This window comes from Rhizophagus irregularis, chromosome 32 (assembly GCF_026210795.1).
Source record: "Rhizophagus irregularis chromosome 32, complete sequence".
NCBI lineage: Eukaryota > Fungi > Glomeromycota > Glomeromycetes > Glomerales > Glomeraceae > Rhizophagus > Rhizophagus irregularis.
The window spans coordinates 1,822,501-1,935,653 of NC_089460.1; the positions used below are offsets into that span (position 1 = coordinate 1,822,501).

A 113,153-nucleotide genomic window follows, 5' to 3' on the forward strand; every position below is an offset into this window, starting at 1 on the left:
ATAATATCGCATAGTTAAAATTTTAAAATCAAAAGCAAATAAATAAATATAAATAATAAATAAATAAAAGTTGAACCATTAGTTAAGAATATTTTTCCGAAAATAAGCAACCCTTTCTTTGTTTAAATTTCGGATATAAATTTTTTATTATTATCGACCAAATTACAATATTTCACAAATTTATAAAATCATTTTGACTGGTTAATATATGGACAACAATAATTTAAATTCTTAAAATGTTTATTAAGTCACATGATTTTTCAAAGATAATTCTCGCATTTAAACGCATTTATCATCGAAAAAAAATGCCATATTTTACTATTGCTGAATAATAAAAATGATTATCCCCCTTAAATATTTGGGAAGATCACGTAAATCTTTTTTGCGTAATGGTCTCCACAATATCATTTTGATTTCTTATTATAAAAAGAACGATTGTCCATTATCCGCTATCTACCCGTCGTCTCTTTAATATTATAAATAAATTAGAAAATGTTATTTAAAACAAGTAAGATTGAATATTATTTAATGAAATCCTGAATCCTGTTGATCTGATTCATCTGCAGTCAATCGGGTAACGGTTGATATTTTATTCCATTTAAGTATTTAACCAATTTTCCCGGGGTTATTTTGAATCTTTGACCGCTAACAAGGTTAATAAATTTTAATATTAGATAAATTAATTTATTATTATTTATTTATTTACTTTATTATTTACAGCATTTATTTTAAAACGAAACATTCGATAATAAACAATCATATCATATTTCTTTTGTAAAATGTTTTTTATTATTTAAATTCATTAATGATATTTAAGTTAACGATTTAAGGAATTTTTTGATAATTAACTCCGATTATAAATTACTCCCAATTACCAGGAAAAGAAAAAAAAAATACGTATTTACCTTTTTTTGATAGAGATCTCTCACAACTCCTTTATAAATCATCCTGTTTCATAAGGAATTATTGATTAATTCGTTTAAACATATATATATATTTGAAACATTTATTAGTTTTATTATATTAAACCCATAATGAAACCAAAAAAAGTGAACAAAATATACAAAATATCCTGTAGATTAATAAATTTTATTTTGATTGGTTCAAAATCCTTTTTTTTTTAGGAGTTTCCTTGGCAATTATTATAATTACTCGTCAAAACACTTGTTTATATTGTGTAACTACATGACCCTTTAAACCCACGATCGACCATAATTAATACTTCAAATATGGAAATATTGAATACATATCAAAGAGATATCTATAACACAACACGATATTTATTTATTATTGTCGATTTTAAAAAAAATTCTATAATTAGATCAGAAAAGATAATTATGTATGAAAAGAGAAAACGTGGAAGATAAAAAATTAATTGATAAATGAATGATACGCGTCAATTTAATACAAAAATAAAATATTTTCTTTCACTAAATAAGGATTGATATAAAATGTTGCTTAAATAATTATCAAAAATAATTATATAATAATAAATGTACAACTTCAATTACATATAATCTACAAATTAATATCATTTTCCGGTCCGTTCCTCCGTTACGCTAGAAACAGAAAGCTGAAGATTTGAAACAATATTAGAAATATTTTCGTTACAGGTTTTAATAGTGATTTGACTCAGTGAATTTTAAGCCCAATTACATTACCAATTACATTAATTATATTTTTATTTAATTATACGATTTTAATGAAATTTTTTACTCAGAAACTTCTATCATTCTCCTAATACTCCTAAGATTCTTATAGTCAAATATTTCTAAATTAAGGGTTTATTAAATTGTTTATCTTTAATATCTATCATATGCAAAATTATTTTTAACAGGTTATTATTAATATATAAGGAAAGAATAAAGTATTAAATCAATTTCTTTATTATTAAAATGAATAGGGGTAAAAGATTTTGTAGCATATCTCATTCCTAAGTGGCGTTTTTTTTTTCATTTCTAACCTCATTAATTCTGATACAAATATTTACTAAACATTAACGGATACTCTTTAATTAGCAATTAACTTTTTTAAAACAAGAATTACAAGTATGAGAATATGATTATGACTCAGTATATCCTTGAAACCGCTACCATTGAAATTAATACACTTAATTCCAATCCTTTCAATATTCAATTGTATGAAGTTGGATTTGAATTGGAAGAATAGAAGCAATGAACATCAGCGAGTATAATTATTATGTCAGCTGGCTGAGTATTTATAACAAATATATAAGAGTAAAAAATAAATTATGTAATATATCATTGGACGGTTTTAATTCACTGAATTGATAATTTATAATATATAAGTCATCTAATTTTACATTGAATGCTTATTATATAATTTTTATTTTTATATTGTATGCTTGTTAAAGTATTAATGCTATACGTCATATAATTATTTGGGTTAACCGTATTTTTATATCGTATATGATAATCCAAGTATTAATGCTTTATATGTCATCCAATTATATAGTGTATGAATTCAAGTATTAATGCTTATACGTCATCTAATTATTTGTTTTAACCGTATTTTATATTGTCATCTAATTTTTACATTGAATGCTTATTATATAATTTTATTTTTATATTATATGATTGTTAAAGTATTAATGCTTATACGTCATCTAATTATTTGGGTTAACCGTATTTCTTTACAGAAACTTCAAGATCGTAGCGATGGCTTAATGCGCAGTAACTGCGTTATAAATACATAGTGACCACATTATGTAATCGTAAAGAAATTACATATATGCAGTTACTGCGCATTAAGCCATCGCTACGATCTTGAAGTTTCTGTAGTTTCTGTAAAGTTTTATATCGTATATGATAATCCAAGTATTAATGCTCCAATTATTTGTCGTATTTTTATATTGTAATAATAATCCAAGTATTAATGCTTTATACGTCATCCAATTATTTAGTGTATGAATTCAAGTATTAATGCTTATACGTCATCTAATTATTTGTCGTATTTTTATATTGTATATAATAATCCAAATATTAATGCTTTATACGTCATCCATTATTTAGTTTAATTTATGTATGAATTCAAGTATTAATTCTTATACGTCATCCAATTATTTGTTTTAACCGTATTTTTATATTGTATTTAATAATCCAAATATTTTTATGTATGAATCCAAGTATTAATGCTATACGTCATCTAATTATTTGGCTTTATATTGTATGAATTCAAGTATTAATGCTAACAGGTTGAGAAAAAAAAGCATTAAATATTAGGTCAGTATTAAATTATTATTATTATTATATTTTGTGAGTCGCAATACCCGGGTATCTTAAAAATTTTAGAGTGTACTGAACTTTTTTACTCAAAGAAATAATTTTTAAATTTTGAACATATTATAATACTATACATAAAAAACCTGCTGTAATATACGGTATTATTATTATTATAATAAAAATAAAAATTTTCGAAATATTTATTACTAGCTCCAAAAATATGTAAAAAATCTCTGGGTGAAGTATCCCAAATCTTAATCATAAAATCCTAACCCTAATTAAATTATGACCAATCAAAACTAATTTAATATTAATTATTAACCTTAACGGTTTAACCTTAGTAAACCCTAACTAAATGTTTGATAATCTATGAACTTCACTATGTGTCTATGTGTTAAACCTAAAAAATTTGAGGATTCACTGAATTCATTTCAGTTTCCATATACTAAATATAATTCGTTAGGAAGAAAATCAAAAACGATAAAATCATTGCGTAATTTTCGGATTTACTACGGACTTTTTAAGGTTTGTAGATCCATACCAAATTCCTGGAATTTAACCCAAATTCATCTGTTTCACCTGAAACGGGTTTTGGTATACAAAATGTAATAAGTTTATCAAACATGTTTGGGATACAGTTTAAATTTTGGACTTGGACAATACTAACCCATAACGCTTAGACATTTCGCAATATTCACGTGCAATTTTTTTTTTCCTAAACAAATGATAATCTCTAAAAAATATATTTTTTTCTAAAAAAAAAAAATAATAAATGAAAACGACAATAGAATTTCATGATGACAGAACCGGGAATAGCAGAACCCCACCATCCCCTCTTAGTCTCCCTTTTTCACTTTCTTTTTTTTATATATTGTCGCGCTGATAATAATTAAATATGAATGAAATATTACAAAATCATTAAAAGAGAATGAGACATTATCGGAAATATTCATTTTTCAACTTTCTTTGTTACACTTTCAAACTTTATTGGGTAATTTCTAAATATAGAATTTTTATATTAAAAACAAAAAAAAATTTTTTTTGGTGTTACTTTAGGTTTGTATACCGTTTATAATATGCATCATGCATGTCGAGAAAATATCCTAAATGTTTGCTAGCTACAAATGTGGAATTGTTTAAAAAGAAAAAAAAATCATTATTTGCTGGTAAATAAACAAAAAAAAAAAAAATTAAACAACATAAATTTAAGCTCAACGAATCCAATTTCTTCATCTTCATCTTCATCTCATCTAAAGTTTTTATTATTTACTCACAAATGAATGTTAGCGAATCAATTTAATTTATTCAAAATATAAAAAAATATAAAGTATATTATAATGCATAATTTTATGTCTTAACAAAACTTTATTAAAAAAAAAAATTTTTTTCATAAAAAAATTATTCTGTACAATTAAAATCGTTGGATTTAGGGAAAAATAATTTTAAAAAAAGAGAAGAAATTCTTGAAAAAAAAGAAGAAAATGATGAATGAAATTTGAAGAAATGAAAAAAAAATGTTATAATAGTGTAATTTTTTTTTTTTTGTTTATTATTAATTATTAATTCAAATTATGTAATTGTAAAAAAAAATAATTAAAAGTTAAAAAGTTGTAATTCCTAAAAAAAATTATGATGAAAATGTCCGAAATATGTCCGAAATAAAAAATTCTAATTTTTTAAAACTATTTTTCCCTGAAATAAAGAAAGAAAAAATAATGCAAAGAAAAAAAAAAGAGAAAGAACTTAAAAAAGAATCTGTATAAAAAAACTTAAATAAAAAGAAGCCCATAGAAGAAAAATTAAACCTTAGAGTAAAGAAAAAATTCATAAAAAAAAAAAGAAAAAGAAATTATACTATTAATTATAAAAATATGAAAAAAAAAATTATTTAAAAAAAACCATAAAATGTGAATGAACACATTCACGGAGAAAAAAAATATTATTACAAAATTTTTTCCCCGTTAAATTTACGAAAATCTTCGGAAAAACAAAAGTAAAAGTGTGTTTGTGTTTGTATGTGTGATTAATCTGATTTTTGATATTATTATAAAGAAAATTATATAATTAAAAAAAAAAGAAAAATATTATTTATATGGTGTATTATTAAAATAAAAAAAAAATTACACTAAAACGTAATAATGATCTGTTATACCGCCAAATACCAAATATTAAATAATGATCTGATCCTTTTTGTGCATTTTTCCCGCGAATATCAGGTTTAAAAATCGCCAAAAAAGTGTTCATTCATAAAGATTCAATTGTTTTTTTGAACACTAAAACTTTCTTTGCAAAATTTTGCAATACCAAAACAAATCTGTAAATAAATTTAAAAAACGTGTTAATAACCAGAAAACAATGCATTAATAAAATTAAAATCTTGATTTTGATTTTACATAATAATTATTTAACTTAAAATGTCTACAAAATATGTATTACTATAATAATAATTAAAAATAAATTACCTTAATTACTTCCGTTCGGTTTCGAAAAGGAAACAAAACAAAAAAAAATATAATTATTTGTATTATATAATTAATTGATTGATTAATAACGACTTAATTATCAATCTCTCTTTTTTATATCGTTTTTTTTTACGTAATTTTTTTTTTTTAAAAAAAAAAAAAAAAGATTTCTCTCTTTTTTTTTCTCTCTTTTTATTGGAAATAATTTTTGCCAGAATTTATTATATATTCATTCAACGAAATAATTTAATACGACGGATAGCCGAATACTTTTTTTTGATGATGGTGATGATGATGATGATGTTGCTGCGCATCTAAATCACCCGTAGAATTACCTTGACTATCAATTAACATGGAACCCGAGTTTTCGGATGTTGACATCATTCCATTTGTAACTCCTCCACTATTTCCTAACATTCCTGTCATAGGTGCAAGTCCTGTTGATATATCATTTCCACCAACAAAATTTCCGCCAATTCCAATAGTTGACGGTGCACTGGTATTATTAGAAGCCTGATATGTTTGTGATTGTAAAAATGACATCGATGGAAGTGCGGAATTTTGATAAGGAAAATGCATTTGTGCTGAAGTAAATGTTGTATTTGTATTACTTGTTCCAATTAAAAGTGGTGCTAATGACGATGAATTCGAAGATGTCATTCTTAACGGTGATGTTGTAGTAACCGGACTATTATTTATTACCATCATCGTTTGAGCCTCATTTCCTGTTGGTGAAATTGTGTTCTGTTGTTGAACATTTTGATGTGGCTGAGTTTGATGATGTGACCATGGCTGATAATTATTATAATTCGATTGCCATGTTGAATTATTATCATGTTGTCTAGGTTGATTGGAATGTTGATGAATATAATGAGCAGATGTATAATTAATATCTGACATTAAAGTATTCGTATTATCAATTTTAGCAGGATTTGTAACTGGTGGATCTAATGGTGTAGGTGCTGCAAAAATTGATTGAGTTTGCTGCTGTTGTGATTGTTGATTCATTTGTTGTGATTGTTGTAATCCAGTAGATCCATGATTTAAAGAACCAAAATGTGGTGATCTAGTAGCAGCAGTTTGTGCAAGTAAACTAATTCCTGGTTGTGCTGATTGCTGTATTGGACTAAGTTTTTTAATTCCTAAATTTATAGGTGAATTATCTTGCATTATATTGTTTACATTATTATTATTGTTATTATTAATATTCCTCGACTCCTCATTTGAACTTGTTGATGAAATAGGACTTTCATTTAAAGAAGAATTATTTCCAGAATTTCCTGATATTAAAACTAATGCAGATTTAACTATATCATTAATATAATCTTCAATTTCTGACATATCTTCTAATTGTACCGCAAAAATTGCTATCGAATTCTTAATACTATAATGAGTATGATGTAACGATGGAACATTAAGAATATTTTGAAAAAATTTTATTGTAAATGCGATATTTCTTCTTGAATCCTTGGATCGTAATTGATCTTTTAAATTATAAATGTGAATGAAACCTGCATATAAAGCGCAATGAATAATAAATTTCTTACTATTAATCACATTAACAAATTGTTCATTAACAAGTGATGTAATATTATTTGCTGCTAATGTACAAGCATTCAAGCTAACATTATTGAATGGAATATTTGGATGATGAATCCTAATCATTGCATAATTATAAAGAATACAAAGATAAATACGAAGATGTTCGATTGTCGTTTCATCATAAACTTTATCAAGTCCTTTTGCTTCATCAATAGATAAATAATGAGGTAATTGTTTCTTCCATGTGCTCAATTTATCTTCTAATAAGTTTATATTATTATCATTATCACTTAAATTAAATTCAAGTATTTCATAAATAATATTTGTGATCGTCAAATATGACCTAAAATATACTGTAATTTTATTCTCTGTATCATCAACACAATTATCATCCGGATACCCAATATTGCAATGATTATCCTGAAACGCCAACATTCTATTTAATGTAATACATTGTAACCTGTTTGCTATTGCAATACTCCACCATAACTTTTTTTTTAAAAAAAAAAAAAAAAAGAAAGAAATTAGATAAATTAGAAAAATAATAAACCTTAAAAATAAAGAAGAAAAAGAAAATTCTTTTTATTTACTCTTTTTCTTGCTTCTCTCTCATAGACAGATAAAGTTTCAGGAAATGCATTTTTATCATGAAATCTCATTGTAATGGCTAATGTTGTTGCCATACCGACATACATACGGCTTCTTAGGCTACGTAATGCATCAAATATACCCAAAAGGAAGAGTGCAGTAGCTGTACTGAGGCGAGGAAGATCAAAATAATGTTTTACCATATCTAGATAAAAAAAATTTTTAATTTTCTTTATTTATTTATTCATTTAATATATATAATATATATAAAAAAGGATATTATAACATAGACTAAACCTTTTTAATATATATATTACCCCTATATCTTTTCCCCCCTTTACCTCCCAAAATCTCTTACCTTGAGCACTTTCATAGAAAGCTAGACCAACTGTATATGGATTATTACCATCTTGTCTAGCACTTGGATTATTGGTATAACTTGAACCAATAGCACATACAGCATTTAATAAGAGCGGCGACATTAATTTGTTCTTATCGTTAAATCTTTCCATAAAATAAGCCTTATGTAATACGGGTAAAAAAGGATGAAAATTCTTAAAATACAAATTTACTAAATGTCCCGTGAAATTGACATCATCTAATAATGCGTTATTAGATTGTATACGCGGAGGAGAAGATTCTTCAACTTGAGGGACTTGTACATAACGTTTAAGTTGTTGTCGTACTTGTATCTCGTTCTGTAAAGTTGTTGATATATACAATTTGATCATATATTCATAATCATTTTTATTGCTATCAGGAGTAGGTAAATCCTGTGGAATAAATTTTTTTCTACTACTATTAATAGATAAATTTAAAATTGAAGAAGATGATGTCTTTTTTGCATTTTGTTTTGCATTTTGTTGAGGGATAACATGAGAACTTGCTCTTCTTTGACGATTTGTAGAAGTATTTAAATTCACCACTACATTTTCAGTATTATTCGTCGCAGAGGATGGGGTTTTTGATCTTGAGGGATTTCGACCCGTTTGTCGGGACGTAGAATTAGCTTTAGAAGATGACTGACTATTTGTGCGTGTTGTTTTTTGACCATAAGTACAATCCAAATTAACAGATACGCAATATTTACATGGTGTTTGATTATAACCATCACCGTCGCATTTTACCTAATTATTTATAGATCAAAAAAAAAAAATGATTATTAATTTTTTTTTCATACATAAAGAATTTTTTTGTTTCTCTTAATTATGCTAATATTCGTGTTTTTTTATTTACTTTACGTCTTCTACATCTATCGCACGCGATTGTCTTTAGTCTTTTATCTCGCGTTGGAGTATCTGTCGAACCAGAAACTGGTCTTTTACCCCCAGGGGGAGTCATGGACGTGGACATAACGTGTAGCGAAACAGACACGAGTTGAACGGGTCTAAATTGTTTCGTTTGAATTTTAATTTTTTTTCGTCCTTTTTTTAAACACAGAATTTTTTTTTATAGTGATAAAAAAGAACAAAAAAAAAAAAAGGTGAAGAAAGTTTGTTCTTATTGAACAACCGGTTTAAAAATCTATAAAAGAAACTGAACAAATTCAGGTTAGAAACTTGAAATCTTTTTTTTTTTTTTTTTTTTACAGGAATAAAAACCCGTATATTTTTTTTTTCTAATTTTTACTAATATATTTATATATTATATTGTTTTAATCCAACTTTTTTTTTTATATTATATGTTTCCGTTTTAAACTAAAAAAAATTTTTTTAATAAAAAAAAAATTTTTTTTTTATATGTATATATGTATGTGTTTATTTAAAGGGAAACTGAAAGTTTACAGTAGATATTTATAATTTTTTTTTTTATTACTTATAGTATAATCGGCTCAATTGCTGCGACATTAAAAAAAAAAAAAAAAAATTTATACAAGGAAAATTTATAATATATATATATTTATTATAAGTTTTACTTTGACGTTTGAAAATTATGATATTCTTCATTTACGTAATTGCTTTTGAGAATGCAGGACTTAGTGTGACATATTTGGAATTATTTTGTGACACTTTCTTCATTATATAAAAGTCGATAATAATATATTAATAGACGTATAAATCAAAAAAAAATAATTTTTTTTTTAAAAAAAAATCATTTTCCCTTTTTCCTATATATATGAAAGTGAAATTTTATCTAGAACCTAAATCCATCTTCCGTGCTATTCCTTACTAGGTAATGATTTTATACACTCTACATAATATTAAGATTTACATTTTTTTTTTTATTGTTTTTACTATAAATCATTTTTTTATGAACTCCGGAGATAAAAAAAAATTTGGGACTCAACGAATTAGTTAAATCAAATCTGTTCAAATTTGTCATCGAGTTACCTTAATAAAAGCTCCTTTAATATTGTACGTATTCCTTCTATTGTTATGACTCAATGACTCACGACAGATGATCTTATATATTTAATTGGCACTATGGACAAATGACCATGTGGCTTATTCTTTGTCACGCAAAATTTGGGGGGTCGCCGATCGCTCGAAATAGCTAAAAATATATAATTTCTTTTAGTACTTTTAGTACATGCTTCTGGATCCCTTTGTGATATCATAATATGACCAAAGGAATGTATGTATTTCTTTTTCTAAATGTATACAATTGATTAACATGCATCGTTTTGAAAATTAGTTAAATTATATTGGTTCGTATTTTCTTGTAAATAAATTTGACAATGGTTTGACATTGGCAAGCAAATAATTTGTATTTTAACCAGTAAATAAATTATTATTATTATTTTTTAATTGTTTCACGTAGGATATGATTAAAGCATATAACGTTAAATCCTTTTGATAAAATTAAAATGATTTAAACAGATAAGTCATAGAAAATATGATTTATTCCATTTTTATATCGTATAAAATTTTATGGAATATAGATTACTTTTTTTTGTCTTTTTTTTTTTAAAAAAAAAAATAAATAAATGAATAAATAAATAAATAAAAAAAAGGATAGAGAGAAAACATTCCCCGCAGCAAGTGCAACGAAAATCCCAGCTTTTAAATGATAATTGATAATGCATTCAATTTCGTTTTTTAGATCGTCACAATGGACAAGAAAATCAAAACATTAAAATGCTTTTTTGTAAGTCATATGATTGGTGTTCACGATTACAAGAAATTATCGTATTATTCGGAATTTACGTAAACTTTGATTTTTTGACAATGATTAAGACTCCAATCACATTTCCATTAATGTATTCATTCATTTACTGACTGGTTTTTAGAAAGGCTAACTTTATTATGAGATTACTATACCCCACATTAGTATATTTATGTATATATACATATGTATTATATATACATTATATACATATATAAATACACATATATACGCATATGAATGTGAAACTATGTTAAATATGTCAAAGAAACAAACAAAAGTACAAATCCAAGAAAATTTTTTTTTTTTTTTACCTATTAAAAGTAGAGTTTAATATGCTTCTTTGATCGTTGTTTGGTAAAATTATTGGAACCAGAATTCCACAAGTAGAATTTATGCAAACAAATTAAAATGGTCTAAATGGCAAAATGAGTTAACGGGATAAAAAAAAAAAAATTATTTATTTTTATTTTATTTTTATTTTTATTTTTTTATTTTTATTTTTTGATTATCCGACTTTTCGGCATAATATATTAATTTGTGTTCGTAAATGCGTATAATTTTCTTCTTTTTTAACAATGAAATATATACATTTTCTGTCAAAATAAAAAATAAAAAATTGTACACATACATATATATATTTATTTATATGTGTGTAGGTGTGTGGGGTATACTGTATGTGTAATTATTGTCTATGTATATGCGTGTCCATTTTTTTTCTTTCCCATTTCTCGTCAAGAAATGTTTTACCAAGAAAAATGTACAAATTACGGATAAATTATTAAAAATGGACAAATTCGGAATTCATCCGAGAAATAGAAAAAAAAAAAGAAAGAAAAAATAGAAAAAAAACAATAAAAATAATAATTTTTTTAAAAGGATGTCATATATTCGTTCAAAAGTTAAGTTTGTGTTTTATTAATAGGTATCATTGTAGAAAAGTTGATTTCTATAAGTAGAGATAATTTGCACTGTTTTTCATTTATAGTAAGTAAAACTTGGTTCGCTTAACAATGCAATATTCGTCATATGTATCACATATATACTTTGGTTGGTCGTAATTTTTTTTTTTTAAATTTTGTTACACAAGAACTGCTATTGTTTCATTTACGCGATATAAGTAGGTCACATACATTAAATGCGGTTAATTAATCACAAAATTAATTCTGGGTTTTTAAAGTTTAACAACTTTATTTCTAAAAATAATTGTCGATTTTTTCTTTTTTTTCTTTATTTTAAAAAAATGAAAAAAAAAATGAAAAAAAAAATGAGGAAATTTTATTTGAATTTGATTTGAATTTGTTTTAATTATTGAAAATCACTTAAAAAAAGATGATTATCCCAGTAAATTAATATAATATAAAATCCCACCCCTGATAAAGTAATCACAAAAATAAAAAAGTTGTGTAAAACAATTATGCAGGGATTTAAAATAACCAATAAATTTATTTATCTCTTTTAGAATAAATGAAAAAAAAATAACACAAAAGTGGAACAGGTTAGATAACGAATTATTATTCATAATTTCTTTTTTTTTTTTTCGATAAAAGAAGTATTCGCTATATGCAAAAAGGCGGGAATAAAATTTTTTCGTAATTCGTAATTATACATGGGTGTAAATAAACAAAAATAATTTTAGTGCGCAAGTATTTTATGAAATACATGAATGAATTCTATGAATTTTAATTTAATAATAAAAAAAGTCGACAATGTTTTTTTTTACAATGGGAGAAAAAAAAAAAAAATGTAATGTTTATTTATATCATGTGTGAGTCATTATGCATAAAATTTTTTTAAAAAATCCAAGGTTTCCTTCATTCGCAGCGAAAGAAGTCATTTTCTAGAAAGAAAGGTCGATATTATGATTTCGGATATTGTTATACGCCATTTGTAGTCATCTGGCAACATTTAATCATTAAATTATAATACAATTACTAAAGGATATTGTTATCCGTTTGATAATGTTGTTTTACGACATATTCTAGACCTTTTATGTAAAATTCCCATAGAGTCCAATATAAGAAAGATGGCACCAAACACAAAATATAATAAATTATATATATATATATTTTTTAAGCGTAAAATTTACTTGAATGCATTGTAGTCATTTATACACTTAAACAGATTATGAAACATTAAAAAAATGCGGTGTGATATAAATTATTTAAATGTTTTTCTAAATTTAAAACCTAAATTCATAACAAATATGAATTGTGACGCAAATTATTTTACACTACTTGGACCAAAAAATTATATTTTGTTTTATTTAAGTAACCAAAAAAAAACAGACGGATAAATAACGGATAAACCGATGATTACTCAATGATATTACAAAATTGCGCAGAATGATTTAAGAAAATTTTTTTTTTATTTTTGTAATGTGTATAATGTGTATTATTTTTCTTTTCATTATCATCATCGTATTTTTCTTTTTTAAGTCATTTAATATTTCAATTATTATTATAAATAAGGATAAAAAAAAAATTTACTAATTTATATATTATACAAAAAAATTGCGGAATAACTTTTACAAAAAACGAACAAGTGGCTTCAATGTTTTAAAAAAAAAAAAAATGAAAAACTTCTTGGCAAATCATATAAAAGGATACCAGTTATACCAGTTGTTATTTATCTCCGATTTCGGAGTTCTGAGTAAGAAAAAAAATGACGCGTAATTTGTTATTATTATTTATTCGCTGAACGTTTCATTAACTTAGCCCTTTTTAACCAAATAAATAAATTAAATCAATGAATTTGGTAAAGATTTTTTATAAGCCATTCAAACCATTCATATGATATTTTCTTTAAAAAAGAAATCAAAAGATTTTTTTAAAAAAAGACGCGTGTAACTATTAATTTGCTAACGCGGTTTAACAAAATATCCTCGGAATGTACATTTTTGTACTTAAAATGATGTTATAATATCTGTACGATTTGTTAATGTTTGAACCCGAATATTATGAAATTTTTCGTGTCGGTAAACAAATAATTTGATTTATAATAAAATTATGCTTAACCCCTAAAGATCTTTATTTATTTATACAATTTTTTTTTTTTTTTTGTATTGCAAAAAAAAAAAAAGAATTTTCGCGTTGTATATTCTAAATATTTAAGGATTATTCTCATTTTAAAAATTCTTATTTCATTTTTGTTTGCTTGGTGAAAAACTTTTAACGAATTCACGAAATAATCTTTATATCGGTAATTAATATCCGATATTCCGATTATAAAATTATATATATTTATGTGCTTATTTTATAATATTTAATTAAAGAACCAATGGTTTCGCGTCAAGAGGGCGCTCATGCGTTTATTGTGTTTATTTATCCTAGTACTTATCGTATTAGAACATTAATTATACCAAAATTGGATACAAAATGTATCTAAAACCTAACCGGTTTCTACCGATTAAAAAATTCGGATTTGATTTTAATATTACAAATCAAAATATTATTATTTTTTTTTTTATCAACAAATTACTTTAAATAATACATTTATTCCGCGTCATTTCTATCTTAAAATTGTGTATTGTACTACCAACAATCAAATTCTTTTAATTTCCATGACCTTCCAAAATAATTAATAACTCCTCAACTTTATTCCCACGGCCGGAGAATAACCGGAGAGGATAAATAATAAGAAGATATGCAAAATATATGCAGGTATTGAGATTATTAGAATTTTCATTCTTTTCATACGTTCATGATTGATTAGATATCAAAGTACAAAGGTTAAATTTACGATTAGTTTATTACCAAAAGTGAAAAAGAAGGAAAAATAAGCTTAATCATACAAAGATTACCAAATAAAAAATATTTTATGTCTAAAAAATTTTTTGGATTCCGGAAAAAAAAGATGCTTATCAATATATGGTAATATGAATTTTTTATTAATTGGTGCATGATTAAAATATCATATATCATATAATTATACTATTTCTAAATTCGTAATACAAAACAAAAAAAATATGTTTAAAATTTATCCTGATTTTTAAATATTTACGGATAAAATTATTAATTTAATAGTAATATATTTATTCCGAAATTTTATATTTTTTTTGATTTGTTTGTTTTAAAGTTGGGATTAATATTTTTTTTTTTAAAAAAAAAAATAAAATAAATAAAAAAAAAAAAAAATTTCTCTCAGATTTTTCATCCTTCAATGTTTTCAATGTTTCAATGAAATCATTTTTTATTTTTTTAGACTAAAAAACATTTTTTCGTTTACGTAATTAAATTGATTTGATTGATCATCGTGTATTATTTGACAATTATGTATTTTTTTAGCGTCACCAATTTTTTTTTTAAAAAAAAAATATTTTGGCAAGTTAAAATAAAGTATTTAGAAAATCTAAATTTAAAAATTTTCTTGTCTTACTTATAGGGATGAGAATAATTAATTAGAATGGAATACGGGGATAGTTTTCTATGTATTATGAAGTCATAAGGATTAGGGGAATTTTCAGGAGATTTTTTTTCTTTTTTCTTAGATCTTTAGATAAATGTAATAAAATATATTGATTCATGTGATAAAGGGTCAATAAAAAAAAAATTACTTTGATTTGAAAAAAAAAGGAAATATTCTTTAAACTTAAAATATTTTCATATTTTAAGTGCAAAACTAATAACTAATGAATAGATAACAGCCAAACTTTAGTAATATGGCTGAAACTATTATTTACATTTACATCAATAACCAACTAAATCTATGCGCAGTTATAAACAAATCTTGCAAACGAAACGAAACAAAGAGTTCGGTCCATTCCGTTAACTAAGAATTATTCGGTTAAAGCCGAATAAATTAGTATTCAAAGATTAATCGGATTTGATAATGTAATTGTATCTTAATTAATTGTTTCGGATCCATAATATAAAATGAATTAATTAAAAAAAAAAAAAAATTAAATTTATTATTTCGGCTTTTTGAAAGATTTTGGAATTATTGAAATACCTTTTTTTCCCTCTTTCTTTAAAAAAATTGGCTTTAATTGGATAACATAATTGGAAATTCTTATAGAATGATTGACACCAATAATAAATGTTGTAATAATTTAATATAATGGCGATTGCCTAATAGTTTTGTGCTACGTAACATTTAATGGATTAAAAAAAAGTAATTTTTTTCTTGTTTCTAAATATTTGATTTGTTTAAATTTTTTTTCTTTTATTTTTTTTTTTTTGAAAAAAAAAGGAAAAGTCTTGTTCTTTAGTTTAAAGAAAATATCAATAAAGTTAATAAATGAATGTTTTGAAACATTTATATAAAGTTCCTATGTCGTATAACTCTTTTTATGAATTGCAAAATAGTATGCATTTTAATATATAATAATAATGAAGTACAATTAAGGTTATATTCATGTTAATAAAACTAAATTGAATTAAGTTATGTTAATAATTATTTTATAAAATAATAATAAATAATAATAATAAATAATATAAAAATATATATATATATATATATAAAAGAATATAAAAAGTATTTCATTTATTGATCCAATCGGCCGAGATCACAGAATTGACTTTAAAAAAAGAAATTTTCATTATAAATTATTATAAATTATTATACGAAAGAATAATTTTCAATAAACAAATCCTGAATTTGGCGTTTTAGAAAAATTAATTGTTACTTTAGATGGATAAGTTTCTTATTAAATTTTCTTTGTTTAAAAAAAAAAACATGAATACATATTTAAGATTTGATTACGTAAGCACATAATTTTAATATACATATGAATTTATTAGTAGATATGCAAATAAACGAGCCTGATTAATACATAATAATGTTTCAGGTTGTGACATTTTCACTCTAACTGGTTTGTATCCAATTATATATTAAATGTGTACTTAAATTTAATTGATTCGTGCATTTGCAGTTTATATTAAAGAGATCAAAAAGAGAAAAAAAAAATTTGCCACATTTTCTAAATTTATTATCTATTGATTTCTCAACGAATTTATTTAATCAACGTGATCATCAGATTTTTTTTATGTTATACCGTCTTTCAAATACTTTTAAGTTAAAAACCTTCTATTGATAATAAATAGTTGAAAAAAAAAAAACACGGAATTTTCGGATACACAATAAAATGGAGGAATTTACTTGGCGGATATTAAGATCGTATGATACTTGTTTTTTAATATTTATAATTCTATATGCTATTCGGAGTGAAATAAACAAACTTTTTTTCTAATTACAGTACATGCAAAATTTATTAAAAGCGGATTTACGGATATTCAAAGATCCACGGTCAATCGGCTAGAGATTCGATTCGAGAATTATTTTTTTACCTTCTAAAAAAAAAGGGGGAATAGTTCCGATGTCGATCTTACATACGGGTTTACTATTTTTACCATTGTGTCTAAATTTATACTTAGAAAACAAAGAATTTTAAAGATTTGGTTAGAATTTGTAATAATGAAACAATTTTATTAAATTAAAAAGAACTTTTGTGTATTATATTAAATAATTTATGATACACAATTGATCCAATTTTAGTATTTTCAATATACTATATAAATTTATTTGATCTCCCTAAAAAAATACTGTACTAGAATTATCACGTGAAAAAGACAATGCGAAACCCTGTTATATTATACATTTTTACAAAAAAAGACTTCTTCATATTGTAATTCTCGCTTTTTATGATGAGTAAAGTTCCCAATTTATTGTATTTAATAGGTAGTGATAGTCACTTGGAATGTTGGATGTACAGTACAATCTAATAAAAATTATTAGAAGTTTCTATTGCACAAGGTCAGTGCTACAATATATATAAAGAATATTGGAAGATTTGGATTGAACGGTCCAATTCGAAAGGTTCTAAGAACATTACTGCATTAGAGCTTTATACTTATTATAGGTATTAAAACTTCGGTTCCCCGTTCTGGAATTTATGATGCTATGATATGTCACGTACTCACGTGGTATTTTATTCTAAAAAAGAAATTGTAGAATAATTCCGACCGGCATTATTCCAAAAATGGTAAATTAGACATGGACTTCATTATTTTTTGTTCTATAAAGATGTATGTTACAGTAGATTTTTTTAAATGAATTTTAGTCGGTATTAATCATTTTTCAGGAACTAGAAATAGGGTCTATTACGAAATCCCAAAAAATCTAAAATCCGAAATCATTATCCCGACAGTTCATTATATCCGAAATTCTTATTAATTATTTATAATAATAGGTATTATTTATTATTTAATATTCTTACACTACCGCACAGTGAGGCGCACACTAGAAATAGGGTCTACTACAAAATCCAAAAAAATCTAAAATTCGAAATCATTATCCCGACAGTTCATTATATCCGAAATTCTTATTACTTGTTTATAATAATTATTTATTATTCTTACGCTATCGCGCACTAGAAATAGGGTCTACTACAAAATCCCAAAAAATCTAAAATCCGAATCATTTATATCCCGACAGTTTAATAATATGTATTATTTATTATTTATTATTATTACACTACCGCGCACTAGAAATAGGATTTACTACGAAATCCCAAAAAATCTAAATCCTAAATCATTTCATTATCTCCGAAATTCTTTATTTATAATAATATGTAATTATTAACTGTCAATATTCTTACACTACCGCAATTGCTTGAAATAATAAACTAATATATTGTTAATATTATATAATATTTACAAAGTGACTACGTAGATAATGAGTTTCGGAAATATGGGATTGTGAATTTTGGGATAATGAATTTTCAGGATTATGGATATCAGGATGAGATTTTTGATTTTCGACGCATGCAGAATAAATTTTTTATGCGGCATTATAAGAGTCAAAATTTTAATCATAAATTAAAAAATTAAAAGTTAAAATAAAAAGTTTAATTTGAGTGTAGTAAATACAAATATATGGATGGTCTTCACAATGATCTTGATGAGGAAATTACAAGGGTATACAATTATCACAAATGTTAAATTTTATTATATAAGCGTACAAAATTATTCACCCAAATTTCTATTATCAAGTGATTTTGTTTATTCAAACATTTAAAATATTTAAATCGCTACAATCTTATACTTTGATAATAAATATAACCCGTTGATTTGTTATTTAGTCCTTTATTAGTTACGGCACATAATCAAACGAAATTAGAATTTTCTAGGCAAAAATTTATATACTAGTATTAAATGATGAATGAAAAGTCATTAATTCTCAACCGAAATTAACAATAATTCTGACCATATTCTCTTCTTAGATATGTTAAACACTTAATATGAGAAAATCGTCAGCGAAACGAAAGAAAATATATGTGAATGGCTCGACTCTCAAATTATTCAAATGTTATATTTTAAATATTAAAGAATTATATTAAATATTTTCAGGCTAAAATTATAATCATTCACCTGATTTACCATCAACCCGAGTACAAGAGCTAAAGGAGCTCTATAAAAAAAGAATGTCCGGAAATTGTCATCAAAAATGTCTGGAAAATAAAAAATGTCCAGAAAATTGACACCTACCTAGACATACAGTATCTTCTGGGCATTTTCCGGACACCCAGACATTTTCTAAACATTTTTGACGACAATCTCCGGACATTCTTTTTTATGGGGGAGTTCGTTTAAGACTAAATACGATATTATGTATTATGATTCAATTCAATATAATATATGATTTCAAAAATATCAGATTTACTAAAATTTCAGCGATTATTTGATTTGGATCTGTGAAGGCAGTAATTGTGCAATTCTATTAAAATGTGTTTGCGTTATTGATCGGTGCGCATTCTGAATAACTATTTTAAGTTCTCATAATCTGCGTCTTTGACGCTAAATTTTGTCGTCAATTTCTTCTGATGAGTATAACACGATTGAAATTATTAGAAACAAATTTTTTTTAATATATAATGAACTAAACAATTGGAGGTGAGGACAACATAAATTAATTTGAAAAGCTCATTCGAAAAGTGTAATTATATTAAACCTACAAGTGAATGATTTTTGATTTAATTTTTGATAATATCATAATAAATAAAGAAGTTTCATTTTGACTTTGAACTGATTCGGAAAAAATTTAACTACTGCAAAAAAAAACGCATTTTAATTATACATCTAGTGCTGGGTCAAATGATTCGAGTTTCTAATTTTAGTGAAAAATAATTACCCGTGACTAGAGGTCTGCATCGATCCCTATTTACAACCCGGCCTGGCCTGCACTTGGAAATTAACCTAAAGTGCCCAGCCCAGCCCGGACTTAATATATTAAAACCTGGCCCAGACTAGACCAGGACTATTATTATATCATTTTGTTGTAAAAACAAAAAAATCGGCCAACTTAATTTTGCCCAGTTTAATTTCGGCCAGAAATAAGACGATTATGGCCAGAATTACAAAAATCTGGTTTTAACGAAAAATCATGTGCCGGCCCGGATGAATTTTGAAGATAGAAAGTTTGCCGACCTAAACCCGGATCCAAGTCCGGGCCAGGTTAGGGTTTTCGGATTCTGGGTCCTGTTTGTAGACCTCTACCTGTGACCCACATTAGCCCGCGTAACCTGACTTGTCATTTTTAACTCAGGTCGACGTGGATGTATATGTTATTTTATTTTTTTCTATTCCAAATAGCACTAAGCCGCGATTTGTAATTTAACTTGATAAAAAAAAAGATTGTTTGGTTATTGTTTTTAAAGTTTTATACTTTTGACTCGCATAATATCATCCATCGATATGCAATATTTTTAAAAACACATATGTTTCTTTACATAAATTCGAGTTGATTTATAATTGAGTTCAGATCATGGCAAATAATCGACCTGAATACTTGAATTGGTTACTTGAAAAAACTCTTTTGTGCTGCAAGTTGTTCGCAATAAATATATGGGCCACTTGGCTGTTGTCAGTCATCGGCAATTTAAACATGTAACATTTAGCCAATTACTCATTATGCTTATTACTGGATCTATAATGTAACATAATTGTAATTTCACAATAATAAATTGCTTCATATTATTTTTACCAAGTTAATTCTGACAATGCCGAGTGTACTGTAACCTCTACAGAGCTTTACCGAGTCACTTTCGGTAAGAGACAAAATGCTAAGTAAGTATAATTATCGGTCATACATTCATTGCAAATCAGAGTCAAATGTCGTGAAGTTTAAATCATATTCTCGAATCTTGACTTTCAAACATAAATGAAGCTCTTAGTAAAAACATTTTATGAAAGCTTTTGCTTGATTAATTTTTTTATATATTTATAAAGTAATCATAATAAATTTTTGTTATACTTTGAATAACATTTATTTTGATGGGTATTATTCAATTAAGACAATGAATTTCAAAAGTTTCTACAATCAATTGCTTTTTTAATTATTTTTTGTGTCATTTCAATAATTAAATCTTAGATTCTGATTCTTTTAATTAATTTAGTAAAAATATTATTGTGCAAACATTCTGGGAGTGAAATAGCAGTAATTTAAGTAATTATATGATTTACCTTTTAGTTAATATTTTGCGATTGGACTTTTTTAATACATAATTTTTCATTACTTTGTATTATTTTTTGCATTTTTATTAGATAACTAAATACCGTTTATTTGATAAAAATCTTGCGTAATGTATAGGCCATAATTAATCATTATAATTGAAAAAATACATGTATAGTATTGATATTAAATAAATATACAGTATATTTATAATATTTGAAATTAAACAATAAATTATAAATTGACATTAATTTTTTTACATAAAATTAAAAGTGCATTGCTCTATTAACATTAGAATCTGGTGTTATATAATCCAAATTTTGAATTTTTAGATAATCAATAACTTTATTAAAAAACACATCACTGATACTCAACATTATAATATATGTTTTTATAAAAATTATGGCTTAAATCAAAAAAGTTTCTCTAATTAAATTTGCTTAGCATTTTCAAAAATGATTAAAAAAAGGTTTAATTATTAGTAGTATTTAGTACTATTCTTATTTTTTTATACTGCAAATATTGCAAAATAAAATTTAAAAAACTTAAAAATATATAAATAAAGTATATACTGCAATATTAAGTACTGTAATGTGAAATATAATTATTACATAGTTTAAACAGATTATTAATAAAGAATCTGAACATTTAATATATAAATTATAATGGACTTTTAGTCAAAATCACCTTTTTTGTTAAAACTCAAAAAATTGTTTTTTGATAAACTTTTTTTTAAATTGTTAAGTTCAATGAGATTCATAAATAAAAAAAATTCATCAAAATTAAATTACTGGATTGCATAACTTCAATTTTTAACTTTTTAAACTAATTTGCTAAAAGTATAACTTATAACTTATTTTAGAATATACAGCTGGATTTTATTAATAATATAGAAAAAAATCAGGGTAATAAATAAAAAATGCATAAATTATATAACTATAGTATGAATACTATAAATTTTTTATATTAAAATAATTATATTATTTTACTATAAAAGTAATAAATTTAAGAATTAAGATTTATTTATCATACTAATGATACAAATTTTTATGTAAATAATTTACAAAAAAGAAAAGTGGTAATGCATCATACAGGTGATGAATAAATTTACCCTAAATTTAGAATTTAAAAATTTTGTTAAGTATAAAATTTAACTTAATAAATTTCTTTATATTTTTATTAATAATTTATATTATAAAATAATATAAAATTATAAAATTAGTTTTTATATCTTAATTTAATATTATAATATAATTAATATCATTATAAAATTAAATTAAATAAAATCTCAAAACAAAAATTAGTTTTATAATATATATGTTAATTTATACACTTTATAAGTATTAAATAAAATTTAATTTTTTTATTTAATTTAATAGAGTACTAATAAGTAATATAGGAAACTATTTGGTTGAAATAAATAGTTCTAATAGAATAGACAACAATATATAAAAACTTATACAATTTTTACATTCATATTAAATATTAGAGTATAGAATAACAATAACAATAACAAAGTTAATTTAGAAAATATTAATAGTTTTTTACTTAATGTATACAATATAAGAAATAACAACAATAGATTTAGATGCATTATACTTTATACTTCACATTAAAATCTATAATAATATTAACGAATTGGCAGGAAATAATACAAAATTTTATGGAATACTAAATTAGATACAAGAAAATCAAATACAGTCAACTCTCTCTATAGTTACTCCCATTATAGTCACATTCTACTATATAGTCACATCAGTTAAATGTTCAAAACACTTTATTATTAAAAATCTATCCTATATAGTCACAATCTATCTATAGTCACTATCACACTTATCCTCAAAAATCTTATATTAAAAAGAACTGTTTATAATCACAGTATATAATGAAATATATTAAATAACTTGGTATCTAATAATCGTATAAAGATGTACCATAGCTTGTTAGAATCGTCTTACTGAGATGAATCGAATGGTAGTAGTTTTATCTTTTTATGATCACTGGCTGATAAGTTATTCAACAAAATGTTTAACATCAGCATTATAATATTTATTGATTTACGTTTATTGCGCCATTTAACATTTTGCTAAATTTCTCAGTACCTAGTGATTGTAAAAGGATAATTAATAGCTCGTTGGAATCGCCTTATCAAAATGAATCGAATGGAGGTAAGCTCATCTCTCTGTAATCAATATTGACAGAGTTACTACTTAAAATCCATTTAATATTTTTTAATTTTGGAAATTGATCTAGTGATTGGATTTTGATGTATCTTATACCATTAGATTTGTCTTATCAAGATGAATCGAATGGTAGTAAGATTGTCTCTTTAGGATTAATATTGGTAGAGTTATTACACAAAAATCATTAATATTTTTTTAATTTTAAAAATTAATCCAGTAATTGGATTTCGATGTATTTTATACCATTAGAACTGTCTTATCAAACGAATCGAATGGTGGTAAGATCATCTCTTTACGATTAATATTAGCAGAGTTACAATACAATAAAGTTTTAAGTATAATTCTAGCCAAAATTATGTTAATTTTTGGCCAGAATTATGATATACTAATATAAAAATTTTTTTATATAGTCATATTTCTTTATAATCACCAAATATGGACTGTTCCAAATGTGTGACTATAAAAAGAGTTGACTGTAGACATTATAACCTTAAATAAAACTAATTTAGACTAAAAGAATAGTTTTTTCAAAATATCTAACAGTTTTAAAAATTAATCTTATATTTATTGGTTAAGTAAACGGTATAACAAACATAAAGAATTGGAAGTAATATTAATATGTTCATGAAAATGGAATAAGTATTATTAAGAATACAAAATTCATTTACCATATTTACTTTCAGCATACTTTTTATTTAGAAATGTTTTATTTTATATCTGGATTATTTATGTAGTACCACAAAATAAACAATTCTTTATGACATTCTAGAATAACTTAAAAGACAAATATATGATGAAATTATATGAAAAAAATCAAATAATATAATATATATATTAATGTGAGACTTTAATTTGATTTCAAACAGTCATATTAATCATATTCTATTACAATATATCTTTAGACCCAAATTTCTTAATAATCTTAAAACATTAAAATTTATAGATTTATATAGAAAACTCAATAAAAAATACTAAGGAATACTTATCATAAAGAAGATATTAATATGAGAATAAACTAAATTTAAGTATTAAAAACTTACAGTAATAATTATTGAATTTTTCAATTATTCTCTTAATATTATCATATATAATATCATAATATAATTATATTAACTATGGATAGTACTTTTGTCCTTATACAAAATAATAGAAAAAATACAGTATATGACAAATTACCTACTGGTAATACCTACACTAGAAGTATGATTGTAATAATATTGAAACAGAAATGTGGAATAATTTTTGGCTAAAGCTTTGATGAATGGATCAGTTTGGTCTGAATTATTATAGATAATTCAGATTAAAACTAAAATTTGTAAAAATCGAACTGAAAAACTGGCAGTTCAATTCAGTTTAATTTGATTTTATAAAAATGTAAAAAATATAAAAATGTAAAAAATTGAATAACTAATTATTAAGTGATCATATTATACTTTTTTTTAAAATAACAAAATACTAATTAAATTTATTTTGACAGACGTAATGTATTTTGACAGATGTAATTAATTCATAGTAATTTTATAATAAATAGTGAATTGGTCCATTCGTTGAAATATAATGTAATTAATTAGCAGAGAAGTATAGATCATATAAAATTAAGCTATATATTGTTAAATTTCTTTCATTTTTTTTAAAATTTTTGAGTGTTAAAAATCAAAATGCCAATATATACATTTATTCATTATCTAATAGTTATACAAATATGAATTAAGCTGAACAAATTTAATTATCTGTTTTACATTACATTACTTGTAAAATATAAGGAAAGGGAAGGTCAAATAAAAAAAATTTTTAAAAAAATGTGACTTTATGTATGTCATATAAATTATTAAATTTTTATTAACAATTAATTATTATTAGTTATAACTTATTTTTTATTTTTTTGTAATTTTTCTATTAATCTTATTTTCCAATCATTTATAAAATGTTTTTCCACTTTTATAACAAATACTACATAAAGGATATACTAATTTAAATATTTCTTGCAAAATTGAGATAGGTTATAAAATTTTTATCTGCACCATACTAGGACTCTGAACAATACTAATATAACTTACATTTAAGTTTACTTAGAGTTTATATTAAAATTTTTCAAACATTGCATATTATAAAGGTATTTTCATGGGTCCTGTGATCACCAGACATTGAAGATAGGGCCTTTATGGCTAAGGTGACCCGTTACTAAACAAAGTCTACCTACGGAGTCAAATGATCACTCGACAATGCACACGTAAGGTACTACCGGTATAATGAGTGGTTTGTAGTTTAATTATATTAGAGTAGTTATTAGGGAATTTTACTTTGTATATATTTTCTTTATTTTTTACTTTAATAAAACTGCAAATGCGTTGCAGAAAAAAAAAATAAAATAAAATAAAGGTATTTTCAAAATTTTGTTATCCTATATACTCTGTTTGTAACACAACCAGTAATTTGATTTTAATAAAATTTATATCATTGGATTCATCTTGATGAAAGGATTTTAATAATAGTAAAATTGCATTTTTTGCTTCAATATTGACAGAATTATATTATAAAATATATTTTTATTTTGGTATTTAAAGTTTATTTGTAAGTTGTATTAGTATTATTTGAGATTCTACTACACTAATAACAGACTTCATTTCCAATTTTTAAGGAATAATAAAGTAATTCAATAGGAGAATCACAAGAAATTTGAATTCAGCAAAAATCTTTTGAGCCAAACTATGATTATCTGAAAATATAGGTGATCCACATTAATAAGTATAAGCTTGTATTACAGAATTTAAATCTTGTTTTTGTTGTTCTGTTAACTGAGAATTGCTATAGAGGCATTGTGTTTTCCTACAAGAATTATATCTAATATAATCTTTAATTTTAGCAAAAATAAGAATATTATTTGGTACTAGCTCAGTTTTAGATTTTTCATTAATTAGAGAAGGGCAGAATTGTTCTGTTGTAGGTTTTCCATATAAATTTGCAAATTGTTCATAGTGATCTGAATTATCTATTTATAAAAATTAAAAATAATTCAATATATAGCTTAGATATTAAAAAATACCTTGTAATGGTACTGGATCGGACAGGAATATAAATTTTGAAAGATATCAATAGGCATTCTAACAGGATAACATACTTCACAAGTGGGTTGATTGCACTTTTTAATTTAAATAAATTATAAAAATTAATTTTTGAAAAATATTTATTTACTTAAAGCTATTTTATTACCTGAAAAGTATACACTCTTTCTTGACAATGAGTTTCAATAAATTTTACCAAAGACTTGTGTTTACATAGCTGTTGTTTGGTAGTTGAGTCAATCCGTAATATATTCTTTAAATAACAGATAAATAATAAATTTATTAAATAAAATAAATAAAAATTATTTTAGTTTAAAACAGATAATATTACTTCAAACATTTCATTAATTTCCGAATCTGATGCAGGAATTTCAGTCTCAAATGCTTTATTTTTCCAAATTAAATGTTCTGTACGCTCACGAAGCAATTCTTGAACTTTTTAATACATTGTTCTAATTCTGTTTTTAGGCATGAATTTTCAGTTGCTTTTTCATGTATCTCAAATTCATCTTCAAATTCATTTGGCGTCTTTTCTCTTTCTATAGCAACGCCTTGAAGTCCATAATTAATTACACTCATAATTCTCTCTGCGGGATTACACCAACTATGATTCGGAGCTGTCCTAACTGCAGTTAACATATCAAAATCACCTGTTAAAAACAAGCATATTAAAGCTATTTGAACTGATCCAAAGGTAAATCTGTGATCAGAACCTCCATCGGTATAAAATGACAAAATTGGTGGTAAGAGTTGGCCTCAATATTGACGATTTATGAGATTAAAATATTCTGTTAAATGCCTTAATGCACTACTTACAGCATCTTTGTAGCATACATATACTTTCCCATTATAAAAAGATTCAGAAATATTGTATGGAATATTAATAAATAAAGTAACAGATAGTGTTAATGACAATTTGGTAAAGTCGTGATCAGATGCTATAATTTCTCCTTCAGCTGGAGCTAAAGTCTTTTTATTGCGAACACTTGTGTTTGTCATCTGCTGAGATAAAACATGAATAATCTCGATATTTGGTGTTAAATTCGCGCTCATACTTAAATAGAGCACAACAATAATGTTCATCTTCATTTGATTTTTGTAATAACCGGGATTGCACCTTATATTTTTACATTAAAATGACCTGTATACTGCATGGCTTTGGTAGTATATGCGTTAAATGGTGTTCTGATGGGATTGCAATATAATCTGGTAAAGGTGGTCCTTGATATTTTGTATTCAAACGAGTAATAATTCTATCCCAAAGTTCTCAAATAAATATATATGGAATATATAGAACAGTATCTGCCCGGCGTTCATTAACAACTGTATTATTATGCTATAATAATTAAATATAAATAAATTGTAAATTACGTAATATGCAAATAATGCAATTATGTAATAAGAAATGTAAACCTCATTGAAGTATCCATTAAGTTCATTCCAAAAAATATCAAATCTTGAACTACGAAGTCCGAGGCGGGACACCATGTCACCAAGGCGCAATATTATGATTTATGGACTCGGGAAAATAATAATTTAGCGGTGATCGTCAATGCATTACCAGCTCGATGGGCAAAACTTTTATAAAATGCTTTATTAAAATACAACTGCAATTTTTTTAATTCCCGAGGCGGGACACTATGTCACCAGGGCGCAGTAGAATGTGGCACAGTATTATACGACTCCTTTAAGACTTCGGCAATCACATAATCGGTATCATCTGTAATTAGGAACCTGGAGGGATAGATTTCGCCCGTGCTATCTTTTTTTTGCCTATAGCCCACCCATTCACATTGTTCATGATCGGTGGTAAACTAATATACATAAGAAGTCAAAAAGAAATAACATGTGTTTCCCGAAATCTTTGATTGAGAGAAGAAATTTCCTCCCTAACCTTACTTTTACCAAAACTCTAGATCCGTGGTAAATTCTTTGAATGGGACGAAGTGGCGCGTATAAATATCTTCTTCACATAACAAATGAATCTACTTTAAATATCAGTATTCACAGCAACACCCATTATGTGAAATATTAATTGTCGGATGCAGATGTGCAGCATATGTCTTCGTAAAACAAATGATTATATTACAGATAAAATATACATGACAATTTTTTTAGCATCCAAGATTAATTAATTATAATTATTATAATTCTTCTTTTGAGGAGGTGAGACTTCTACATTTGCAATCATGGTATTATCATTATCAATTTGCAAAGGATTACTTGTAATGTACATCAATATACTATTAATACTTGAAGTAATCAAGTCCTAATATCAAATCTCAATTACATTAGTACCACACTACCACTGTATGTTGTACAAAATAGCTTGTGCAAAACACTTACCCGCAACATCCGTATAATGACCAAGTATGAGCATCACCTTTTCACGTTCTGTCATTATCGCATCGCATAATCTTTTTGCGGTGTTCTGATGAAATAAACATAAATATAAAGAACCAAAAGCAAATCAAAGATAACTAACATCCACTTACTACATTTTTCAATATTCAATGTTTTTGTTAGATATTGACTGATGTTATCCGCTCGCCCATCTTGTTACATGTCTTGATCATCTGAATCTGAAACGGAGTCAAAATCTGAAGATAGCAGAGTTGTATATGGAGACACCAAAAACTTCTCTATATTGCTAATTATATCGTCCCATTGATGTTTAAAGAGCCCTCGTGCTTTTGTCCCGGATGAACTAATCGTATCGATAATATTGTAGCGCAATAAACTGTAAAATAAAGTTAGTGATCAAAAGCATCAGATAAAAACAGCATACGAGAATTAATTACATACTCCTGTTTATGAATCTCTTCAATGTATTTTGATGTTCGACGCCATTTCTCCATTTCTGACCGAATACAGATGTTATCTATAATGAGTTTGAAATCAACAGTTGCACCAGGATTTTCTTGTAGAAGGTTCTCCTCTAACTCTTCTTCGGGAACAAAAGGTTCTAAGGTAACGATAGGTTCCTCATTAACGTGGTTATCTTTCATGTTTTCACGTTGAGAGACCGGGGAAAAAATTCATGTATTTTCTCGTCCATATTCGAGTCTGTTTTCGTCCTTTTTGTTCGAACTTTACGCTCGTCCTAAAGACAAATACAACATGGTTAGTTTTGCTGATTTTCAACTAGATAAAAAGGATGCACATAGGTACTTTTTCCTTTTCGTAATATCATTTTTTAGACACATCTATATTGGAAGTTCCAGCATTGATATAGATAGTTCCACTTCCTGAAACTGTCGAATTCTGAATGTTGATTAAGGGTCCACCACTCATTTTGCCTGATTTACGCTCTGTCTCCCAATCCTTAGCTCGTTTACGGTCACCACCCTAGCGTGAAATATTTACGTTAGTAACTGGCATTTTTACATTCTATCATTCACATTCCCATTTACTATCCCATCAGGTCAGCCAGCAACCTTGAACACCAGGCAACCCAGCAAGTTACCTGTGCCCTAGCTCTGGTTTTGTGGCTCAGCCAACAGCCTTAAATGACGACGACCCAGCAAGTCCCCGTCACGCCACTTTTCCCACTTAAAATTCCCAATAAAAAATTTACTTGCCTTTCTATAATTGTCAAGAAGCACTCGTGCTCTCTCCTTCCGTAGCCCTTTCTCATTGTCAAAGATGTTTTCGAGAGCTTTGGTATAAGAATCTCTCTTTAAATCAAAATTGACTCTCTGTCAGACTCGTTCAGAAAATCTATGATATCCCATTTAGACGATTTACAGTCGAAATATTCGTCTGCCATGACCATGATAAGCAATACAGTAATACAGCCTGAGAGAGAGTGTGTATTATATAAACATATCAAGATGTTATCAAGATCGATAATTTTGCGATGAAAAGTGAATAAAATTAGTCACGAGTGATAACATCTGCTGATCTGCTGATCATATAATATATAGTAACTTCATCCATTTAGGACGTATATTCATTACTAATTTTTACTTCAAATCACCGGGGGTGATCATCACCGTTGGCCGGAATTATCAATTTTTACCGGCACTATATTTTTTTAATGCTGGTCGATCATCGTTATTTCAGTCACCGGTGATCATCACCCCCGGTGATAGTTAGAAAAATTCTTCATTACTGCCTTCATTACTGCCTTAATTATATTAACCTTAGCTGTTAGGGCCAAATTTTTTCAAAAGAAGAATTTTTATTTTTCAGAAAAAACATATACTAACATCATGGAAACAAGTACTCTGCAGAATTATTTAATGGAATTATTTATGTTCAAGCACTTAAAGCAACAATTGTAACAGCAAGAGATGGGTATTATGATAATAAACCACTTTTGTTCAGATTTCTTAACTTTTATTCTTTTTTTTATTTGTGGAATTCTTGCTATTATCTTTGGAGTTTACTGGGTTCTATTTGAAATCTCAATAGGGCTGTTGTCAATCTACAAACTTATAATAGTAGAAATGCCGGATTGAATAATGCGGTTTTACCTTAATATTTGTATATAATTGTAATTTAAATTGAAGCTTAAAAACTAAAAATGTAGTAAATTCCTATAATCTGTATATGATATTCAAAATCATGTGCGCCTTCCGTTCCAATTTGGAACGCAAATCATTTTTTGCCAAGAAAAAAACTTTTTTTTTAAAACGTGATATAACTAAATAAAGTTCCTATGCTCCAATCTAATACATACATATTCTTTTCACTGTCTGTTAACGAAATCGGGATCCTGATTCGACTTGGTACTAGAGGTACCCTTTCCGCAAGATTGCCTGTCGACCTTACCCTTTTGATTTCCTTCTCTTTGTCTGCGCTTCCTCCAATAACCGTGCAATGTGTCCGAGGACCTAATTCTCATCTTTGTACACAACGGTCACAGCTTAAACGACAACTTCCCCTCGTTATACGAACATTCCATAAAATACCACTTTTCCGCAACTGTGACGATCCCAAAAGTCTTCCCCGTAAAAACATTTCTTTCTTCCATCTCACTTGCTTTACACTTACGGATTGATAAAGCTGATCAAGTTGGACGGCATTCTGAGCAATGCCCTTATAAGTCTTCGTCCTTTACTTATGTCACACCAACGGTTTTTGCGGATTGGAGTAAGTCTATTGCGAAATCAACCGGGCCGTAGTGACAACGATTAACTGAAATTGTTCTTTGATACGAATAGCCGCAGTCTTGATCATTCTGAATATCTTTCATTATCTCCACTTATTACCCTCCTTCTCTTTTTTAAAGACTTCGGGAAAAGACAAAGCAACATTCACACCAGCTACTTTGTAAAGAATAAATTTACTTGGATCGATATATCGGTTTGGCCACTACTTTTTGATCATTGATTTGAGGAGGTTGACCATCTTGTCTTCAGGGATCTCTAACATGAAAATATCTTCGAAATCATTGCCAAGATTAATGCAATTGAGACTTATATCTTCATTTGTGACCATTTTTTCGTTTCCTAAATGCAAGAACCCATCAAGAACCCATAGTGGGAAAAAACTCGCTTCCATGTATACATAACTTTGACATACTGTACATACCTTGTTTTTTCGTTATTTTTATGGGAATGATTTTTGCGGGAAAGTTGGCTGAAACTTCCACATACTCCTACACGCTTTATATCTTGCTGGAAAAAATATAAGGAGATAAGAAGAGTGATTAACTTTGTCGTGTGATGCCAAGAAGGCCAAGAAAGCATATGAACATGGATTTTTGATTCTTTTGGCATATCTATTTCCACGTAAGACGTAAAGTTGGTTAACTTGCGTAGATCTCAAAATTACAAAGTTCTCAGCCCTTAATAACACTTGAATATTATCACTAATATCGATAAGAAATAGCATACACTTCCCTTTTACAGCCTACCTAGGTTTCATTTTGCGATCGTCCTCAATGTAAAAAGCATTTGGCATTTCCTTGAATGAGACTATATATGCGAAAATTAATCCAAAAAATAGGCACGTGATCAGATTAGATTATCCAATCAATCTTTTTTTTTATGTATAAAAAATTGATGATAGACAAGATTTGGGTCTCGATATCCTTTTAAGAAATTTTAAAAGTTTTAGAGTTTAATTTTTTCTTGTAATCTTTTTTTTAGAAAATAACGTTGAAGATGGAATATTATTGGGATGTAAGTATTATAAAGAGGGTAACTTTAGTATTTCTTAAGAAATGTTATTAACATTTCTTATTTAAAGAAACAGCTTTGAAGTTGAATACTAATGGACGTAAGTATTATATGGACATGTTTTTAAGAAATGTTTCTTATTTTTACCTTAAAGACGATTACTAAAACATGAGTACTATTACATATTATAGGGGAACTTTAACATCATTGATAATTTCCTTATTTATATTGAAAGAAGTAAATTTTTTTCCTCGGAGAAACGCGTTTTTTTCAGTATGTATCGGTATTAATCATGTGACTTATCACCTGATGATCAGATAATCTTTTAATTTTTCTTTCGTCTTACTAACTTTGGTCTCTTTTTATATATATATTTTTTTTTACAATACAAACCTAGACGGCCATAGATGGCAATTGGTCAAAGAGGTAGATCATAATGTAAAGTTAGCATCCAATATGAACGAATTGGAATTTCAAACGATTACAAAGCGGAATACACTAAAAATTTGAAGGTAGGAAATCAACAGATAATAATTGCGTATTTTGGTAATGAAGATTGTAGATGGTTCTACCAAAGCATGGAAAGTTAGATATATGATAAAGTTATAATAAAAAAGTCGAGAAACGAAGTATTGGATAACAAAGACAAACGCGAAGATGAATAATATAGTGCAGCAAAATAAACTATTCAATTACTAATCCATTTTTCTCTTATTTCTCAACTCTGTAAGGTAACTTTAATGAGCATCGAATAAGAAATCTATTCTGCTAAAATAGATCACACTGAACTCCATAGCCATTTTGATTTACAACCAAACTAACTAGGTAGTGATTTCTGTGATTGTGATGATAGTCTGACCGGTCAAGCCCAGTTCATGTTAGTCAAATTTTAGTGGCTTTAAGAATTGAAGGTTGGCTGTTTTAATATTTTATTTCATTTTATTTTGTTTTCACTTTACTAACCTTTATTTCTTTATATATTTCAGCTGGTAACGCATTAGGTTTTTCTATGTATAACCTTCAAATAATATTGAGAAAGAGAATAACTGAGATAACGAATCAAAGAAATATTTTGCAATGAAGGCGTCAGAGAAGTGAAAGAGTTAGTGTCTTCAATCAAGATCGAATGGAGAAATGGTAAACTGATTTCAAAGAAAGTAAGTTTCGTATTCTTTTCATTTTATTGACTTTTTTTTACTTAGAACTTGGTGAGCTTTTGGGAGTCAATGATGAACGTGATATAAATGCTTAGAACTTGGTTAGCTTTTGGAATCAATGAGGAACGTGATATTAAATGGGTTAGGGTCCGAGACCCCAGAAAAAGAATTTTGAAAAAAAATTTTTATTATCTGTTATTATATTTTATTAATTTGTATTTATTTTATGGCGTATAAGGTATGTTAAGGTCCAATCACCAATACAAGGCGGAAAATATGGATCAGTCTTTTTGAATTTGCGAATAATACCCTCTTTTATTATCAAGATGTTTGTATCGTTTGGAGCATTACATTCAATAAGATTAAAAAAAAGCAGTCTGGATTCTGGAAATACAAAAAGAAATATAGTTATCATTACAGTTCCTATGCATCACTTAAATTCATCTATTTATAATATTTACTTACAGTTTTCATATACACTTTTTTCTAAACTGGTTTTAAGTGAGTCGTTGGAATTGGCGTAGTAATGATCTGATCATAAATATGTAATATAGAAAGTATAGATTCATTTTAAATATATATTCAAAATACCTGTGTACCTCGGATTCTTTATTAGTTGATACTTATTTTGGAGTCGTATCATTATCTCAACTCTTCTCTCTCTCTAAATCAGCAATAAGAGTTTGTTTTTTTGTATATCACTATTATCTCCAATTATCAAGTTCCAAGCTATCACTGAACTATATTCTTCACTATCCTTGCTAGGGTTTAACATTCGAGTCATAAAAATAGTTATAGGTACAATATTATAATATTATATTTAATAAAAAAAAGTTTTTATCATATCAATTCAAAAACTAAATAAAGTTCTTTGTACTTGTTTAAATGTAAAAAAGGAGATACAGAGCTCCCAGTTTCCAAATCCGCCAGAACCAGACATCAAAAAGGGAAAATGAAAATTCATGATTTCGGATTCTTCTTTGAGTTTCAGTTATGTAAATTTCTCAAACTTAAGTCTCTCAGATGTATATTTTAGTTCAGAAAGGGACCAATATGGCTATGAGCGGACTTCTACTGATGCGAAAAATGATTCCAATGTCTGGTATGATTTCGTATATTCAATTAAATAATTTAAATAAGACTTTGATGAAGAATTATCAGATGAAAGACCGTCATGTGAATTAAAAGTACTTCTCGATGTAACATCCTAATTCTTGCCGTGCATAAATTGGAAACTTTAAATTATGATTCAACAACGAAAAACGATTATATCACCTTTGATAAATGGTAAAGATTTTTGAGTGCACTTTGTAAAGGGAGGAATAAAGACTAGGGAGATATTATAAGGAACCTTTATGATAACAATCATAATGTCCTCAATAGCTTGTAATCAAAATATAGAATCTTAATAAAGTTCAAATTTCTGTTATACAAAAGGCAATTCTTTATTGAATAGTTAATTAATTTTAACTGTTTAATATAAATAATTGTTTTTTATAATTTGAATAAGAACGTTTATATAGAGATTCATAAATAGAAAGCGTGGGTAGTATGAGCAATTTTAATTTAATTTTGCTATAGTTTTGTAAAACATATGTATGTACCAATGATATGTAGTTATTTGGGTTACTAACTGAATCTAAATTTTTCACTGTATTATGTTACTCATGGAATCCGTATTTATGTTTGATATTTTTCCGATATTTCCATTATTGAAAAATATTATAAAGTCGTTATATGAATAAAACTAAAATTTAAGTGATGCACAATACACTTACATATCAAAGATTGGTGCTGCATTCGTGTGCCACAGGTAGTTTAGTATTTGTCTGTGTTGTTTAATCTAGAATCTGTTATATTTCAAGAATTCAAGTACTGCAGTTTCACGTGCAACTTAAGACGACAGGAATTGCTCGCAGTATTACGGTGTGCAAATTAATGCTTTTGTTTGTGCGCATTTTTAAATATGCAAAAAATTAATTTTTTTAAAGTGCACGCCGCACGCGTGCGTGATTTGAAATCTTCGATTTTTACGAACTTGAGATTTATTTGTATTATAACAAAAAAAATGGTCCACATGATCATCCTACTAGGTAGCAACGTTACGGAGAAAAAAATGAAAAAAGTACGAATTTTTTTGAAATTTAAATCTATTCATACAGTATATTTAAATCCAAATTTACACACAAAAAAAAAAAATATTTTAACCTTTAAAGCATTTCGGGGAATTTCTTTTCCGTCTCCATCTAAATATAATTTTCAAAATAGTATGTTTGTACTATTTGATACGCGCCGGCAAAATTCAAAAAGGAAATTACAATTAATGCATTATTTTCCTTTTTTGAATTATGACGGCACGTCTTTCATTCTAGAGAATAAAAAAAGAAATATATACAATAAAATGTTCATTCAATAAAAATTTGTTATTTGAATATAAAATAGTTAATAGATTTACAGTACTTAAAAATGCGCATAATATTATTTTTGAAAAAAATGATAATATAATTTAGTAATATGTTTCAGCCACTCATTATTTATAGTTATTGTTACTATTTTGTTAAGTATATAAAGGATATATAGGATCAAGAATTTCAAGCGCAATACTTCTTACAGTACATATACATTAAAAAAAAAGAAAAAAAAAGTCCCAGTTGAACGTCATTCACACCGTTCAGTTCTTATTAATAAAAAATTATTTTTTTTTTTGGAGGAGAATCGGCCCATAGTCCATCGTCTTCAACAACAGCTTTAAATCAAATATCATATCTTGATGTATCTAAACCATTTAATAATGCAAATCCGCCATTTGAAGAAAATTCCATTTGGAAGTTCATATGCACAGCATTTCTTAGTCCTCAAAAAAACATAATTTATTTATTTGGAGGGATTGTGAGGGATGTAAATACTGATATAGGTAGTTTAAAATCAGTTTTATATTCATATAATTTAGAAACTAATGAATGGACCATACCAACAACAAATGGAATCGCACCTGGAAAGAGAAGAGAAATGAATGGTATTATTAACAATAAAACTGGAAAATTTTATGTTTTTGGTGGACTGAGTGATCAATTTACTGGAACTGAGAATATCATAGCATTGAATGATATGAATATATTTGATACTATATCTTTAACCTGGTCAAAAGGTTCCACAATATATGCTCCACTTCCCCGTGCAGACTATACTGCTACTTTGTTATCTAATGGAATTATTGTTTTCATTGGTGGAAGAGAAACTAATTATTTCGTTGATGTTGACATAAATCAGGTAAATAAGTTAAATATTCATACTACATTATATAGGAATTAATTAATTCACAGTAAATTTCAATTAGATTGTCCTTTATGATACGACAATTAACAAATGGTCATCAATGGTGAGCTATTTAATGAAATTTATTTATCTCTTTAGATCTAACAATTCTTCCTTTTTAGACGGCACAAGGTGTTATTTTGGAAAATCGTAATGGACATTCTGCAGTTCTAAGTAAATATTATATTTACTAGTATAAATTTATATATAGGATATCAACTAACTAATAAGCTTCTTTTTTTACTTATTTTTTAATAGCACCAGATGAAAGAATAATTATTCTTGTGGGCGTAAAGATATGAACGAAACAATTTTAAATCAACTTGCTGTACTAAATACAGAAACATACCCATATGAATGGTCAATTCCACAAGTTTCCGCTTTAAATTTTGCACCACCAACAATTATATTCCACTCTGCTATATTAATTGAAAATTATATGTTTATAAATTTGGTAAGTTAATTAGCAGTTAATACAACTTACATTCATCTTTTTAAGACATAAATTGAGTATTTATTTACTATAAATCATTTTCTAGGATTAAACTATCAAATAAAAAATCTCAAACCATTTTTTTATATTCTTGACGTAAGAAATTTTACATGGGTAACTCAATTCGACACCAGTTACTACTAATTCTGTAACACCAATTACTACTGCGACTATAACAAATACTTCGTCAACGAATTTAACTGCGGAAAAATCTGGACAAATTGGCATTGTTCTTGGAGCTGTCGGTCTTAGTGTTGTTAATATTATTTTGCTGGTTTTTTAGGTTATAAATTTTATAAGAAACAAAAAAATAATTGTACTAAACCTACTGCTGAGGACTAAGAGGTTGGTATCGATTAAGACGGTTAAAATCGGTTAATCGATCGAGAGGATGATATATATATAATATTAGTATGGTATGATTTTGTAAGTTAGTATGTTTGCGAAATTTCCACTTTGTATGTATGATTTTTTATGGTACGTATATACTTATCACAATATATAATAATATGTATGTATGATAATATGATTTAATTCAACAGTTACACAGAAGACAATTAAACAATATATTAAAATACGAAAAATATAACTATGTAATTATTCTTTCACTAATTTTTTTTATCAATTCAAGATTTATTTTTTTTATTTCTTTTATAAATATTTTATTACAGAATTATAATAATGATATTAAATAATATGTACAATATTAATAAATTTTAATAATTTGCAGGATGAAAGTGATAATGATAGTGATTTAAATCAGTGATGTGCATTTGTACTTCCAATAACATAAAAATTTGGATGGAAGCAAATGGTTTTATTAGAAAATTATGCTTCCAATCTTTCCAAAGGTGCTTCCAATAGTGCTTCCAATATTTCAAGAGCACATTACTGATTTAAATGAAGAGGAAGTAGATTCTATTGCAGTGTTTTCACAAAAAATAAGTGTTAAAGAAGTCATTTATTCTACAATTCCAATTGAATATCCAATGACATCAGAAGCTGGGGTTGCAACTGTATTCAATGTTACAGGATGGACTAACCAAAGAGATTGTTGGAATAATGTAAAAAGAATTATTTAATTAATTTTATTGATTGTTTTACTTAATAATTTATTTAATAGTTTTAAAAATACTTTTCTTTAGATCCAATATTCATTTGGGCAGTGGAGGTCAAGGATTAATCAAGGACTGCCCATGTTTTGGTAATGTTAGCATTAAAAAAGAAAGAAGAAAATGCATGGGCATAAAACACTGTGAATACATTGATCAAAATATAATCATAATGAAGTTGATTTTGATTCAGACGATTGGATTAAAATTAATCATAAACAAGTTGAAAATAAAACTTATGCGTATGTATAAATAAAGGATATATATTATAACAAAAAATTAATTAATTTAATTATTTTAGTCTTTATTTTGGAAGTTTAGAATCCAAGTGTAGATTTAAGCAAAATGGAGAGTATAACAAATAAAAAAAGTAAAGGAAGGAAGTAAAACAGACAAAAAGCATCAAAAAGTTGATGATAATAATTATTTAAATTTAGATTATCATGAAAATGATAGTATTGAATTTGAAGAACAACAAATAGCTTTGAGAGAAAAGAAGCTTTAAAAGAAGCTTCTGTTAGAAAAGCTGTTGCTGAAGCCTGAAGCTGAAGCTTTAGAATTAGCTAACTTAGTAAAGAAAAAGGAATTAGGATTATAATGTAGGCAAGAAATCCTATATAATTTTTTTATAGGTAATTTAGTATTTTACAGCTTCAATTTATTTTACTTAAGTTCTGTGAAAAAATTTAACAAATTTAAAATTTAATAAAGAATATAAATACATTTTTGTGTTTATAATTTATTTATTTAAAGTTAAATGCACATAAATAATGACATGCTAATATAACAAATAAAAATATTTATTTAAATTTTTTATTTTCATATTTTAAAGAAGGAGCGAGCGCCATTGCATAGGACTTCATCGGATGGTAAAAAAGTATGATTTATATACGTATGTATGATTTTTTTTTTACTACATACGTACAATTTTTTTAAAATCATACGTACTAACAAAAAACGCAATCTACTATTTTACAAAATCATACTAAGATCAGATACACCGATCGATTGATCATCTCCAAAATAGATAATAAATTGACCATAAAAAAAAATTTGTTTTTAAAATTTTTTGATTTTTTTTAAAAAAATAAACATTTGTTTTATATTACATCTTTATAAAGTGGCTATTTAACATGAGTAATAATGAACTGAATGACGATTTCTGAATTGAGTATTGACTATAGAAATATTGAAATATCGTTAAAGCTTACATCTTCCACTACACTTTCTAAATCAACAACTATTAGTTAATTCATAACATCAAATGAAAATTCTTTTCATTAAAAGAAATTCAAAATATATTGATATGTTCACACTTGTTGCTATATTCTAATTACATTATTGAAACGTTCTCTTATAGTAAACTAGTAACAAATTACTATTTATTAAATTTAGAATATTTAAGTATTTGGTGATCAGGTGACAAGTTTTTTAATGTTTAGTACATTTATATTATTTTATTTTATAGTTAAAAATATACTATATGTGCATTATAATTGATAATTTTACTATGCTATCTTAATACTATAAATTTATAATAGATCAGCTGTTGAATATCATATTTGTTGAGTATTTTTAAAATGGTACCCAATTCCTAATTCCATAATTCAGTTGATACGTGATTCTTTTAAATAAAAACGTGAAATTGTTACATAGGTTCTAAATCTCATATAGATAATATCATGTAAATCATAAGTCACCAGTTGTATCCATTATGTGTCTCATATATTTATGACTTCAATTAATTCTTTTCGTTATGTAATATGCTTGTATGCACTAATTTTAGTTTGTTTTTTATTAATGGAATAGAATTTGATTGATTTTCAAACGAATGTTACGAACAACTGAAATATTTCAAACAAGGAATATTATTAAAATTATACTTTGGATATCCATCTCCGTTTACTATCCATAAATCTCAAAGATGATTGTATTAATGTTAAATGACAAGATTTAAGAATAGTGGTAAATTAAATGTAAAAAATTATTTAATTTACATTTTTATGTAATAAGGAATTATGTTAAATTTTGCTCCCAACATAGAAAATAAGTACCATATTTGAAAATTTCCGATACGCTTAAAAAATTACCATCACCATTGGTTAATTAATTGTATGACATACAGTACAATATTTCACACGTTTAGCGGATCTACTACGAAATCCCCAAAACAGAATATAATTACAATTGTTAAGATCTACAGACAGGAGACTCTTTTACGTAATGATAAATTTAACAATAAAAAAATTGTTATTAGTAAGAAACTTTTGTTATTAAATGCGTGTTGTATACAAAAGTTAATTTTAACTTAAACAAACTATCATTTTAACTTTATTACACTGGCTAAAACTAAAATGTTAAATGTTAAAACAATTTTAACATTTGGTTTCAAAGAAAAACACTCCATGTGGTTCACATACCATATTAACCGCTTCCTCTCCTCTTTTACTCACTCTTTACTGTGAAACGTACCCGCGGTTGATGGTTAAAAAAAGGGAGAAATTTAAGTTGCCATTACTAAATGTCGGGATAATGAATTTCAGGAATATTAAAATTTAGGAATTGTTAATTTTTTAGGATTATGAATGTCGTGATTGTATCTGATTGGGATCTATTAATTTTCAGGATTTTGAGCGACCCCATACAGTATTTAGCGATTTAGCATCTATACATATATTAGATTAGTTTATATTACAGTATTGATAGTTATTTATGTTCAAATTGTGTTATGTAAATTTAGAGGTTAGAACCGATCAACGTTTAATTGATTAATTAGCATAGGTATCTCAAAAATCGGAAAATTATCAATCATAATTTTGGTCAGATTATTTGGTGCGGCCCAGCCGCCCAGGTAGGATTTCGTCAAATTCAACCGAATTTTTTATGAATGTTTTAATGATAAGAAATATTACTTCCTTACCACTAAATATATAGTAAAAACAAATTGATATAATTAATTTGTATCCAAAAAAATCTATATCTTTAATATTAGTAATCGATGGTTAATCGGTTAAGGCCCTCAGCTAATCGGTTTTTAATCGATTAAAGTTTTTTGTCAGCTCCAACTTCTAATTTCTTTAAAAATGGAATTTGGAATTTAGTGTTTGATATTTATCTGTCATCTCCATTAGTGTAAATAAATCTTCAATTTATTTTTGCCAATAGTTAACATCACACCTAATATTATAAACTAACGAAATCTTTATTATTTCTGATGTTCATTTCATCAAGAATTGGAAAACTATAAATGTTTATTGTGATTGTGAACAATATTAAAAGTCAAGTGATGTACAATACACATAAATAATCGATTAAATTTGTAGATTAAAATTATTTATTCATATAAGATTGGTGAAAATTTATGTTGCATTCGTGTGATGCGGATAGTTTGGAGCATTTGCCAATGTTACCTGTTATATATTTTAAATTACAAAATTTATAAAATATCTTATAGCACTTTATCAGTTATAGTTTCTAATCAGTTATGATAAGATACCGCAACAAATTTTGCTTTTTGCAAAAATAATTAGCTGGTAGAATTTTCAAGATACGAAACATTCTTTTAATAAATATTTCAAGCAGCTACATGTGTAACTTAAGGTAAAAATAATTTAGTATTCACGATCTGAAGATTCATTTATATTATATAACAAATATATATATATATTTAAGCTTTAATTTAATAAGAGATTTTTGGCAACTTCCTGATCATCTGGCATGCATTAGAGTAATACAGCGGTACAGCGGATGTGTATATACGGAGCACATCATTTTTGAGAGTTGTGACACGCTCACAAATATGGTGGTTCCGCATAGCGCTGCATACAGTACTCCGGGTCTTTATCCAAGTTAGCTTGAATAATTTCCGGAAAGAACTATATGAAGAGTGGGTACTATACAGGGAATAACTTTGACCAAATATCAAATTTTGGCCAAAATTGTCACAAAATACTTTTCAGGAATTGTGGATGATATATTAATACCCGGTACTATATAAGGGCACTATTCTGTAGTGCCATACGACCCATACGTACAGTATGTAATATATCTGAGCACTACTGTGCATGTAACAATAATACTAACACCTCCGCTGTACTCGCAACTCTATTGGTGTAATCTCTAAATAAAGAGTAAAAAATAAATATAAATAAAGATTTCAGTACATTTCTTCGTACAGTACATGTACATTTTTCATGTACTTTTTTTTAAAAAAAAAGAAAAAAAAAATATTGCAAAAAATATTATAGTAAAATGATTATCAATAACCTCAATCAAATACTTTTATTGATAATTTTGTTAATTGAAATTGGTCAATCATTAGCCCCAGTTGAACGTAGTGCACATAGCTCAGTTCTTGTAGATAAAAAATTATTTTTTTTTGGAGGGCATTCGGATCATAGTCTTAAAAAATCAGTCATATTGGATCAAATAATATACCTTGACGTATCCAAACCATTTAATACAGCAAATCCACCATTTGAAGAAATATCAAAAACAATTCCTTTTGGAAGTTCATTTGCAACAGCATTTCTTAGTCCTCAAAAAAATATAATTTATTTGTTTGGAGGAATTGTGAAGGATGTAAATACTGATCTAGATAGTTTTAAATCAGTTTTATATTCATATAATTTAGAAACTAATGAATGGATCATACCAATAACTAATGGAATCGCACCTGGAAGGAGAAGAGAAATAATGGTGTTATTAACAATAAAACTGGAAAATTTTATGTTTTTGGTGGAGCAATTGATCCAGAAACTGGATCACAGAACATTATAATACTGAATGATATGAATATATTTGACACTATTTCTTTAACCTGGTCAAAAGGTTCTTCGATATATGCTCCACTTCCTCGTGTAGACTTTACTACTACTTTGTTATCTAATGGAATTATTGTTTTCATTGGTGGAAGAGAAACTAATAATCTTGTTGATGTTGACATAAATCAGGTAAATAAGATAAATATAACAGCTTGTATTATTTACTAACAGGTAATAGTTAATTAATTCATAGTAAATTTCAAATTAGCTTGTTCTTTATGATACGACAATTGACAAATGGTCATCAATGGTAAGCTCTCAATATTTTATTTAATGAAAATTTATTCATTTATCTCTTCAGATCTAACAACTCTTCTTTTTTAGATGGCACGAGGTGTTATTTTGGAAAATCGTAATGCACATTCTGCAGTTCTAAGTAAATAATATATTCACTGGTATAAATTTATATATATGATATCAACTAACTAATAAGCTTCTTTTTTTACTTATTTTTTAATAGCACCAGATGAAAGAATAATTATTTTTGGTGGGTGTAAGGGTTATAATGAAACAATTTTAAATCAACTTGCTGTACTAAATACAAAAACATACCCATATGAATGGTCAATTCCACAAGTTTCCGCTTTAAATTCTGCACCACCATTAATTTATTTCCACTCTGCTACATTAATTGAAAATTATATGTTTATAAATTTTGGTAAGTTAATTAGCAGTTAATACAATTTATATTCAACTTTTTAAGATGTAAATTGAGTATTTATTTATTTTCTAGGACAAAACTATGAATTAAAAAATCCCGAATTACAGAAACCATTTTTTTATATTCTTGACATAAGAAATTTTACATGGGTAACCCAATTCGAACCTGAACAACCTGAACAATTACCAGTTACTACTAATTCTGTAACACCAATTGCTACTGCGACTATAACAAATACTTCGTTAACGAATTTAACTGCAGAAAAATCTGGACAAATTGGTATTATTCTTGGAGCTGTTGGTCTTAGTGTTGTTATTATTACTGTTGCTGGATTCTTAGGTTATAAATTTTATAAAAAGCAAAAATATAATCGTGCTATACCTACTGCTGGAGAAATTCAATCTTAAAACATACATTACTTCTATTATTTTATATAAATTTTAATTGGTTTATTACTTTATAATTTAAGATTTATTTTTAAGATATTCTATTCATCTTGTGAGAAAACGAGAAATTGTTTATATTAAATTCCATCTGGACGAAATTTAAAATAATATAAAATAATATTTAATATTTCGGGTGCGTGCCATAAGAAGGAACGTTTTTAAAGTTATGGACTTTATATTTTAAAACAAAAAATTAAAAAAAAAAATTTTTATACAGTATCAAATTTAAGAAAATAGCAGAACCTTTGTCTATATATATCTTAAAGACAATATTATTTCTTGTTATATATCTCTTAATTTTTTAGTTATTCTCGTGTTATAAATAAATCATCTTCAAACTGTTTGAATGTTCAGTTAAGGAGAAGATTATATAGTATATGAAAATTGAGGCTCTACGTAGCTCTACATGATTGTGTTCTACGTACCTAAAAGTCTACTTTACTAACTTAAATAATGTAATAACTTTAAATTGCTCGTATAAATTCCTAAAATTTGCGACTAATAAGTTGTTTTAATAACACTAGGTGAAAGATTAATTATTTGGTGGGATTGATGATGGACCAGTTCTAACTTCTAAATCAACTTACTGTATCAGATACAAAAAAAATACCACAACCACATAAATGGTCAATTTCACAAGTTTCTGCTTTAAAATACTGCACCACCGACGATTGATTATTTTACATTCTGCATTAATTGAAAATTATGTTTATAATTTTAGTATAGTAAATTAATTATTATAATATTATCCTACGATTCTTTTCTTGATATTCTCACGGGTGATGTTTGTTTAAAAAGATGGATAAAAAGTCTATCAATATTGGATAAAAATCTAATATTAATAGAATAAAGTCTATTCATTATTAGTTTAAAAAGGTATATTGAAAGTTCTATGTGGAACCGTGATATAAATGTTATTTCACGATGTCACTGTGATCATGATTTTCCCGTTCCCCAAATTGGTATTATTCTCGAAGCTGTCGATTTTAGTGTTGTTATTAGGACTATTTCCGGGTTTATTCATAATATTCTTCTGTCTTTAATAGTAATGCTGACTTAACTATTGATAGATTTTAACAGAATTATAATTAAAGCAACTGAAAAAGGAACGTTGTTGAAACTGTTTTAACTTCTTGTTAAATCAACTAAGATCTACATATAGAATACTGATAAATTTAACAATAGAAAATTTTCATATAAAAATTTCTACATTTTGTCATTATTCTATAATGGCTAGAATGTATTGTTATCATTTATCAAACGCGTATTGAAGCGTACACTCCATTCTGAATTCTTGTCTGTCCGCACGCGGTTAAATACCAATCATATTCTAGTATATCGTGTGTCAATAAATAGGTTATGTAATTTTGTTTAAACGCTTCGGACGCTCCAATAGTCCCTGTTATTAACCGATTAAAGACGCAGAAATCGGAAAATTATCTAAATCATAATTCGGTCTGCCCGGGGTGTATGATTTCGGTCATGTGCTCTCAGAATTAAAACTTTAATAACCGAACTTTGTATGAATGTTTTAATGACAAGATTAATTAATATGACTTCCTTACCACTAAATATATGAGTAAAAACAAATTGATATAATTTGCATCCAAAAAAATTCTATGTTTTTTTAATCGATGATTAATCGGTGAAGGCCCTCGGCTAATCGTTTTTTAATCTGAAAATTTATGTTGTATTCGCGTGGTGCAGATAGTAGTTATGAATGCATTTGCAATGCTATCTATCTGTTTTATTTTTTAAGTACAATTATAGTACTTTATAGTTTCTAATCAATTCAGTTATGATAAGATACCGCAACACTCAAAAAATTTATAAGATACGATTAATCAAGCTGTTACATGTGTAACTTTATATATTTATAAGCTTTAATTTAAATGATTCACGCTTTTTGGCAAATTTTTGATCACCTGGCATGCATTAGTGAGTACTACGGCGGGTGTGTATACGTATACGGAGCACATAAATAGTAGTACCGTATAGCGCTGCATACAATACTCCGGATCTTATCCAAGTTAGCTTGAATAGTACCCGGGAAGAACTATGTGAAGTGGGTACTATCATACAGGGAATAACTTTGACCAAATATCAAATTTTGGCCAAATTGGCACAAAATACTTTTCAGGTCTTTTATATTGTTTCTTCTGCAGGAAACTGTGAATGATACATTATTAATATCTCGGCACTATACACTAAGGGTACTATTCTGTAGCGCCATACGCCCATACGTACTGTATGTAGTATTATATTTGAGTACTACTGTGCATGTAACAATAATACTAGACACCTCCGTTGTACAACTCCACTGGTGTAATCTCTAAATAGAGAATAAAAAAAAATAAATATAAATGAATTTCAGTACATTTCTTCGTACGGTACATGTACATTTTTTTGTACTTTTTTTTTAAGAAAAAGAAAATATTACAAAAAAATATTATAATAAAATGATTATTAATAACCTCATGAAAATACTTCTATTGATAACTTTGTTAATTGAAATTGGTCAATCATTAGTTCCAGTTGAACGTTATGCACACAGCTCAGTTCTTGTAGATAAAAAATTATTTTTTTTTGGAGGGTATTCGGGTCATAGTCTTAAAACATCAGAAAATTTGGATCAAATAATATATCTTGACATATCCAAACCATTTAATATGGCAAATCCACCATTTGAAGAAATATCAAAAACTATTCCATTTGGAAGTTCATATGCAACAGCATTCCTTAGTCCTCAAAAAAACATAATTTATTTATTTGGAGGAATTGTGAAGGATGTAAATACTGATCTAGATATTTTTAAATCAGTTTTATATTCATATAATTTAGAAACTAATGAGTGGACCATACCAATAACAAATGGAATCGCACCTGGAAGGAGAAGAGATATGAATGGTGTTATTAACAATAAAACTGGAAAATTTTATGTTTTTGGTGGAGCAATTGATCCAGAAACTGGATCACAGAGTACTATAGCACTGAATGATATGAATATATTTGACACTATTTCTTTAACCTGGTCAAAAGGTTCTTCAATATATGCTCCGCTTCCTCGTATGGACTTTACTACTACTTTGTTATCTAATGGAATTATTGTTTTCATTGGTGGAAGAGAAACTAATAATCTTGTTGACGTTGACATAAATCAGGTAAATAAATTAAATATTCATACTTCATTATATGGGAATTAATTAATTTACAGTAAATTTCAAATTAGCTTGTCCTTTATGATACGACAAATGACAAATGGTCATCAATGGTAAGCTCAATATTTATTTTAATGAAAATTTTATTCATTTATCTCTAACAACTCTTCTTTTTTAGACGGCACGAGGTGTTATTTTGGAGAATCGTAATGCACATTCTGCAGTTCTAAGTAAATATTATATTCACTAGTACAAATTTATATATAGGATAACAACTACTAACTAGTAATAAGCTTCTTTTTTTTACTTATTGTTTTAATAGCACCAGATGAAAGAATAATTGTTTTTGGTGGGTGTAAAGGTATGAATGAAACAATTTTAAATCAACTTGCTATACTAAATACAAAAACATATCCATATGAATGGTCAATTCCGCAAGTTTCCGCTTTAAATTCTTCACCACCTGAATCAATTCAATTACACTCCGCCACATTAATTGAAAATTATATGTTTATAAATTTTGGTAAGTTAATTACAGTTAATACAATTTATATTCAACTTTTTAAGATGTAAATTGAGTATTTATTTATTTTCTAGGACAAAACTATCAAATTCAAAATTCTGAATTACAGAAACCATTTTTTTATATTCTTAACATAAGAGATTTTACATGGGTAACTCAATTCGAACCTAAGCAATCACCAGTTACTACTAATTCTGTAACACCAATTACTACTGTGCCTATATCGTCAACTAGTATTTCACCAAATTTAACTGCGGAAAAATCTGGACAAATCGGCATTATTCTTGGAGCTGTTGGTCTTAGTGTTGTTATTATTACTGTTGCTGGATTTTTAGGTTATAAATTTTATAAAAAACAAAAATACAATCGTGCTATACCTACATCTGGGCAAATCCAAACTTAAGACATTATTGACTGACTTCTATGATTTTATAATTTATGGTTTTGCTTATTTTTGAAATATTTTATTCATTTTATAAGAAAACAAGCAATTATTTATATTAATGATTTATTATTTAATCAAACTCATCTAGACGAAATTTAAAATAATATATAATATTTCGGGTACTATAATAAGAAGGAACGTTTTCAAAGTACTTTTCTTTATATTTTTTTAAAAAAATCAAAAAAATAATGATCAATTAATTTTTAAACAGTATCAAATTAAAGAATGAAAACGAATTTGGATAGAAATAGCTTAAGAACCTTTGATATTTACATCTCAAAGATAATATCACTTCTTGTTATTGAATATTGTATATCTAATAATTTTAAATTATTCTCGTATTATAAAATGAACCATCTTCAAACTGTTTGAATGCTCAATTAAGGAGAAGATTAATATAGTATAAGAGACTTTTAGGAATTTTAAATTGCTTGTACAAATTCCTTAAATATTTGACTTTGCATCAATGTAGTTTCTTTTAATAATGAGTTCGAAGTAAATATACAAATTACAACTAATAAGTTGTTTTAATAGCACTAGATGAAAGATCAATTATTTTTTGTGGGATTAATAAACCAGTTCTAAATCAACTTACTGTATCAGATACAAACAAAATACCACATAGATGGCCAATTCCACAAGTTTCTGCTTTAAGATGCTGCACTACCGACAATTGATGTACCGTTGGCCACTGCATACAGTACCCCAAAAATAGTACCCCCATGATTAAGACCCGAGTGTTATTCATATTCACCACTCATGGTGATCTGATCGCAGGTAGTACCCGGTACTTTTCAAAGTCGAATTTTGTGAAAATTGATTAATACTGTACTCAGGTACTAAAGATCCGGTTCCTCACAAAGTACTCACGTGTACTATTCAATTATAAAAATCAACTGAAGGTTCCTGATGAATAAGAACCCATGCAGTGGCCTTAATCGAAAATTATATGTTTATAATTAATTATCGTCTACCATTATAAGAAGTAAATTGTAAATAATTTTCTAAAGTGTATTAAGTATTAACACCAAATTCTCAGATGCAGATTCCCTTTTTTCAATATATTTGACATAAAAAAATTACATTGTAACAAACATCTAATACATAACACCAACTAATTCATCAAATTGGTATACGTATTATTCTTGATTTTAGTGTTGTTATTAGAACTATTTCCGAGTTTATTCAAGATATTATCATTTTAACTTTTTTTTGTCTTTAAATTTGGAAAAGAATGAAACTTTCATAGTGCTCTTCTTTTGGTTATAAACTTTAATTACATTAAATTTATTCCGATTTAAATTCTAGAATTCCATGAAAGATACGCCATCACGGCTTACAAATCCACATTCTTTAATTTTGATATAATTTAAAATTAATTGATTAAAATATAAAGTACCGTAAACTCGAAGTCCATAATCTTAGATAAAAGTTAATTCTCTTTAAATTATAAATACTGTCATTATACGGTTACGGCACGATTTCCCGACGGGTGATTTCCACTTGCACGACAAGTTTGGCCAGAGTTATGCAGAGTTATGCCCGAACACGTGATCAAACGACCAGCGTTAGGCTGTCAGGACGGTCCGTAAGCGCATTAAATAAAAATCAATTTTTTTTTTATTTATATCACGTTGACCTGGATTGATTCGGCAGGATCTACCGATCATCTCAGAATACCTATAAAATCAAAGACGTCTCAACCGTCTCATGCAAACAACCCATTTTATAAAAGCAAATCCTATAATCGGACTTTAAAATATTACACACGTTTAAATTTTACTTACAATCTCAACTATAGAACTATGGATAACAATAAATTTTTTACCTATCGGAACGACTTTATTGTTCTTCCCGCTCCTTCTCTTCCTTCTCACTCATAATTTCCAACAAATGACCAAATAAACTACTTTTTTATTTCCGCTCGTAGTTTTCTATCTCCTTTTTTCTTTTAAAAAGTTTTATATTTTATGTTTTTAACTTTTTTTATATATTATTTTTTGTTTCGTTGGGTTAATATCCTTCTGTTTCTCTCGCATACACACCCTCTCCCTTCCCTTGGGCTGGCTAGAAATTTTTTTGGTGTTGTATAGTGCTATGTGAGAGTTGCGTTTACTTTTAGTATCATATCTGATATAATTTACATGGTTTGATAAAGGTGGAGGTAAGAGACCTGTTCCTTACTAATAAGTGACAACACACCATCATTTCAGGACACCGAATCATTATAATTTAATGGCATTAAATTATAATGAAGGTTGGCCGTTAAATCCCCTCATACGCGTACTTATGGAGGAGGTATCATGTTGTATCCTATTAGCGGACCCTAAAGGGGTAACGTTAAATTCCTTAATTCCTATTTGTTTTCTTGACAAATAAACTATTAATTGATCAATAATTACGGTGACCCGTGTTACGGCGATTTGAATTTGTTGCTGTATATAAAAAATAAAATAAATAAATAAATATTTATTTATTATTGGATGGTTAAATACGTAAGTTAATAGCTGATAGTATTATTATTTAACGGGCCGTTCATGTAATTTTCATAGTCACTTTTGACGAAAAATATCGACAACTTTGCTGCTTAAAACAGTTTAGTTGATATATCATGTCTATAATAAGTATTATTTCGTTCTTTAAGATGGTGCCGGTGTACTCCATGGCTAATCCAGCAGACGAGTTCTGAGAAGGTTTTAACGAGTTTAAAACCGATGGGTAGTGGCGAGACCACGTGGTCACGGAAACACTGAGCTGAAACGCGTTTTCGGACGAGGAAGTTCCTTAATCTAAACTTGAGGGCCGAGTACAGTTGAGGGAGGGACGAGTTCCCGTGGATTATTGTGGACTTCCTTCCACCAATGGTACATTTTCATGTTCTAATAAATAAACGGCTTTTCTTTACTTCTTCCCTTGACTATACAAACATGATTTTTATCTAATAAGTAATAACTGACAAATCGGAATCCTTAAATAACTACAACAAATATTTATTTTTTACAAGAGGTAAATGAATTGGATTTTTGTTTGAATCGGAAGTACGTTAAATGAAAAATTTTAATTTGTACCTCACGATTGATTTTTTTTTAAAGCAAGCTCCGAAAATTTTTGACCATCAAAATTTAAAAAAAGTTATGGACACAGATATAGGTATTTATATTATATTTCTCATCTCTTATAGGTTTTCTCTCTATTTATTATAATCAAGTCATTTGAATCCAATGAAAAATATAACAAAATCAATGTTTATCTAAGATAAAACGGTCTTTAACTCTTCAGAAATATTGTGCAAAGTCGATATAAGGGAGAGTGGCCAATGTTGCGGATTTTGCACGGCAGGCAAACAAATTTGGTTTGCTTCCACCAAATTATGAATGCGGAATTTTATGTTGAAATCATGGGCCGATTTCAACAACCTAAACATGCTAGCCAGTTATTAGCCGCATTGCCGAAGAATTTCTTAACGTAATTTTGGATTTGGTGAGTTCAATGAACTAATGAAGCAACGCTGTGAACTCATTATTGAAAATAACGGAGAGCGAATATCCTATTATTATGTGATTCTATTTGTGATTATTTTTCAATATTATAATAAGTTTAAATTTAATGTTCCATGAGAATTAAATATTATTGACTGATCTCCCGAAATTCATTATCCTGTAAAATGGTCCTTATATATCTGAGTTGTTATGAAGGAGTAGATCGCGTAGTAATGAATACTCTAGTAAATACTAATAATCAAAAATATTTCCACTTGAATATAAACTTAACTTTTTTTTTGTTATGGTATCTAAAATCTTGAATTTTGAATTTTTAATTCATAAATGATTTACTGTAATTCGATTACACGTAGAATAATTTGGAAATACTGTAATAATTAAATTGACAAAGAATGTTTTTTTTGAATTGAGTTATTCACCATTATTGATTAGACTTGAGGTATAAAAAATGTCTTTGAGAAATATTTATGTGATTTACTTTATTAAAAAAATTGGCTGACATAATACTATCGTAAATACTGCGTCATACGAATGCTAATCTATATTCAGACTATGCGTAAAATTTAAACAATTTGTATAATAATCATCCTATTTATATATTGATAATAAATCTTCAACTTGACAATTTTTTGAAGTAAAAATCATCAAAATAATATATCTTGTACAATATCATCTAAAGTTATATCCTTCGTGAACTGAATAAAAAATTTATTATACTATGTAGCTAAATATGATATCACTATTGACGAAAAAAATCTAATAAATCGAATTCTTCTTGAATCCCAAATTAGTTGTTACTTGACTAGAAAACGGTAACCGTTAAAGAGTTTGAAACGTAAAATTCAAAATTAAGCTAGTAAATATATATATATATAGTATATATATTTATACATGAATGACAAGTATATATATTATTATAATTAAATAATGTTATGATAAAATCAAGGAGAAAATTAGTCAATGAATATATATTTTATTTACAAAGTATTAATCGAAGAGTTGATAAAACGTTAAATCAAGGACGCGTACAAATTTACTATTAAAATCGTTTGATTGGTAATGAGACGCGTGCAGACAAGCACTTGCATAATATTGCATATCTTTAGCTACGCTTCGAACAATTATCGGAATAAACTATTAATACTTTTGTAGCTTTACGATAAATGTTAATTTATTTCCTCTTCCAATTGAATTGAATAAATTATATTTTTTTGAGAAATGGAATTGAATATACTCAGTTTCTCAGATAGTAGATTTGCTATACCGTATCACACTGCTTAAAATACTCCAGTAACCCCATGTAAAGTCCCATGTAAAATATTTATCGTTAAATGGAATCAGCATGTTTATAAACCAAATTAAAATCTTCATATAATAAATCCCAATACTTTACATATGGGCGGTAGTATATAATTTTAAACTAGGTATTTATAATATACCTGTGTTAATTTAAGTAATGCAGTACGACATTAATCGTGAATGATATTTGACACGTGGCATTTTTGTTGAGTATTTACTTAAAATAGTGATGTTAAATTTTGGACGGTCTCCATATATAGTAGTATGTACATAGATCTAGACATTCTGAAAAGGGATGAAGATATAGTAATTTTATTTAATATAAATCTTACTTTAAATTTCTGTTGTCCTAACTAAAATCAATCCCTTAGATAATTAATTAATTTCTATAAACACATTTTTTTTTTATTATAAAATTAATCAAAATCCTTTGATATTATAAATAACTATTCATGTAAAATTTATAGGTCAATTAGTATTTTTAGTTTTGAATTTCCCCAGCCGTGGGTTCTATGGCACGTTTACTATTATTTTGAAGAATCGAAACATTCAGAATATGAAGAAGGGTGTATAAAATCTTAAAATATTTGTTTTATAATTTTTGGTTAAATAGTTGGACTCCCAGCAGTAGGTATAGCATGCTTATATTTTTGTTTTTTATAATATTTATAACCTAAAAATCCAACAACAATGCCAATACCAATACTGAGACCGACAGTTCCAAGAATAATACCAATTTGTTTACCATTATCAGATTTTTCCACAGGTAAATCAGGTGAGTTACTAGTTGAGTTAGATGGTGATTTATTTACACTGGTAGTATCAATTGTTGATTTTTCAGGTTCGAATTGTATTATCCATGTAAAATTTCTTATGTCAAGAATATAAAAAAATGGTAACTGTATTTGAGGATTAGTAATTGGAGTTATTTGACCTAGTACATAAATTATACAGTAAATGATTATTCAATATACTTAAATGACTGAATATAAATTATATTAATAAACTTACCAAAATTTATAAACATATAATTTCCAACTAATGTAGCCGAATGTGCAGAAGTTGTTAAAGGCATATTATCTATGGCGGGAACTTGTGGAATTGACCATTCATAAGGTGTCATCTTTGTATTTAATACAGCAAGTTGATTTAAAACTGGATCATCGTTAGGAACTTTACGTCCACCAAAAATAATTATTCTTTCATCTGGTGCTATTAAAACAAGGGAAAAAAATGGATCTTACTAATTGTTATTTTTAAATTTGTATAAACTATAATATTTACTTAGAACTGCGGAATGTAAAAAACGATTTTCCATAGTAACACCTCGTGCCGTCTAAAAAGAAAATTTATAAATCTAAAGAATAATTTTCATTAAATAAAATATTTAGTTTTACCATTAATGACCACTTGTCAACTTTCGTATCATAAAGGGCAAGCTAAATTGAAATTTACTGTGAATTAATCAATTCTTAGATAATATAGTTTTAGAAATATGTAATATTTAACTTATTTACCTGATTTATGTCAACATCACGAAAAGCATTAGTTTCTCTTCCACCAATAAAAACAATAATTCCATTAGATAACAAAGTAGCAGTATAGTCCGCACGAGGAAGTGGAGCATTTATTGTAGAGCCTTTTGACCAAGCTAAAGTATTAATATCAAATATATTCATATCATTCAATGCTATGGTATTATTAGGAGTTCCAGTAAATTGATCACTAAGTCCACCAAAAGCATAAAATTTTCCAGTGTTATTGTTAATAACACCACTAATTTCTCTTCTTCTTCCAGGTGCAATTCCACTTGTTGTCGGTATGGTCCATTGATTAGTTTCTAAATTATATGAATGTAAAATTGATTTAAAATCATCTAAATCAGTATTTACATTCACTGTAATTCCTCCAAATAAATAAATTACATTTTTTTGAGAACTAGGGAATGCTATTGCATATGAACTTCCAAATGGAATTGTATTTGGTAATTCTTCAAATGGTGGATTCACTGTATTAAATGGTTTTGATACATCGAGATATAATATTTGATCTAATGTTGTTGACGGTTTTAGATTATGAACTGTTTCTCCTCCAAAAAAAAATAATTTTTTATCTATAAGAATTGAACTTGTCGAATAACGGTCAAGCGGAATTAATGATTGTCCAATTTCTATTGATAAAATTACCAATAAAAAAAATATTTTTATAAGATTATTAATATTCATTCTTAACATAATACTTTTTTTGTAATATTTTCTTTCTTTTTTTTTTGAGAAAAAAAAAATACGTATTCAGTTTGACTAGCTATGTAAATACGATTTATTATGAAACGGGTAGGAGCATACTGAGTAAACAAACAATGCAATTCCTTTCCTTTTATTCACTGCATACTACATTGATGCGGAAAGGCATCTCCGGTGTTATTAATATCTCGTGACTTGCAATATGGGTGTCACATTTGTGAAATTTATAAAAAAGGGGACAACTTGCACAACAATTCGTTTCACTTACACGATATTGTCAACACAAAAATAGTACAACATACTTATTATTACTTAATAATTTTTAGCAATTGTTTTTTATTTGATTAAACCTTTTAAAGTATGAAGGATGTTCCATAATTTTAGTATTTTTTTTATTAGATTAAAAATAGAGTCACGGACGACGCTGTATTGTTGTATTTGTAATAATACAACCGCAACTCTAGATTTAAACACTATTAACATATATTTACTAACTGCTCCGTAACTTCCTGTAGCCGTGGTGAGGCACCGTTGCTTTGAATTTTAATTATAATTTTAATCGTGATATATCTATATATCTCCTGTGGTAACTTTTATTTTATTTATATTTTTTGGTTTACGTAACATTGAAAATATTATTTTGCGTGGCCTAGTCTTTTAATGAATTGTATTTGTATTATTCTTTTCTTTTCTTTAAAATACTCTATTTTTCTTTTTGACAAATCAATATCATAATTTATTATTAATAACTAAAAATATTTTATTCATTTACAGAAATCAATTATTTAATAAAGTATTGTCGTTAGACAGCAATAATGATTTTGTATTTGATTAATAAAAGAACATATTAACGTAAGTGTTCTGTATGGTACAGTAAACGCAATGTATTAGTTAGTATCCGGGTTTCAATTTGTCATTCTGAAAAATGCCGATCATTCGTCGATCATATAATAAATGTCACTATAATACGGTTAAAGCCATAAAATGCTCGGGTATACTAAATGTTTTTTTGGCAGTATAATTTATGAAAAATATATTACAAAAGTTTTACGGCAAAAAAAATTACATTGTCAAAGTTAACTTAAACCGAAATTTTCAATAATTAGATATTTGCCGATCATCTGCTAATTTGACTTTTGAAGCTTCGGGCGAAGCCACAGATTTACGGGCGAAACTTAAAATTTTCAAAATATATTATTTAGGTATTCAAGAGTCAATGACCAAAATAATCATGTAGGTAATCAAAAAGTTATCATTGAGCAAATGTTTATGAATATTATTAAAATACATATATAGACAATTTATGAACTGTTTAAAGAATACTTTTTGATAAAATTTAATATGCCGTAAATTTAAATAAGCTGTCTGTAAAATTATTATTATGTAGGATTTTCAACCGAAGTAATTATAGCGAAGTGATAAAATTGAATAAATGATCGACAAATGATCGACAAAATTGTAATAAGATGTCGGGGTCTGGCCCATTTTCACCGACAATCATTTCATCTCATTTCACCGACAGTTTTTAAATCCTAATCCCCTAACTTACCAGCATAGCGAACATGCTTTATATCACTTTGACGATCATTTGCCGATCACAAGTTTCATTTTATTAAAAAATGATTAAATTATGAAAAAGTGCAAGGCAAAGTAAATGCCTAAATAGGAAAAAAATAAAATATGCCACCTTTTATTGTTGTATAACTTTAAATTAAATAATTTATATAATTTTTAATTTTTATATGCAAAATTATTAATATGTGATAATTTGAAGTTTCGGGATAAAAATTGAAGGCCGAAGCCGAATACGCAAAGCCGAAACTTGAAATTTTGCATGAACATTCCTTTTATTATATATAATCTGTAAAAAAAATAATGCAAGGTTTCGACCCATAATGCAGGTTTTTTGCTTATAGAGAAATTAGCCAATTATTTGTTATTAATATATTTCTAATAAAAAAGATTATTTACATCATTAAAGATAATGAAAAACTTTTAGTTGAAGATGAAGATGATAATAGTTTAAGTGAAGATAATAATGATGAGAATATTGAAAATAATTTAGAAATAATAGTAAGTAATATAGATAATCTGTTTGAAATATTATACTAAACATGGGTTAAATTATTAATATAATTATTAGTATTTGTATTAATTTTTATGTTTTATATAAATTTTTAATAAAATTAAAATTCTGTGAAGTTATTTGTAAATTTTAAACACTTATTATATTTATTATTGTGTAAAATTGATCTGTCACGACATATGTATTATGTGATAAGATCAAATAAATGATTGGCAAATGATCGGCAAATTTGTGATAAAATAGAGATGTTCGCTATGCTTAACTTACCTAACCCTAATTCCTAATCCTTTCCTTAATTTCTTACCTAACCCTAACCCTGTCGGTGAAACGTCTGTCATCGGTGAGGTAATTGTCAGTGAAATTTATACGTTATCGAGAGGTGAACTGATTTCTTTTATTGTTAATGGAGAATACTAATGAAAATGGCCTAAGATTTTTGTCATTTATACTGTATTTTAAGGTGATATAGGTAAATTAAAGGAAAACATTTTAGATTTTCTCTTATTATAGAATAAATTTTTTTAACTAGTATTTGTACACTAATATACAGAACTTTAATTTATAATTATATAGCAGAATAAGCCGGCAAAGAGGGTATCATTATAAATCTACTTAATTCAAGAGCAAAAATATTACAATAACATGAACTGGAAAAACATGGCGATTTAATTTCATTACATTTTTTAGTCATTTCTTTTAATTCTTTAAATAAATATATTCTTAGACACGTAAAAAAATGTTTTAAAATCGCAAAATAAGCACTTTAATAATAACATGTAATGTGGGCATGTGGCGTAACAACACACGGCAATAACCAAGTTATGTAAAAAATTTTGTTTTGATGATCACTGATTCACCGATCAGTCTGATCATCCATGATTTTTTTTATAATACTAACGAAAAAAGTTTAGTATCATACCATCCTCGGGGTCGATCGGGTGATTTTTTTTAAAAAAATTCATTATTTCCTTCATAATCTATATGATAATGTTTTTTTCCTAATTTTTTCGTTCTTTCACCTTTAGGTTTGGATCAGTGATCAGATCGATACTGCGGTGCTACGGTAGGCATCTTTTATTCCTTTTTTTTTAATAATTTTTCTCTTATTATTTTTATTTTTTCAGTTTAAGTTTTGCACCATTTTTGAACTTAACTCCGGCCAAATTCTGACTAAAATTGGCATAATGCGGGCCAGTGTTGCGCTTAATTTCGAATCTGTACAATAATAATGATGGGCGTCCTTAACGTACAGTGAGGGTGTACGATATTAAAGTACAGAATTAACGTTAACGCTATCACGTGCAAGTGCATAACTCTTAAACTCGGGCCAGTTTGTACGTTAATATCGTACACCCTCACTGTACGTTAAGGACGCCCATGTATAGGTATTTACAAATTAAACTTTTAGCTTCATGTAATTGTGCTAGCGAAGCAACTTTTAATTATGCAAACTTTGTATTACGATTTATAATGATTTCTCCTAGTGAGTAAATAATTTTAAAAAAAAATTGAGAACAACTGGAAAATTAAAAATTACAAGATACCTTCCATAAAATATTCGATAACAAAAAGCGATATTAACTTTAATAAAGTATTGCATTTCCATTAGTTATCGCCATTAACATCAACTAAATAAAAATACTTCGCAAAACATCAATTCGCCTGAACAAGAGACATTTGTCCAAAAAAGGAGCATCAGCTCAGTTTTTTTTTGCTATATGGAATGGTGATATATATGAATGAGAGAAGTAAAATCCAGAAATTTTTTGATAAAAAATACTATTTAAACTTGTTTCTTATTTTTAAGGTGGTGAAAAAATACTAGTAATTGGAATTTATATAATTTATATGTAGTTTGATTACTGTAAATTCTAATTTAATCATGGCATATTGAAATATTAATTCGATATGAAACTCAAATTTTAATCACAGGGGAGGTCAGGTTACACAAGATTCGATTTGTCAAACTGCCATAACTTTATCAATACCGATTGATCCATTTTTCATGAACTTATTATAAAAATATTAAAAATATTCTTATTCTTAATAAGATGCATCTAATAAACTATTGATTATTAATTTAAATTACGTTAGTTATTAAAAAGATATTGTTCAAAATAATTTACAAAATTTAAATTTATATTATAAAAAAATAGCAGATTTGATTACCCTATTAAGTTAATCTTAGTACACATAATATTGCATAAGGCGCAATGGGATTTGGGGAAAATTTTTATTTGATTTTACTAGTATACAATAATTTGATTTATACTTTTTTTTAAAACCAAAATACATTAAATGATATGATCTTGTTATTATAGTTTTGGACAACATAGTTAAAAAGAACATCGTATACCAACCAATTTTCATATACAGTATATATAAGTATTATTATAGCGAAAGATATACCACATTTTTGCACACTAGATTAATAAAATATTTGTTTTATAATTTTTGATTAATTAATTGGACTCCCAGAAGTAGGTATAGCACGCTTATATTTTTGTTTTTTATAATATTTATAACCTAAAAGTCCGACAACAGTGCCAACACCAACACTGAGACCGACAGTTCCAAGAATAATACCAATTTGTTTACCATTATCAGATTTTTCCACAGGTAAATCAGGTGAGTTAGTTGAGTTAGTTGGTAATTCTTCAGGTTCGAATTGTGTTACCCATGTAAAATTTCTTATGTCAAGAATATAAAAAAACGGTAGTAACTGTGTTTCAGAATAATTTGTTATGGTACCTAGTAAGTGAATTATGAATAAGTATCCAATTTACCTCTTAAAAAGACTGAACTTAAATTAATTAATTTACCAAAATTTATAAACATATAATTATCAACTAATGTAGCCGAATGTGCAGAAGTTGTTAAAGGCTTATTACCTATGGCAGAAACTTGTGGAATTGACTATTCATATGGTGTCGTCTTTGTATTTAATACAGCAAGTTGATTTAGAACTGGTTCATTAGAGCCCACCAAAAATAATTATTCTTTCATCTGGTGCTATTAAAACAAGAAAAAAAATTAAACTTTATTAACTAATATTTATAAATTTGTATAAAATATAATATTTACTTAGAACTGCGGAATGTGAATTACGATTTTCCAAAGTAACACCTCGTGCAGTCTAAAAAAGAAGAATTAATAATAAATCTAAAGAATAATTCATTAATAAAATATTTTTACCATTAATGACCACTTGTTAACTTTCGTATCATAAAGGGCAAGCTAAGTTTAAAATTTATTGTAAAGTAATTAAATAATTTTAAATATTATATTCTTTACAAAAGTAATAATGTTTATGACTTATTTACCTGATTTATGTCAACATCATTAGTTTCAATTCCACCAATAAAAACAATAATTCCATTAGATAACAAGGTAGCAGTATAACTTAAACGGGGAGATGGGGCATTTATTGTAGAACCTGTTGACCATGTTAAAGAAATAGTATCAAAAACAATCATAATACTAGTATAAAATAAAATTTGATCAGGTGTTCGTTCCAATCCACTAAAAACATAAAATTTTCCAGTTTCTTTATTAATGACACCATTAATTCGTTCTTTTCTTGCTACTTCGTCATTTGTTGTTGGTATAGTCCATTCACGAGTTTCTAAATTATATGAATGTAAAACTTGTTTATAAAACTCTTGACTTGGATTTTTTGTATTCGTATCCACCATAGTTCCTCCAAATAAATAAATTACATTTTTTTGAGGGCTAAGAAATGCTGTTGCAAATGAACTTCCAAATGGAATTGGTACATTTATTATTTCTTCAAATGGTGGATTGACTGTATTAAATGGTTTAGATACATCGAGATATAATATTTGATCCAATGTTGATGAATTTTTTGGACTATGATATGACTCTCCTCCAAAAAAATATATTCTCTTATCTACAAGAACTGAACTTTGTGCATAACGTTCAACCGGAATTAATGATTGTCCAATTTCGGTTGATAAAATTATCAAAAAAATTATTTTTATAAGGTTATTAATATTCATTCTTATCATAATACAGTTTGTAATATTTTTTTTTGAAAAAAAAAACACCTGTATGCAGAATTGCTCTGAATTTCTGTATATTTATAAATTTTCTCTTTATTTAGAAAATACACCAATAGAGTTATGATCATATTGCTAGTACAACACTATTGTGACATACAAAAGGATCAATTATATTACGATGATCATTTATGTATTTAGAGAGTTTCGTATTTACCATATCTACCATTCTACCGAACTGAATGCAATGCAAGATAATCGTCAGTAATCAGGGTATTTATCTAAACAGGATATTTATGAATTTATTTTTTTTCTTTTATTAATACAGATCCTGAATTTATAATTTTAAAAAAACATATGACACGTGCACTTAAAAGGTACATTTAAAAATTTACACAAGTGATATTAAATTTTGTACACATTAAACCTAAAAAAGCAATGTGCACAATATAAATTAAATGTTTTTACCTTCAGTTACACATAGAATGGTCAGAAGATTTCGTCACAAAAATTTAATGACATAATTGATGACTTTATATATATAGCGAAAGATAACTTAATATATTCGATATTCCATAGGATCATGTATAGTAAAATTTTATAGTTATCCGATAGTATTTTATATGCAATATCGAATATGAAATTTATTTTATTAATAATTATACATGCAATAAAATATATCTATATACATTATCAATTATATAAGCTAATTAATGTGGAAAATTAAAAGTACAGTTATTAAATGTAAAATTACCCTCCTTAAAAACAATAGTTAAATATATAATATATTTGCCTTATTTAATGTAGTTTTATTTTTATTAAGGAGTTGCTGTTTGACTTTCATTATAAATTTGTAAGAAAATAATGATAAGAAAAAAAATGGTAACGAAAGAAAGAAAAAAAGGTGATAAAAATTATACTTTGTTAGACTATTTAGGCTATTGATAAACATGATCATAGAGGCCTCTCGGATATAAAATTTATCCGATGGAAAATAATGTTATTCACTCTTTTCCATCGGATAACTATATAATATTAATAGTTTATCTTGAGGTATCCGGTTCGTGAGGTAAGCCGGTAAGGTATTCAGTTCGACTCTTAGTGTAAGTAAAAAAATAATAAAATGCATTCAGTTTTACTATTAAGAAAACTACGTCATTTTTAAAAATACACTATTTTATACTATTGAAAATTCCTCTAAATTTTTTACACTCGTATATCGTTGCGTAGTTTTTTCACACGTGTATTATTTTGTAGATCTACGCTTAATTTATTCTCCTGATGTTATACAATGGAAATGAAAAGAATATTCTTCTATTATTTTGTATAATATTTGTTTATAATTTTTGATTAATTAATTGGACTCCCAGCAGTAGGTATAGTATGCTTATATTTTTGTTTTTTATAATATTTATAACCTAAAAGTCCAACAACAGTGCCAACACCAACACTGAGACCGATAGTTCCAATAATAATACCAATTTGTTTACCATTATCAGATTTTTCCGTAGTTAAATCAGGTGAGTTAGTTGAGTTAGTTGGTGAATTGTTTACACTGGTGATAACAATTGGTGATTCTTCAGGTTCGAAATGTGTTACCCATGTAAAATTTCTTATATCAAGAATATAAAAAAACGGTAGTAACTGTATTTTAGAATAATTTGGTATGGTACCTAGTAAATGAATTATGAATAAGTATCTAATCTACCTCTTAAAAGACTGAACTTAAATTAATTAATTTACCAAAATTTATAAACATATAATTTTCAACTAATGTAGCCGAATGTGCAGAAGTTGTTAAAGGCATATTATCTATGGCAGAAACTTGTGGAATTGACCATTCATATGGTGTCGTCTTTGTATTTAATACAGCAAGTTGATTTAAAACTGGTTCATTAGAGTCTTTACTCCCACCAAAAATAATTATTCTTTCATCTGGTGCTATTAAAATAAGTAAACTTTATTAACTAATATTTATAGATTTGTATAAAATATAATATAATATTTACTTAGAACTGCGGAATGTAAACCACGATTTTCCAAAGTAACACCTCGTGCCGTCTAAAAAAGAAGAATTAATAATAAATCTAAAAAATAATTTCATTAAATAAAATATTTAGTTTACCATTATTGACCACTTGTCAACTTTCGTATCATAAAGGGCAAGCTAGTAAGTTTTAAAATTTATTGTAAAGTAATTAAATAATTTTAAATATTATATTCTTTACAAAAGTAATAATATTTATGACTTATTTACCTGATTTATGTCAACATCACGAAAATTATTATCTTTTCCACCAATAAAAACAATAATTCCATTAGATAACAAAGTAGCAGTATAGTACGTACGGGGAAGTGGAGCATTTATTGTAGAGCCTATTGACCAGGTTAAAGAAATAGTATCAAAAACAATCATATCATTATACACTGTATAATTATTTTGACCATTTATTTGTTCCCATCCACCAAAAACATAAAATTTTCCAGTTTCTTTATTAATGACACCATTAATTGCTCTTCTTCTTGTTGGTTCGAATCCATTTGTTATTGGTACGGTCCATTCACGAGTTTCTAGATTATATGAATGTAAAACTGGTTTATAAAACTCTAGACTTGGATTTTTTGTATTCGCATCCACCATATTTCCTGCAAATAAATAAATTACATTTTTTTGAGGGCTAAGAAATGTTGTTGCATATGAACTTCCAAATGGAATTGGTACATTTATTATTTCTTCAAATGGTGGATTGACTGTATTAAATGATTTAGATACATCGAGATATAATATTTGATCTAATGTTGATGATGGTTTTGGACTATGAAGTGACTCTCCCCCCAAAAAATATATTCTCTTATCTACAAGAACTGAACTTAGTGCAGAACGTTCAACCGGAATTAATGATTGTCCAATTTCGGTTGATAAAATCATCAAAAAAAATATTTTTATAAAGTTATCAATATTCATTCTTATCACAATACAGTTTGTAATATTTTCTTCTTTGAAAAAACAAATACCTGTATGCAGAATTGCTCTGAAATTTTTGTATATTTATAAATTTTCTCTTATTTAGAGAATACACCAATAGAGTTATGTAAATACGAAATACGATTATATAGCTAGTACAACGCTATTTTTGACATCAATTATATTATGATGATCATTTACGTATTTAGTGAGTTCCGTATTTACCTAAAGTTTATTTTATTTAATAAAAGTAATGAAATTATATTTTAAAGTTATTAACCAAAAAAAAAAAATTGATTCAGTTCTTAAATATCTAATGTACTATAAAGAACAATAGAAAAAACAATAATTGTTTACCAAACTATGAATATGTGAAACATTATCTCATGATTTTACAAATTTCGTGGGTTTTTTTAGAAAATGAATGCATCAATGCAGGGTATTTATATGAACGGGGGTATTTATAAATTTATTTTTTTTCTTTTTTTAATATAGATCCTGAATTTAAAATTTAAAAAAAAACATATGCACACGTGCACTTAAAAGATGATAATTGGCAAATTTAAAAATGTACACAAGTGATATTACACATTAAACCTAAAAAAGCATTGTGCACAACATAAAGCCTTCAGTTACACTCAGAAATATTTATTAAGATCACAAAAATTTAACGAAATAATTTTTCATAATTGTTGACTTTATCTTAAAGTTTCCATAATTTTAGTGTTTTTTACTTTATTATTAAAAAGAAACAGATATTTAAGTTTAAACGACATTACCAACTGCCCGTAACTACCTGTAAGGCAGCCGTAGTGAACTAATTGGCATTATTCTTGTTGCTTGATGTTAGGTTATAAATTTTAAAGCTATGAAACTATTGCATAAATCTTTATTTATAAGGCTTACTTTAAGTAGAAATAAAATAATAAATAAGTAAAATACCATTATTTGTATTGTATATTTACTACCTACTGCAATAACTATGTTATTCATTTATAAAAATTAATTAATTATTACGAAATGACTTGGTATTTTGCTTTTAGATAGCGATAAATTTTGAGTAAGATTATGAATCTAATTAAAAACCTGTTATAAAAAAACATGAGGGCTGTATGGTACATCCCTATATATAGTATTCCCTATATATAGTATCCAAAAAAAGTGTAATGCATACTAGTACCATTTTATAATGCTGTAAACATGGGTTTCTAGTATTCCTACGGTATTGACGCGTTAAATCTTTTTTAGTTATTTAAAAGATATTATTCAAAATCTTTTGATCACTTAATTTAATATATTGTCAGATTTGAATTACCCTATAATCAAGTGGTATTTTAACCAAGGCATGTTACGTACGGAGCAATAGGATTTGGTAATTTGGTTTTACTAACAATAGTTTGATATACACTTTTTTTTAAGCCGAAATACAATAATAGTAATATTGATAATATCTGATATGGGATTACACTTATGTAAAAATTGAAAGTACTTCGTGGGACAAGATGTTTTTTTTTATAGCAAGTTCAATATTATATGACTTTAAAAATTGTACACAAATTTATTAAAGTTTGTAATCAGTTCTTCGTTAGTACGCTATGAACTTCTAAAAGTAAAATTTTGAAAAAACCAAAATGGATAAATATGTTATGATCTACGTGATAATTGTATTTCTTTACAGAAACTTCAAGATCGTAGCGAAGGCTTAATGCGCAGTAACTGCGTTATAAATACATAGTGACCACATTATGTAATCGTAAAGAAATTACATATATGCAGTTACTGCGCATTAAGCCTTCGCTACGATCTTGAAGTTTCTGTAAAGTTTTAATAATCATAATATAATTTTTTTTGGATTAAAAATACAATTTTTAATAATATAATAAAAAAAAGAGGAATAAAACTTTGGACTAAATTTCATTGATATTATTGATATTATTGCAATTTCCAAATGAAAATTTCCATGATTCATTATGATAATGCAGGAGACAATACTGAGGACTTTGCAAAATCTTAAGTATCATGTGCAGTTGATCTAAATAAAAACAGACTATTGAACCAAAAATAAGAATGATTGGATTGGCATGGTAACGGAACATTTTGCTTAATCTAAAATATATAAAGACGCCCTTCAGAAAACAAAGGTTGCAGCATCTCTGTGATGTACAACTGTTAGTTTTCTTGAGGTTTTGCAGCAAAGCCTTGCACTCAAAGATTTGTAATCATATTAAATTCCTAAAAACAGAGAAGGATGTTCACAGTAGCTGTCCCCATAAACTAAGACAGCAAACTGTGGCCACAATGTGTTTCCAGTTCTCTAAATTCAAGAAAGTTCTTAATGAAACAAATAATTGACATGAAAAAGATGTCAAAAGACTGTTGAAAAAGTTTGTTTCTCCTCAACAGATGGCATCTAGATCATACTCCAATCAAGTACATGCTAAGCCCCTTTAAGAACTTATCAGTAATTGATAAGAAAGAAGCACTTGGATATTGCCTTTCAAAGTTCACAACATTTTAATGATAAAATAATACCTTAATATACTAGAATCATTGATTGTATCTGCTAATAGCTAAAAATGAATTATCAGAATATTGTAAAAAAAAAATGTATAATTTTGTTATAAAATTTGGAAAATTAATTGTAAAGTAAAAGTGAAATATTTTTTAAAAAAAAAATATTTACAAGATGAAGGGTATTTTATATAGTTTTTTTTTTTGAGATGTATTTATATAATATGTGAGTAGTGCTTTTTCACATAAGTAAGTAACTGTGATTAATTAATTATATATAATATGTATGCCAATGAAATTGACTCATTGACTCATCATCACGGAGGATTTATGAAATACCCTAAATTTGTCCGTCATGTCAAATTAAATAAATATTTGACAGTCTTTTAGTCACCAAATTTCCCAAATTTATTAGTGAACAGTCAAAAATGAGCCCTAAAAAATTTTTTTGTACCCCAAATCTTGCATCTAACCAATTTTTCCAGTGTTAAAGGTGCGTCATATTTGACATTTTTTAGGAAAAAAGCTTAATGTTTCTGTAAGTCAATTTTAATTCCCGAGGGCGCAGCAGGGTTTTTGCCAAATTTCATAAATCCGCCGCAATGTGAGTTATGACTAATATTATAACAACTCTGATATTTCTTATAGTACCTTGCGCAAATACAATTCTAGTAAAAAATAAATAAATAAAAAAATAATAATAAATTATTTCTATATTTCAATCCAAGTCCTGCGATTTTCCCATGGTTCAAAAGTAATACGTTATTATTACAGTAGACTCGTATTATTTTGACAATTCTGACGTCATGTTGACACTTTTTCTTATTTTATAGAAAAACGGAAATACAGAAAAAAAGATCTGATTTCCCAGTAAAAAGTTCTTGTACCAAATATAGGCCAATTATGAAATGAGCCCATTCGGTATAAAATTTGGCCATATTTATTTTAATTTAATCCCATTTATGGTCCAATTTTTCGTACCAAACGGGCTCATGTATAAATTTAATACAAACCTAATATGAATTCAGTACAGGACTTTTTACTGGGTTTCGGATAGTAGTCGTCAGATTAGAATTTTCCGCTTTATTTAAAAAAAGAGTCACGTAATAAGCCAAAACGACATTCATGGTTAAAAAATGCTCGTTCAAATTTTAAGTCATTAGAGAAAACGAGTAAATGATATTATAGTAAGAAATACGATGTTTCAGGAATAATTAAATAATCCGGCTACCACTTTTCGGTATAGTCTTAAAATACTTTTATAAATATTCCTAGGTATTGTCTATTGTGACTATATAAATTTTTTATTTTACTTGTTTTATTAAAGCATACTTATTTTCTAATAATACACAAAATTATCTATGTAGGCGAGAAACTAGCGAATGTTAAATCATTATTTAGTCAAGTGATAGTCTATCAGGTGATTTATTGGTATAAATTTGAAAAATAATCATATATATGTATATATTATTATTGAGTGATATACCACATTTTTACAAACTATATTAATTAATGTAATAAATGGTAATTTCTTATAAATGAAAATGAGAAAGAATATTCTTCTATTATTTGGTATAAAATCTTTAAATTAAATATTTGTTTTATAATTTTTGGTTAAATAGTTGCCCTGTAAAAAAATGTTGATCCGTGTTTTATATTTCCATGTTTTTTCCGTGGGTGTATCGTTTTCACGAAATTTTTACGAAAGCCATGGATAAATAATCATGGAAATATTCAGATAAAAATTTTTTATAGGATTGGACTCCCAGCAGTAGGTATAGCACGCGTATATTTTTGTTTTTTATAATATTTATAACCTAAAAGTCCAGCAACTGCGATAACACCGACACTAATACCAACAGCTCCAATAATAATACCGATTTGTTTACCATTATCAGGGGTTGTCACACCTAAACCAGGCGAATTAGTTGACGAAGTATTTACAGTAGTAGTACCATTTGGTGATTGTGATAGTTGTTCAGGTTCGAATTTTTCTACCCATGTAAAATTTCTTACGTCAAGAATATAAAAAAATGGTTTCTGTAATAGAGAATCATTTTTTGGATGTACTTGACCTAATAATAAATTATAAATAAGTATTCAGTTTGCTTCTTAAAAAAAAAACTGAATATGAATTAATTAGTTTACCAAAATTTATAAACATATAATTTTCAACTAATGTAGCAGAATGTAAATTAGTTGTTAAAGGTAAAGGAGGAGCTGGTGTTGGAACTGACCATTCATATGGGACTACTTTTGTATTTAACACAGCAAGTGGATTTAGAACTGGTGTAGCAATATCATCTTTATTTCCACCAAAAACAATTATTTTTTCATCTGATGCTATTAAAATAAGTAAAAAAAAAAAAATACCTTATTATTAGCAATTGTTACTTTTATAAATTTGTACTATTAAATTCAATATTTACTTAGAATTGCAGAATGCGAATTACGGTTTTCCAAAGTAACCCCTCGTGCCGTCTAAAAAAGAAGAATTAATGAATCTAAAAAAAATAATCTTCTTAAATAAAATATCTAATTTACCATTGTTGACCATCTGTCAACTTTCGTGTCATAAAGAGGAAGCTAAATTTAAAATTTATTGTAATTAATTAATTTATCCTTAAATAATAAGAAGTATGCAATATTTATTTACCTGATTTATGTCAACACTAACTAAATTATTGGTTTCTCTTCCACCAATGAAAACAATAATTCCATTAGATAATAAAGTAGCGGTATAGTCCACACGAGGAAGTGGAGCGTTTGTTATAGAACCTTTTGACCAGGTTAAAGAATTAATATCAAGTATATTCATATCATTAAACGTTGTTACAACATTTTGAGCATTTGTATCCAATCCACTAAAAGCATAAAATTTTCCAGTTTCATTATTAATGACACCATTTATTTCTCTTCTTTTCTCAGGCGCAATTCCAGTTGTTGCTGGTGGGATCCATTCATTAGTTTCTACATTATACGAATATAAAATCGATTTAAATTTATCTACATTAGCATTTACATCCCACATAATTCCTCCAAATAAATAAATTATGTTTTTTTTTTGAGGACTAAGAAATGCTGTTGCATATGAACTTCCAAATGGCATTGGTGCATTTATTACTTCTTCAAATGGTGGATTTGCGGTATTAAATGGCTTTGATAAATCAATATATAATATTTGGTCCAAATGTATTGAATTTTTTAGTTTACCAAAAACCGACTCTCCTCCAAAAAAATATAATTTTTTATCTACAAGAACTGCGCTATGTCCATGACGTTCAACTGGGACTAATGATTGACCAATTTCAATTGATGAAATTATCAATAAAAAGAATATTCTTATAAGTTTATTAATATTCATTTTATCAATTTATTATCTCGTTGTATATTTTTTTTTATACAATACATAAAAAAAAATACATGTATTATATTGAACTTGCTATTTATATAAATTTCATTTATTTCCTTTGTTTGAAGATTGTACCAAATTGTGAAACACAATCATTCTATTAATAACCCCGAGTGATCGTCAGTAATAAATTTTAAGTTTAATCGTGAAAAAAATCATTTGTTTTATCTTCAATTATAGATAAATTCTACTTGTTAATTAAAATTTTGTTGTATAAAGATAATTTATATGGAGATAATTACGGACTCTTATCATCTTTACTTTAATTTGAAATGATGTATATAAGACTAAAACAACGGAAGTCGTAAATACTGCGCCACATTTATGCAGTTCATTTGCTAATCTCCTAAAATCTCCTATTTAAAATTATTCGGTGCATCTAAATTCAGAATTCTTTACAGAATCTTCTAATTTGAATTCTAAAATGCCATGAAAAGTCACGTTCGCCCAGCTTACTCATTGATACTATTTAAATTAATTGATTAAAATACAAAAAACGTTCTTTATAAAACTCGAAGAATTTTTTAAAATTTTGAGAGAATTACTAGAAGCTCATACGTTTTAATATGAAATTCAAGTACTATGCATTGCGTCTCTCTATATATAATATTCATACTATATATAGATAAGAACAATAGAAATTTAATATAATCAATGCATTTTAATTATAAATTATTTTTTTTATCTGGTCTAATTAGTAAATTGTGCTTTCCCATGTAACGTTGATCAAATTTTTTTTATTTATTTTAGGAAACACAATTACTGAAATGTTAAGATGGTAAAATGAAATTTGATTCGTTAGTTATTTTGTCATCAAACCCTTAATGAATGACACTCCATACTAGGAAATGAGATCCGTTGTGAGTTTGGAACAAAAAGATAAAACTAAATTTGTGATTTTATTGGCTGACGATCAACTTGAGTAGCCAGAGAAACACATGTTTATTTCATCCCACGTGATCGGTGACAAATGATGGAGTCGGATACCACCATTATATGGTGGTATTCCACTTGCCCTAGATTATATTACCACCATATGATCTAAATACCACCATATAATCTGGATATCACCATATGATCTAAATATCACCATATAATCTGCGTACCACCATATGATCTAAATAATATAATCTAATTACCACCATATAATCTAAATAATATAATCTAATTACCATCATATAATCTATTTATTTTCGCGTATCAGGTATCTTTTTTATACTCTAGCTATCCTTTTAAATCTTTCTTGTTATCTGTATTTTTTTTACCATCATATAATCTAATTACCACCCACCATTTAACCTAACTATCATACCACTATATAATCTAAATACCACGCTTTTCTTCTTGTTTCTGAGTCGTTTACATGCTAAATTCTACAATGGAGTTGTTGGCCCTCTGTAGCTGTTTGGATATCTGGTTTTATGTTGAGGATGCTGACCTCTTGCACCTGGTTGGGTGCTGGATTCTATATTGGAGTGCTTTCCCTTTGCGCCTATTTGGTTGCCTTTCTAGATACCAAAATGTGGTAAAAAAAATATAGTGCCGGGTGGCGCAGTAAATTCGTGGTTAATTTCGGCCGGCACTATACCATAATTTTGGCCGATCTTTAGGACATGTGATTTGGAGGATCCAAGCTAGCACCATGGTAATGACTTGGTAGTATCCTGGAGCTGTCATGGAACTAGTGAGGAACTGCCAGGATGCCAGAGAGGTTCCTATTAGTTCACCAGCTTGGATGCAGAATTATTATGTCTAAAGATCTGGCTGAAATCATGGAATAGTGTTGGCCAAAATTAAACAAAAATTTTACTGTGCCTTACTGCACTAATCATGTGATTCAGTTTTAGGCACTTCCTTGTCACTTTCAAGTAACTTTTGAGTAATGTTCGAAAGCCTGGTTTGGTGGTCAGCTGGTTAAAAAATCGGAGGTGTGACATGCCCGGCCCATTTGATTGCTAAAAAAGTACGTTGTCTTGCACCCTATTTGTTGCCGGTATAGGATGAGTTTTATCGGTAAAGCAATATGTATACATAATTTTGAGATGAAATTTGTCCTAAAAAACGTGTCAAACAAGCTTAACGAAAATAATAACACGAATTATTTTACCGGAGAAGCCTGTAATAAGAAATTCCTTTCCCTAACTCGAGCTTATTATGTGAGTAAATGATAATTGTTGGCAGACTAGATTTTGCCTGGCCTGTAAGTGGACAATGTCCGGCCGATTTTTTTCCCAACGCTATATACTTGTATTAATCATCGCAAGTGTGATATATTTGGTATATATAGACGACTAAGGCTTATAAAGAAGGATCCAGGTATTTACACTGTGCCTTTATTGTGATATTTTTTTACGAAAGATACACTAAAAAATGTTTATTATTTCTAGGAGCACAACAGCATCCCAATACAGTAACGCCATCATCATCACCTAACACGCCGAGTAGAAGACAACCATCAAGAATTCCTCGATCTCCTAATAGATCGCGTCCAACATCACCCTCTATATCAAGACCACCTTCTTCTGGTTCCAGACCCGTGACGCCCTCATTTTTTCAGAGCGCTGAAACGATTAATATTTATATTAATTATAATGAGCCGGATCGAGAGTGATTTTATAGTTTGCTATTCTGTATTAAAGCGGGATTTTTTCATATCTGTAAATAGCTATATTAGTTTAGTAAATTTTGTATTTTTTCATGACTGTAAGTGCGATGCAGTAGAATACGAAAGCAAATGTAATTAATAAAAAAATAAATATCAATATCACTTGACCGAAGGCGCTAAAGCATAAAACATGAAACATGTTTAAAAAACTCAAAGTACAATCTTTATTATATTTTTGTAAAGTAATATGTGAGAAAGAGCCGGCCGGCTAAGTAAAAATGAAAGTAATAAAAGACATTGGAGTAGATCTCGTTTAAAGGGAGGAATGACGCCCAACCTTTTGAAAATTTAGTATAAAACATTAATGGCAAAATTAACTTTAAATATTGCTAAAGAAATTGCACGTAGTAGAGGAGGTGAATGCATCTCTGAAAGTTATATCAATTGTCAGATGCCAATGTTTTGGAAATGTGCTAAGGATCATTTGTGGTCTGCAAGACTTAGTAGTGTGAAGAATGAAAATACATGGTGCCCACGGTGCGCAGTTGAAAATCGTCGTACTCGAACAATCGAAGATATGAAGAAGTTTGCAGAAAAGAAAGGAGGCTTTTGCCTTACAACTGAGTATGTTAATAGACGGGATCCTCTTGAATGGCAGTGTAAAGAAGGACATAAGTGGAAGGCTTCGGCAAAAGATATTCTTAAGGGAACTTGGTGTCGAAGGTGCAGTATACTAGGTCGAAAACATGTTATACCAGATAAAAAACCTATCCCGGTACAAAGACACGATCATGTTACACATCAACCTATTGATATAGCAAATAGTATTGCACAAGAACGAGGTGGTAAGTGTCTTTCTACAGAATATGTTAATGCAAATACTCAAATGCTTTGGAGATGTGCCAAAGGTCATGAATGGTCTACAACTCTTTATCGAATAAAAAATATGGGAAGATGGTGCTCACAATGTGCTGGTAATTTTCCCTGTGGTCTTTCGGAAGCTAAGGAAATCGCTCACAGTAGAGGAGGTATGTGTCTTTCTACAGAATATATAAATCTCTGTGTTCCGATGCAATGGATGTGTAATAAAGGTCATAAATGGTTTGCTAGTTTTAATAGTATTAAGCATGTTAAATCTTGGTGTCCATATTGCTTAAATAAGCATGAAAATCTGTGTCGCGAAGTCATAACTAACATTCTTGGCCTACCTTCCAGCATCCGCCGACCAGATTTCTTGAAAATACCTGAACATCCTCGAGGACTAGAACTCGACATCTATTATCCACAGTATGGATTTGCTATAGAAGTACAAGGTAAACAGCATGAGCAACACGTAAAATACTTTCACAAAGACCTGGAAGAGTTCGAGAAACAGTTGATGCGTGATCAGCTCAAAAAAGAACTTTGCGAGAAGAATTCGATTGTTTTAAGATATGTTTGGTATTACGAAGACCCATATGTAGTTATTCCTGAACATCTTCGAGAATTAGGTCTTATTGAGTAAACTCAAATATTTAAATGCTTTTGCGATTCGTTATTATTTTTTTCGAATATAATTTTATTCATCTAATTATTATGTGGATAATCGTCTGTGGCTTAGTTGTGAAACTTTTCTGTCGCACAGGGTCTATTGTATGACGGCAATGTGATTTTATGATTTTATCAGATTCGGAATTTGAATCAAAAAGTTAATGATTTATATATATGATGATTATTTTTTCATAAAAGGACGATAGTTTTCTTCTTGCTCTTCTAATAGTCTTCTATTATGGCTCAAACAGCAGGTCAATTACTAGGTCAAGCCGTTCCAGTTTGTCAATGGATCCCGCAAAATACACTTAATACAACTTCAACAATACCTGCTTACCCACGGTTTCCAAACAACGTGAGGGAATGGACCGGATTCTTTCGAGCTGTCAGACGTGCTGGTACGACTTTTCCCTTTCCAGGAGGACCATTCCCCACTGGTTTCACAAGCGCAGTACCTCTCAGAGTCGAAGGCGATGCAAAAACTCGTTTACGAGATAATGTTTTAGCGCCTGTCGAAGCATTATTAATACCACAAGGAGCATTTGTTGATACACCTGCCGGATTCTTGGGTGCTTCTGACCATGTTTTATGCACTAATAATTACACAGTGGCCAAGATGCCGGTGGAAATGAAAACGCGTCACAATCTTGATTTACGCGGTTATAATTTCTGGCAAATTTATCGATATAACGCCCGGCGTGGAATAATGAATCCAAGATTTGGAGACCAAAGATTCGATCCAAATTTTAGATTCAAGAAACGTATCCTATCGCAGATATTTGGTGAAATGGCCTGTAATGGCCTCCATTATGGAATTTTATCAAATTATAGCGATACATATTTTCTCAAGCGAGAAGAAACAAATCCAACCACCCTTTATATTTCCCGTGTTGTTCAACCCACTGATACTAATCCGACTTTACGCGAATGCGTTTACTATATCAGCCAACTTGCAATTAATGATAATGTTGGTAATAGATTGGGACATGTAGTTCTTGACAGTTATTCATCTAATGATGATGATGATGATGATGACTCTAGTTACGATGATCCTGATGATTATGACGACCCAGATTACGACCCTGATGACGATTCTGATGGCTCTGATGATTATGGTGATGATTATGCTGGTTTAGGGAAGAGGAAGAGAACATCAAAAAGCAGTAGTAAACCAATTGCGAGTTCATCCAAGGGAATCACTACTGTAGATAAGTACATAGGTGGCGGATCATTTGGAAAAGTTTTTTCTGGATATTATGATAATCAAGATGTAGCATGGAAGACTTGTGATGCATATAAGAAGCAAGAGGAGATGAAAACGCTAAAGCATGAAGCTCATATATATTCCATTTTAAAAGAATGTCAAGGTACAATTTTTTTTTCATTCATAATATTTTTGGATAATATTAACTTGTCTATTGCAATATTGATATTAGGTCGTGATATTCCACGTTTGTTCTACAACGGTTACATTTATGACGGATATCTTTTTGCGTTAGCATTACAATTAATTGAGGGCGCCCATCACGTTGATCCGGAAAGACTCACTAAAGAGGAAAAAAAGTTAATAGTCAATCAGTTAAAGTCAATACATAATTGTGGCGTACTACACAATGATATCTCAGAGAAAAATATTCTATATGAACCAAAGAGTCGCCATTACTTTTTCATTGATTTTGGCTTTAGTGAGGTCGTGGGTAGTGAGTCGCCGAAATTGCGCCAGGAAGAAAGAAGATTAAAAAAATTTTTAAAACTTTAAATATTTGGACGCATAGGACTATACCGCATTATCACACTAGATGAAGAATAATTATTATTATTGCAAGCTACAATGTATATATTACTTTCATTTTAAATCATAAAATGTAATAGATCATAAAATAAATCATATATTTTGCACAACTTATTTCCCAATACATATTTATTAAATAGGGATTCTAAACAATTTACAACATCAAGTTATTTCTTTGCTTGATAAGCGAATACAAAATTTATATTTGAGAATGTATATACGCATAAAACATGCACACATGTTTAAAAAATTCAAAGTGAAATCTTTATTATATTAGAAATAAATGAGAGAGTCGGCAGGAAAGTAAAATAAAGTAAATGGAGTAGCAGGTTGTTTCAAGGGAGGAATTAGCCGAGCCCTAACCCAATATAGTGGCAGTTCCTTCCCCGCTACTCCGCATTATTATCTAAACTACCACTAAATTCTTTACTATCTACCCATCTCATAATTGACATCACTGTGCTAAATTTTGGATCCCCTCTACCATAATAAAAATTTTCTACAGTACTCTTTCCAATCTTTTCCCCGGTAAGATGTCGAATTTCACGTCTCACAGTTTCAAGCGCATAGTCATTAGTCTCCCCCACTTCCTTTTCCGAGTCAAAAACTCTCTTAAAACGGTTCCTATTTTCCACAAGAGATGAATTGGATGAACCGGATGAATTACCGGATGAAGAATTAGCGCTTCCACGTGATCGATTCGAAGCCTCGGATTGGTTCTCACTCAACTGATCAAATTCGATCTGAAGTCTTTGGGCAATTGCATAACGTTGGATCATTTCATTTCGGAGAGCTTCAATAGAGGCCCTGACCGAATTGAATTCAGATGAAATTTTGCCAAAATCATTACGGCAGTCTTCTTCAATATCGTTGATCATCGATAAAATGTTCTGCGCCTCAGAGAAGTAGCCAGCATCACGTGAATTGATTTTAGCGATTTCTCCGGTAAGTTTCTTATTAAGTTCATTGTTGTTTCTCACAAGCTCCGCAGTGAAGGAAGAATTAACTTCAGAAAGGCGAGTGGAAAGTTCATTGGTGATTTTAGTATTAATTTCCGCAGTGAGTTTACTGAAGATGTTTTCGATTTCCGGTGTATTATTTTTTGTATCAAGATCATTGACGATTCTAGTGACACGTGCAGAAAGTCCATCGGAAATTTTTTGTTTGAGGTTTGACCACATGGTAGCGATCCCCATGATTAACACTGGACCAATGAACAAAAAAACAGCGGTTAAGGTCAAAAAAGGCATGACTCCCGAAGAGTTGAGCAATGATAAACTGGACATGATTAGGCGCAGTAATTTTATTAAGAGATTTTATTGGTGGATCAAGTTTTTTAGATATACTTTTTTTAATATGCAATCTCTTGCGTAAATGCGCTGGGAAAAAGGTTTATTTTATACTGTATGCCTACTACGCGCGAAAAGAGAATTTAACCCGATTTAAATAGATCAAATAAAAAATTACGTTGCTTTATTATGCGTACTTGTCATTATTACATTTTTTTCATAATTATATTTTTTTTCACCTAAAGCCACAGCCTGGATCCCGAACAAATGTCTCTCCCTGAATTGTAATAATAGCGCTTAAAAGTAAATCCGACGAATTACGGTTCTATGACAACTTAATGTAACACTAATGGAGCAATGCCGTGTCTCAAAATTTTCCGTTTATTTCCAAGATCTCTTGCAAAACAGAAGATCGCATGTGGTGCATGTGGCGCATCTTTCTTTGAGTTCAACCCCTATTTCCATTGTAATCACAAAAAAGGAATATAAAATGAAATGGATCGAGATCTGTAGATGACGAATCGCACATGTATAACTAATTCCTATTCAAAAACGGATTAATGTGTGATTAACCTATACACGTAATTTGAATGCGCTAACGTCAGTAGGATAATAAAAATATACCGTTTATCCGAGGATCTGTAAATCATTGATTCTAATCGGCTCTATTTCCATTTTTGAATTTCTTTTTAACGACGCCCTGTCTTACGATCAGCATGTAAATCAGGATGTGTTATTTTTTATTAGTAATTCAGAACTGCGTAATGAGTGAGATAGAACATACCAGAACTTCTTTCGGCTTGGCGCTGGGGAAAGTTCATCAGTATGTCAACACAAAAATATTGCTCTTGGCCGGGGTTATTAATAGATCCTCTAAAAATAACGACTGCGGATGCTGGTGACGTACTACTGCGCATAGAATATTCTGCAGATGACGTTTTACTGTGCACTATATCTAAGCCACCCACGTGATTCGAAAAAAAGAAATATAATTCAGTCTATGTGAATATGCAATTCATCCAATAATTCTCTTAGGCGGTTACCGGAGAGATAATGGGACTCATCATTGGTGAGACTTTCCTTTCATATCTTCCGTTACGATAATAACAACCTCTATCACGCTCACCATATACATTATATCCGCCATATCCATCATATCCATCATCATCCGGTATCTCTTCTTCAGAATCGCTAGAATTGGAGTCATCATCGTCTGAAGTGGTGATGTTCACTTTAGTGGGATTCGCCTCATTGAAAAACATATCTTCATCAAACCACGCCTCTTCCTTGGAATTATCAGAAGAATTAGAGACATGGGTTGAAAGATTAGGTATGGTTGGGACGCTTACCTCAGAAGATTCAGTCACGTGCGCGTTACAATTTGTAACGCCGACCATCTCATCAGCCTTTTTTGGAAAATCATTTATAATACCCTCGATCTGGTTATCAGACAAACCCGAAACCGCACTTGCGCTAGAAGTAACTACTTGGATTTTATCTATTCCTATGCCTGTAAATAGCAAGTAAATTCTTTTAGCTCTAAATTTTTTCTGGCGCAAGTTTACATCAGTAATATCGGGGAGAAGGGCTTTGATCTCGCTGTATACCAATGTCCTTGCCGATTGCTCATTGATATTTTTTACGGACTTGATATCCCTGACTCGATTTTCGTATGCTTTATAGAAGCAATACCAGCATAAAATCTCCTTTTGTCTAACTTTGATTGCTATCCTAAACAGATCAACTATATTTTGCGCCGTAACTTCACTAGACCCCGTAAGAACTGCCTCTAAAGAGAGATCGGGAATCCGAATATCGAACGCCTTATTAATCTTACCACCACTGCCTTTACTGTAAGAGGATAGTTCTTCCCTCAAGTCTCGCTCTACTATTTGATTATAGGGGGTCTGGCTACTTTGCAATCCCTTCCGATTGATAGCCGTTTGCTCTGAATCTGATTTCTTCTGGGAAGTTGCCTCTGGTAACAAATTATGTTCTTCAAGCTTTTTCTCCCGCTTCCTCTGCCTAATCTCATCACTAACCTTTTTCTTATGCACCTCGTCCAAGAAAACATCCGTTTTCCTATCCTCTAACGACCTCCCTTGATCTGGATTCACTTTAGTGGTCACCTCTTCGATGTGTGGGGGCTTACACTGTTTGGGCTGAGCGGGGTCGTAGTTTACTACAGGTAAACATCCATCAGCTATAACTGAATCAGGCATGTTGATAGATTCTTCAAGAATAAAATCATCCATTACCTTATCTGGTATCTCAGGTAGCTCTTCCATTGACTCGGTGTTGGTATCATTTTGCTGGTCTATTACGGAGTCGGGTACATCAACAGCTGATACCTCTGCCATCGTTTCCTTATCGTTCTCCAACCGTTCAGTTGCTTCAGTAACCCCATGTTCCAACATCAAGAGTCTGGCCTCAAGCTCCCCGACTTTAGATTTGAGTTCAGTATTCTCAGCATCACGCTTAGCATCTTTCTCCATAACCTGCTTTAAAAGTTCAGCCTTCTCAGCCTCAAGCTTGGTGTTCTTAATCTCAAGCTCGCTAATGCGCTGTCTTAATAATTCAAGCTCTGATGACATGATCTATATATAACTAATACACTGCATATGAGTATTCAAAATAAAGAAATCACGTGCGCGTTACAATTTGTAACGCCGATCACTTTTGCCAAGAAAAAATTTTTTATTAATACATGCGAAAAATAAATACAAAGGATCGGGACTTTGCCCGTACATGACTCTATTGCTAATATACAAGAAAATTATTCCTTAATAAATTTTTTCGTCCTTGCTCTCTTACTATCCGGAGAATCATCAACTTCGACCCTATCCTTCAACAAGCCAACGATTACCCCCATAACCTTTTTAACACCACGGCGAAGTTCCGCATCATCTTTCATTATTTTCTCGTTAAGTGCTATGTGATAGTCGTCTTTCGAGCAATAGATCCTTTCCGGTGTGTACATTAGGAAGTACCAGTCAGAGGCTAAACAAAAAAGGCACAAGTTAGTATATACGAATGATGGATAAAAAAATCACACAAAGGACTGAAAATCTCTACCCGTAGTCACGATCCCATAGAGATAGTCAAACTCATCATCGAATGCCACGGATGCTTTCCTTTTTCTCGTGTTTGTATGGTGAGAGCTTTCGAGTTGCATTATGTTCTGCATGAATCCCGCTACCAAATCCTTTTGTTTTCCCTCTGTTATGGCTATCAATTCCTCATTGACGACATCTATGACTTTCTTGATTGCGTAATCGACTCGGCCAGATGCTTCTTCGCCTACGACTTCGAACTGGGGGTCCATGGTAATTCCTTTCTTAGTGATTCTTTTGGCGATATAGATGGATGCATATAATATTGGGGAAATATACTCGCAACGCACAGCCTCATTCCTACCAGTTGCAGAACCTATAATTCCCATCCTACGTTTTATCTCTGTTATACACTGCTCCAGCTCCTCGTCTTCATCGTCAATTTCCACAGGCTCTGGCTCAAAGGGCGGAATTTTTGTTATTTCATTGCTATCGATCCCATACTTGCGCAACACCTCACTCAACTCTTTCTTAGTCTTGTACGAGGAGAACGACCTCAGCTTTTTCTCCTTACACTCCTTGGCGAACTTCACGAGTCTCTTAGCTGGTCCTAATTTCATTCCATGACGTTCAAGCTCTTCCTGAGTCAAGTCGAAGAAGTCCCCGCCATTAAGCTCTTCCTTCTCTAAAATTTTGATAGCCGTTTCACTAAGCTCCAAGTTTTTCTGCCCTTGCAAATATTCTATAAGCTTGGCCGTATCATATTTTTTAATTTCGTCCGCCAACGAGACAGTCTCATTTCCAGCAACAGTAGTAGAGGTGGAAGCTGGAGTATAAGGTGTACTGGTTTCAGAAGACATAGTGTTACGTTTTTATAGGGATATTTGGCTCGGACAAAAAATAGTGTTACTTTCCGGAGTGAGATAAAATTTTATTTCTGGGATGGGAAAGAGAATACTGGCCATTAATATAGGTTTTTATGTAGCACAGGCATTGCATCATTACACGTGACCCGTTTCTCATATACGTTCGATAAAATAATACTTTATTTATGAAATAAAAACATTGCCGGTAGCCGGCCTACAATACATAAAAATTGGCCGAGAGGGCTATGCACGACTATACTTCGTGGCTAAGGCCTGTCGCTATTACATGTGAATAAAAATTTCTAACTATTATCAGGGGGGCATACAACGATGCTGACTCTATTTTCTTTTGGTTTAATGCTATCGGGATATGTTTCTTGATCGTTATTAAAATGTATACAGATCTTATCCAATGGATGCAAGCGTTGTCCATAATTCTTATTACCCTCCTTCTCCTTTTTTAGGGGTTCGATTAAACCTAAAGCAATGTTCACATCAAGTACTTTGTAGAGAATAAGTTTACTTGGATCGATATGTTGGAATCGGTTTGGCCACCACTTTCTGATCATTGGTTTGAGCTGGTTGACCAGCTTATCTTCAGATATCTCTAACGTGAAAATATCTTCGAATTCATCACCAGGAATAATGCAATTAAGGCTTAAAATATTATTACTGTTGCTGGTAGTCATCTTGCTTTCCTAAATACAAGGCCCATAGTGAGAAAAACTCGCTCGGTCCCTCTAGGACCCTCCCATACATACATAATTTAGGGCATATACATACCTTATTTTGCGTTAGCTACGCTAGTGAAACTATTTTCTCTGGGAAAGTTTTTTGAGGAAAGTTGGCTGAACTTCTACATACTCCTACATGCTTTATATCTTGCTGGAAAAAGAGCGCCAAGCCGAAGTTAAGGAGATAAGAATAGTGATTAGCATTGTCGTATGATGCCAAGAGTTCTATGAAGGCACATGCAAATAGAATTCTCATACCTTTTCACATGTAGATCTACCGGAAAGACATAGTTGGTTTTACGCCTGGCGATCTCGGAATTGCGTATCCCTCAGCCTTTCATAACATATGCTTTTGTCGTCACTATTTACTTTTAGAGTTGGTCCTGTGTTGCATGTAGACCTCCTTTCACATTTTCTCACATTTGTTCGGGAAAAAAATATAGGTACTAGTTAGTATGTTTTCTTTTTCGAATATATATGCAAAAATTAATATGTCGCACAAGACCTGACTGATGATCCACTTATTTTTCTGTCGCACAGGAGTGGCCCAGCAAATTCTTCCGAGCTGATGATCACTATCCCGGGTTGACGATCAGTATTCCGGACTCGGGCTTCGCTAAATTTTCCGCATTAAATATATTACTTTATTATAGCAATCATGGCAAATAATAATCCCGAAATGCTTGCTCAGTTTTATGGACTGTTTTTATATAAGAAGAAGGATATAATAGCTATTCAGGAGAAACTCGGTATTGGCCCTGGCAATGCAAATGAATTAGTAGTGCCTCCAGATTCCGAGCTCATGGGGAAAACACTTGCCGATTCTTACGAGCTATTGTTAGAATTGGTGGGGGATTTAATTCCGATACAGGAGAAACTTGGTATTGATCTCAATCCTGTTCTAGAAGTGGAACTTAGAAGGGATAAAACCTCTTCAGATAAACCAATTAGATTATTTGATTTGCTTTTATCTTTAGAAGATGATATAGTAGTAATTCAGGATAAACTCGGTATTATTGGCTATACCAATCAAGAAAGGGCAGAAGAAGTCGATGAAAAAGCAAGAGCATATCTCCAAAAGTTTGAGGAATTCCACGGTCCATTAGAAGATGTTCCAATTGTGATTTTACAGAAATATGGTGAAATGGGGGTAAATAAAATTCGGTTTACTGGAGAGGGGCATCCGCTATTTCCAAATCTCTCTCCTCAACAATTGCACGAAATATTCGTCAAAAATTCAGCTAACACCGATCAGTGCCCATGTCTAGAACAGGTAAGCTAATCTATATTTTTTGTCGCACAATCTGACCGAAGGCGCTGTGCATGGCCCAGCAAATTCTTCTGAGCTGAAGATCACCGCTCCGGATTAGTAAGATCAGTAGAGTTTCACCATTCTGCTTGATCGTCGAGTAATGCTACCGAATAATTCCTTGGCGCTTGTCTGATTATAGCTATAGTGGAGTGATCGGCACCAGAGTCCACAGTCATAGATATATTGGAGTTATCAACACTATACCGGGTGTTATATAACCGACCACCACTCCGGAGCGATGGTCTAGCTAGAATACGGCGTTCACTCAATCTCCTTGATAATTCGTCGTTGATAAAATTTTTTAAGGATGCAACATCTCTTGGTGTATTATGTGGTATTTCCAGTTGCCTTGCGAGTTGATGGATCGGATCTAGGGGATGTACCCGAATAGGCACGAAATTCTCAACATGGATATTTGGACTAAGCGAGGAAACCAGCTGATCTACGGCCTCTTTGCTAATATTATTACACCCTTCCAAATTGAGGTATTTTAAATTAAGACATGAACCAGCAATTTCTTTGATAGTTATATCGGTAATATTACAAAAGCTAAGGTCGAGTTGCTGGAGCTGGGCAAGAACGAATAACATTACAAATTGATGTTTCAGAATATTCTCTACGATTAGAGATATTTAGATATTCTAATCTATGGCACGACTTCACGATTCTCCATAGACCACTGCCATCTACTTCTCGAAAGTACTAAAGCCACCTGGTCGATCAATGCATAGATTGAGATACTTCAGATTCGAGTATGAACTCGCTATCAGTTCTAATGCTCTATTACTAAATGCTATGCTATTTATGAAACTCAAGTGGGTTATATTTGGGCATGAATGTACAATGCTTATGATTTTTTTATCTGAAAGTGAATGGTAGTATAATACTTCGAGATGAGTTACATTTGAGCAATAAACTGGCGTTTGCTTCCTACGTACTAACTTTATGAATTTTTTCAATCGAGAGAGATCCTTTGCACGTTCTATCCTTATGAATTTATTTAATCGAGGGTGATCCTTTGCACAGTAATTTTTATAATCATTTGGAAGAGATTGTCCAGGATATAAGTCTTTCCCTCTCAATTCAATACGCCTCCATAGGATAGGGGCACCACATTTGTACCAAAGCCAGCTAACAAATAGAGCAGGTGGAGGGATTTATCTATCAATAAAAAATATAGAATCTGCTCTAATAGTTCCGGTAAATTTAAAATGCTTGAATGCGCCATAAATATTCTGTTTTATATGTTGTATCTTTAAACGAAAAAAATAAAGTTAGCTATAGTGCAAAGTGATCACTGCTCCGGACTATTGGTTGGGTTGGGAAAATCAGTCATAGCTCGGATCTGACTATCAGATAATGTTGAAATGTAATTTACTTCTTTGAATGGGATCGCAAAATTATCTTCTAATAATAGTTTTGAATTGCATATATCCAAAGTTGCACCACTTTCTCAGAACCAAGGACCTCCCAAGGTTAAATCAGGAAAATGGTCTGGCCAATCTGGTCCAACAACTATGAATTCAGTGGGTATGCTTTTATACTTCTTGCCATCTTCAAAACCAATATGCAGATTGACCTTTCCTAATGTGGGATAGGATGCATCCGGAATCTCAATATGATTGCTTTCACTATGATATGTAGTTCCTAATTCACCAATATGTTTTTGGTTAATGTAATTTACATTGGCGCTCGTATTAATTGATGCCTCAATAGGAATATTTTCTTCGATTACACAATTCACGAATACCATTTTTATTATAGCACATATAATATCCAAATATAAAAAATAAATTTCTATCACTGCGGACTGGCATTTATCGGATAGCTAATTAGCCTTATTTTTTATTATATGCATTTTCTCCTGATCTTTCTTTTGCTATTTGCGCTTCCCTAATTCACGCTTAATCATGCTTTACTATCTCATCAATATCAGAATCGGATGAACTGGATTCGGATGAACTACTCTCAGATGACGAACTATATTCAGACGAACTAGTCTCAGATGAGCTTGATTTAGATGAACTACTCTCAGATGAAGTAGACTTGGGCGGGATATTAGTTAAGGCTGTTAGATGCTTTTGATCACTTTCCATTTTGATTATTTATATGCTAAACTTAATAACTTTGACTGAAAAAATATGCAAAGTGTCTGACTCGACCCACTTCAAACTACAATCTGCTTAACCTTTCTCGGTCGTGCCTTCCTTCATTGCTTATGAGGGATATCCTCGCTCTTTCTTAACACAGCGCCTCTTGACCCTTTTTTACCAATAAGCGAGGGAACTATTTCATGAATTAAGTCCGACCACAGTTTCCCTATCCACACATTCATCCAGATCTTCCACTACATATTCGTCCAGATTTTCCAATCCATCTTCTAAGGATCCTACATCTCTTTCCAGTCTTTTTACCGACTTTTTATACTCGAATAGTAGTTATCCATTTTTTCATCCAGTGCCCCCATCTTTTCAGAAAGCGCACTATCCATATCTGCAATCCGCTTAGCAATTTTCTCATATCTGGACACTTCCTGCTCAATGGGTGTACTATCGGATGAGTGGTTTTGGTCGGTTACCATTTTTACGATACTTTATATATGCTATATCTTGCCTGGGCGAAAAAATAAAATTAATAAATGATACCAGGGTTACCGGAGGTAACGCTCTTCCGATCCTAATCATCTAACCCTTATATGTGATTAGTTTTCGTCAAAAAACTCGAATGCTTTTGCCTGATCATAAGGTACCCCACGGGGCCTGTAATTGACTATAGTATAGTTTTTTGCAGGGGAGACATGGTTGTCTGCACTGTGGCGAAGTGCTTCACTAGCGATAGTCATAGCCTCTGATAAATTCTTTGAACCATGCGATACAACTGCAAATACCGCCCCTAATTTGCGCAAAGAACTAGGGAGTAGCAGTTTACCTATTTTAGGGAGAAATTCATCCTTTTTTAGGAATGTATTGAACCATAATACGCCTGGCTTTCCTGGGTCTCGTAACTGTCCAGAAGAAATTGCTTCCTGAATCCATATAAGCAATTGCTTCGCCCGTTCCTCATTCTTCTCTAGCGATCTAAATACTCGATAATGTCTTGTTGATCTCGATTTTTCCCATACCCGGTTACGTTTCCATTGAATACGCGCAAGTCTTTAATTTCGCCAGGGCGAATACAAAGCATTATCATTACATCGGCTAGGGCTTGTTTATCGGGTATATTTGACACAACATATGAATCCAGTCTTTCCTTAACCGATTCTAAGAAGTGGTCTGGATAATAGATCCCTTCATTCTCACGTAACAATCTATTCTCCTTTTGAATTTTATTAGCCGAACAAGTTATGTCTGGAATAAATGTAGCCGAGATAATTTTTTTTGAGGCTCCGAGGGCTCTCAGTTCTCTTCGAAGTCTAGTGAGGCGTGATAGGCCAGCGCTGGCATTAGAGGCCATTCCAGATAAGGCCTTGGCTATAACTTTTACCTCTTTTTCGCTAATATTATCTCGGATAATACGCTCGGCTAAATCTCTAATAGTCTCTTTTGGTGAAATTTGACACACATTCACTGTCCCCTCTTCTGGTTCTATTTCCTGAGTGGTATCAAGAGTATTGGAAACGGCTCCTTCTTTTTTCCGACCAGCCGTCTGCTTAGGAATTAATGCAAATACCTGTTTTTCGCTAAAGTTGTATCCTTTCTTGAAACGACGTCGTGCCTGATCCCTCTTAGTTTTATCCGTCAAAAGGATGTCTAACGCCAGTGCGTGTCGACTGAGCTCTTCGATACTCATCTCGTTATTGAGCTCGTTTTCTGTTACATATCTAGTAGCGATGCCAGCCACGTTATTATTTGGTAATATGTAGGATATTTGGTTATACCTAGGTTGTTTGGTATATACTATGCGGAGAAAGTTCAATTCGAAAAAATAAATAATCGTTCTGACATCCATGGTCGGTGAAAACTATCGGAGGGTTAGGGAAAGGGAAAAGAATATTATAACTTATGCAGAGGCCACGAGCTCTGGCCGAGATATGTTTTATATATATTTGAAAATTGCGGGTAGATAGGATATGCGAAAAAAATACATAGTCATGGAACCCCCATTCCAAGGCTATGAACGAATTGTCTGTATCGATTCACATTTTAGTAAAGTGCACGCGCTAGAGCTAATATATGTTCCGGTCCTAAAACATTTGTCTTGGTGAATGCATCATATAAAGCACTTGGCCTATACTTTGAAGGAGCTAAATTCGGGTGATAGAGGAATTTCATAAGTACGTTATTCCTCCAAGCTTTCGTCTCTTCACGCTCCCAGCATAATTTTAATAGTTGACGTAAAGTAAAATCGTGCCAATTAGCTTTGAGTAAAATCTGCAATAGGCTTATTTTTTCGTTAACCACTGCTAGTAAACTTCTTTCCGATACAATGTTCCAGACACGATATGAAATGAAAGAAAGATATCTTCTTAATATCGGCAATTCATGTAAAGGCGGGATTAAAAGCCTTTCTTCTTTCCAATGCATATAACCATCACATAATATTTTACGATACGCTGGCCCATTTATAATGATCATGCGATTAGATTTGGGATTGTAGATTTTTTTGGGCTTCTGTCGGCTGGTCTAATCGTATCCATAGCGTTAGTATAAAAAGATAATTTATCTTATTAAAATACCGATTAATTTAAATACATATTTATTATAAAATTAAAAGTGAAAGAGGGTCTTATATCCTAAAATACTTTCATGGCTCGCTTTACTTGCGCACATATCAAGAAGGATAACACTATTTGTGGAAATAAGTGCTGTGACCCCACCGGGTGTTATAGGCACTGGAAATTGTATGAAAAAATCAGAAAAAAAAACCCTGCCTTTTTAGTGGTTGTGGATATCATACTGATAATGATTCAGGGTATTGCTCCAGCCACTCTGCTAAGATTTATTCGCACAATTACCGGATGAGGCAGAAACGTAAGTCCGAGGGTCTTCAACCCGAAATCCCTGAAGCTCCAATTTCCGAGTCGTATGATCGTAGTGCTTTGATCCATGAATACTTATTTCCCGTTTCTTCACAACTATTTGCGGATTCGATCCGAGTTGAAGTACTAGGTGATAGGGTTGTAATTAGAGGCTCAGCTCCCGAAGCCACCCAGAATCTATGAAGCTCCGGTTTCGAGTCTGATGATGAGGATATGGGTATTGGCCTATTTGGGGATTAGTGGTTAGCTCGGCCCTTAAGGCACTTCGTTAAATTTGGAGCATTAGGAATCATCTCTGAATTATCTGCCGGAAAATAAGCAAAAAATATTATTTCATTTATATCATTAAGTCGAATAGTGCTATTTTTTAGTATATAAATAAAGCGTATCAGGCATATTTTGCAAAAGGGGGCTTCTTCGAAATTATTATATAAAATATTGGAAGAAGCCCCATCTCGATGGTATGTATGATTCGAATCTGTGAAGCTTGGTATTATATTCACACTGCTTTTATAACAGTCTGTCTACGCGATATCAAATAAGTCTTGAATATCTTTCGCAATTAGTATAGTATTCACATTAGAACTGGGAGTATCTTTGGTTTGTTTTCCCTCAAAAAGATTTTCCATTAATAATTCATCGGGTGGAAGTTTACTATATCCATACCGAGTATCTTCACCATTTTCCCAATAAATTTCTTTCCCTGTTTGGTATGGTGGTAACTCAGGAGAGTCATTATTATCGAATAATCCAACTAGATGGTAATGTCTGCTATGTTTATCCATAGCCTTAAATTTTAACCCATAAGTTGCGTGTAGTGCCGAATTTAGCAAACCAAGTTTCGCTCGAATTGTTTTTAATCCTGATTTTTTAGCACTACGTGATGCATCTGTATTATCAAATACTCGAGCCATTTTAGGTACTAAATCCTGGAGATATGATATCGACTCAGAGGATTCCATGCGTGTTTTAACATCACTAGCTTTATAACGTGTCCTATCGTCAATATCTTTAACGGGTGTACAATTCCTTAATAACTCCAAGCAGATACTATGTCTCTCAGCTCGGCTCACGGTTGTGAGTCTATCCTCTCTGTAATCTTTACGGGTAATAGCCTCAACAGCCGTCTCATTATCAGTGCCAGCATCTCGTAATTGCCTATAAGCTCTAAACCATTTCATATGATTAAAATTTCCATATTTCGAGATGAATTCTTCAGTCAATGATTCGGGTGGGATCTCTGTGCTACAATATGATCTTATATGCAAGAGTGCATCTCTTCTAAAGTCTTCCTTGGTTTATTCTCCAATAATTCGGCAGTCTCACGATCGACAATAGTAGCATTAGATACATCTGCTATCTCCTCTGCTTTAATGGTAGAGGAACATGCCTTCACTGTTTGGGATAATGACATCGTAGTATCTTCAGGTTTAGGAATGAGTTCGATGACAGAAATTACCATACTCGCATTTCGGAGAAAATCAACTATCCTCCAACCAAATAAGTGCTGGGAACGGAATCTTTCCAACATATAGGCCGTCCATAAACGAACAGTTGGTACGTCTTTATTCCGGATGATAGAATCTATATCTGGAAATATTCCTCTATTCTGAAGTTCCCGGGGGAGACATTCCCGTTTGGCATTCAACAACCATTGGAATAAACCTTTCTCTGTGATGGGGACGTTAGAAGATCTCTGCTCAATATGACATATATAATCCTTAATACACCGCATGCGAAATAACATCTGATTCGTCCCGGCATTTGTTTCTATGTAGCTATTAAAAAGACAGAATGCCCGTCTGAACTTAGGATTAGTGCAGGATACTCCTATTTTTAAAGTGCTTGTATAGGCAACTAAGTCTACATCTTTCCACGACTCTTCCACGTTGCTGAAGTCATGAGCCTTTTCTACCGGATCAGACTTGCCGTGGTATTCCTTGATCCGTAATTCTGGAAAATCAGTCTTGAGAGCACGAACTATTCCTTGCACATCTTTTCTAAGGTGACAGATGAGCGATACGCTTGTCCGATTCTCAAAAGGTAATAAAGACATTTGCTTAGCCCATTCCCAAAGTTCAGCTAATACTGTTTCTTTATTAGGAGCCAAGCGGAATGTCTTACCTTTCTGAGGCTGGTAAGTATTGTGGATAATAGAGAGAGGTATATTCTTTCGAAGGGCGCTTAATCCATTCAATGTTAAGGTCAGTTAGGTCATTATCCATTACAATAATGCGCCTCGCGTCTTGGATCAATTTATATAACTTCTCTATCGATTGACCTGCCAGATGACTTTGTGCTTGAGCAATTATAGACACTATTTCATCAAGCCACAAGTCATATTGGATTGGAAGACATTTGCATTTTTTATTACATTTGCAATTATTTGTAATCCGATGTAAGCTTTCTATCTGACACACTACCCTCTTATGATCAGGTAGATTTATATTACCATCGATATCACAATATGATTTGAGATTAAGTCTGGTAGTAACTGCATTCGAATAGGAGTGGCGCGTGGATAATACTAGCAAATTCACGTCATCAGATATAGTAAGATGCTCTAGAACATATGTTTTTCCTGTCTCCCAAGGTGATCCAACATAGATATCGCCTTCATTGGGTAATGGTCTTACATATCTCTCCTCATATATTTCTGTCGCTGTAAGGGTTTCATTATCTTAACCCAGGGTGGCATTTTTACGAAGGCTTTAGGGAAGCCAGGGCCTCTTACCTTGTGAGAGACTTGCGGTGAATTTTTATTTTCTTGCTGAATTTTTTCTGCAATTGATGGGTCGCATTCAAAAACTACCCCCCGCTCGTCACTATTCTGCCGAAAACATTTTACGATGAACCTCCCACTGCTAGCGCATACACGGCCGAACCACCACTGATCCTTGTCATGTATACGTTTACATAGTGGACATTCTAGTAGACCTTTCCAGTTGAAATATACGAAGTTTTCTGAGTCTTTTTCTTCGATAGTCCAATCCCTAAGATAGTTAGAATGCTTTTGCAAAACAAGGTTCGCGCATTTTTGCAATACATCCTGACCCACGATTATTCTTAGTGGATTATTATTTTTTTCTTCACTAAGCATCCGAGGTCTTACTTCAAGTCCCAAACTAGGAGGCGGTTGAACCCTAACGTGATCGAGTTCATTTCAGCCATTATCTAGAGAGAATTGGAGAATGCGTTTCACCCGACCTTTTTTTGCTGAACCAATTAGGCGGAGGTTAAAATTTTGACCAGGCAATATTCTATCAATATATTTGCCGAATTTTTCACCGGTTATGGTATATACTAATTCAGTAAATGCTTTGAGTTCATGATGATCGATAAGGAGAGCCGGTGCGTATAAAATATGGTAGCTACACTTGCTAGGGTCTGATGATGTAGTGATTACTAATCCATTGAGAATATCCTCCCAGCCACAATCAAGAATTCGATACAAGGCTCTTATGAAAGATAGGCAGATTCGAAAGAATACTTCTTGCGCCTTAACACCAGTTGTTTCCATATCTTTTTGCGAAGCATCTATGTCAATCACAGCTCTTAAAGGTTTCTGACCATTAATACATTCATGAATCCCAGGTAAGCCATAAACTTCAGAAATGTTGTCGGCAACAGAAAATTTGGGGGCATGATCGGCATCTTGGTCGATTTTTATAACCAATTTATTTTCCACTTCACTTCGGTCATAAGCGTTATATAAACTAGAGCCTTTTTCATTCGGAAAGAGGAATGAATAGATGGGGAGGCAATCCAACGATCCTTTATCATCTGACATATCTCTAGGCGATGATGAGAGGATCCCCCGAATGGCATTTAGCAAATCTTTAGGGAAAATTTACCATTGAAGTTTTCTTGCCTCAGAGTATATGTCACATTAACCTTTCGTTCTTTTACAGCTTCGGTAGTGCTGGTTGAAGCGCAGGAAGCTTCTTCATTATCGGACCCATAATTAGACTCGTAGTTATTATAATCATCTGATCCACAATCAGAATCATTATCATTATAGCTAACTGTATCACTTAAGTATTCATCGGGGCTGGCGCCGTCGTAGCGGAGGGCTGGGGCAGTTCCGGAGCGATCAGTTTGGTCAAAAATAGTTGAAGTATGCATGGTGTTAGTTCGAAAAGTTATACTATCACTATAAATTTCGGAAATGTTTAATTTATTTTTTCCGGAGGATGTAAAAAGAGGCGTATAGCAACCCAGTAAACAAATCGTAAATAAAAGGGAAACGGGTATATACTTTTAGATGGGGGTAACTTCGGAATTATTATATAAAATATTGGAAGAAGCCCCCATCTTCCTAGATATGTACTCGGATATGGTATAGCCTCCGCGTAAGACTTATCTTTCCTAGACATGTACTCGGGTATGATATGAAGGCTTCTTCGGAAATATTGGCACTTGGCTACCCTATCACTAGTATGAATTCGGGTAAGTGGTACGTTTCCTTTGGCTCAAATATAGCTGGAAACACGCCAGAAATACAATATAAATGCGCTTAAATGTTTCGAACTTTGGGACGTGAAATCATCATACTTATGCCGGCAACAAATAGGCAATAGTTGGGTTGCAAGATGACGCACTTTTTAACAATCAAATGGACCGGCCATGGTACTGGCTTCGATCTCTCAAATCATGTGCCTAAAAATCGGCTGGCACATCCCAGTAGTCAAATAACTTAGTCATAGTCCCGGGAAAGTGCCTGGAACTCAAAGCGCAGTAAAGTTTCGTTTAATTTTAGCCAGCACTATTCCACAATTTCGGCCAGATCTTTTGACGTAAATAACTCGGCATTCAAGCTGGCATCTAAGCTGGTCTGAAACTGGTGAATTAATAGAACTACACTAGCTCCTTGCCAGTTTCATGACAGTTCTATGATAGTTCTCTACCAGTTCCACAATAGTTCCAGGACATCATCAAATCACCATCATGATACCAAGCTAGATCCTCGAATCACATGTCCAAAAGATCGGCCAAAATTATGGTATACTGCCAGCCGAAATTAATCTACTATAATCTACTGCGCCACCCGACACGATATTTTTTTTTACCATATTTCGGCATTCTGGCAGGCAACAAAATAGGTAAAGAAGGAAAGCACCCTCGACACTTTAACAGGCAACCAAAGAGGCGCAGAATGGTAGAAACTTCATCATAAAAACTTGGAATCCAAACAATTGCAGACAGGCTGGACCTCCAACATAGAATTCAACAACCAATCAACCATAGAATCCCAATATCATAAATTTTATTAGAAAATGATTATTGACGCATAGAACTAAATAAAAATAGGTATATTTCGATTATTTAGATCATTTAGATTATTTAGTCATAAGTAGGTAACAGTCTAACAATAAGTAGGTAACATTTATTTAAGCTGTTACTTACCTATTGTTAGACTGTTACCTACTTAAATAACCTAATCTAAGCCGTTTATGACTAAATAATATAATTATATTATTTAGTCATAAACGGCTATTTTCATATTGATATGTCTCGATGTACCAATACACATACTTATATATATCAATGTATGGAATATGGATGTGCTGCTAATGCATCATTATCAACACGATCACCTTGTACATTTTCTACTGACTGGGAATGTTTAGTACCTTTGTTAACAGATTCTCAATTTGCGTCTAGTCAACTTACAAACTTAATAGAATTTAATATTTTTGATATTTTTGATTTTGCAAAAAAGAAATATGATATTATACATCAAGCGTTAACGCAAAATCACGTGATTTCTCCACAATTGCAAGATAATATAATTTTGGATTTATTAGATTCTTCAACTTCACGAAATGACTTGTTAACTATACAACGAACATTAGCTCCTTTTGATAATAATAATTATTATATTTTCGAATTTTACACTGATGGATCATTAATAGAATTAGGTACTGAACAATGTAGTATTAGTTGCGCTTTTGCTCAGATTAGTGATTTGTTTGATATACCTCATGTCGAATTTTATTCTACTATTGATAAATGGCCTTTGGCGTATAGAGGAGAATTATTAGCTGTTCTTTTAGCATTAAGCGTTGTTCCAAAAAATAGTAAAGTTAGAATTAACACAGATTCGCTTAACGTGATTACTCAATTTGAAAAATTAAAGAAATCAAAATTTTCTCAAACTTCAAGAGAATACTTCAAGGCTAATAATAATTTCTTATAGGCTATTTTATGTAGAATTATATTAACATTGAACTTGCATGTGGAAATGTTTAAAGTGGTTGCTCATGGTGATGATATGGGTAATAATTATGTAGATAATTTGGCAAAACTTGCGCATACTGATCAGGATCGCTATATAGTTTTTCGACAGAACGCTTGTATGATGAAAGTTCTTCCTTGTTGGAATGGGATTATTATTGAAAATAAGCTGTGCTCTTTTTTGAAGAATATTTGCAACTACAAAGGCTTAGAGAAATTTATTAATCTAAATAGAAATTCTAAATATCGCACGTTAGAAGTTGACTGGACATCCACATTTAGTTGTTTAAATTGTGATATAAATAACAATGAAACTTCTGTTTCTTCTTCTAAAACGAAAGCTCAAAAAGTTCACTTGTTAATTGAAGAAATTCCTACAATTGAACAGATGAAGAAATCCTTGCTTGACTTATATGATGGATGGATGTGCCCTATATGTGGATTACATGACGAAACCTTTAATCACGTATGGACGTATAGTGGTTATTATGATATCATTCACAATATTAGAGATAAAACTATTAATCATCTCTTGACTTGGATATTAGAATATAATGATAATATACAAGATTTCAATGCTCTCATGGCGCTTGATATATGGGATATATCTTATGATCCTAACGTGTTTACTTTTATCGATCTTATTAAAGGAATTATACCTATGTCACTTTCAGAATTGTTGAGTTCTTGGACAACAAAGAAAAACGTTGTAGATGTTTTAGTTCGAATGAGGCAGTTTATTTTTAATGAAATATTTGAAGAAATTTGGATTCCAAGGTGTTCGCATTTGAAGGAATTTGAACGTTCTATGGGGTTAACAAAAAAGAAAAAATTAGAATTCAAAAGCGTTCGTTCATTACCTAGTAATAATAGTAGTAATAATAATATTATTCATTATGATTCTTTAGATAGTGTTAGGAATTATATTTATTTTGGCAAAAATATAATAGAATTTTATACTAATCTTACTTCGTAAAGCACCATCGTAGATTTTAGTAGTTTGATTTATATAATTTTATAAGGTCAATTTTACTTTCTTCTGCAGGGCGGGCTTCAACTTACCAAGTTTCGGCTAGTGTATGGGAGGTAGTGGGTTAATTAAAGAAATGGTTTTTAGGTGTAGTTGGTTATATCTTTAATAGTTTCGTGTTTAATTGCCCCACCATCGAAGTAGATTCTTCTGATAGTTTAGTTCATTTTTTTATTTTACTATTTCATTATTTTTGATATGTTTATAAAATTTGTATTCGCTAACTATTACTGTTAAATAAAAAATAAAAAATAAAAGATATCCATTATTCAACCAGATGTTACAAATATTTGAAACAAGATATATAAGAATTAATAGATTTATTATAATTCTATGTTATTAATTATTCTTCTTTGCAAAAATGTATTTAACATGTACTTAAAACTCAATATTTTAATAAAATATAATAATAATCAGAAAAATATGAACTTATAATCGCCGAATTGCACCAGATCTCAATAGCGAAAGTCATCATTTTTTTAATTAATCTAGCTGAGAATGTCATGACGAACTTAAAAAAATAATTTTGATTTAACAAGTGTAGCCTAGATTTTGCAAATAAAGGAATTTCAAAAGGTTTATTTATAATTAAAATTTATTAAATATTAAAATATATTATGTCTGAACTCTTATTACAAGCAAGGTAATTTATTACCATTATGGATGATGATTGATTATTGCAATCTAGTTTTCGATTTTTTAATTTTAAATCTTTTCCTTTATAAACGGGTTGTATTAATGATTGGTCGATTAACTGTTATAGTTAAAACTTTGACCGTCTGACCAAAATGTTAAAAACTAACTAGAGTATAATTATATCTTAAAGATAATATTTTACACAATATTTTAATACTAACAACAATCACTTTCGTTCTTTTGATCATCGTAAACAATATAAAACAGATTTATTTAAGTAGTATAGTACGAAATAAATAAAAGTCAATGTCCAATTGTTTAATTGTATGACACACAATGTTTTGCCTGTTCAGCATGTCTGTGCACTTTTTGTTTTTTAAAATATTTATAACCTAAATATGCAGCAATAGAAACAACACTAAAACCAACAACAATTCCAAGAATGATATTAATTTTTTTGGCATTATCAGGTGAATTAGTTGATCTAGGTTCGTATTGTTCTACCCATGCAAAATTTCTTGCATCAAGAATATAAAAAAATGGTTTCTGTATTAGAGAGTCATTTTTTGGATATATTTCACCTAGTAATAAATTATAAATGAGTATTCAATTTCTTAAAAAACTGAATATAAATTAATTAATTTACCAAAATTTATAAACATATAATTTCCAACTAATGTAGCAGAATGTGAATGGGTTGTTAAAGGTAAAGGAGGAGCTGATGTTGGAATTGACCATTCATATGGGACTACTTTTGTATTTAGTACAGCAAGTTGATTTAGAACTGGTCTATCATTTCTACATCCACCAAAAATAACTATTCTTTCATCTGATGCTATTAAGAATAAGAAAGAAAAACCTTATCAATAATTGTTATTTTACAAGTTTATACTATTAAGTTCAATATTTACTTAGAACTGCAGAATGATAATAACGATTTTCCAAAATAGCACCTCGTACCTTCTAAAAAAGGAGAGTTAATAAATCTAAGGAATAATTTTCTTAAATAAAATATTCAATTTACCATTGATGACCATAGGTCAACTTTCGTGTCATAAAGGGCAAGCTAAATTTGAAAATTATTATGAATTAATGATTAATCCTTAAGCAATACAAGCTTTAAAAGTATGTAATATTTAACTTAGTTACCTGATTTATGTCAAAACTTTGGGATTTATTAAATTCTATCCCACCAATGTAAACAATAATTCCATTAGATAATAAAGTAGCAGTATAGCCTACACGAGGAAGTGGAGCATTTTCTATAGGACCTTTTGACCAGGTTAAAGAAATAGTATCAAATATATTCATATCATTTAATGCTCTGGAATTATTAGCTCCAGTAAAATAATCAATATGTCCACTAAAAACATAAAATTTTCCATTTTCATTGTTAATAACACCATTAATCGTTCTTCTATGTTCAGGTGCAATTCCATTTGTTGTTGGTATAGTCCATTCATTATTTTCTAAATTAAATGAATATAAAACTGATTTATTATAATTATATGCATTGGTATTTACATCCCACATACTTCCTCCAAATAAATAGATTACATCTTTTTGAGGACTAAGGAATGCTGTTGCAAATGTACTTCTGAATGGAATTGATATATTTAGGACTTCAAATGGCGGAACTGCGGTATTAAATGGTTTTGATACATCGAGATATAATATTTGATCTAATGGGAATGCTGCTGGTTTAGATGATGTTCCTCCCAAAAAAAATAATTTTTTATCTACAAGAACCGAGCTTTGTGCATTACGTTCAATTGGGATTAATGAATAACAAATTTCAATTGATAAAATTATCAATAAAAAAAGTACTTGTATTTTTATCATAACTTATTTCTTTTTTTTTTTATAAATATAAATATAAATGTACTATACAAAAAAGAAACCCTTTTTTTACAATGTTCTTTTACGCTTTATGTTTTAATTTGTGTACATTTTTATGTTGTGTAATTGTGTACTTTACAGAAACCTTCAATTTTCCTAAATATGTTTGATATATCACCGATAGATAGCATTTATGAATATAGCATATTACCATGTATGCAATATTGCTAAGATATAGTCAATATACAAGCAAAATATATTGATAATATGTTCTTTATATGCCAAAATTTATATTAAAAACAAAATATAACCAATACATATCTAAGATACATTCAAAATATGTTCGTCATATGCCAAAATTCATATTAAAAGCAAAATATAAGTAATGTATAACCAACATATAATTGTAATATGTTGGATATATTCCAAAAATGCATATTAATATAATTAAGGTTAACATATTATTAAGATATATTGATAATATGTTCTTTATATGTCAAAATCATATTAAAAACAAAATATGACCAACATATATCTAAAATACATTTGAGATATGTTCTTTATATACTGAAATTCATATTGTAAGTAATGTGTGAGTAACATACAATTGTGATGTGTTTGATATATTCCAAAAATACATATTAAATTTACTCTTAAATTTATATGTTTTAAATTTATATGTTAAAATTTATTCTAGCATCCTTCCAGCTCCAGTAACAATACAAATGATTATAACATTTTTTGCTTTGACTTTTAATTAATAGAAAATTTTGATTAACAAAGAAAAAATTTTTTTTTGTTTTAGAAGTAATGAAAAGAATTAAGCCAAAATCAATAACCCAAGTGAGAAACTAAAAGGAAAATTGTTTTATAAAGGATAAAATAAATTTACATTTCTGGAATGAAAGAAAATGAGGACAATGTTAATCACAATTCTCGGACTGGTAATGATTCAACTAAATTGAACTCATAATAAATTAGCTGAAAATCAACTACTGATTTTGGAGAGCGTCTAAAGCTGTGTTTGATCACATGATGTTGTTATATTCATCGCGCCCTCCAGTTTTTCATTTTTACTATACTGTATATCCCGGGGACTTAAATTTTTTCGAGAGTTGAAAAATTATTTGTCACATATCTATTTATCATGCCTGCACTATTAAAAATCACGTGATCAAACACAGCTTTAGACGCTCCCTGGTTTTGGCTAAAATTCAAATATTAGTCAGCTAATAAAACTTCACGAAAAATTAAACAAACCATTGCTAAACTTTGACTATTTCAACGTATAAAATGTTGTTAACCATAGCTTGTAACACTAAGATAATCAGTGATTTATAGCTTAACTGCAGTGCAATTCAACTGATTAAAGTTTAAGCTTTTATAGTTTAAGCTTAAACTTTTTTTTCTTTCCTTTCGTAATTTCCCCTTCCTCTTGTAATTTTCGTAATTTCTCTTTCCCTTTCTCTCACTCTTACCTATCCCTTTTCATCCTTTTCCTTTCCTTCCTTATTTTTCTTTCAAGTGGCTTTTTGGTTTTTGGACATGGTACTTCAGTAGGTGTCATAATAATAATCTAATTTATTTACTTCATCTTTTAAAAAACAACTTCTAATTTCTTTTTTTTAGACAACTGGACGTGTGGGAAATTTGAAGTAACATAATTATTGGAAAATTACTAAAAAGCAACGATCATATTAACAAAATGTTTAAAAAGTATATCATAAATTATGTTCTTTTTGGTTTTTATGTGACAAAACATTAATTAACGTTTTGTGTTTTGTATTTTGTAGTTTAGACAGCTTTTCATTATCTTTGACGGATGGTGAGTGACATTTTTTCTAATGTTGTTTTTAACAAAACATTACTGATATTTTTGTTCTTTTCTTTTTTTTGAGCAACATATCCAAGCACTGTACATCCAAATTAACCACAACGTCAATACAAAATCAAGGCATGGGATTTTGATAAGATATTTTTAAATTTCATTATTCTGCCTTTTAAAGGATGGTTATTAATTTCTATTTTTTTCTTTTTTTTTAGGCGGTTAGCTCTTTGGCTCTTTGGACGTGTGGAATTTGGTAGGAACATTCTTTTTTTCAGATGATACTTTCAGGACGCGTAGAATTTTAATTTTTGTTTTAATTTTTTATTATTATCTTAATAGGTAAAGTTTTAGAATATTAACTTTTTTTTATTTTTAACAATTTTACTTACAGTCCATTTCTTAATTCTTTTTTTAGGCGTATCTTTCAGTCTCTGGAGTCTAGACGTTAGTAAAATTTTTAATAGTTTTTATTGAATGAAACAGCTACTAATTTTACATATTTTTTTTGTAGATAGCTGGTTTTTTAAGTGCTTGGGAAAGTGGAAGATCCGGTAAGTTTTTTACTTTTATTTTGAACTAATTCTTTTGAATGAAATGACCACTAACATTTCATATACTATTTTTTTTAGATGACCAGTTTTTTGAGTATTTGAACACGTAAGACTTTGGTAGGAGGAATAAATTTTTGACGATACACAACTTTATGGCATATTACTATAAATCACTGTTATTATATTTCGGCATGTAATTATTATATAATTTACATAATTTTGCAATATTATTTACATATATTAGATATATAATAGTTATAAAAAGAGTAATCATGTATTTTTAATATATGGGTATCATATAAAAATAATATACTAATTATACTTTTAATACATGTTTGATATATGGTTGTCATATGAATTTCTAATTATATTTCTAATATATGCTTGATATGTGATTGTCATATAATATATAAATCCGAAACATATTTTTGATATATGATTGTCAGATTTTTCATGTAATATTTTCTACATATTGTAAGCATATAGTTAGAACGAAAATAACAGAAATACTAAAGTGATGTGTCTGTTATATTGTAAAGATATTGTAAACATATTTAGAAAAATTGAAGGTTTCTGTAAAGTACGAATAAAATGTATCGATCGATGATCTTTTTAATCCTTTATTAGTCTGTAGACTGTAGTGTAACGAATTAGTCCGAAGTGTAACGGAAGACTATGCACTATTCATATCGATTTCACGACCTCCTGTACTCAGTACAAATTTTACATTAGTAATACTGTACAAATTTCATCAAATTCCGCGTAACGGTTGTCCGTCCGGCACGTGATGTTGTGCAATGATAACTGCGCTTCGGACTTGATAACGGTTTCCCGTTTCCTAGTTTAAATATGAATTTTATTTGAATTTTTTAGGTAAACCAAATCACAACCGGAGCCGATCACGTGAATTATATAGACCCAGACACGAATATAATTGCTATAATTTTACAGCATATATCCGCCGAACTGGAATTAACAATGAAAACGTAATATTTCAATTGCATTACATGATCATATTGTGCGGATTGATAAGAAAAATGGAATCGTAATAAAGAATACCATAATAAATACAAGTAAACACCGCAAAGTTCGATGGTTTTTAACGTCCGATGGGTTTATGGTACAGACAAGACTTTCATGTTATTTGTATATTAAATATAATAAGTCCCTATAAAAATTAATTATCCGTAAAATGTAATAGTAAATAATTGATAAATAACGGTTATAATATAAATGTCTAATAATTTAAACATTTTATATATGTACTCCCTAATAGTATGTATATAACCCATTCTATTATTCATCATCTGTATAATCTACATCCACGTAATAAGTAGTTTTAATCTGAAAAAACCCTACACAATGGTCTATAGCAAATGCATCAATGAATTCATGCGCTCCAAATTTTTGAAATGAGATAAAACCTGCACTATATTCTCTAACATCTGCAGTCCAATGAATATACGCTAACATATAAGTTACTTTGTCAAATTCATAAGCAAGATAATATTCAACCTGTTCATAAAAAAATTAATAAATTAAATTATTTTTTTTTAAAAAAAAATAAAGTTTTAAAAAAAATAAAGTTTCCGAAGTGTTGTTCGAAACGAAACTCACCTATCCAACGTATCCAACGCCAAGAGCTGGAGCCAAAACCTACAAAATAAAAGAAAAAAAAACAAAATAAAAAAAAAAATTTTTTTTTTAATAAAAAAGTTTCAAAGCGAAACGAACTTTATCTAAAACCCGTTTCGAATTAAATAAAAAAAAGTTTATCACATATACACGTGATTATCTTTGTCGGCCTATAGAATATGCTCAACCGACTTCGAAGATGATGTTCAAAAAGTCATGTGTTGAAATTTTGGTCGAAGCTTTGAACTTTTGGCTGAAATTTAGCCAAAAGTCACATGACCGATTTTTGATTTCGACTAGTGCAATAGAAATAAAGAATCTATTGAGTATTGAAAAGCAGCAAATTGAAAACAAAACAAATTGCCAAATAAATCTTCAAATTCGTATATATTTTTTAAATGTGTAATAAATAATTGATTTATTAATATTTATTCTGTTGACATTAAAAATTGACCCAGCGCGCAGCCAACACTTCGTAGATCATCTCGTAAAAAGACAAATGTTGGAAAACGTCTAATTGAAGATAATAATTCAAGCAAACCTGTCAAAAAACGACAATGTAAAAGTCATAAAAATTTACAATAGGAATTTACTATACGTAAATTGACCTTATTATGTAATGATTTCATTTCGCATTACTATGTTGAAACATGTTATTTGAACATCATTTGTACGTTAAGTTAGTGCGACTTACGAATATTTAATATTATATCAATTAAAATTATGTTTAAATTATAAACAAATAATGATTTTTCGAATAATATATGGTCAAATAATATTTTTTTACATACATTTTATAGAAATTGTGTTTTCAATAGTCATTTGTTTTTGAAAGTTTTAGGATGTAGTAAAGTTTCAAAAAATTGGCTAATTTATTAGGATCGTATAAATGATCGGCCGATAAAAATGTGTATCGTACTTAAATATTTTATAAAAATATTTTACGCAATACTTTATTTAACACTAATGGCAATTGTAAATTCACTCTCGTTCTTTTGATCATCGCAAACAATAAAGTAATATAGTATGAAATAAATAAAAGTCAATGTCCAATTGTTTAATTGTATGACACACAATGTTTTGCCTGTTCAGCATGTTTATGCACTTTTTGTTTTTTAGAATATTTATAACCTAAATATCCAGCAATAGAAACAACACTAAAACCAACAACAATTCCAAGAATAATATTAATTTTTTTGGCATTATCAGGTGAATAAGTTGACGCTACAATAGTAGGTTCGTATTGTTCTACCCATGCAAAATTTCTTACATCAAGAATATAAAAAAATGGTTTCTGTATTAAAGAATCATTTTTTGGATATACCATACCTAGTAATAAATTATGAATAAGTATTCAATTTCTTAAAAGACTGAATATAAATTAATTAATTTACCAAAATTTATAAACATATAATTTCCAACTAATGTAGCAGAATGTAAATGAGTTGTTAAAGGTAAAGGAGGAGCTGGTGTTGGAATTGACCATTCATATGGGACTACTTTTGTATTTAGTACAGCAAGTTGATTTAGAACTGGCTTTTCATTTCTACTTCCACCAAAAATAATTATTCTTTCATCTGATGCTATTAAAAATAAGAAAGAAAAACCTTATCAATAATTGTTATTTTACAAGTTTGTACTATTAAGTTCAATATTTACTTAGAACTGCAGAATGTGAATAACGATTTTCCAAAATAGCACCTCGTGCCCTCTAAAAAAGAAGAGTTAATAAATCTAAGGAATAATTTTCTTAAATAAAATATTCAATTTACCATTGATGACCATAGGTCAACTTTCGTGTCATAAAGGGAAAGCTAAATTTGAAAATTATTATGAATTAATGATTAATTCTTAAATAATACAAGCTTTAAAAGTATGTAATATTTAACTTAGTTACCTGATTTATGTCAAAACTACGGGATTTATTTAAATATATTTCCGTCCCACCAATGTAAACAATAATTCCATTAGATAATAAAGTAGCAGTATAGCTTATACGAGGAAGTGGAGCATTTTCTATAGGACCTTTTGACCAGGTTAAAGAAATAGTATCAAATATATTCATATCATTTAATGCTCTGCCATAAATAGCTCCAGCAAAATAATCATTACTTCCACCAAAAACATAAAATTTTCCATTTTCATTGTTAATAACACCATTAATTAATCTTCTATTTTCAGGTGCAATTCCATTTGTTGTTGGTATAGTCCATTCATTAGTTTCTAAATTAAACGAATATAAAACTGATTTAATATTATTAAATACATTGGTATTTACATCCCTCGTAGTTCCTCCAAATAAATAGATTACATCTTTTTGAGGGCTAAGGAATGCTGTTGCAAATGAACTTCCAAATGGAATTGATACATTTAGGACTTCAAATGGCGGATTTGCGGTATTAAATGGTTTAGATACATCGAGATATAATATTTGATCTAATGATAATGTTGGTTTATATGATCTTCCTCCCAAAATAAATAATCTTATATCTACAAGAACCGAGCTTTGTGCATTGCGTTCAATTGGGATTAATGAATGACAAGTTTCAGTTGATAAAATTATCAATAAAAAAAGTACTTGTATTTTTATCATTTTTTTTTTTATATATAAATATAAATATACTATACAAAAAAGAAACCCTTTTTTTACAATGTTCCTTTATACTTTATATTTTTTTATATAATAATTTGACAAATTTTCTTTGTTTTTTTTTATAAAATAATTTGTGCATATTTTTATGTTGTGTAATTGTGTACGAATAAAATGTACCGGTGATATTTTTAAAATTCTTTATTTAAAATATGAATTTTACTTGAATTTTGTAGGGAAACCACTATGTCTTTGAGAATTAAAAATTATTTTATAAAAATCCATGGTGACACGGAATGTACCCTCTCCGTTCCGCCGCTCGCTCCATACAGCGACCCTAAAATTTCTCCGGGTTGTGGCAAATAGAGTACGTGACAAATAGGCATTTGAGCCCTCAAAAAAAGAGAATCTCGCCAATCACGTGGTCGTGACAGTTAAACATAATCGGAGTCGATCTCGTGAAATATATAGACCCTGCTATAATTTCACAGAATCGGTCTAAATTAAGGATTTAACAATAAAAACCGTAATATTTGTTTCACAACCCTTAAATTTCAATTGCGTTACATGATCATCTTGTGCGGACTGATAAGAAAAATGGAACTTTTACTCATAAATACAAGCAAAGTTCGATGGGTTTTTAACGTCCGATGGGTTTATGGTACAAACAAGACTTTCATGTTATCTGTACATTAATATAATAAGTACATAGCTATTTTTATTTGTTTTTGAAAGTTTTAGAATGTAGTAAAGTTCTAAAAAATTGGCAAATTTGGTATGATTTTAGGATCGGCCGATAAAAATGTGTACAATAAAACTATATTTTAATAAATTTAAATTTGCAAATAGAAAAGAACTTCAAAAGGTTTATATATAATGAACTTATTTATTTTTTATAAATTAAATTATTAAATATTAAAATTCTACCCAGATATATGTCTGAACTCTAATTACAAAGGTAACTTATTATCATTATGGATGATTGAATTGTTGTCAAACTAGTTTTCGATTTTTTTAATTTTAAATCTTCTCCTTTATAAACGGATTGTATTAATAATAGGTTGATAAGTAAACTTTGACCGTCTTACCAAAATGCTAAAAACTAGATTATAATGAAATCTTTAAAGATAATATTTTGATATTTTAACGTAGAAATTATTGTAAATTCACTTTCATTCTTATAAACAACATACCAGCAGTATATTACGAAATAAATAAAAGTGCAATGTCCGATTGCTTAATTGTATGACACACACTGTTTTGCCTGTTTAGCATATCTATGCACCCTTTGTTTTTTATAATATTTATAGCCTAAAAATCCAACAACTGTAACAACGCCAACACTAATACCAACAGCTCCAATAATAATACCGATTTGTTTACCATTATCGGAGGGTTCGGGTTCGTATTGTGTTACCCATGTAAAATTTCTTATGTCAAGAATAAAAAAAAATGGTAACTGTATTTGAGAATTTTTAAATGGAGTTATTTGACCTAGTACATAAATTATACAGTAAATGATTATTCAATATACTTAAATGACTGAATATAAATTATATTAATAAACTTACCAAAATTTATAAACATATAATTTTCAACTAATATAGCCGAATGTGCAGCAGTTGTTAAAGGCATATTACCTATGGCAGAAACTTGTGGAATTGACCATTCATAAGGTGTCGTCTTTGTATTTAATACAGCAAGTTGATTTAAAACTGGATTATCGTTAGGAACTTGACGTCCACCAAAAATAATTATTCTTTCATCTGGTGCTATTAAAACAAGGGAAAAAAAATGGATCTTACTAATTGTTATTTTTAAATTTGTATAACTATATTACTTACTTAGAACTGCGGAATGTAAAAAACGATTTTCCATAGTAACATTTCGTGCCGTCTAAAAAAGAAGAATTAATAAATCTAAAGAATAATTTTCATTAAATAAAATATTTAGTTTTACCATTGATGGCCACTCGTCAGCTTTTGTATCATAAAGAGCAAGCTAAATTGAAATTTACTGTGAATTAATTAATTCTTAGATAATATAGTTTTAGAAATATGTAATATTTAACTTATTTACCTGATTTATGTCAACAACACGAACAGCATGAGTTTCTCTTCCACCAATAAAAACAATAATTCCATTAGATAACAAAGTAGCAGTATAGTCCACACGAGGAAGTGGAGCATTTATTATAGAGCCTATTGACCAGGCTAAAGTATTAATATCAAATATATTCATATCATTCAATATTATGGAATTATTAGGAGTTCCAGTATATTGATCACTAACTCCACCGAAAGCATAAAATTTTCCAGTGTTATTGTTAATAACACCACTAATATCTTTTCTTCTTCCAGGCACAATTCCACTTGTTGTCGGTATGGTCCATTCATTAGTTTCTAAATTATATGAATGTAAAATTGATTTAAAATCATCTAAATCAGTATTTACATTCACTGTAATTCCTCCAAATAAATAAATTACATTTTTTTGAGAACTAGGGAATGCTATTGCATATGAACTTCCAAATGGAATTGTATTTGGTAATATTTCAAATGGTGGATTCAATGTATTAAATGGTTTTGATATATCGAGATATAATATTTGATCTAATGTTGTTGAATTTTTTGGACTATGATGATATGACTCTCCCCCCAAAAAATATATTCTCTTATCTATAAGAACTGAACTTAGTGAATAACGTTCAACCGGAATTACTGATTGTCCAATTTCTATTGATAAAATTATCAATAAAAAAAATATTTTTATGTTATTAATATTCATTCTTATCATAATAAAGTTTGTAATATTTTCTTTTTGAAACAAAAAAATACTTGTTTGCAGATTGCTCTGAAATTTTTGTATATTTATAAATTTTCTCTTTATTTAGAGAATACACCAATGGAGTTATGTAAATACGATTATATAGCTAGTTCAACGCTATTTATATTACGATGATCATTTACGTATTTAGTGAGTTCCGTATTTACTTAAAGTTTAATTTTATAATGAAATTATATTTTAAAGTTATTAAACAAAAAAAAAATAAATTAATAAACTGATTCAGTTCTTAAATATACAATAGAAAAAATAATAATTGTTCATCAAACTATTAAAAAAAATTCTGAATTTTATAATGAATGATAAAATAAAGAAAATTGATTAAAAGATCTAAAAAAGGAAGGTTACTCTCTTTACGAAAAAATTTCGGAAAAAAAACTCCAACAATATTAACTATATTAAAATAACAAGTGTAATAAACGAACGAAAAAAGAAATAAAAAAAAGTAAATCATAGATAATCAAAGATCCAAAAAGTATTATGCATAAATAAGATTTTATAATTTTTCAAATGAATTGCATAAATGTGGCGCAGGCTTACGTTGGTGTCTAAAACTTCCATTACTTCAAAATAAAGTAAAGATGATAAAAGGCCGTAATTATATAAATTACTGTATCTTATACAATAATTAACAAGTAGAATTTATCTATACTTGAAGGAAAAAATAAATGACTTTTTTTCACGATTAAATTTAAACGTTCCACGCAAAGATATTTTTGACCAAAAATTCAATACTGACGATCACCCGGAGTTATCGTGTTTCACAATTTGGTACAAACCTCCAAAACAAAGGAAATAATGAAATTTATATAAAAGTTATGTAGCAAATTCTACAATACATGTATTTTTTTATGTATTGTTTAAAAAAAAATATACAACGAAATAATAAATTGATAAAATGAGTATTAATTCTATCAACTGAAAGTGGACAATCATTACGTCATGGACAAAGCGCAGTTCTTGTAGATAAAAAATTATATTTTTTTGGAAGAGAGTCGTTTTTTGGTAAACTAAAACATTCAATACTACATTTGGACCAAATATTATATATTGATTTATTTTATTTATTTGGAGGCTAATGTACAGTAGATCAATTTAAATTTGATTTACATTCGTATAATTTAGAACTACTAATGAATGGATCATAACAAAAACAACTGGAATTGCGCCTGGGAAAAGAAGAGAAATAAATGATGTCATTAATAATGAAACTAGAAAATTTTATGCTTTTAGTGGATTGGATACAAATGATCAAAATGTTGTAACAACGTTTAATATGAATATACTTGATATTAATTCTTATGACACGAAAGTTGACAGATGGTCAACAATGGTAAATTCTTCTTTTTTAGACGGCACGAAGGGTTACTATGGAAAATCGTTTTTTACATTCCGCAGTTCTAAGTAAGTAATATAGTTATACAAATTTAAAAATAACAATTAGTAAGATCCATTTTTTTCCCTTGTTTTAATAGCACCAGATGAAAGAATAATTGTTTTTGGTGGAAATAAAGATGATATTGCTACACCAGTTCTAAATCCACTTGCTGTGTTAAATACAAAAGTAGTCCCATATGAATGGTCAGTTCCAACACCAGCTCCTCCTTTACCTTTAACAACTAATTTACATTCTGCTACATTAGTTGGAAATTATATGTTTAATTCATATTCAGTTTTTTTAAGAAGCAAATTGAATAATTTATTACTAGGTCAAGTACATCCAAAAAATGATTCTCTAATACAGAAACCATTTTTTTATATTCTGACGTAAGAGGTTTTACATGGGTAGAAAATTCGAACCTGAACAACTATCACAATCACAAAATAGAACTCTACTACTGTAAATACTTCTTCGACCGGTTTAAGTGTGGCAATCCCTGTCGATAATGGTAAACAAATCGGTATTATTATTGGAGCTGTTGGTCTTAGTTGGTCTTAGTGTTGGTGTTTTCGCAGTTGCTGGACTTTTAGGTTATAAATATTATAAAAAACAAAAATATACGCGTGCTATACCTACTGCTGGGAGTCCAACTCTATAACCCTGTAAAAAATTTCTATCCGAATATTTTATTTATCCATGGCTTTCATAAAAAAAACATGGAAATATAAAACACAGATTAACAGGGCAACTATTTAACCAAAAATTATAAAACAAATATTTTATTTAAAGATTTATACAAGAATATTCTTTTCATTTTCATTTTATAAGAAATTAACATTTATTACATTAATTAATCTAGTTTGTAAAAATGTGATATATCCTTCGCCACGCACTCAGTACATACAGTATATATGATTATTTTTCAATTTATACCAAAAAATCACCTGATAGACTATCACTTGACTAAATAATGACGCTAATTTCTTGCCTCAATTTTAGTCATTAGTAACAAAGTTTTTCTCCAATGTACCAGCAAATATTGTTATGTAGAGGTCAGGTGATTTCAGAAAATTTTACTATTAATTGTATGCATGTTTTTCAGGGCTGAAATTATGCTAATGTCAGTCAGTTACTAAAATAGGTAATATGTTTTTTTGACTTGGCATTATTCAAATTATCTGAAAAAGGAAAAATCCACACGATTTTGGGGCATATTTATATATATTTCGGTGTCCTATTTTGGTTTATTCTTTTTTAAGTTGTAAAATTTGTTACTTCCACATGTGATTTACAGCGTTAATGAAAGAGAACGAAAAAATCATTAGATATACTTCAGATATCAAGTATTGGATACGAGCTTTAAAATCAAATTTATTGCGCTCTAATTTTACTTCCATAATTTTAGGCCTTCTTAAAAAAATTACTAAATCTAGATTATATTGGTATCATTAAATATTTCCACGCAATATCACAATATTTAACAAAACCGATACTGCTCCAGCAGTAGAAAAAAAACGTTCCATAATATCATTAATTCTGTCCGTATGACATATAATGTTTTGTGTGTTCAGCATGCCTATATATATAATAATATAATAATACCAGTTTTTTTAATAAATTAATGTACAGTACTAACAAAATTTTGTGGTTGCTCAGGTTCAAATTGATTTATTTACTCATGTCAAGAATATAAAAAGAATAGTATTTTGTATCCGAGGATTTTGTTTTATGATATAATAAAGACCAGTTTTAGATTTTACATGTATAATCTTTAAATAAAGAGTAAAAGAAAATTATAAACTGTAATATATGACAGATAAGAAATTGTGTGCAATCCTCCGTACAGCACATTTTTACTTTTGAAAGTAGTTTTATGATTCGATTAATAAAGAAAAACAAAGCTTAAAATTTAATTTTATATACGAAATTGACATATCTTAAAATGAATTTATATACATTATTATATATAATTATTGTTCTCACTTTTGAATAAAATAATGTTCTTGCATCTTTTATACATATTATCTCGAAATCCTTCAAGAACCACGTGATCTTAGCGCAATCTTTTTAACTTCTTCATATTCAGAAGTATCATCTAATCTTTTTATTTTCATTTTATACTAAAAATATATATATATATATATGAACTTGCCCTTTCCAACACTTATTCCTCTATATCCATAAAATCTACTTCAAAATCAATAAGATCCTCTGATTCATCGTTTACCTTAGGAGAAGAAACAATAAGATTTAATTCTTTGCGTTCAACATTATTTGTGTGAACATGAGATGCGGCAGCCATATATTCTTCAAGCTCTTTATCGAGATCATTTGCATTTACAACAATCTTTCTTTTCCTTGAATATAACATTTCAACTTTCTTTGTTGCGGGATTAGGTGGAACAATATTTTTTTCTCTTTGCATTTTATTTTTTTCCTCAATTTCTTCTGTTGCATTGGAAAGAATACCATGTTCCTCATGAATGACAGGAAGTTTGAAATTGAGAATATTCGGTTTTGATCGAGTTTTCCTGAGTTTCTTTTTCTTTCTTTTATTAATTGGTTTTGGAATACGATTAACAGTGGCCTTGCCTTGATCCAAAGACACTGTTTGTGCAACGGCACCGATTCGACTAAAGACAGATTGACCTTCTGTTTATTAAATATTATTATTATCAATTGATTATGTTAATACAAATTCGATACTAAAATGATTTTTTTTTTTAACATATAGAAGAGAACTACCAGATATTCTTGATATTTGAGGATCATTCACGGCTGTAGAGTAGGTTCGTCTTTTCTTTTTAACTGTCGTTAATGTTCCTTTGTTTGATTTTCGATAAACAAATCGATTTAACGACGGATTTTTATTAGAAATACGTTTTTGCATCTTAATTAAGGTGAACCTATAATTTTTTTAAAAAAGTCATATCTATCAATATCGAGAAAAAAAATGCGAGTATTTTTTTTATGAATGTAAACTCACCTATCGCTAAGCGACATGGATTCTGTCCCTTGTTTTGAATGTCGATAACTGTATGGTTGGCGTTGCACGATTTTCTTCTCCATAATAAGGAATAATTGAGGAAAAAGTTCTTTTTAGTTTGTAAGAATAAATTTTATCAAAAATCCGAGAAATAATCTTATTACTGATAAAAATAATCACTTGATTTGATGACAAATCAATCAAATTAACATACGTGGATTATTAAAATAATGTGTATAAAAGTCGTCACAGTCAGTACAAATGTCATTTGAAATTAATTTTTTCACAACTCAACTCACTTTATATTCACTAAACTTTTTTAATGTTAAATCAAATCACCACTGAGACGCATTCTTAGTGGGTGTCAATCAAGAGGTTTGGGCTATCTAACTGATAAAACTAAAATTGCGCCCCTAATCCAAGTGTAAGCAAAGAGAAGATTCTTTAATAGGTCATTAATAGATATCAATTTGACAAGAAAGTACGCGTTCAAAGTAATATATTTCTT

At 29.0% G+C, this 113,153-nt stretch overlaps 31 protein-coding genes across 31 annotated transcripts; 8 read left to right on the forward strand and 23 right to left on the reverse strand.

Moving 5' to 3' along the window:
- Positions 1–5,950: 5,950 nt before the first annotated feature.
- OCT59_023188 (uncharacterized protein) lies at positions 5,951–9,187 on the reverse strand (the record flags this gene model as incomplete). The annotated part of the gene is made up of 4 exons (XM_066150595.1): positions 5,951–7,735; positions 7,837–8,039; positions 8,193–8,961; positions 9,071–9,187. 4 exons carry the CDS (start codon positions 9,185–9,187, stop codon positions 5,951–5,953), a joined length of 2,874 nt encoding a protein of 957 aa, XP_066006609.1.
- Positions 9,188–26,309: 17,122 nt separating this feature from the next.
- On the reverse strand, positions 26,310–27,212 carry OCT59_023189 (uncharacterized protein; the record flags this gene model as incomplete). Its single annotated transcript, XM_025324511.2, has 5 exons — positions 26,310–26,560; positions 26,638–26,710; positions 26,782–26,886; positions 26,965–27,017; positions 27,080–27,212. 5 exons carry the CDS (start codon positions 27,210–27,212, stop codon positions 26,310–26,312), a joined length of 615 nt encoding a protein of 204 aa, XP_025185742.2.
- A 1,147-nt stretch (positions 27,213–28,359) lies between these two features.
- OCT59_023190 (uncharacterized protein) lies at positions 28,360–28,988 on the reverse strand (the record flags this gene model as incomplete). The annotated part of the gene is made up of 4 exons (XM_066150596.1): positions 28,360–28,447; positions 28,528–28,599; positions 28,868–28,902; positions 28,980–28,988. 4 exons carry the CDS (start codon positions 28,986–28,988, stop codon positions 28,360–28,362), a joined length of 204 nt encoding a protein of 67 aa, XP_066006610.1.
- Positions 28,989–29,020: 32 nt separating this feature from the next.
- On the reverse strand, positions 29,021–29,641 carry OCT59_023191 (uncharacterized protein; the record flags this gene model as incomplete). Its single annotated transcript, XM_066150597.1, has 4 exons — positions 29,021–29,064; positions 29,129–29,166; positions 29,272–29,340; positions 29,439–29,641. The coding sequence occupies 4 exons, from the start codon at positions 29,639–29,641 to the stop codon at positions 29,021–29,023; spliced, it is 354 nt and encodes a 117-aa protein (XP_066006611.1).
- A 1,326-nt stretch (positions 29,642–30,967) lies between these two features.
- OCT59_023192 (uncharacterized protein) lies at positions 30,968–32,359 on the reverse strand (the record flags this gene model as incomplete). The annotated part of the gene is made up of 2 exons (XM_066150598.1): positions 30,968–32,089; positions 32,172–32,359. 2 exons carry the CDS (start codon positions 32,357–32,359, stop codon positions 32,065–32,067), a joined length of 213 nt encoding a protein of 70 aa, XP_066006612.1. The 3' UTR covers positions 30,968–32,064.
- Positions 32,360–33,310: 951 nt separating this feature from the next.
- On the forward strand, positions 33,311–34,013 carry OCT59_023193 (uncharacterized protein; the record flags this gene model as incomplete). Its single annotated transcript, XM_066150599.1, has 5 exons — positions 33,311–33,346; positions 33,615–33,672; positions 33,748–33,762; positions 33,845–33,898; positions 33,964–34,013. The coding sequence occupies 5 exons, from the start codon at positions 33,311–33,313 to the stop codon at positions 34,011–34,013; spliced, it is 213 nt and encodes a 70-aa protein (XP_066006613.1).
- Positions 34,014–36,432: 2,419 nt separating this feature from the next.
- On the forward strand, positions 36,433–37,535 carry OCT59_023194 (uncharacterized protein; the record flags this gene model as incomplete). The annotated part of the gene is made up of 4 exons (XM_066150600.1): positions 36,433–36,479; positions 36,645–37,188; positions 37,356–37,407; positions 37,492–37,535. 4 exons carry the CDS (start codon positions 36,433–36,435, stop codon positions 37,533–37,535), a joined length of 687 nt encoding a protein of 228 aa, XP_066006614.1.
- Positions 37,536–37,551: 16 nt separating this feature from the next.
- Positions 37,552–37,954, reverse strand: OCT59_023195 (uncharacterized protein; the record flags this gene model as incomplete). The annotated part of the gene is made up of 2 exons (XM_066150601.1): positions 37,552–37,652; positions 37,837–37,954. 2 exons carry the CDS (start codon positions 37,952–37,954, stop codon positions 37,552–37,554), a joined length of 219 nt encoding a protein of 72 aa, XP_066006615.1.
- A 5,135-nt stretch (positions 37,955–43,089) lies between these two features.
- On the forward strand, positions 43,090–44,729 carry OCT59_023196 (uncharacterized protein; the record flags this gene model as incomplete). The annotated part of the gene is made up of 6 exons (XM_025331571.2): positions 43,090–43,419; positions 43,521–43,790; positions 43,870–43,911; positions 43,986–44,037; positions 44,122–44,319; positions 44,395–44,729. 6 exons carry the CDS (start codon positions 43,090–43,092, stop codon positions 44,727–44,729), a joined length of 1,227 nt encoding a protein of 408 aa, XP_025185745.1.
- A 2,498-nt stretch (positions 44,730–47,227) lies between these two features.
- Positions 47,228–48,852, forward strand: OCT59_023197 (uncharacterized protein; the record flags this gene model as incomplete). The annotated part of the gene is made up of 3 exons (XM_066150602.1): positions 47,228–47,929; positions 48,105–48,156; positions 48,524–48,852. The coding sequence occupies 3 exons, from the start codon at positions 47,228–47,230 to the stop codon at positions 48,850–48,852; spliced, it is 1,083 nt and encodes a 360-aa protein (XP_066006616.1).
- Positions 48,853–53,976: 5,124 nt separating this feature from the next.
- On the reverse strand, positions 53,977–55,927 carry OCT59_023198 (uncharacterized protein; the record flags this gene model as incomplete). The annotated part of the gene is made up of 5 exons (XM_025314151.2): positions 53,977–54,627; positions 54,705–54,905; positions 54,978–55,029; positions 55,091–55,132; positions 55,211–55,927. 5 exons carry the CDS (start codon positions 55,925–55,927, stop codon positions 54,299–54,301), a joined length of 1,341 nt encoding a protein of 446 aa, XP_025185747.1. The 3' UTR covers positions 53,977–54,298.
- Positions 55,928–60,208: 4,281 nt separating this feature from the next.
- On the reverse strand, positions 60,209–62,050 carry OCT59_023199 (uncharacterized protein; the record flags this gene model as incomplete). Its single annotated transcript, XM_066150603.1, has 5 exons — positions 60,209–60,773; positions 60,845–60,913; positions 61,107–61,158; positions 61,218–61,259; positions 61,346–62,050. The coding sequence occupies 5 exons, from the start codon at positions 62,048–62,050 to the stop codon at positions 60,481–60,483; spliced, it is 1,161 nt and encodes a 386-aa protein (XP_066006617.1). The 3' UTR covers positions 60,209–60,480.
- Positions 62,051–63,391: 1,341 nt separating this feature from the next.
- Positions 63,392–64,970, reverse strand: OCT59_023200 (uncharacterized protein; the record flags this gene model as incomplete). The annotated part of the gene is made up of 5 exons (XM_025324513.2): positions 63,392–63,714; positions 63,785–63,982; positions 64,051–64,102; positions 64,167–64,208; positions 64,299–64,970. The coding sequence occupies 5 exons, from the start codon at positions 64,968–64,970 to the stop codon at positions 63,392–63,394; spliced, it is 1,287 nt and encodes a 428-aa protein (XP_025185749.2).
- A 3,828-nt stretch (positions 64,971–68,798) lies between these two features.
- On the reverse strand, positions 68,799–70,881 carry OCT59_023201 (uncharacterized protein; the record flags this gene model as incomplete). The annotated part of the gene is made up of 5 exons (XM_066150604.1): positions 68,799–69,592; positions 69,666–69,860; positions 69,947–69,998; positions 70,062–70,103; positions 70,174–70,881. The coding sequence occupies 5 exons, from the start codon at positions 70,879–70,881 to the stop codon at positions 69,267–69,269; spliced, it is 1,323 nt and encodes a 440-aa protein (XP_066006618.1). The 3' UTR covers positions 68,799–69,266.
- Positions 70,882–73,093: 2,212 nt separating this feature from the next.
- OCT59_023202 (uncharacterized protein) lies at positions 73,094–73,540 on the forward strand (the record flags this gene model as incomplete). The annotated part of the gene is made up of 3 exons (XM_066150605.1): positions 73,094–73,129; positions 73,236–73,245; positions 73,317–73,540. The coding sequence occupies 3 exons, from the start codon at positions 73,094–73,096 to the stop codon at positions 73,538–73,540; spliced, it is 270 nt and encodes an 89-aa protein (XP_066006619.1).
- A 1,698-nt stretch (positions 73,541–75,238) lies between these two features.
- On the forward strand, positions 75,239–76,972 carry OCT59_023203 (uncharacterized protein). The gene is made up of 2 exons (XM_066146195.1): positions 75,239–76,431; positions 76,501–76,972. The coding sequence occupies exons 1-2, from the start codon at positions 75,303–75,305 to the stop codon at positions 76,821–76,823; spliced, it is 1,452 nt and encodes a 483-aa protein (XP_066006620.1). The 5' UTR covers positions 75,239–75,302; the 3' UTR covers positions 76,824–76,972.
- Positions 76,973–79,176: 2,204 nt separating this feature from the next.
- OCT59_023204 (uncharacterized protein) lies at positions 79,177–80,640 on the reverse strand (the record flags this gene model as incomplete). Its single annotated transcript, XM_025324514.2, has 1 exon — positions 79,177–80,640. The coding sequence occupies one exon, from the start codon at positions 80,638–80,640 to the stop codon at positions 79,177–79,179; it is 1,464 nt and encodes a 487-aa protein (XP_025185754.2).
- A 181-nt stretch (positions 80,641–80,821) lies between these two features.
- On the reverse strand, positions 80,822–82,136 carry OCT59_023205 (uncharacterized protein). The gene is made up of 2 exons (XM_025314156.2): positions 81,221–82,136; positions 80,822–81,145 (listed from the first exon to the last, which is right to left on the reverse strand). Exons 1-2 carry the CDS (start codon positions 82,056–82,058, stop codon positions 80,922–80,924), a joined length of 1,062 nt encoding a protein of 353 aa, XP_025185755.2. The 5' UTR covers positions 82,059–82,136; the 3' UTR covers positions 80,822–80,921.
- A 230-nt stretch (positions 82,137–82,366) lies between these two features.
- On the reverse strand, positions 82,367–83,054 carry OCT59_023206 (uncharacterized protein; the record flags this gene model as incomplete). The annotated part of the gene is made up of 3 exons (XM_025324515.2): positions 82,367–82,762; positions 82,848–82,862; positions 82,929–83,054. The coding sequence occupies 3 exons, from the start codon at positions 83,052–83,054 to the stop codon at positions 82,367–82,369; spliced, it is 537 nt and encodes a 178-aa protein (XP_025185756.2).
- Positions 83,055–83,456: 402 nt separating this feature from the next.
- Positions 83,457–84,080, forward strand: OCT59_023207 (uncharacterized protein; the record flags this gene model as incomplete). The annotated part of the gene is made up of 1 exon (XM_066150606.1): positions 83,457–84,080. One exon carries the CDS (start codon positions 83,457–83,459, stop codon positions 84,078–84,080), a length of 624 nt encoding a protein of 207 aa, XP_066006621.1.
- A 104-nt stretch (positions 84,081–84,184) lies between these two features.
- On the reverse strand, positions 84,185–84,700 carry OCT59_023208 (uncharacterized protein; the record flags this gene model as incomplete). The annotated part of the gene is made up of 1 exon (XM_066150607.1): positions 84,185–84,700. The coding sequence occupies one exon, from the start codon at positions 84,698–84,700 to the stop codon at positions 84,185–84,187; it is 516 nt and encodes a 171-aa protein (XP_066006622.1).
- Positions 84,701–85,563: 863 nt separating this feature from the next.
- OCT59_023209 (uncharacterized protein) lies at positions 85,564–85,863 on the reverse strand (the record flags this gene model as incomplete). Its single annotated transcript, XM_066150608.1, has 1 exon — positions 85,564–85,863. One exon carries the CDS (start codon positions 85,861–85,863, stop codon positions 85,564–85,566), a length of 300 nt encoding a protein of 99 aa, XP_066006623.1.
- Positions 85,864–86,014: 151 nt separating this feature from the next.
- On the reverse strand, positions 86,015–86,691 carry OCT59_023210 (uncharacterized protein; the record flags this gene model as incomplete). Its single annotated transcript, XM_066150609.1, has 2 exons — positions 86,015–86,198; positions 86,525–86,691. 2 exons carry the CDS (start codon positions 86,689–86,691, stop codon positions 86,015–86,017), a joined length of 351 nt encoding a protein of 116 aa, XP_066006624.1.
- Positions 86,692–86,811: 120 nt separating this feature from the next.
- OCT59_023211 (uncharacterized protein) lies at positions 86,812–88,058 on the reverse strand (the record flags this gene model as incomplete). Its single annotated transcript, XM_066150610.1, has 2 exons — positions 86,812–87,187; positions 87,232–88,058. The coding sequence occupies 2 exons, from the start codon at positions 88,056–88,058 to the stop codon at positions 86,812–86,814; spliced, it is 1,203 nt and encodes a 400-aa protein (XP_066006625.1).
- Positions 88,059–88,252: 194 nt separating this feature from the next.
- On the reverse strand, positions 88,253–88,684 carry OCT59_023212 (uncharacterized protein; the record flags this gene model as incomplete). The annotated part of the gene is made up of 1 exon (XM_066150612.1): positions 88,253–88,684. One exon carries the CDS (start codon positions 88,682–88,684, stop codon positions 88,253–88,255), a length of 432 nt encoding a protein of 143 aa, XP_066006626.1.
- Positions 88,685–89,612: 928 nt separating this feature from the next.
- OCT59_023213 (uncharacterized protein) lies at positions 89,613–90,269 on the reverse strand (the record flags this gene model as incomplete). Its single annotated transcript, XM_066150613.1, has 1 exon — positions 89,613–90,269. The coding sequence occupies one exon, from the start codon at positions 90,267–90,269 to the stop codon at positions 89,613–89,615; it is 657 nt and encodes a 218-aa protein (XP_066006627.1).
- A 7,040-nt stretch (positions 90,270–97,309) lies between these two features.
- Positions 97,310–98,833, reverse strand: OCT59_023214 (uncharacterized protein; the record flags this gene model as incomplete). Its single annotated transcript, XM_066150614.1, has 4 exons — positions 97,310–97,572; positions 97,638–97,826; positions 97,903–97,954; positions 98,234–98,833. The coding sequence occupies 4 exons, from the start codon at positions 98,831–98,833 to the stop codon at positions 97,310–97,312; spliced, it is 1,104 nt and encodes a 367-aa protein (XP_066006628.1).
- Positions 98,834–103,901: 5,068 nt separating this feature from the next.
- Positions 103,902–105,437, reverse strand: OCT59_023215 (uncharacterized protein; the record flags this gene model as incomplete). Its single annotated transcript, XM_066150615.1, has 5 exons — positions 103,902–104,173; positions 104,239–104,427; positions 104,504–104,555; positions 104,617–104,658; positions 104,742–105,437. 5 exons carry the CDS (start codon positions 105,435–105,437, stop codon positions 103,902–103,904), a joined length of 1,251 nt encoding a protein of 416 aa, XP_066006629.1.
- Positions 105,438–106,671: 1,234 nt separating this feature from the next.
- Positions 106,672–108,221, reverse strand: OCT59_023216 (uncharacterized protein; the record flags this gene model as incomplete). Its single annotated transcript, XM_025313811.2, has 5 exons — positions 106,672–106,928; positions 107,006–107,206; positions 107,279–107,330; positions 107,394–107,435; positions 107,514–108,221. 5 exons carry the CDS (start codon positions 108,219–108,221, stop codon positions 106,672–106,674), a joined length of 1,260 nt encoding a protein of 419 aa, XP_025186544.2.
- A 1,427-nt stretch (positions 108,222–109,648) lies between these two features.
- OCT59_023217 (uncharacterized protein) lies at positions 109,649–110,217 on the forward strand (the record flags this gene model as incomplete). The annotated part of the gene is made up of 3 exons (XM_025324371.2): positions 109,649–109,682; positions 109,754–109,992; positions 110,107–110,217. The coding sequence occupies 3 exons, from the start codon at positions 109,649–109,651 to the stop codon at positions 110,215–110,217; spliced, it is 384 nt and encodes a 127-aa protein (XP_025186542.2).
- A 1,606-nt stretch (positions 110,218–111,823) lies between these two features.
- On the reverse strand, positions 111,824–112,728 carry OCT59_023218 (uncharacterized protein; the record flags this gene model as incomplete). Its single annotated transcript, XM_025331517.2, has 3 exons — positions 111,824–112,311; positions 112,405–112,565; positions 112,646–112,728. 3 exons carry the CDS (start codon positions 112,726–112,728, stop codon positions 111,824–111,826), a joined length of 732 nt encoding a protein of 243 aa, XP_025186541.2.
- Positions 112,729–113,153: the final 425 nt, after the last annotated feature.

Coding starts and splice junctions, on each gene's coding strand:
- OCT59_023203 (XM_066146195.1), top strand. CDS start 75,303: ATGGCTCAAACAGCAGGTCAATTACTAGGTCAAGCCGTTCCAGTTTGT. Junction 76,432..76,500: donor CATTTTAAAAGAATGTCAAG/GTACAATTTTTT, acceptor TATTGATATTAG/GTCGTGATATTCCACGTTTG.
- OCT59_023205 (XM_025314156.2), bottom strand. CDS start 82,058: ATGTCTTCTGAAACCAGTACACCTTATACTCCAGCTTCCACCTCTACT. Junction 81,146..81,220: donor CTATGGGATCGTGACTACGG/GTAGAGATTTTC, acceptor TTTTTTGTTTAG/CCTCTGACTGGTACTTCCTA.